Here is a 143,989-nt window from a genome sequence, read left to right as displayed (position 1 = left end):
ATATCTGGTTGTCCAAATATTAGTTCAGTCATCTTTGGTGCTGACTGGTTCGTCTATCATATTTAGCCACTGATCAACTTCTGAGATACTTCATTCAGTTAATGATGGCTTCTTTACACCTTTCTTTTTTATAACTCTGTTGCCAATATTTCTTGGCTAAAGAAAATAGAGCTCTTGTCTTATACTTTCCTAAGCAATTTCATGGGCTTCATGTGAAGAATAAGAGTGATTACAAAAATTCTTGCTAACAATATAGGGACAGCAAAAGAAGCAATGTTTTGTTTTTTTTAACCATTTGATCTCATTCCCTAGATTTTTTCCTCTTCCTGTTCATCGGGATTTATTATCTACTTAAAACCAATTTTATGATATCACAAATTAAGGAAGAATGTTACAAATACATTTAGATAAGATAAAATGCTCAACAAATACAAATGACTGTAGCTCAGTTGAATTTGATAGGTTAACTTCTTATCTGCATAGCTTGATGCAAGTTTGTTTTTTCTCCTTCTACATGAATATAAAGGGCAGGCTGCAGCTGCTGTACATTGGACACCCTTACTCATTTCCACAGAGTTTAAACAATTTAAGTCAGCCAAGGCTCGGCCCCTAGCTTGTGCCTCACACCTGTATTTCTTCATCTGACCCCAGCTTTCATCTTCATAGTCGATTTTAAATCTTGAAGATTTATAATTCCCATAGCAGTATCCTCTACAGCATACAGCAAACCCCTATTTGGTATATAAAAAGGCTGTTGCTGGCAAAATTCCAGATATGAGGGGACAAAATCTTCTGATTGGAAAAGTATGGAACAAAGCAGTTTCTTCATGAGTCCTTTGCACGTACACGCAAAAATATAGCTCTAGCTTTAGAAGCCCCTATCCACCACTGAATAATTAGAAACATTTTAACATGGTTTCAAGATTAACCTGCCTCTGCAAACCTCCAGATGACACTAGAGGTTTGTTGTTATGTTCTCCTATTTTCTTCCTCTTCCTCGAAAAGAGGTGCTTTGCAGGTGGGAAAGGAAGTACACCAGCAGCTCACAGGAAACTCTGCTTTCACAGTGTCCCCGGCTTTATGAGATTTACTATCTATATAAAGAAGTTATAGTCACATAAAATTACAAACTAAGAAGTAGAATTGAACTAGTCTGGTTCCCCATTTGGCCATTAAAACATCTTTTCCTTAATTTGATTTATAGTAATTTGATTTATAGTGACTTAGATTCTGCAAGACAAAAATATTAAGTTGAAGAGGCTGCCTTACCCTGGGTCAACTGTAATTTGTGACACAGACAAGCCATCAGAGTACTGAAGAAGTTCATTTTCTCTTTGGTGTTAATTTCCCCCCTCCAAAGGGACAAAATAGCTTCCCCCCCCCTCCCTACGTTTCTCCCCCCCTGTGTACTCAGGAGCAACAGTGGCTGATGAAAATGTGTAGAAAATTTCATAGGCAAGGAAGCTTTAAGATTTTTTAATTAAACTTTTGTGATTTTTTTCCCCTGCATTTAATGGGAGAACAAAACATGGGAAAAGCTCCAAAAATAGATCCCAAAATGTCCTCTACTCTCACAGGCTGAGAACTCCTCATAGCAGCCATGACCATGACATTTTAAGAGTCAGATTCACTTTGCAGAATGCTTTTTTGGAGGGGGGGCAGGGGAGGTGGGGGGTGGAGCTCCCACATATCTAAGTGGTAGTTAAGGCTAGTGAATACTTGCTATTTTCCACTTCACTGTAACAAAAACTTAAAAATCTAATGTTCTTTTTTTTTTCCCCCATCTGTGGCAAATATTAATTATACCTCAAACTACCTTCAATGTAGCCTTGTGGGTTACCACGCATAACCGACATTATGGCATTATTTTGTGTGTTATTATCAGAGACAACCTCAATTTTGTCTGCATAATGCCAATGTAATTGCTGGGGGCGGGGGGGGAGAAAACTGGAGCCTAGCAAGTTAAGTGAAATATTTTGATTATTAAAGGGCGTCCACAGGAACAAAGCTGCAAAAGAGTACTCTGGAGTTTTGAACATTACTCCTTTCTTACCCTCCCTAATTGGAAGAAGATGTTCTGGTTCTTTTAAAATATATTGTGTCTCTCTCTGACGTTGTATCTATAAGGGAAGAAATAAATGCTGTATGGCACTAGCATTTAGGATGAGGGTCCAAAGCATTTTACATGCAGATTACAAGTTCAAATCCAATCCAGAAGTTTAACAGCAGGCCAATGTTTAGTGGTGCTTCAAAGCTTATGTGAAATTAACTAGTCCCAGCAGAATTTGTAGTAAACAGGATACAACATTACTACCACAAGCAGCAGTTAATTTGGCATTTTCAGGAAATCTAGGGTGCCCCAGACACAAATTTTTAAAGGGCAGCCTTGAGGCATATTGATGAAACTATGTAAGGAAGTTTGATACGCTTGGTCCTGTGTTATGGATGGATGATGTTTTATTGTTTAGACCTTTTAATTTTGAGAACCTGGGTTCTTCAAGAACATTAGCTTCACATTAAATAAGTAAAAATGAAAATAGGAAATTTGTTGAAAATGGTGTTTTAAATTTAATATACTTAACATAATCTTATTAAAACAAGACTTTTACATGTGTCATGAACTGCTATGCCAAAAAGATTTTCTACTCTGGCTTTACAAATAATTATTTTTAATCTCCTAAATCATTATTAATGTTTTAGAAGTGCACCAATCATTGTAAAAACTAATTTACAATTTTTGAGATGAAACTTAATGCTCACCTTAATAAACCCAGATTTTTATAAGCAATGCAGGATCTGAATTTAAAGACCTCAAGAGAGAGAAGGGAAAACTTAAGAGTGGAAAATGATTGACTACAAAACAGGAAAACAATTACCTGAGCTTGTGAAGCTATTTTTATATCGATGGCTACTTCAGCTCATATTATTATTAGTTGGTTTTGTTCCTGAGAATTTGGGAAGTCTGGGTGCATGAACTTGCCTTGTCTACGGCTGTCTGAAGTGTCAGGACATGATGTAAGGTGTCATCTGCTTAAACTTTGGCCTAAAAAGGACAAGAGCAAGTATGTTTAAGTATACTGTTTCTTTAGTGAGACTTCAAGAGTTTTTTTATATCTCTCTCTCTATACGCTTATTAAGCAAGTTTAACAAATACCAAGGTAAGAAATATATCAACATTTGAGACTGCTGAGAGACCCACTGTGAGCAAATGAAAAAGTGTTTTTTCCCTGGTTTTAATTGCTTCACACACTAAATAGCGCAGCGCAGTAAACATCCGGTAACAGGGCCAATGGTCACGGCCTATCCACGTGAATTACCATCTCATCACAAGGCAAGCGCAGCTTAAAAAAGGAAAACTAAGCAGGCAAACCTCATTAAAAAAAGGAGGAGGGGGGGGCAAAAAAAAAAAAAAAAAATTGAAGACGCCATTTCACTTGACAGTCCAAAACCTTCAGACGCGGTTGATGACCGAGCAGGGACGTCGGCCGCCAGCCGGGCAGGCTCTTCCGGAGAAGGGCGGCCTGTGGCCGGTGTCCCGCCGCAGCAGGGAAGCCCCCTCAGACGCCCCATCGTTCCCGCCACACGCCTTTCCCCTCAGCTTTGGCCTCTCGGGGCCCCGCTGCCTGAGAAGTAGCCGCCCGCAGCGAACCCCGGCGGCGGGCTCGGCCATCAGGGCCCCGCGGCTCTTTGCGGAGGAGACCGGTGCTTCTCCTTCACTCACGCTTCCCGAGGCTCGGGGGGCGGCGGGAAGCGTGACCCAGTCACGTCGCCCAGACAGGCGGAACCCTCAGCAGCCCCCGCCTCGGCGTCCGCCGCTCTGACACGGTAGAGAGAAAGGCCGCGGCCAAACAACGGCCGCTCAGCTGTCTCCGGCTCCGCCCCGCCTCGCCTCAGCCGCCCCCGCGCTCCTCCCGCCGGCGGCGGGGCGGAGGGAGGGGAGGGGAAGGGAAGGGAACGGAAGGGAAGGGAAGCGAAAAGGGGTACCGGCCGAGGTGGCGGCGGCTCCTCCGCAGGCTTGTCCTCGCGAGAGCGGGCGAGGTTTCCGGTGTTGTGACTGCGGGGCCGTAAACATGGCGGTGAGTCTCCGCGCCCGCTCGCTGAGGCACCTCCGCATCCGAGGTAAGGGACTCCGGGCAGGCCGCGGTGACAGGCTGTGTGTGTCCGTCCTGCCCCCCCCCCCCCCCCCCTCCCCGCCCTACCACCACCGGCGCTCCTTCCACGCCGGTGCCCAGCCGCCCCCTTCCCTCCCCTCCCCTCTCCTCCTTTCCCTTCCCTTCCTGCCTTTCTCCTCCTCGGGTTCCTTCCTCCCCGCCACCCTAACGCGCTTCTCTTCCCCCGTCCCGGCAGGTCGGAACGACAGCGGCGAGGAGAACGTCCCCCTCGATCTCAGCCGAGGTACGCACCGGGGGTCGCCGCCTGCCCCACGCTCCGCGCCCGCGGCGGAGGCGGGGCGGGGGGGTGAGGCGGGGGGCCGGGGAGCCGCCGGCGGCGAGGAGCGGCCTGGTTCTCCGGGGCGGCCGCGGGGGCTCGGTGGGCGGGGGGGTGGCGAAGAGCGAGCGGGGTGCCGCTGCCCGGCGCCGGTGGGCTGGCGGCCGTCCTGTAGTGAGCGGAGCTGCCCGTAGGTGGAAGCCTCTCCTCAGCCCCCGCCGCCTGCGGGGCAGCGGGGGCAGCACGGGCACCGCGGGGGCAGCACGGGCACCGCGGGGCCGTGCCGGAGCCACGGGGCTGGCCTGCCCTGGGCACAGGCGAGGGGAAGCCCCTGCGCGTGGGCAGAGGCTGCTCGGCCGCTTCTGGGGTTGTTTTCGGAGGAGGCCGTTGCTTGTAGACGGGGCTGTTTACAGCGTCCCACCTGCGGGGGGGCTCCCCGCGCCGCGCCCGTGGGCCTCGCCGCCGGGGCTCCCTGCGGCCGGGGCTCGGCGGGTCGGCCGTGCACCTCCGGGCAGCGCCTCGGCCCTGGAGGCTGGTCCTGCCGCCGTCCTTTGGCGAACATCCCTGCCTGTTCTAGGCCGGTTTGGCTGCCGTGCTTGGTGTGAGACCAGGAGGCAGTCATCTCCTGTTGACCTGTTAAATTGCCCCAAACATCCTCCACTGCTCTCATGTATGGGAAGGATAAGTGGAAGGAGGCAACAATAACGCTAACTAATTTTGTCTCAGACAAATAGGAGCTCGTTCCCTACCCAAATGTGTAGTTCGCCTTGCCTTGCTGAGGGCTAAGGTAAGGATTAGACTCTCCCAACGAGCCGAATGAAATGCAGAAAACAAACCGACCCATTAGAAGCCATGATCTTCCCTGGGGCAGAAGATCTTGGTCGAGGGGAGGGAATAAAGTTGATGCTTTTAGTGTAACTGTTCTGCTTCAGGAGATCCAGGACTGCTGCTATCCTGAATGCATCAATTTTATGGACCGTGGGCATCCACACAGTGGACTGTGAAATGTAAAGGAAGTACAAATATTAGCAGTGTCAGTAAGGTTTTCAGCTTGTTGTATCAACAACTCCACCTCTAGTTCTTTTTCCCCCCACTATGATTTGTGTTTACAACTTTTTTTATTAAGCAGTTTTACAGTGGGCTGAATGTTATCTCAGCATATGCATCTCATATTTACAAGTATATTTTAGTTCCTGGGAAAAACGCTCAGTTTTTTTTCAGTTTAAAGAAACAGGCTCTTATATTTTCTCCCACCCTATCTCCAAATGGACATGAGTGCTTTAATGAGACGATGTCTTTAAAATGAAAAGTGAAACTTTCATCAACAAGATGTGGGACAAAGGCCTTAAGAGTTCAAACACATGACACAATTATTACTGTAAGCAGTGTCGTCTGTTTATGAAATTTACAGAATCAGGATTTTAATGAATGGGTTTTGTAACTTTTTTATGTTGTGTAGCATACTGAAGTGTTTTGATGTGAAAGAACAATACACAAAATTTAAATGCTGGAGTGGTAACTTTTAGATGTGGTCTTTTTGAAATCATTTACTCAGAATTTGATAGGCAGCTCTCATGATAATGGTTTTCGCTGTGAGGTGCTTTCAGCCACCTCCTGATTCCACGAGACCTGTAGTAGTAGCAGTATAACTACTTGATGTGTATCGTATTGTACAAGAAGCTTGCAGGTAAGATGCAAAATAAATTTTTGATTCAATGAAAAAAGGATGTTTTGCACTCTGATTGTATATAGCCCCTATTTAAAAAAAAAAAGTTTGTTTTTTGTTGGTTGTGATGGTTGCAGTTGATTAAGAAGCTGCCTTAAACTTAGTTGTGAACCTCTTATCAGAAAAGTGAGGGTTTTGGGTTTTTGTCAGAGAAACTACAGCTGAACGATGAATAATTGTATAGTTATCCATGGTAGGTGTTGACTTCATTTTAAAGAGAAAACAAAAGTAAAAAGTTAAAAAAGTCTCAGCAAGACATTAACTAAGCTAGATGATAACTTGATTTCCACACTGAACACAACGAGTGTTTGTTTTTTCCAGCTGTTACAGTAGTTATATAAGCAATTAATTTAAATATTTTAAATTGTTACTCCAGTTCTGTTCTAATAATACATTGTTTTGATTCACTGTGTTGAGCGAATCACATAGTTTTCTACAGGGCTCAAGTTTGCAGTAATTTAAAAGAATAGCCTTAATTTTTTGTTTTGTTTTGCCAGACAACTGAACTTTGTGTTGATTAATGTGAAAAATCTGATTTGGGCAAAGTAGAGAATCACCATAAGCAGTACCTCAGCCATATGTTTCTCATTACAGTGGCCTCTTTATTACAAACGTGAAATTATATTGGTATTGCCTTGTTTTAAACAGGTTCTTATTAGTGATGGCTTGATGAACATGACTTAGCATACAAGTCAGACCTTCACTAGTCCATACCTGTGGACTGTATACTAAATACACTCTTTTCCATACAAGAGGCCAGTGCCTTTATTAAGTATTTCTGAACTAATAATAGGTGAGGGGAGGGTGCTAGCCCTGTTTGTGCTGCTTTGGGTCCTACTTCTTCCTGGCTTTTTTGCAGCAAGGCTCGGGGAGTGCGTTGCTGCTTGTAGAGCGGATGTAATTTGTGTGCTTTTTGTTTGCTCTTTGCTGCTGTAGTTTGAGGGTTGTCCATGTTTTTGCAGAAGACACCATGTTGTTTTTATACATATTTTTATATGGTATAGTAGGGTTTTACTCTTTGGAGTTTCTTGGTCGTCTGCCTTTTTAAAAATGATATATAACAATATTTATGAAAGGCATGTTATGTAGTGGTGCATTGTAAGTGTTTGTGTGTGTGTATATGAAGTCTATGTACAAGATTAGTTTGGTTAAAGATGATACTGTAAAGTCTGTAGTTTGCTGTTTCTGGGCCGTTGGGTTTTTTGTTTGTTTGTTTTTTAAACTTCTGGGCCACTCAGCCCTGGCTGTACCCCATGTTTTAAGAGGATTATGATGAATCTTTTGGGACAACAATTTTCTTAAGAAAATCAGTTTGCTGAAATGATGATTAACTCTGCAAAAATTTTCCCCAGCACAAATATTGTTGGGCATAGTAAGAAAAAAAACGTACAAGTACAGATTAGGCTAATTGCTTTTGTCTACATAAGGTCATATTTTGTGTCGTCTTTTGATTATGAAATTGCAATTCATAATTTGGATTGAGTACTCAGGTTTTGGCCTTGTGTTATATGACCTGCTCAGAATAGAACAGAAAAGGAAAAGGAGGACAGACTTGCCACCAGTGCAACTCCCATTGCAGTCATCTGGAAGGAATTAGCAATGGGATGAGGCAGATTGGTTTAATTAGACTACTGAGATCAAGCTCGTAACTTCTTAAGGCTAGAAAGGACAACTAGGACCAGGTTAGTGCATTTGGTGAGAATTCTTGCGTTGAGTCCAGTCATGGTTGTGTATGTAACTGTGATACAATTATTACATGCTTTTAGCATAATTCATCTTCATTTCTCACTGTTTTACAGGTATTCCAAGCTGAATCACAGAAGCCTATATACCTCCCAAAGCTCTGGGCACTGTAAAAGGCTTGTGTAATCCACGCTTCATTTGTTGCTAAGTTCTTTGCTTAGCTCTGTAACTTAATTGCCTTATCCTGTTGGGTGACCAATACCTCTTCCTTTGTTGGAGTTTCAGCCTTTGGTGTGAAGGCCTAAGTAGTTTAGAACTTGCCCAGTTGACAGCCATGTTTGACAGTGCCTTACCGGTGGTCAGGCTCCTTTAAATGCCCTTCCTTCATGGGATCCCCATTTTCTTGGACTCCTGTAGCTCTATGTGTGCAATGGCTATTGGGAACTTTTCAGAGCTTGTTTGAAGCTTTGGAGAGATACAAGGGTGCTAGCTGCTGATGGTCAAGTGCTATTCGTATCTCTGTCTTCAATTCCTCCTTTTTGAGGGTAACAGTCTTCGCTTTCTGATACTGTACTCTTTAATTAACCAAAATGTACCCATCTTCAACATTGATACTTTCATTTATTATTCATAAATGTGCATTACAAGATACTAGTTTGATTTAGCAGCTTTTCTTGTAGTAAATTATCTCTGTTTTATAAGTGCTGAGTCTTCTAGCAACAGCATGACACAGATATGAATAAAGTGGCTGAGAAAACTGGATTTTTTTTTATGAGTGAGTTTCACAAAATTGGCCAGTGTTATCTGAAAAAATACCCCTCTTTTTTTTTTTTTGCTTTCATTGTCCATCATTTCCTTTTGTCATGTAAGTAAAAATAAAAGAGAAGTTCTGTTTATGTCCTGGTTTGAGGGCAACAATTTAACTTCATGAGGTCTGAACAGTATTACTCCTCTTACTGTTCTTGCATCACTTTAAACCATGTTGTATTTCATTCCATGTGCCCACATGGCAAATCGTAATGCATTGCATGCAGGGCAAACATCTCGGGATGCTATTTGCAGTTTACAGGCCACAAAAATGTCGGGCATTTTTAAGGATTATTTGCGGGATAGTCAAAGAAGGCTAGATTAATTTTGTTTCCAAATTCAGTTTGCGATTTGATGACCATGCTGTTTCTAGCTTCTTTCATCAGTATAGAAGAAGCAGGGTGGGATGCTGCACACCTGTCTGATGCTGAGAGCTCAAGTAGAGGGGGAGGGGGAAAAAAAAAACCTTTTGGAGTGCTTGCAGCAAGGCAGTAGGGAACAAGTGCAGAGGTGGTAGCTGATGTATACTTTCTTGGTGGCTCAAAGGCAGTTCTTCCATGCTAATGACAAGACTGTTACAGAAAGCCTTTAAGTTCTTCTTTACGTACTCTTGCAATATGTGATCTGGCTTGAAAATATGGAGAAGTGGGGCTCCACCGCACTGTAGAAACAATATTTTAAAAATACCTAAGTAAACAAAATGTGTGGGTGCCTTTCACCTCTGCTTTGCAGTACTCCATCATTGTGATGGAGTAACTATAGCAGGATGCTTGTGTTAGAGCAGATCACACAAAGCGGTAGCTGTTTCTTTGCTCCCTTGTTTGTGAATCTGTAACAGAAGCCATAATAGGACCAAAAAGGTATTTAGCAACATTTTTTTTTGGTTCATCAGAGATATAAAGGGCCAACTTGAACAGCTGGAGAGACAACTTACTTGTCATGCTGTCTGAGAAATTTTCTGTTGTGTTATTCTTGTATATTGGTTTTTTTTTATATAGGGAGACCAAAGGGGAAGTGATCAGTGATGGTGGCGGGCTAATTTTTTGGGCAGCATATAACCTTTTGGTAGGTTTTAAAAGTAAGAAAGTTAGAGGAGCTGAGTATATTCACTCCAAAATTAAGGCATACTCTTAGCTTTTCTGTCAGCAGTTGCGGTTTAGTTGACCGTTGTTTTGGAATTGTATAGTGCACTGGCCTGCTTAGGTGATTAACGCTTGTGTACTTTTTGCTTTGCTTGCTACGGTATTACTGCTTTTACAGTCTTAAGATGTCTCAGAACTACTCAAGTGGTGTGTGCTTACAGTATTTGCACTTTTCATTTCTTGAAAACAGAAACAACATTTTTCATGAAGGAAATACATTAACAAAAAGCATCTTTAAAACGTTACGACTGGCTTACCTAGCATTAAGGTACCTGTAGGAGCTGGGCACTACCATGTTTTTCAAGATCTGCGTTCCTATCTGTCTTTAAAGTTTTTGTGTACAGCATCTCTAAATTTTGTTTTTGTGGGTGAGTTCTTTGTTTTTGCTGCTGTGGTTCAGATTGGTCAACAAATGTCAGCACTTTTCTTCTGAAGGGCAGGGAATGAAATGACTGCTCTAATATCTTGTGGTTTCTATTTATATTTGACAAAAGAGATTGTTCTGTGATTTGGATTGGTATAAATAGCTTCTTGGGTGTTTAAGCAATGCTGTGTTTCTACAACATTATAGTATCCTGCTTTTCACCCCCCTCCCCCTTATGTGAATCGTAGAAACTGTTGAAGTACGAAAATCTCAAGTTTCTGCTGCTTTCTTGATATGAATGTTTTAGTCTTTGTCAAAAACGTTCTTCAGGTTTTTTTTCTTTCCCTCCCTCCACCCCACCCCACTCTGAGTTTTGTGAAATGCTTGGTTTAAGGATTTCTTTTTGTCAGAGCCTGTCCAGTGTAGAAGCTGTGTAAAGAAACACACCTCTCATCATAGTTACAGTGAATAAAGAAGCTGTGTCAACGATAGCCTCGCCAAAAAGCAATATATCGCTTACTTGCCCGATCTCATGATCTTCATGCCTACTCTGCTAATTACCTAGCAATCTCAGAAGTTTTCCCCTAACGTGATGCTGAACATCAGGTAGAGTTTTTGTCTTTAAAGTGGGAAGAAGTGAAACTGCTGTTTTCCCACTGGTTATATCCATACAAACCCTAACACTGTAGAAAAGAATGATGTTCAAGATGGTTACAGGATGGCTTGCGAATTGAGGTTGAAGTGATGGCTGACTAGTTTGGGGGAATGTACTGAAAAATCAGGTAGTCATTTTATCTTTCATACTAATAGAGAATCCTGCCTGAGACTTTTTGTTTAAAAAATAATAAATGACTTGAGTCATCTCCCTTAAAACCAACCAGCTTCTTACAATTAAGACACAAGCGTGTGATTTGAGACTTTGATAACTACACGAAAGATTAGATGAAGTTAGAGGTTTGCTTTTCATCGGAAGTGTTTTTAACTGTGTGCGGGTAGACAGATGGTTATAACCATAAAGCAGGTGAATTTGCACGCTGAGTAGCACTTTTGATGACTTCTGATACAGAAGGGAAGGTGCCATAATACTGCGACACAAGTGCTGGCTGATATTTGATGAATTGTTTTAACTGGAGTACTTGTAACTTCAACTGTCACAATAAAATGTATTTTGCTTTATTGTAGTTTAAAAATCTGTAGTATTAATATATTTTTGTATACCACACAGATGATTTTTTTTCATTTGCCAACCATCTGTTGTGGTGTTGGAAAATTTGGGTAGAATGCATCAGGAAAAAAGTAGGTTAGCAAAACTTCAGAGCATGATTAGTGAAGAGTGTACTCACCAAATCCTTGCACCTGGTGAAACAGGATTAATGCTGGTAAAGATGCATAAGTGAGAAAGTGGATTAAAAAAAAAAGAACCACAAAACCCAATTTAAAAACAAAACAAAAACTAAAGAACAAAAAAACCTACTTACAGTTGTATTTTCTTAGTGACATGACTGAATCTTACTGTTAGCCTATACCTGAAAACTCTGTAGGACTCATGTTCTTATGCTTCAGTTGTATTCATTGGTGTAGCATGCCACATCTCAGCAGTGGCCTGAATAGATTTGGGTAATTAAATATTATGAGGAAGTGTCTTTGCCCAAATTCTACCTGAACAGCAATATCCTTGGAATCAACATGGTTCATTAATAAAGTAGTCTGATAGAGCTTTTATGAAAGTTTTCTTAAAAGGGGAGGTCTTGTTTCTAAGTTTACTGGTTTTGTTCTTCACTGTCTAGGCTTCTCTAAGCTCAGTATAGTCCAAGTGCTACTTATTGTATGGTTTTGGCTACATCTGACTGTTTATTCAGGTATCTGCTCCTGGAACACTTCTGAAAGTTACTTTTAATTTTTTATTTACTTTGTAGAAATTAAATGTGCTTAATTGTCTGATATGTAAAATGAAAAGCAGAAAGATTTTTTGAATTCACTTTCGGTGGTTAAATTTTTGTGCTATTACTTTGAGTAACCTTGTGCGTCTAAGACCAAAGGATGGCAAAATGGTAGAGATGAGCTAGGAGAGTTACAGGAGCCATTTCAAATATGGGTGGGTTAGTTAGGTCTTGTTTGGTTAAAATGAAAGAGGTACATCTCTGTACTGCATTTGCATAAATTTTTTTTCATTGTGAAATGCACTACAGCTGTTGGTTTAAGACTGCAGAATGATTTGTAGGAGGTATGTGTGCATAGAGGTAAGGTATTTAAAGCAGAACAATATGTCCTTGATTTGTGGAAAAATATAATTATGGAAAAGTAACAAAGAAGAATGTAATTAATTTCTTCGTTTAAATATGTATGGTGAACAATACAGGGATATTGTTTGGGTTTTTTTTTTCAGCTGCATAAAAGATTGGTTTCCTGCTTGAAGTGTACACAGACTATAAATAAAAATATATATTTAAAAATAATTACTTCAAACAATAGAGGACTATCAAGAACAGTTGTTGCCTGAAAGTTACTGCTTTTTTAAAAAAAGTGATTAAATCTGTAAGTAATCTTTTTCCTTTTTTACCTTCTGAGCATCAGTGAAGTCAGAATTCAGCTTTAGCAACCACTTATCTAGAGAATTTAGAATGTGTTCATCTCCTTTATGGAAAGCATATGTGGTTCTCATGAGTTGACTTACTGTTTTGCTTTTTTTTCATGAAATACTACATTTTTTCCTTTTTTTTTTTTTTTTTTTTTGTGTTTCCAGCTCAGTTTTTTAGGTTTGCTTTTACTTCAGTGGGGTATTCAAGTCTTGAACAGTCACAGCTATGGACAGATGAGACCTGTCCCTAGTACGAGGGTCTGGAGTTCCCAAGCATCATCTGTTTGTGCTATTTTGAAATCTTCTGGTTATAGCATTTTAAGGGTGGTAGTTACCACATCGCACATTTGCCACAGTTTAAAGGTTTCCTGCTGCAGTTAGTGCTGTTTGTGACTTGTAGTTTCTGGTTGTTTACCTTTATTAATGTTTGAATTTGAGGATGTTATTACTTTGCTCTTTCCATGTCTTGCCAAATTGCCCTATGTGTCTTCATCAGCAAACCAGGTGATCCTACATCTGTTAAGATTGTTAGGGTTTTTATTCTTACATGACACCCTATGTAACATGGTATTTCTGGGGACAGTGGCTACCTCCTGGCAGCTTGGAGTTTATTAGTAAGAGCCATTTAACTGGACAACATTTAGGTTTTTGGGTTGAACAAATTAAAATGATGCAAAGAATAATCAGAATGTTAATTGGGAAAATATTCTTAGATGCGATGATACTTGTGCCTTTCACAGTTTTTTCTAATGTCAGTTATACTGTTATTAATTTGCTTGTCAGTTTGATAATATTCAGACAAATACATGATCAGAATTCTTTTGAGTAGCTCTGAAAAGAGATTTGCCTGATACGTTCACTGAACAGTTGTTACATGATGTGAGGCAGTCGCAGTATATCTTTTGTTAAAGCAACTAAAAGTTGTGACTGTCCTGAATTTTCTGTTTCTAGAATTAGTGGCAGAAAAGAAGAAAATGGGTTGGAGGAATTGAAGATAATTTTCTAAACCATTACAATAAACTCATATTCACCTTTCAAATTCGTAGTTGATATTTTGGAAAGGATTAATCTGATTTCTATAGCAACACAACCAATGTTGTGAATCTGGGAAAGGCTTATCCTTCAGCCTTTTTATTGGCTTTTGAGCATAAGAACAGCTGTACTGGGTCACTCCAGCCTTGTGTCCTGTCTTTGACAGTAGCTGATAGTTGATGCAGAGGAGAGAGTAGAAAAACAGGGCAGACAAATGCGTAGTCGCGCTGCTGTGGACTGTTCTCCAGCCTCCAGCATTTTGTGCCTCCATTTGTGGTTTTTTTGTCTTCTTTTTTTCTTTCCCTTTTTCTTTTAAACATCTAAACTTTTGAAAGTTTTAGAGCAAGTTCTTCTAGAGTTTAACTGTGTGCTCTGGAATAGTTTATATTTGTTTCACTATGAAGTGGTAATGAGAGAAATTTTGTTAGAGACTACAATCTCGGCTTGGTTTTAGTCATCATAGTGTGCAGTAGTTTTCGTTGTGTATCTTATATTGTAGAAGGATGGCATTATGCTTTTCATAGGGGGTGGTGTGGTGTGGGGAATAAGTATCTAATGCACAGAGACTATATATACTGAGAACAGTTGCTGAGATTCTTGGCATTAATATCATGTCTTCCTAAGAGTTGAGGGCCTAACTGTAAATTTAAATGGAGGACTAAATCAAATGTTTGTTCTCTGTGAATAGACAAGTTATTTAAAGAACAAGAGTTCTTGAAACCTGCCTTGGTACCTTATGTTGTCCTAATTTTAATACTGTTTGCATAATTAGTCTTTGAGGAAACTGATGCAGAACAGTAATGTGTGTACTACTATAAAGCAGTTAAAGAATAGTTTGTGTATCAAAATTAATTTTCGAATCAGCATTGTAGCTATCCTTTGGAATGGTCCTTCTGTTTTCTCTGTGTTAAAAGTTTAAAGGTGTTTTAAGTTTGTGTCTAGCAATCTGAAATAAATCATGTGGCCAGTCCTCAGCTTTGTTCTGTGCTTCCATTTAAGTAGTAATACTGTAGCTTTAGATGCTAGAAAAGGTGTCAACATTTAAACTATAAAACTTGGTTTTCAGAAGCAGTAAAGCAGTGCTGTCTACAAATTCAGCATGTGAGGTCACACACTGGGAATAATTAACATATCTTTGCATCCTCACCCTTGGAGTTGGCTTTTCTACTCATATAATCTCAGTGTCTTGGTTAGAAATAATATTAGAAGACTGTAATTTGGAACACTGTCCTCTTTTGAACTGTTCTTACTGCTTCAAGCTGACTGCAACACCAGAATATGTATTTCCTGCCACCCTTATCCATACTTAAAAATATTTTTAAAAATGTCCTTTAATTTACAGTATTTTATGCACATCTGCAAAAGAGAAATCTATACAGTCACAGTAGGCATTTAAACGTTACTTTCCTGTTTACTTACAGAAGATGTATGTGCAAGTCTAGATGTACAGAGCTAAATATTAAGAGTTAGGCTTCTAAGTGTAATCCTGATACAAGACTTTCTTCTTAACTAAGGTTCTAGTGATTCCTGGATCCTACCTTGGATATGCTGTCTTTTGCACTGCTTTATAGTTAATAAACATTTTTGTAAATGTGAAGGTTCATTTCTACATGATGTAGGAAGAAGAACAGTCCTTTTACTTTCTTTGCTGACTGCCACGAAAGAGAGGAGGTGCGCTTTTTTCTGTATTACTGAGCCACTTTCATCTATTCATAGCTTTCTGAAGCAGCAAGAGTGAAAATAATCTGTGTTCTTAGCTTTTATTTTCTTTCTGTTTTTCTGAACGTGAGTTACTGGAACTTCTCTGTTGCATTCAAAGTAAAGTGCCTTATGTATTGTTCACCTATGGAAACTATAGGAATAAAACTAAATAAATCTCTAGGTATGTTCTGCAGAAATCGCTGGTTTTGATCACCTGTACTTTTCAAAGGGGATGCTCTCAATAGTTAAGATTTCTTATACATCGTGTTTTTTAATCTAAAATTTATGAGAATTATTTGGCAAAACTTGTACATCACACTAGACCACTGCAAAGTATTTTGCACCGCACTGTGATAATAGAATTTTAATAGCAATCATAGATGATGTCTATCTGGTTTAGTATTTGGTACATTTTTCAACATAATAGTGACTACTTAAACCTCATACTACAAACAAAGAATTGTTTCTATGTTTTTGCCTTACAAATTAAGACATACCTTCAGTCTAAACATATATTACTGTGGTTTTGAAAATCATATGCTGAATGTAAACTGTTCCTGTGCTAATGTTTTTGAATCTGGCAAAGTGGAGTTGATGTGTCAATATAAATAATTCAGGAGTGATCTGAGTCATGCAGTTAGCTTTTTTTAATCTAGCTTTCTCTTCCATTGTTCTCAGAACCTGGTTGTTTTTCTTCTGTGCAGTTTCCACATTTTGAATTAGATGTAAATTAAGAATACTTCATGTTATGAGAGATTACATAATTGTCCTGAATTTTTTTTTTCCTCTTCACTAAGCTGATAATGGCAGGATATGTCTTCTCATTGGTGTTTCATTTAATTGTTGAAAGTGTTAATAAAAAGTGTTTTAGCAGACTGATTACCTGTCATCTAGGCTTGTATAGACACCTTTAACTGATTTCTAATATTTCATTGCTTTTAATAACTGATAACTCACAACTATTTTAGTGGAAATAGAGAACAATGCATTAATGTCTGGTTCATGTGTGTTTCACTCAACTGCCTTCATTTGGCAGCATGTAGTTTTGCAAGCCACTAAGAGCAGCTTTAAAGTCTAAGTGCTATGCCACTGTGTATTGCAAAAATCTCTAATAGAGGTGTACAGTAAGTTCACCAGGATCATCCATTTATATTGTGATTCTTTCCTGCAGTAAGTGGAAGGTGTCTGTTGTGTTCTTAATCAGTGATGAAATGCTTAGCTGTAGTGAAGTACAACTCCCTTCTTTAAGAGAAGTCTTTAGCATATTTAGTCGCTTATTTCACTTTTTGGCACTACAATCTAGTAGGTGTGATAGCAGCTGCTAGTGCAGTCTCTCATTTGAGAGTTTACTTACTGTATGTAGACTGGTTACTGTGTACAGCTACTAGCATCTACCAAGTGATGCATATAAAATATGCATTCCTCAGTTTAACTCATTATGCCTGATTTCAGAGTTACTGAATTATTTGTGTGCTAAAGCCTACTATTCTTTTTGCTTGCTTTTTATTTACGTGTATAACAGAATAGCAAACTGGCATGCTGTTAGCCTACTGAATGTGGTCAAACAATGCTGCTAAATCTGTCAGGGGAAAGGAGTCGTCACTTGTGTTAATATAGCTATTGCTGGTCCTGTTTCATCCCTGCATTAGATAGAGTGCTAGCTGTTTTGTGTAGCTGGAGCTTTGCAGTATTCTTTCTCTCTGGAGAATGGGATCTGTCAGAATGCATCATGATCCTCACTGGGGAAAAACAATGTCACAGTCCTGAAGGGACAAAAAAAAAATGAGTCAAGCCCTAAAAGGTCATGAGAGTTTAAAAACAAACACCACCATAACTTTGAAGTTTTTTAATACGTGTGCATCAATGAATTACTTTAAGGTGTAGAGAATCATGGAATTCTTGAGGCTAGGGTTTCAAAAATACCTATTCCACTCTGTGCTGAAGATTATAATTAGATGCACTGGGTGTTATTCAGTGCAAACAGTTGTGGTTGGGAAACTGTGTTTGGTGATAGAAGCAATCAAAACAAAGATATCTGCTACTTCAAAGTCCTTGCTGTCCATAAAAACAAGACAGATACACAGAAAATGCAATGGTGATGATCAGCAAACTGAACTGTTGTTGCAGAACATAAGTGTACTGGCTTGAAGTTATTGTGTACATAAACAAATTTTTAGATGAGATTTGAGGCAAAGTGGCTTTGTGTACATACATTGGGACAATTTGCCAAGTGTGAAAGTGCAGGTAAACAACCCAATATAGCCTGACTTTTTTCTGAGTCTGTTCCGGAAAGGTATGTCCGGTTTCCACCAGTCTACCTGTGAATGTATCAGTGGCACAGACACTTCTGTGTGGATTTTTGCAATGCTTTAGTATTCAGTTTGACTTGGTAAGCCAGCAGAAAACTAACATAGCCAAAAGAATGAAAAGTACTCTGCTGAGTGAGTTAGAAGAATTTTTTTTAATGTGAAGTCAGTGGGTGCTGGAGTAGTGTAAAGGATAGAGTGTATCATATAGTGGGACAAGATCGAGGGAAGTAAAGTAAGGGAAGGGGTTGTGCATCTTTTGGCAGAAGAATGCTGTAAGATCAGGTCGGTCGTTTTTCAAAACTCCACCCTCAGAAGCTCCATGGGAAAGAATATGAAGATACTTGGTTGCTGTTATGGTCCAGCTTGAGATGAGTCAGCATCTCAGTAATAGATGAAGTAAGTCAGGAAAGAACAGACTTTTGAGGGCCTTAAAATTAAAACAAGTAGCTTCTCTTCTTTTGTCTTTTTTTTTTTTTTTTTTTTTTCAGATAGAAAAGCAACAACTTCTGAAGAGCTAAAGAGTAAGGGTTAATTGGAGCTAAGAAATACCTGCAGCAGTGGTTTGAACCATTTAAAAAAAAAACCACGTCCTTGGCAACTCCAACATGAGCTGTTAAGCTTGACGGTGAAATGTTAAGGCCATGATATTTCTTTTGGGAGATCAGTCTCTGATTTTCTGCCATATTTTTTCAATTTCTGCATTAATCAGTGTTCTTCAATGCTGTTGGATGAGATTTTGAGACGGGAAGATATGCAGTGCTGGATCTGATCTTTGATTACAGGAAAGGCACATGGCTTAGTTGGTAGAACCCAAAATGTATTTAGTCTAATTTCAAGCCCACTTTAATGTAAGGGATCGGCTAGCAAGAGACTGTATATCCATTTGTGAAGTCATGTTACTATGTTTAAATTCTTTTACATCCCCCACACGTGAAGTTCTCTTAGGCCTGCTTACATTCCCTGTTGGCTTTATTTTTAATAAAAATGAGTCACGCTTAAGCAACTAAGTAAACTTTCTACTTCTTTCTAATATATGATGCGTTTCCAGAAGAGGAAAAACAGGATAGCCAGTCTTTCCTCAAAGTTAATATGTCATAAGTCTTTTGTTAACTTCTTTGGAAGAGATTTTTTTTTTTTTTTTTTTTTGCGATAGGGTTCTGAAGGTTAAAGCAAGACTTGAACTGACAAGGCTTGACACAAAAGGCTTCTGTAATCTTAGTTCTTTCTGAGGTAGTATGATGTTAGAGGGTATTTATTTCTTTACTGTCTTGGTTTTTCTACAGCACTGGTGGTGTTGATATAATTGAAGGGTGAGCCAGCTGACTTGTGTTATTGATATTACAAATTCGATAGTGTAAATATCTATCATGTTCTCAATTTTCTCACAGTGTTGTAGATCTTATACTGGAGTCCTCACTTTGCTTCAAATTACTTATCTGCTAGTGGAGCTTCTGGGAAATACCTGGCAGCTCTCTTAAGCATGACGAATATGGTTTTCCTCTCTCTAGAAATGAGAGTTTTTCTCAGCAGAAAGAGGACAATGTGAGAAGTTGCTATAACTGCAATTTTTCATATGCACATAGAGTAAAATGGGTTTAATGCACATTTTAATTAGGCAGCCTTGTTATGAAGGTCTGCCACTGCTACAGAATTGTTAACATGGGAGGTAGTAGCAGCGTCAAGTCCTGGTTTCTTCACATCCAAATTGACTGTCTTTCTGCACAGTACACCTAGCTTGCTTCTGAGTTAGTGCCCACTTTATCAGGTAGCTGAATAGAAGTGTTCATTGCTAGTGACGTACAAGAGGTTTCCTGTGCTAGTCTAGTGGTCTTTCCTGTCTATATAGTGATCTTAGTTTCAGTAGAGGTTTACCTTGAGCATGTAGCCATCTGCACTTTCAAAATTAGAACTTAAAAGCATATTAAGCATATTTCCAGTCATTTTGGAAAGTTATTGTTGCTGCTTGTTCTTCAGAGGATTGAAGTGGAATGTTCTGGGGAGCTTTAAGGCTGCTCACCTGGGATCTTTCTTGTGGCGTAGTGGGATATGTTATAGGTCCAAAAATGGTGTAAGCTAGGGAAATTCCTACCCACTTTCCAAGGCAGGCCAAAGCGTAGAAATCAGCCAAACTGTATTTTCAGAGAAACCAAATTATGAGGAAGTATGTTTCTCTCCTGTTATGTTCCCTTGAAATTACGGGCTATGATGTAAACTATTTGTAGTGCCATAACTATCCCAGCCTACTTGTCTTCAGTATTTCTCTTGTTCTCTTGTTTCTATGGATTGTGCTATTGTAAACCTCTCAAACTGAGTTAAGACCTGGAAAAGTAAACTACGCAGAGGAAGCCTAAACTTGGGACAGATGTAGTAAGATTTTTCACTGTCTCTGATTTCTGTGATTGTATCGAAGACACTATTATTTTTTTTTTTTTTGGCTGGGTTGTGGGGGGAGTTTGGAGATGCATGCATATGTTCCAATTTAAATTCAAAGTTATTGGATGTTTGGTTTCACTACTCACATTGTTCTGCAGTGCAGGGTAGCACTGTTTACTTGCGGCTGTGTACCTGATCGTTGACTTTTCCATAAACTTAAGTCACAGCAATAAGCAAAGGATATTTCACATCAAGCTGGTCATGATTGAGACTGATGCCCACGTTTAGGAGTCTGACTTGTCTTCCCAAAATCTCGCTGATCCTTTGTCTGAAAAAAATTACAATTATGTGGTATTGCAAGCGCATGTACAGACATGCTACAAAGTTTCATTATTAGCAGTGTAGTCAATACAATCGATTCACCTTACCCTTGAGTAGGCAGCTTGCAACTAGTCAGGTTAACTGTTTTCAACTTCATTGGCTGATAGATGAGATCTCCGTTCACTACAATGGGTTTACAAGTTTACACATTTTAATTCAGGTGCCTACCTGTAGGTGTATTAATCTTTAAATACTGTCTTGTATTCCTGATGGTGGTGCAAGTACAGGGCCTCATTTTTCCAAATACATTGTAGATATATCCTGATGAGATTGCTAGTTACATCTGCTTTTCAAAGTTGTTGCTTTATTAAAGTTTTTAAACTAGAGAAGGTGATTAAAAAAACTCAGCTTGGTTTGTAGAGACGGGATGAAGAATGTGCTTTCTTTACATCTCTGACACTTCTGGTTTCCTTTGTATAATGAAAAATATGAGTATGCTTTCAGGATGAACAGGAAAGTAAAATACTCTATGTATATGCCACAAATTCAGCAGTAAGTTTCTTTTACTGAAGTTAGTGTGGGGCACCACACAAAACCCTTCTCTTTGCTACTTTCCAGATGCTTGATGTTTGGACTCTTCAGGCTTTTTCTAAAGACTTTGTTTTATATAATGCAATTTTTTCCTGTTTTGGTATTGTAATAGTTTCTAACAGTTCACATCTCCAGCATAGCCTTGGTATTTCATTTATTTCAAACTACAGTGCTGTAGACAGTATTGTTGTAGTGTCTATCACACAGTACCTAATGCAAGACTGCATGAGTCCTGCAGTCAAGCATCTCCCTTTGAAAACTGTCCTGCCACAATACTGCCACATACGGAGCTTACTGAAGTTTCTGTTACAGGAGCTCTGCATGCAGCTCTCTGTGCCCAGCCCAGCTCTGGGCTGCTTGTCCCACTCTGCCTCAACTCCCAACCTTACTTCTGAAGGCAGGGCAATGGTGTCTCTTCTCACCATGTTTGGTAGTCCTCTTCCATTTCCTAGCAGAGTGAGGGATCACCAGTTGGTGTCTGAATCCTGGTTTGTGGGTCTGGGTTTGTTTTTGTTTTTTTTTTTTTTTTTTTGGGGGATTGTGGACCCTGAGGAAAAAGGGAGATGATGTTACTAGTCCCCCTGTTTACCTTGTAGTTCACTACCCATGTCACTGGGAAGTCCTAGCCCTCTCCTAAGTCTAGTGTGATTGTGGACAGAGAGTAATATGGAGTGAAGAGAGTCCAGTTTTCCCAAAATCCCACCAACCGTTTGTCTGGATGGAAAAAAGAAGCTATGTGGTGTAGCAATAACATGCTAGCTTTTTAGTTTACAGTCTTTAAGTTTACTTCTTGACTTTAAATTACAAGGGGATTGAGGAGAAAGCTGTTCAGTTATGAGATGTTGGGATTGGAGTTTCAGACACTAAATGGATTTCTTTGTCAATTGTAAATCTAAGACACTGATTTAAATCTGCTTTAAAATAGATGTCTGTCTCCTCCATGGGCTTTAGCATTTATTCTAGAGAACTCATGTATGCCTGGTTTTGGTTCTAACCATAAATTAAATTGACGCTTCTTGAGATGAAAATGATCTGCATCATTAATTAAGACTAGGAGACTACCTGTTATATTTAGGAAACTAAATATATGCATGTTTAGATTTTTTTTCAACTGTATCTGCTAATAACCTGTTTTCTTTTGCAGAACCCTGTGATAATATGAGAGAGATTCTTCAAAATGTGGCCAAATTACAAGGCGTCTCAAATATGAGAAAACTAGGTCACTTGAATAATTTTACTAAGGTAAGAGCTCAAATGGTATCATAGAACAAGTGATCATATAGGCAAAATATTTTGTATCTGCTCTATCAGGCATTGGCTGGGAGATTCATGAAACAGCTTAATATCGTGGAACAGTACTTGAAATCTACATGCTATTGGAGAAGAAAGGAGCAAATAAGGACAAGCAAATATGTGAATACAGGATTATGCTGAAGTTTGTCTATGTGTCCTGCTGGCTGAATTTTTGTTATATTTTAGTACTTAGAAGCCCAAAATACCTTCCAGTCAACAGGTTATATTGCACAAATAGAGCTGAAGGTTGGTTCCTGCTCCACAGAATTGAATCAAGAATGTGAAATGTAGACTGCGTGGATGTAAACTGATGAAGTATGATGAGGGGGAGGACTGTATCAGTGAACATGATATGCAGGGGCTTGGACACTAATAGAATAGCAACCGTCAACTTCACTGCAGCTTTCATAGCGAAAAAGATTTAAAGGGGCAATTTCTAGAAGTGGTACATATTGCTGATTTTTTGAGGTGCTTTTTCCAAATCACAGAATGGTCAGAGTTGGAAGGGACCTCAGGACATCATCTAGTCCAACGCCCCCACCAGAGCAGGGTCACCTACAGCAAGTTGCACAGGATGGCATCCAGGTGGCTCTTGTGGAGTCTCTCACTCGAGACATTCAACTTCTCTGGGCAGCCTGTTCCAGTGCTCTGCCACCCTCAAAGTAAAGAAGTTCCTCCTCATGTTAAGATGGAACTTCCTATGTTCAAATTTGTGCCCGTTACCTCTTGTCCTATCACTGGTCACCACTGAAAAAAAACTGTTCCCATCTCCCTGGCATCCTCCATTTAAGTATTTGTAAGCATTAATAAGATCCCCCTCAATCTTCTTTTCTCTAGACTAAAAAGACCCAAGTCCCTCAGTCTTTCTTCATAAGAGAGATGTTCTAATCCCCTAATCATTTTTGTAGCCCTTTGCTGGACCCTCTCCAGCAGATCCTTGTCTTTCTTGAACTGGGGAGCCCAGAACTGGACACAATACTCCAGATGCAGCCTGACCAGGGCAGGGTAGAGAGGGAGGATGACCTCCCTCAACCTGCTGGCCACACTCTTCTTGATGCCATTGGCCTTCTTGGCCACCAGGGCACATTGCTGGCTCATGGTCATCCTGTTGTCCACCAGGACTCCCAGGTCCCTTTCCACAGAGCTGCTCACCAGGAGGTCAGCCCCCAACCTGTACTGCTGCATGGGGTTATTCCTCCCTGGGTGCAGTACCCTACATTTGCCCTTGTTGAATTTCATAAGGTTTCTCTGTGCCCAACTCTCCAGCCTGTCCAGGTCTTGCTGTATGGCGGCACAGCCTTCCAGCGTGTCAGTCACTCCTCCCAGTTTTGTGTCATCAGCAAGTTTGCTGATGGTACACTCTATCCCTTCATCCAGGTCATTGATGAATTTATTCAATAGGACTGGACCCAGTACTGACCCCTGAGGGACACCACTCGTTACTGACCTCCAACTAGACTCTACACCACTAACCACAACCCTCTGAGCTCTATCTGTCAGCCAGTTCTCAATCCACCCGACTGTCCATTCATCTAACCCACACTTCCTAAGCTTGCCTGTGAGGATGATGTGGGACGCAGTGTCGAAAGCCTTGCCGAAGCCAGTGTTGAAATACATGCTTCCAAGTCACAGGAATATGACAGTCTGATGGGTATGTTGGGAGCTGTCATTGTGAGCTGACAGGAGACAAAACTTCAAAACTTACTGCAGGATGAGAACATAGGCTGAAGAATGTAGGCTGAAGAAAAAGGTCATGAAAAGCCTTCAGACGGACAGCAACTACCATTTTTGGGGTAGATGAAGAACCTGTGGAGAGGAGCAGAGAGGACTGATGGGTGGTGGGCAGGGAATTAGGAAAAGGGTGTTTGTTGTAGCATAGTGAATGGTTGTGGTTGGACCAGCATTCTGTTTGTCAAGGCAAGGGAAAAGCGCATTGCAGTTAGTGAACTAGGAGACATTGGAGCTTCAGTGTGAGTGTTATCCAGATGAATGGACCGATACTCAGAAGGAGCTGGTAAGCTGTACATCTTTCTGATAGAGTGCCACAGGTAGGGCAACATGCCTGAAGATGAAACCCAAGTTTCTGTGACAGAGGATGGATCTTGTAATCACCAGTAGCCATGAAACAAGGTAGTAGTGGAGAATGTTGAGGGTAAAGTAAGGCTTAAATTATTGTTGTAGATGAACTGATAACAAATCATTGAGTAAGATAGCCAGGAGACTACTTGACAGTTCTGAGACAATCTCAAGTGAAAGAATGAATGGTCAAGGACAGGTTTAGGAGACCAATTGATCTGAAAAAGACAAATGTGCATGATAATGTTCAAAGTAGGCATGCTTATTGGCTGTTGAAACCACTCCTTGTGAGACTGAACAACATTTCAGTGGTAGTGTATGAGATTTGGTTAGCAGGAAGGTGAGTACTGAGAACAAAATCACAACAGCAGATAAACTTATCTTCTAGTGCATTAATAATAAATTTGTAAATGCTCCATTTTCTGAGTTGGTTCAGAGCATGTGTGGATGCATAGCATTCACTGAGGAACTGAAATTATTTATACTCAAATCTTACTGTGTCTGTCAGTCTCAGACGTCCACCATTGACAAAATGCTGCTGTTTTTACTGAGATTCCAAACTATTTTGCAAGAAAGCCCTTTATTTTGCTAGAAGAGGCGAATGTGTGGCTGTGTTGCCTTTTTGTGCTAATCCGGAAACCTAAAAACGAGTGCTTCCAAATTCTCTAGTTGCCTTAAAATGAAAGAGCTGGAGTATGTTTGCAGACGCATGATTACTAGTGAAAAGTCAATTATCTGAAACTGGATCATAAAGCAGTGTTGATGTTACTACAGAAAATCAGATGTTAAGTATTAGTAAATATGCATGCTGTAATTAAAGGATGAACCAAAAATTCTTTTTGGAAGATAGTTTTGAAAAATCAAATAATTCTGTAATTGAATATTTGAAGAGTATGTTCTTCATACTTAACCTGGTGTTAAAAATGGAAATACTTAAAAACACAAGGAAGGCTTTCATAAATTGGACTTAAGACTTGCAAGAAATTATGAATTTGTGAAAAGCAACTTGCTAAAATCAAATATGACGTTTGAAGACACTCTAGTTCGTAACCTGGTTTTGATCCTGAATCAGACTGACCCCGTATAAGGGGATAATCCTACTCTATTTAATATTTAGCACTTATTCTTGTCATAGAATCATAGAATTGCTATGGCTGGAAAAGACCTTTAAGATCATCAAGTCCAACTGCTGTCTAACTCTACCAGACCCACTTCTAAACCATGTCCCTGAGCACCATATCTGGATGGCTTTTAAATACATTAAAGGATGGCAATTCAATCACTTCCCTGGGCAGCCTGTTCCAGTCTTCGATAACCCTTTCAGTGTAGAAGTTTTTCCTAATATCTAACCTAAACCTCCCCTGGCGCAACTTGATGCCATTTCCTCTTGTCCTGTTGGTTGTAACTTGTGAGAAGAGACCAATGCCCACCTCTCCACAGCCTCCCTTCTGGTAGTTGTAGAGAGCACTAAGGTCTCCCCTCAGCCTTCTTTTCTTCAGACTAAACAATCCCAAGTCCTTCAGCTGCTCCTCATAAGACTTATTCTCAAGACCCTTCACCAGCTTTGTTGCCTTTTTCTGGACCCCTCCAGCACCTCAATGTCCTTCTTATACTGTGGTGCATATATTCATTTGGATTTGAAAACTCTTCCTATTTTTGTTTGAACTGTAAATGCAGTTATGAAAATAGAATAAAGGTTGCAAATTGTATTGTATTGTCTGCCTCCTGGTTAGAACAATTCTGTGTTTTTCATTCTGGTGGTTAAGAGTGAAAGCCTGGAGCTTGGGGGACATGGTTTTATTTCCTTTTTGCACTCTGGTCTTCTACCATGAATTGATACAGTCTCAGTTCCCCTTTTGAGAGATAGGATCCCCTTTTGAGAGATAGGAGTGTGGGGAAGATAGATGTGCTAAGAGCTGAGGATCTTTGTATCCTGTCTCAGAACTATATCAAAGATGAACTTGATTTGTTTTTAAGTTCTTGCATTGTACAGTCCATTTTTGAAAGGCTACTAGTTATCTAGGATATATGCCCTATGCACAGGGAAAGGACATTTGATATGTTTTTTTAATAGTGTATTTCTGATTAAATAATAAAGAGAATCTATAAAATTTCACTTTCCTCACCACCCCAGATTTTTCCTTCAAAGACTGGGCAAATCTCGGAAGAAATATTCTGCTTTTTTGGTCAGGGAAAGCAAATGTTTGTATTGATGTATAAACAAGTAATGTAAGTTAACATGGACTTCCTTGACAGACATTGTGGTAGACACGAAGTTTTGTATTAATTTCAAGATATCTGAGGTATGTTAGGTGCAGGTTTCTTTCCTTGTAAGAGAACTAGGTTTTTGAGGTGGGGTTTGTTCCCCCCACCCCCCTCTATTCAAGGAGAAAGAAAATAATCACCCTTTAAAAATTATTGAACTAGTACTGAGCTGGACTCCAGGATTTTATGCAAAATTTAAATACTTTAAATAAAATTTGTTAGACTAGTGTTGGTCAGCAGTCAACAGGATTTGTTACTGTATCTGCAAGAGTGATACTGTAAGGCAGATATTTTGTATGAAGCTTGTATGCCTAAGAAATGTAACTCCCTTTTCAATTGTCTTTCCCATCAAGAGAAGTGTTAACTAGTAATATTCAAGTCCCCACAGCACCCATACTTACTCTGCAAAGTATGCTGTATACATGATATTCTACAAAAACTTGCATTTCATTCACCGTGTTTTAGCTAGTGCTTCTTAGTAAAAACCTGAATGTTCACGTTCTTGGCTCTTTGGCTGTGGTATGTGTGTTGTTCTTGTGCAACAGGTGCTTTAAGTTTTCTGCTCCAAGAAGTTGGCATTCCCAGTCTGGTGATATTCTCAGGCTATGGAAAGGTATGTTTAGTTCCGAGTTGTAGCAGTGGCAGACTTAGAAATTTTTCTCCTTGTGTGCTGCTCATGACTGTCGTGGTTTAGGCCAAATCCACCACTGGGGACCCAAGGGACCCCAGACGGGACCGACAGATGACCTAGTAAGTGAAGCTGCAGTATTGTGGGCAAAAAACTTTTATGAAGTACTGCCTAATATGTGTTAGACAAAAATAATCTTGTTCCTTTCAAACTACCTATACCGTTATTTAAGCCAGTCTGAATTTTAACCTGAAAACTCTTTGAGGATTTGCCCACTAGTAAATGGTCAGTGACACTTTCAGGCGTCACAGCAGTTGACAAGCTCGATATGTACCTGTGGCTTCAGTAAGATGAGTAGGATTACCCATCTTTCATTTATATGGCCAGCTACATAAGGCAAGCACCTTGTGAAGTTTCCCAGCTTCTGCTGACGAATACCAAAACATCTTGGTTACTTCTTTGGGGTTTTCCCCACCCCCATGAGAAGTAAGTGATAAATTACTGAAAACCAAAAGGAACTGTACAATTGCATTTACCCAGTGGAAAGTATCTTTTGGATTTGTAGTATTAATTTAGAATCCTTTATTATAGAAGCTTATCCCACTGTTAGCTTCTGAGAGAGATCCTTTATACTTTCTTGAGCCTAAAGGCGTATTTAAATAATGAACAGAAAAAAAGATCCACAGATGTTGTTATAGGGGTTTCTATTTTTCATTCAAAGGTCCTTATTTAAAGACAAAATGAAACTTCATTTTAGCTTAAGCGTAGAAATTGAGTAACATCAGTGATACGGAAAATTGTCTTTCCAATCTGCTCAAAACTAACTCTATCACTTATAAAGTGGCTTTACTATTCTGCTCTATGTTTTTGTTAGCTTTTTACTATGCTGCTAGATTTCACTAGGATATAGATTGAGTTTGGGGCTATAGGGGCTTTCACGGGTTCTGTCTCTGATTCATAGTCCATCATTTTAGAGTCTTGGCCCTCCTTTGCAAAACCCAAGTATTTTAGATTCTGAATGTAGTATTGACTGACTGTAACATTCATCCAAGTTGCTAAACCACTAGGTGCAAAACTTGAAATCTCATGATGAAGTATGTAGCAGGTAGGAACAGAACATATGCTTAGGGGTATTCAGCTGTTGAACAAACGTGGAGAGTTAATGGGTCTAAATCCAGTGTCCACGATTTCAGTAGGGTCTTCTCTTAAGACTGAGATCTACTAAATAGTGTCCTCATAAGCATTACTAGTGATGGCTTGAACTGCAATACCAAAATTACAGTATAATAATTACATTTTAGATGCATAGAATAATGTCATACTTTTACCTAGTAATTGCTGTGACTCTTCTGTTAAATATAAATTTGAATGGTCTCAGTATGCACTCAGCTTGTGTATGCTGTTGACCTCCTGTGGTTTTGTTGTTTTGAGCTACTGTTTCCAAGACATGTTGATGTGTTACTCATATTGCTATGACTCATCTAAGTAGCATGAAAAACTCATAGCTGACAGTAAACACGAAAAAAACCCTTCACTGTAAGTTAGTCACTGTCTTGCCTAGCATAGGTACCATTTTGTCCTGATATTAAATCATACCCTCAAAGAGTCTGTGCTATTCCCATTCATTGATTATTATATAAAAAATTTTGAATTTTAGAGTTGACTTAATGGCATTGTTAACAAGCAAGGTATACTCTGTGTTTGTGTGTCTACATATGTATAAAATCTTTTTTGTATATGAAATGTATATATATTTTTATATGAGAGATATATATATGAGAAGAATATAAAGCGTATTTGCATAATTCCAGGCATTTACATGATATGATAATCTATTGCCATTCTAGTGAAATTCAGCAATGTATAGACAAAAATAGATTTTAGTGTTCTGGTACTGCATGCCTACAAACTTCTACTACAATAATATGCATGTTAATTGTTAAATGTTACAGTCAAACAATTCCTTGGGTTTGTCAGGAATTCAGCCATTATAAAAATGACTGCATTTGGGCCAGAATCATTGACCAGCTTAATGTTGTTTTAAGGTGAAATGAGAAGTGGCAGTTTTCCCTTTGATATATTTAAGACCAGACATTTATAACTGAGCAAATATCCAAAGCATTGAGACCAGCTGAACAGTATCTTCTTTGCTTCCATGACTTTTTTCCCCTTTGAAATGTGTATCGATCCAACCTTACTTTTGCCAGGTTTTTTTTCCTAGATTAAATAAACCCAGTGGCTCAGCCTTCATGGGTGTATTTTCTAGCTGCCTTGTACATTTTTCTGTGACACTTATTCCAGTTTCTCTGCTGTTAAAATGTGGCACCCCGAATTTTGTCCTTCATGCAATTTGAGAGCAGCCTGTGAAGTAGGCAAAAAGGTCTCTTAATCTCAAACATAATGCAGTCCTATTAGTATTTCCAAAGATTAAGTTTCCCTTTTTTTTCCTGAAATGACATCACATTAACTTATTTAGGTTGTAACCTACAGATACTGCTTTCCTCTTGAATTTTTTTATTCTATTTAATATTCTGAATGTTTTCTGGACCTCTTGTATTTCTCTGCTGGACTCCTTTCAGTTTATGTATCTTTAACATGTGATACCCTGAAGGATATGAAACGCCGTTCCTTTTATTTAATTGAATTTTCTTTTTGAGTTTGCATACTCCTTCAAATCACTGAAACATCTTGAATTCTGATCTTGCTGTCCATCTTTTAAATTCTTTTCTAACTGGAAGTCCTGTAAGCACACTATTGTGTGTAAATGCAAAGAAAGTCAATAAATAAGCAATGGTGGCCCATAGGAATGAGAGTAAACTAATAGTTAAAGTAGCCAATCTTGTACATACTTTTTTTCGCCAATTTTATCTGTTCATTCTCTGTGATAAATATTTCACATGTATGTTCACACACCATAAAACACTTTGATAATGATTCTCATCACATTCAGAAATTTGTATCCAAACAGCCGTTAAACTTGATTGAAGTTATACCTATCTTCACGATACACAACTATATTTGACTTTCAAGATAAGGTCAAGTTTCTTTCTGCATGAGTGAGGGTGTGCACAGTGGGAACGCATATATAGAGGAAAATAATTGGTATTGAGGAGCTAATAACCACAGTATGTGTATTTGGTAAGAGTGGTTACTGACAACAAGACTAGAGGTGATCCAGTGAACTGAATGGTCTTTAGCAATTGCAGCAAGAACACGTCATCTGCTTTAGTTTCATCTCGGGACTGCTCAAGATACAAGCCGATGGTAAGTGTGGTGATTGGAGGCTCACTTCAGAAATGCACCAGTGCACACAGTAGCAGCTTTCTCAAAAATGTTTTTTCCTACATCAGAATTACAATTCTGTGGTGGTTTTTTGGAAATGGGAAAAAAGACTGTTGAGGATAATCTGCTATGTCAGATTAGGATTTCTCATTTGTGTCTGGTGTGGAATGATGGGGAGAGGTTTAGGTGTATAAATGATTAGCCTAAACAACTATTGGTACACTTGTCTGAAACAAAACAATGAACTGTTTTTACTCACTATCTTCTCACACTGTTTTGCTTACACTCTGCCAGCCAATTTTTACAGTTCATGAGATGTCAATAGAAATGCTAGAACAGCAGTGGTGGCCTTAGGGAGTCCAACAACATCGCATAAAAATAGACTGATGCTAGGAAGTGACATACTGTCATAACCAGTTAATGCACCAATTGCCTAGTTTTATTATCACTTATATCTGAAAGGTGGGGAAAAAGAGGTTATGTAATAATTTTCCTTATGTTTTATAATTATCTTTGGTTATAGCCACTGTTAAGAAAAACACAAACCCCAAAATATTTCAATTAACTTAGGGTTATTTGAGCCCAAATGTGGAGCTGATCCAGGCCAATTTAATAATCTATCTCATCAACAACTTTGGATTTCAGCGTTATCACTATGCCTTTTTCTCACAACATGAAAAATAATTTTTAAAATGTAACTTGATTGGAAGAATTTGTCCTCATTGGGCATAAATGGAAGTATTGTTTGAATTTAAACTGTCATGCTAATAAAATGGATTTACTTAAAAGCAGAGTTTCTGTGCAATATGCTGTTTTTTCAGGTGAAGGTGAATGGTAGAACAGGAACATGGAACATGTTAAGTATTTCAACTTACAGTAGCCTTAATTTATCTGTTTATTACAAATTTCTTATGGTTAGCAGGAAATGCATATAAAGAATGGCACAGGGTATGATATATTCTAATACTTTCAGAGCAGGGGTATTCACTAGTTAGCACAAGCACCTCCCGAATTCCTCACTGAGGAGAAACTGTTAATACCACACTGGGTCAGAACTGAACATATGCCTGTTTCAAGAGAGGACAAAGTGCAAAGCTATTGCAATTGGTATTAGTCACTTGAGTTTTTGGAAGTGCTTGGAAAAGTGCTTTGCAATTTGGATGTGGTAATAAAGGATTTTATTATTTTAGCTAGGGGTAGTAAATGAGATTACTAGGAATTTCTTTGATGCTTTTGTAAAGGAGAACAGCATCTGCTTTTCTTACAGAAGAGACTGTTTCCTTTCCTCAAGCAGCTAAAACATTGGCATGCACTAGATTGCTCCTTTTGACATTGATTTTGGACATAAAAACTGCACTTGTACATCTTCAGTCCTGTGTTCAACATGGATAGATGTGGTTGAAATGTTTAGAACTTGCAGCAGTTTGTAGGTGTCTTTTTGTGTGTATAAATTCAACCTTTGCGCTGATTTTTTTCAGAGGTGCAAGTTCTATGGAATTGGTGGCAGGCCAGGCTGAATGTCAGTTAACAGACACTGTGGCAGTGTCTTCTGATTTTTTTTTTTTTTTTTTTTTTCCCTATGCCTGTACTGCTGTGGCAAAGCATGACAGTGTCAGTGTCAGTCTTTTCTTCAAAGCTCTCAGTGGAGCCCTCTTTTTGAACGCAGATGTGCTTTGACTTTAGTGTTTTTCATCTCTGCTCCGGTTACCCATTACCCAGCTAGTGGCTCTTCTGAAAAGAGCTTAAAGGCAGCAAGAAGAGCCATCTGGAGTTGAAAAACTGACCAGTAGGCAGCTTACATAATTGCACTAGCATTTCTGTACTGTAAGAGGGCACAAATTCATGTGCTTCTGGTGTGTATATAGGAACAGAATACTGACAGCATAAATTCTCAGGGGAGTCTGAAGTTAGTATGCTTCCCCTTCCATGAATTAAATTCCTCAGGTTTCATTGAAAGCATGCCCAGAAATCTACAGTTATACACAGTAATTTTTAAAGAGTTATAACTAATAGCTGTTTTCTTTTATTTTCAGCTTCTTTGTAATACTGGCCATGCTGAAGATAAGCTAGGTTTTACGTATGACAGCATAATAATATGGTAAGTAGTAAGGAGCACTAGAGAAATACTAGGGTATTTTAATTTTTCTAGGTGCAGTTAAATAAATTTGGTTTGTACTTTTGAGCTAGCATTTTGAATTTCTAATGTGTTTGAAATTTCATAATGCAAACATTTGCCTTAAAAATATTTTAATGAATAAAATCTGGAAGATATTATTTGCGTTTGAGCAAAGAGAGGAAAAAAACCAAGTTTAAAAGTATGGATTTGCTTATTATATTCCTCATAGATGTAAAAATACCTGTAAATATCTCAGTACTTGCAGAAAGTACTTTTAGTAAGAGTACACATCTACCGAATTTAGAGCATAGTCTTGATGTAGAATCAGGATTTAAAGATAAACATTTTATGTTAATTTGGTGTGTGTATATGTCTTTGTAGCATTGCTTTCCATGCTGCTAAAACGCCCTGTCTATGTAGTTTCAAGTGGAATTTTCCTATATTTTGTTGCTATTTCTGACAGCCAAAACTACACGTTTATTTCCAGAACTTCTGTGTTTTACTTAGACGTTGGTAAATTTGTCCTGAGGCTCAGCTTTGGTGGCAGAAACAATTAAGATCTAGTATTTAATAGGATTTTTTTGCTCTTTCAATTTAGTTATCTGACTTAGGAAGGCAAGCTAAGAAAAGCTAATCACTCCAAGTAAAACGTTAGGAAAACTTGTGTAATTTCTTGTGAAAATATTGTTTTGTTAAATAGAACTGATTTTCCTTGATAGAAGTAAAAAATTAAAAAAATGTTAATATATTTTTATGAGTGCATATTTTGCTGTAAGCTTAAATAAAATCAGAAGATGATAAACAATGTAATCTATTACAGTGCTTTATGAGAGGACTAAACATCACTTAAGAGTATAACTTCAAAATTCAGAGTTCTTTACCAAATATTTGCAAAACCTTTTAAGATTAGTAATTTAAAATGCTAGTGTTTGTTTTTTTTACAGAAGGAAGTTTGCAGAAAGACCTGCTAATCCAAACACAATTATTGATATTGATAAGGAAGAGATAAAAATGTTCTTCTCAGCAGATGCACGAAGAAAAATAGTGTCCTAATTAGAAAAATGTGAAAAATGGCATCTCAAAAAAATAAAGACACATAGTGTGGAAAGGTCTTGTTTAGTCAGTCCAATGGTTCCTCTGTGTATGTACGTGAGAAATGAATCTTTTATGTATATATGTAGGTTATTCTGCTATAATTTCCGCTAATTTATAATTCCGCTAATTTTCGCACTCAAAGACACCACTCAGATACTCACATTTTAACAACCATAATTGTGCTGGTTGGTGGTTCTTCACAAATATTTATAGGATTAATAGTTTTCATGAAATACAGACTTTTCAGGCAAATTCAAAAATTTTGCTCTACAGAGCTACAGCTATTCTGCAGTAGTATTCTGTTTGCAGATTATTTTGCTATACAGTGTACAACCATTCTGAGCAACTTGCAAACACTGAACTTCTTAATAAATTTTGGAAGTTAGCTTTGGACAGGCTAAGAGCATATATATTCCTTTAGAAATAACATGCAATTTCTCTAACTTGCTTTGCTGATGTTCCCAAAGACAGTTGCAGTCTGCAATAATTGCAGTTATTCTCAGGTTAGAGATCTGCTTTTTAGAACTCGTTCTCTTTTCAGAATTTTGTTAGTCCAGGTGCCTGATTATAGTTTCTTCCTGCCAGCATATGGGTATAATAGTGACACAGTTGTTGTCATTCCCTGTGTAATGGGTCTTCCCAGTTCCCAGAGTACCCTCTATTGACAGCTGAGAGGAAGCCTTGAGCCATGAATAAAATGGAGTGTTGGTAGGCCTCAGAAACACTCGAGGTCTTTTAGTAATGTGCCAAGAGGCTTTGGCCATAAAAGCAAAATTTAGAATATTCACAATTACCTGACTGGATTAGACAGAAGTTTGTTAAAACCATGGTTATCTTTCTCTAGTGAGTGGATGTGATGCTTTAGAAAAAGATGTGAGGATGATCCTTTAACAGGTAGTGAATATCCTTTCTTATTCCATTGTTTGTTAGTTCTTACACACTTTTTATGAGTCTTAATGTTTATCAGCCTTAATGCTGTCTTAGAAAGTTATTTCATTTCTGCAGTGACACTGAAAATACTGGGGCAAGTAGTAGTGCGCTTACTTTTTCTCTTACACAATCATGATGTCTTTTTGGCACTTCCAGCCACAGGTGCGCATGGAGTGTGCATATCAATAATTTTATTGATCTGATGGCTATTTTAGAATCATGTAGTATGGGTTTATAACAGTTTTTGTCTTGATGTGCGCTAAGTCACATCTAACAATCTTGAATTTTCTTCACCATCTTGTGAATTATGTATACAGATAATGTGAAGTTTCTCATAACCACAATCTATTCTTATTAATATAAATTACGTTTCCTTCCCTATTTCTGCCCCCTAACACACCCACCCACCTTGCCCCAGTCAAGAATTATGCACTAAATACTGCCATCAAAAGGAGATTGTGAACCTGGATAAAAATTGAGATAAAAAAATGTCTGAATAAAAATCTTCCATTCACTTCTGCTCTTTGAATTAATCTTCAGATTTTGATTTGTTTTCATCACTCTGTAATCTCTTTATATCCCTTAATGCAACCTTCAGCAACATCTTACACCTTTTTATACGCTTTTGTAATAACTTCTTTCAAGATTTTCAAAAGATTAGAAGAATATAGTTTGTGTAAGCTCTGCTGGGTGCTTCACATGGCTAACCAGTTTTAAGGTGATTTTTATTTTCAAATCATGAACAGTCTTCTGGATGCTCTTTGGAATAATTTTTGTATAGACCTGTTTATCGCCTTTTTTCCACCTTGGCCATGACCATGTATAATACAGTGCTAGCAAATGTAGGCAGATAGTTCATGTTAATGTTGCTCCAGGCACTTAGATCTGAAACCTGGTGGGCCACTGACAATAGTTACTGATAAAACTCCTCCAGTTCTTCCATTATTTTCACGTTAGTCTAACTCATATTTTGATTAATAAAAAAGGCTTTAAGATAGGAATCTTCATGCAGATCTCTGAAGCAATGACTTAGTACAAAGAAAATGCTTCTTTCTGTCATACCTCTGTCAGTCTCTTATTTGCTTCATTTCTTCTCCTTTTCCTTTTGGGTTATCCAGTGGGTCTGATTTAGTTTTTCAAGTTCTTTGTGGTACAGCTGAGAAGTCAGAACATTTCTGGGCTGCATCAGAAGTGTGGCCAGCAGGTCAAATGAGGTGATTCTGCCCCTCTATTCCACTCTCGTGAGACCCCCACCTGGAGTACTGCATCCAGTTCTGGAGTCCCCAACATAAGAAGGACATGGACCTGCTGGAGCATGTCTAGAGGAGAGCCACGAGGATGATCCGAAGGCTGGAGCACCTCTCCTGTGAGGAAAGGCTGAAAGAGTTGGGGCTGTTCAGCCTGGAGAAGAGAAGGCCCTGGGGAGATCTTATTGTGGCCTTCCAGTACCTAAAGGGGGCCTACAGGAGAGCTGGGGAAGGACTTTTTACTAGAGCACGTAGCGATAGGACGAGGGGGAATGGCTTTAAACTGGAAGAGGGCAGGTTCAGATTAAACATTAGGAAGAAGTTGTTCACTTTGAGGGTGGTGAGGCACTGGAACAGGTTGCCCAGAGGGGTTGTTGAGGCCCCATCCCTGGAGGTGTTCAAGGCCAAGCTGGATGTGGCCTTGGGCACCCTGGTCTAGTGAGAGGTGTCCCTGCCTATGGCAGGGGGGTTGGAACTCCATGATCTTCAAGGTCCTTTCCAACCTAAAACATTTTCTGATTCTATAGACCCATACAGACTCATGTGTGTGGGTTTTCCTATGTATTTTTTTTTCTGCCTACTATAGCATATCTTCATTGTCTTTATATCATCAGGTTTCTCTCAGGTTTTTGCAGTTCAGTTATTGACCGGTGAGGGGTTTTTTGTTTAGTTTTTGTTTTTAATGTATGTCATTGCTTTCATTGGACTGTTATGGATTTTCATGGCCTTTAGGTATATATCTTTCTGGCTAGCTCTATATTCGCATTGCATTCTCACTATTTAAAGGTAGCAATAAATCCCTTTTTGGTACCTTCTGCTTTTGAATGTTGAATCTCATAGTAGTGTTGTCCTTTGTAGTGGTTTCACTGTTGCAAATTCTTAAATTGACTTCTCTCTACAAATTAAGAATGTCCTCCTTTTGTGAGTTGTAAAACAACCTTTCAAAGCTTTGATTGCCTTTGGGAAACTATTTGTCTAAAGATTGTTTTGGTCTGCTCTTCAATAAATGTTTTCCTCTCAAATATAAAAGTAATGTACTTTACTTGATGAGGCAAAAAAAAAAAATCTAGATTTAGTATTTAGCTGTCCTAATAAGAAATGTTATGGATACCAACAACACCGTTTGCATGAGTAATAGACAATTTCTGCCCTAAAAGGAAACTCTGCTGAATTGTCTTAAAGGAGAATATCCAGACAAATTGTAAACTGTGAGGTAAAAGTCCAAATAGAAAAATACCAGAGTAGAACTGAGTCTTATGTGCTCATCCCTCAGACTTCCATCTCCGCAAAGCTGCAAAACTAGAAACAAAGCATGAATCATGATCTAAAGAATACCTATTACCTGCTCAGCACAATTGAAGAGTTCCTTGTCTGCTTTTCTTGAATGATTTTTGGAAATAAATGTCTCCTCTAGTTCAGCTTTTTTTTTTTTTTAGAGGAAAATATTTTTTTTTTCTTAACCTCACAGTGTTGAGAATTTGTTTCTTAATTTGCTTTTAGCTCAGCTTTAAGTAAAGAAATAAAGGCAATTAGTGCCACTCTTTCCATGTGAAGAATCATATTTGATATTGCAGCAAAGATGGTCTTCCTGCAGTAATTCCCTACTTGGTGCTGAAAGCAGTTATCAGTTAATATAGTATTATAGCTTTTCTGCTTTGTCTAGGTATCACCTGGAAGTTGGTTCCTGTTATGGTGACTTTTCCACAGGCCAATTAATCTCCAGAAAGATTCAGAACATTTTTGGCCTTGGAGTAGCTGATAACTGTGCATAACAATCCTAGAATAAGAAAAGAAAAAAATAAGCCATTTGTATAGGTAGAAGTTCATTGTCACTGGCTTAAGTATTTACATTCTTAGATGTCCACTGAAAAAAATCTACTAAAATATATCACTGGGAGATTGAGGGTTTCCTTCCCGCTGTGTAGTCAAGGAAAAGGGGCAAACCTTTTGAGGGCCTTGAAAAGGACAGCGTGTCACTTAATACTTTCAAACTCCATTTCTAGAGGCTCTCAGTATCTCATTTGTTTTCACCTAGATAGTGAATTTAGGAAATTACATTATGACAGTTATGTTTAGAAAAGCTCACCTCAGTGTGAGCAGAAATGCTTTCAAAATCTGTCTGGAGAGAAATATCATCGAATCATAGATTAATCAAATATGTTTTAGTTATATGTTAAAGTGAAATCTGTAGAAATCTGTGCTCTGTGAGGCTGCTTAAGTTAGGACTGTCATATTTCATGTAAATGTAACATGGTGCCCTAACATCTTTAGTGAGAGGTGCATGTAAATACTTAAGGTGCAAATTTGTCTGTTTGGTGTCAAGACATTGTTCTGAGGACTTGTGCTTACAGGTTGGCAGTCTGGCAGAGGAGGAAATAATTCTCTACCTGTTAATTTTATCAGGCTGATATTGTGCTCAGTTGTGTTGTGAAATAAAAGGTTGTATGCAGGTCTTGGTCACGTATCATTTCCTGGAGGTACAAGCTGTTCTTTGGGGGGGGGGGGGGGGGAAGTTTGTGGCTCTTTCAGATGAATATATTGTCTACATCTGCTGACAGGGTGAAGGTACAGGTGAATATCTCAGGGAAAAAAAAAAGAAAATTAATGCAGAACACGTCTTTCTAAAAACCAGACTTTTTATTTTAAATGAGTAGTAGTAGTTACATGAAGGACAGTGAAGTCTACCTGCTGCAAAGTAATTGTTTGTCCCCCTTGTTTTCTCCATTGTAGTCTGAGGTTAGCTTTACTAAATGAAGCAAAAGAGGTGCGAGCAGCAGGATTGCGAGCCCTCCGCTATCTCATTCGAGACTCCAGTATTCTCCAGAAGGTGCTAAAATTGAAAGTGGATTACTTGATAGCCAGGTAATTTTTCTCTTCCTTGTTGTTGTAAACTGTAGAACTGTAAATCACTTGCTTTTTGATGGTTGAGCCAGTTGAGAAAAGGTGTTTTCATATCCTACTACACTCTTGATATGTAATTCTATAAAAGCCATTTTTCTTCAATGTGAACAACATCCTTTGGAAATAGGATAATACATCATGTCAGCTAACCTGAATGAAATGCAGTCCTAATATATAATATACTATGAATAATCTAAAAAATTTCTGTGTTTTTCAGTCATAAATTCCATTAATCATAAATTAATCTGTAGTGTTATTAGAAGGTTGAAAGATCAGTAATTTTCATGTCTTAAGTTGTTTTATGGGAGTTGTTCTGATTCTTTGTATGAGCATAGTGCTTTGGGGCCTGTAGTACAAAGTCAGGGCTAAAAAGTAGCTCATGCCTAAGAGTTTGTAATCTAAGTATAACTCATGACACAACAGAATACCAAAGGGCAAACTAACAATGAGATAATAAGATCAGCATTATGAGTAGATGTAAATGTTAGCATTTCTAGTGCTTCTTGTGTTAAAATCTTGTTGGATTTAATATACTGATATAGACGTATGTGTTTCTGTTCATAAATATACACACGTAATCAGTTTCAGTGTGCTGTTTAATTTTATTAGGACTTTTCTGACCTGAGAACACACAAAACATGTTGATGTGAAACATTACAAGTGCTTTGTTTAGTCTCATTTGAAATGACAAATGCAGCTAGCTCAGAACATATTTGTTGAAGCTGTTATACAATGACAAGGCATATTTGAGAACATTGCAGTGATTTAATTCTGATGAAAATAACTGAAAAAAATACAAACTGAAGCTAATTGACCAATCATAATGAGTATGCTTGCTGAAAGGCAGAATTTTTAAACTATCAGTCATAATATTCTTTTTCTTCTGTTTATTCAATGGCATAAACATTAAGGTGAGACGGTAACAGTTAAGGTGAAAGTGTCGTTATAAACAAAATGTGTTTTTTAACTTATTTTAGGTGCATTGACATACAGCAGAGTAACGAAGTAGAAAGAACACAAGCACTTCGATTAGTCAGAAAGGTAAAATCTAACTATATATGGTCTTATCAGCTATGTCAGTTAGTTGTGCTGACTCCTGGTTTTCTCCATCAGCAGCAGGTTTTTTTCCACACAGTCTCTACTACCTTATTTTACTTTTTCACGTGAGAAGAAATTACAGCTGATAATTCAAAAGAGACAAGAAAGGGTAGTGCTGGGACTTGTTTTGATTTTAATCTCTTACCGCTGAGAATCTCAAGTGGACTAGAAAAATCCTGCTAATTTTCCTTTGATAGAGGTCATACTGGACAAGATTTGGGAAAAACTTATCAAATTATGAATGCCATGATATAAGAACCATCTTATGTTTCATCTAATGATTTAACTTTATTGTATAGTGTGTTTTAAGCATCTGTGAATCAAAGATGGGAGATTTTCTACCATTTGAGAAATGAGGCAAATTGCTATTGCTGGAATAATCAGTTGAAGGAATGCTTCTAGCCTTATTGCTTTATCTGTAAAGGTTAATGATATCCATAGCTCTTTTCTCAGATACACAGTAAGACATAGTTAGTCTTTGGCTACTGTACTGTGTACCTATGGATGTGAGATGTTTGAAGCTGTGGTAGCTGAATTTTCAAGTTCATCCTAGAGAAATTAGCATGTACAGCTACTGAAGGTAGTTTTTTTTCCAGGCAACATAGTATTCTGCCTTTGTACTGAGCTTTACTATTTATCGTACTGATGTTCTTCTGCTGAGCATCTGAGGAAAAACTACCAAAGACTTGAGTAAAGTTTGAAGTAGTTGGAAGAATAGATCTCTAGGAGCATTGTGTGTTTCATCTGTTTTCTCTGTGTGTGTATATATATTGTAAGTTGAAAATATGGGAGTTTGATACGCAATTTCTTACAATGAGCTCACTTGGTTAGAAAAGGCAATATGCTTGACTAACAATTGTGCCAAAAAAAAGAGTTTTAAAGATTAAACACCACCACCACCCCAGACCCAAACAAAAATCATAACCATAAAGGAAGGGATCCTTGAGGAGGTTGCAATTTATAAAAGTTCTTTGCTAATCTGCTTTTAAAAAAGAGCTTCAACATAGAGCCAGCATAACTTCAATCAGAAGGTGGAATGGAAACACATCTATAACGAATTGGTTTTGTTTGGGTCAGAAACTTGTCTGCATTATTCCTGGGGTTTTTTGAGCACTTACTAGTTGAGCAAAGACTTCTGTCTTGCTTGCAACAAACAAGAGGAAGAGAAATCCATTAGTTTGATTTTCAAAAATGATCCTGAAAGAAAAGCATTAAAAAATCATACAGCTGACCACCAGTGCTTTCATGTCACCATTGTTGTACAAGGATGCAGTGCCCAGGATATACATGCTGTACAGGGATGCTGATGGTTCTTTAATGCTGAGAACTATGTTGATGAAGGCTGTTTCCTAACATCTTTTGCTACCTGAAATATATCTTTTTCTAAAAAGACAACATCAGACAAACAAAAAGCCACCCAACCTGGCTACCAGTAAAGTTGACACCTTTTTGTGTCCTCTCTCAGCTATAGCAGTTAAGCATGCATTGGCATAGAGCAGTCACTTCTTGAGGAACTGTCTCACAAGGAATACTGTGAACACATCCCAAATGGCACATTCTGTGTTTTCACAATGTCTTTGCATTAACCTGCTCTTGCCCTTTTCCCATATCTCTTCATCTCCCTTAGTATCTCAGACTCAATGGTTTGATACCAGGATTCCTAAAAGAATATATAAAGGACTGGAAGAGGAGAATGAGTGGCGAATAAAACAGAGTTAATTCATTTGTGCAGGGGATAGTTTACTGTGAGCCATGGAAGAGTTGAACTGGGTTCCACTAGCACCACAGAACTATTGTTTTCGGTTTCAAAGCCTGGATGCAATTCTTTCACCTCATCTTTGACAGAAAAAATGCCTACGTAAGAATAGCATAGATAAAACTTTAAAATTAAAATGTTCTCTTGCTTTCTTCTCTTCCTTTTCATAGAGGAGAAGAAAATTTAAAATATTAATCCTGTTTTGTGAGTTTACAAAAGGCACTTGATAAACTTGAGAGAAAAGAAAAACAACTTCCAACTTTTTAAACTTGGTTTCTGATTTTTTTTTTTGAAGGCATTGAGTGCTCACTATCTCTTTTGACTGTAATCACCACTACACTTGCTAGGAAGAGCTTTGCAATTTAGTGGTGTCTTCAACCATGAAAAGGTTGGCATAAAGTTGCCTCAGAAGCCTCAGAAAGAGTTTTTCCCTCAAATAAAAGTTAAGACTTTTTTTTTTTTTTACAATTTAATAGGCACGATATTTTATTTTCAAAGCAGAAGTCAGAGTTAGGTTACAATATCAACCATCTTCTTTCTTCCTCTTTTTTAAAGGAATCTTTAAAAACCATATTCATAGTCTTTGTTACTCATTTCATCATTGCTGCTTGTAAGTAGCCTTGCACCACCTGTCCTTGGTCTTTCGAACTGCTTTCAATATCTAGAGCAAATGAAAGCAAATGCAAAAGTTTATATTTATTCTACTAATGTACTTGGAATTGAATATTAAAAGAAATAAATCTTTACTTCTCATGTCTTTAAGCCAAAGAAAACAATGAAGCAGAACAGCCTTAAGAGGTTGCTTGTATTCTCACACTAAGTACATATAACTTTTTTTCTACTGTTATTTATAACTTTGTAGAGTGGATTGGTATACCCATTCTATTGCTAATTGTTGTTACTTCATGCCATTGTAAAAGTGAAAGACTGCGTGGGTGGGAAGGAGTTTGGTTTTTTCTTTAGAGTCCTATCTTAAAGCTTCCTGTTTTGTGGGTGACAACATTGTATATGACAAGAAGTTTCTTAAAAACACGTACTAAAAATAAACTTGTTAAAAGTGTTCCAGTATATTTGTCATAATGGTTGATCCCTTCTCATTTTAACATGCTCTGCAAAGAAGGTGAAACAATCAATCCTCTTTGTCTGAATAAATATCTGTAAGACATCTAAGGGAGCCGCATAATGAATAAAGGACAAAACAGTTTTTGAAAAATACTGAAGATAAGCATGCTTTTGTTGAAAACAAAGAGGATATTAAACAAAACCTTGGAAAACTAACCTGAAGTTTTTAGGTATTTGATGGATATTGAGGTTTTATTTTTTCTACATCTCACTCTTATTTATTAGTAGAAAAACATTTGACATGGTTGAGTAGGCTATAGTACATTATGTTGTTCCCTTTTTAAGCAGTCAGACAGAAAACCCTACTTCCTCCTTAGTAGTATGTCTGTTTAGTGATGTTCATGTTCCATCGAATAGAGGTTATGTATATTTAATTTTCACAAACTATGAAAAATGTGAACAAACAGCTACTCAGCCTTTGTAGTAAAAGCCTCATTTTGGGTAAGACGAGGAGTGGTGATATTGGTTGGTTGTTTTGGAGTGGTTTTTTTTGCCTTTAGTGTGTACACAGAGTCTTGCTTCTTAATCTGGTGTAAATTCTGATTGTCCTGAACTAGCAGCTGAGGATTGCCATAGTGCAGGACCTTTTCAGTAGTGTGAATGAGCATTGGCTGTCAAAATCTGTTCATCTATTCTATCTTTTTTTTTTTTTTTTAATTAAAGAATTACTTGATTAATGGATGGAGGTCTTGTTTTCATCTCTTCTTTCCATTTTAACACGTCCTAAAGGGTGTGTGCGTGTGTTTTTCATGCCATAGCTATATAACTTAAAATGAAGTAGAATTATGCTGCAATTCTAGGAAGATCAGATACTATGCAAGAGATATTGGGTGTTGCTGACAGTTTGCTTCCAAATACTACAGCAGCAGCTTTGTTGTCTCTCCTTTTTTGTAGTCTGCAGCAATCCAAGGATCTCTCTGCAAAACAGGATATTTTAGTCTTGTCTAATTAAACAGTTGAATATGTATTGAAGAATCTGCTGCAGTATGAAAGACTCTTCTAGAAGAGTTTTTAATCTACTCTGTTGTTGGATAGCATTCTTTGTCAATAAAGAAATTATTGGAAAAAAATATGAAAAAGGTAGCCATAGGTCTCTGCAATGGTCATCTTTTTAACCCTTTCCTATTATGATAAAATAATATAAAAATAAAAAACTGAAATAGGAAGAGAATGGTAAATTGACAAACAAAGAATTTCAAGAACAAAAAAATAGTTTTGAGGCTTTGCCAGTTACAGCCAAGTAATATGGAATGGTCTGTCTGGTTTATTTGGGAAACAGAATGCTGGTGAATCTGTGTATATATTTAGAGAAATATGAAGAAACCAGAGGGCTTTTTCTTTCATTTTTGGCAGATGATCACTGTGAATGCTTCATTGTTCCCCAGTTCTATTACTAATTCTTTGATAGCAGTTGGAAATGATGGTCTTCAAGAAAGAGACAGAATGGTTCGAGCGTGTATAGCCATTATCTGTGAACTAGGTAAGATAATGGAAAGCTAATTAAGAAAAATTTTGACATGGTCGTCATCAGTTTTCTAAGAGATTCTTTTCTGTGGGTTCATATTAAATAGATTTTATTCAAATAATTAAGGATATTTCGTTAGTAATTAATTAGATGTTAAATGTTCTTAATATTAGTTTCATGGATTTTAGTCACTAGTTTGATGTAAAAGAAAATCACTTTAACTTAAAATCGAAATCTCTTAAGTGAAGTACCTGAAGATTTCAAGTGCTGTTCTCTCCTTTAAGACTTGCCAATTTTTGATTTACCTTAAAAGTGTTTCCCTGCTGCAGTTGATGTTTCTAAAACTAATGGGTTGGAAGTAGGGAGAATTCTGTATGTGAGATGCTGACAAATGTACAAGAGTTCAGAGAACTACAAAACATCTTTCTTCAAAAATTTTTACAGAGCATACTGTGGTTAGCTGGCTTCCTAAAATCAGTATTTGTATCCATGTAAAGGCTCTCTGGACAGTGTTTTATACTAGCTCCCTATACTTGTATGTGGGTGCTGATTTTTAAAGTTTTTTCAAAATCAATCAGTGAGAAATAATTTCAGCAATGTTTCCAAGATACAAACTTCTGTTTCAAAGAAATAAACAGTCTGTTACTCTTTGATATTCTAGTATAAATATTTTGTCCATGTCAGTCCAGTGAAGCACAAAACCTTTTTGCGGGGAAATCTAGAAACCACTGTATGGAAACTTTGTTGGAAATAAGTTGGGAAATGGCTGCACAACAGTGACTGATTGACCAGTATTTTTGTTCATGATAAATTAATCCAAAATCTCAATTCATTGCTAATGTCAGTCAGTTTTGTTAAAAGCTTTACATGTGCCTTGGCAGTGTTCAGGAAGAAAAAGGAATATGTACTAAAGACATGACAAGTTCGTCATGTTGGAAGCCATGAAATGTTTTGTTTCCTATCATTGGCAGAAGTGATGTGTTTTTCTTTATTTAGCACTTCAGAATCCCGAGGTGGTGGCTCTTCGGGGTGGTTTAAGTACCATCTTGAAAAATGTGATTGACTGTCAGCTAAGCCGAATAAATGAGGCTCTGATAACTACAGTTTTGCACCTCATTAATCATCCAAAGACCCGACAGTATGTGCGAGCAGATGTAGAATTAGAGGTAGGTTCAGTTTTACTTATTCGGTGAGAGAAATTAAACATCGTATTACAACTGAAAACATTTAATTTTCATCTCAGATTTCACCCTCTGTGTTAGTGCAAAATGTTTAAAATATGATATTTTAGACTGAGCATAATGATTTATAAAGCAGGAATAAAATGACAGATTGGAGTGGGACTGAGGAAAGGGCAAGACCCGTTTGACTGTATCTCATGTGAAAGTAACATATGTCTTTCTTTTGTTTAGCGAATTTTAGCTCCTTACACAGATTTTCACTACAGGCATAATCCAGATACAGCAGAAGGACAACTCAAGTAAGTGTTAGTGCTGCTACTTGTGGTACCAGTTGTGTTCATAGTATTGGAATTTAGCTATTTTTATTTCCAAAGTGAAAACAAAAGCAATGACCTAACACTGAACTACTTGAATACAGTAGATTAGAATGTAACTTCCTAAAATACTGTTCAGCATTTCAGATTTAAAAGAACCTGTTTAGCCTGGAGAAGAGAAGGCAGGGGGACAACCTCCACCAAACAGCAGTCTTTCTAATACCTATGAAGATTTTATCAGGATTTAGCCAGGGCCCTGCATGGTGGTGAACAGTGGGAGGACAAAAAGCAACAGAGAGAAATTGAAACAAGAGAGGTTCCAACTTGATATAAGGGTTGGGGCCAAATTTCTTGTGAGGCCAGTCAAGTGCTGGAACAGGCTGGCTGGAGAGGTACTGCAGCCTTCATCCTTGAGAGTTTCTAAGACCCAACTGGATAAAACCTTGAGTATAACTTGGTCTGGTCTCATAGCTGACAACTTCTTTGTGCAGGATTTTGGACTAGAGACCTCCTGAAATTGCTTCCAACTTGAATTATTCAGGTTTTTTTAATTATCAAATGGCATTAGTTGCTTAAGTCTGGGTGACTGAATAAAGTTCAAATCTTTGTCCCTGCTGTAGGCTCACTGTCAGTGGAGACGCAGAGTGATTCATCTGACCACATATAGGTGTTTACTTTGTGATGTTATCTTCCTACTCTGTAAGCTTCCCTGAAAAAGGAAAAGTAACAATACTTAAGAATTCTGATCTTTGGTGTGTGTATACATGTTGCATAAATACATACACACACATATATGCATATGTAAAAGATTTCTTTTACTCCAGGTTTTGTCCCTCATCTAAAATCTCAGTCAACTACTTTTTAATTTGTTGTGTTAGTAACACTGTTTTATAGTAATTAACTGTTTTGTGACATTTGTTGTTTTACTGACAGGGAGGACAGAGAAGCACGATTCCTAGCTAGTAAAATGGGAATAGTGGCGGCATTTCGATCATGGGCAGGTAAGATTTGTTTGCTTGTTTGTTTGAAGCTGGATGATTGGAAGGGGAATTTTACTTCCTAGTATAAAAGAGTGGTTTGTTTAAACGTAGAATCTGTCTTATTTGTGTCTTAATTTCTATCAATACGTACAGTATCTACCTACTACCTACAGTAGCTACAATGTTACTGTGATGTGTTTTGATATTGTAAAACTGGAGAAGACATACATACTTTTCTTTGACTAACTCTACTGACAAGATGCAGCTTTTTTCCCACCCGTAGAGAATACTGTTTAAGTTGTACCTTGATGGTACTTCTGACATTTGATGGGTGAGAGGATGTTGAAAATAACTTAAGAATTTGCCTTAGAGATGGTTCTCCCACTGTAAATAAGAAATAGGATAGTTTCATTAGCACTTGGTTTTACCAGGTACCATAGCTGAAGAGAAATTGCAGGTGGACATAGTTTGGGATTCTTCATGTAGAAGATATTTCTAAATTGAAAAAGCAGGTTTTTGCATTTTTCTAAATCCTTTCTCTGCAATATTACAATATCTAACATGAAGCTACTGCCTCAGGGACTGCTCATTCTTTTATTCAAGACAGGGTCTTGCAAATAAACTAAAACATTTACCAAAATTTTGAGTAGGATTTTTACAGGCTGTATTTAGGAAAGATTCAGACTGTATAGAAGGCCTTTCTTTTTGTAAGACTACTTGCTTTACTTTTTAATGTTCTGAAAATGATCACTAAGCTAAATCTAATATCCGGGTATCCTTCAAAAGTTGCTTATGTGTTCTTACTGGTTTGGGGAGGAAGCTTGGGAAGTTTGCGACAACTTTGAAACTTCTAGGAAGCAGTTCCTGATAGGAGTGTTGCTGCATCTTCTCTTAGTCAGTCATTTAGAACTAATAGCATATGCATGAAAGTTCAAGTGACTGAAGAAACAATTGTCTTGGAATATGTTACTTGCTATGGCGTTTTCATCCTTTTCATCATACGTTCATCCTTTTTTATATTATTTGTTATATCGGAGGCTAACATCTTAAATGTGTTTAGTACAAAAATGTCCTTACACTGTCAGTCTTCCCAAAGGACACATAGCTAAACAAGGCTTGAGGGTGTTCTTGGTATTTTTTGGGCTTTTTGGGTCGGATTTTTGCCAGTCTGTACTATGTGTTGTGTTCTACTGTTCTTCTCTCCTTATTTTGTAGGCTGGGTTATTCTTCAGAGCTGATGGTTACTAGGTCCTTTATCCTCATGTGCCATCATGTCCTTAGAGATAAAATTGAGGCATGCAGCAATGACTGTGTGCACCCAGATCTATTCCTGCAATGCAATTGGGATGTGGTCACTATATGCTCTTGGGAAAGGTCTCTGAGGTGCACTGTGCAACATATTTAAATGCTCTTAGTGTATCTGGGGCCACGCGTATGTGTCATAAGTTTTTGTGACATGGAAGTTTTGAAATTGAGGACTTTCTTCAAAGTACATATCATTAAAGTTAGATTTGTATTTGTGAAAATAAATGGATGAGTAGGGGATATTTTTCATCTGCTAGTAATTTTTAAAGAATAACGGTTTGGGTTTGTTTATGATACGTAAGACAAAAAGGTGTGCAAGCCTGGATTTTTGTTCATTTAAAGTTGCATTTTGGAGAAATGTTTTGGTTTTTTTCTGGATAGCGTGTTTCTGTTAGTTTAAATTTATTCTGTGAAGTATGAAGAGAAGTGGACAAGAGCATGAGTAAGGTTACTGTCTTTGCAGCCACAGTTTTAATGAAGAGACTGTATTAAATTGAGGCTGAAAATCTGTGTAAGCTTTAGGTGGCATTCAGTAACATTTAGAAACAATTTGAAGGTTTTCCCTATTAATAATGAAATATTAAACCAATTGACTAAAACTACAGTGTAAAAGGACCAAATTGTAAGAGAAGCTTTTACACAAAGTTAAATCTATGTTGAAACTTCTGGAGATTGAGCATTGGTCGTTTGGAAAAAGGTGGTTTAAAAGAGTGCGCAGAGAATGTTATTCCAACTATGTTTAAACTTGCTGTTTAGAATTCAGCTGATAGTAAAAGGAACTGAATAATTTGTTAGGTTAAGATACAGATGTGATGGAGAAACTTCTCGCAGTTCTGCTAAGACAATGCAGATCTCTTAGGTCTAAGATTCATTCTTTATTGAGAATTTTGTCTTTTCTTTCTGACAGTTCTTCCATGTAAATGTTTTTGCAGATAATTTGAAAATACTTTTCATAGTAGAAAGGGCAAAAGTAGCAATAGTTTTTAATCAGAAACAAAGTTTGTCATTAGAAAATTTTGTTAAATATTTATTGATTGGAAATTAGATGACGCTATAAAATGTCATAAAAGATGTAGAAAAAGTGAAAATGTTAATGATTAACTTTTGTCATCTGTGCTTGTACTCAAACTGGAAATCAAATTTAACAATGTGTTTAATGCTTTTTTTGCTTCATGAGGGAATATTATTATGTATTTAATGTGTTCTAGGTATTATCAGCCTGTGCAAACCTGGGAATTCTGGGATTCAGTCTCTTATTGGGGTACTTTGTATACCAAATATGGAAATCCGGGTAGGTGGTAAATATTTAGTACTGATGTAGGAATAATATTGGATGTTTTAATTAACATATTCTTCACATTTTAACGATTTAATGTTTGAATACAGACTCCGGTTATGAGACCACTACCCTTGAGTTTATTTGACCCCCAAGCGCAAGGGAATGGAGGAGAGAAAACTATATAAATTCACTTTTACTCTGGTCACAAGTCAAAGCAAGTTCACAGTAAGCTGCAGTTAAAAGTTTAAAGCCTAATAATCAGAGTTGAATCAGAGATAAATAAAAATGTTTCTTCCCAATTATCTATTAAAGCAAGAAGTTGATGGTGGCAGCAGTAACTATTCTAAAAGTCTGTAATCTAAGTAGCCTGAGCTTCTGTAGAACTCATAGTGACAGTGGGGTACCCTTCAAAATTGAACAAGCCCCTTCCCTTCTCTTCTACCAATTATTTCAGTTTATGCAAATAAGCACGTTATCAAAAAAAGAGACACTGAAACAAATACACCAATTTTAGCACTCTACAGGAGTCTCAACTTCAATATTAATAGTGAACAAGAAATAATTTTTGTATGTTTAAAATTCCTGTTGTGCTCTTTTTTTTTTTTTTTTTGTAGCGAGGTCTGCTTGAAGTTCTCTACGATATATTTCGTCTTCCTCTCCCTGTTATTGCAGAAGAATTTATTGAGGCACTTCTTAGTGTAGGTAAGTATCACATAAGTTCACATAAGAATTCTGTCTATTAAGCTCTTCTACAATTTGAACCCTTCACTGTCTCCTCTATATTGTAAATTCCATCAATATTAATTGTCTCATTACTGAAATCATTGGGTGCTCTGAAGTCCTGTTTAAAATTCTTTGTTAAGTATTGTAAGTTTGACAAAAAATCAGCAGTAGAGCATAATGGAGCATTTACACAAAAGACTGTGTAAACACTACTACAAATTAGACTTCTTCGAAGCATTAGAAGCATTAGTAATGTAGAAGGGCTAGTGAATATTACAGAAAATACGAAACAGTCTTATATGTGTTGTGTGTCTGCTAGCTATCTCCGCTGAAAGGACTTTTACTTTTCCTAGGGCAAGTGTATGCTTTTTCACGTCTTTATATTTAGTGGAGATAATCTTTTATTTTTAGTATCGCTCATCTGTAAACCCAAGAGTATCCTCTGCTTTGTCTCACAGTGCAAGTGTATGAGCCCAAAAGGAGCAAGTTTCAGCCTTTAATGTTTCAGTAATTCTCTTCTCTGAACCCTGGTTATAAATGTTTTGTCATGCAGTTGATTATAAAAGTTTAATCCTTGTTCCGCATGTATAAGTAAATAAATTATTCTTTGTTGCAAACTTGCCACTATGCGACATATGGATGTACATTTTTAGATTTTAGGTATTATGATATTTTCTGTTAAACACTGTGTTTATGAATTGGAAATGTCATTATTTTGGTTGATACTTAGATACAATCTTTGTCCTAGCTTTGAAATTACCCTTGCTTTATTCATGAGTGTGGATTAGGTGGCTTCTTAGAGGTCCCTCCTGACAGTTTTCTGTAATTTGAAAACTGAAATAACATTTGTTGGCAAGAAATATTATTTACCTACTGACAACCATTAAAATAACACTATGAAATCCAACGTTATAGTTACCAGTGTCCATATTTTCTTGTTCTAGATCCAAGCAGGTTTCAGGATTGCTGGAGACTTTCTGATGGCTTTGTAGCTGCTGAAGCTAAAACTATATTACCCCATCGAGCCAGGTCAAGGTGAGCATTTAATGAACTTAGTCTAAACCCTTGTTTTTGTTTTGTGATGCTATTGACAAAATATTTGTTGTTGTATTGCAGACACAATAAAAAATGAACTTTCTAAACTCTCTTGTTACTTTTTTGCTCTGTAGGCCTGATCTCATGGATAATTACTTGGCTTTAGTGCTTTCAGCTTTTATTACCAATGGACTTCTAGAGGTAACTAATGACTTTGTTTGAATAGATGCTTGCTACCTTTTTTCTACAAACATTAAAATAAGTGGGGTTTTGTTACATTAAATGTTGTAATAATTTTTTAACTTTTTAAAGGGTCTGGTTGAAGTGATCACAAGTAGTGATGACCATGTATCTGTTAGAGCAACTATCCTTTTAGGAGAACTTTTGCACATGGTAAGTAAAAGTTTTTGCTGAGAATAAGTAGTATTAGTAAGTAGTTGTATATAGATATTTCCTACTATAGCCTTGAGTTTGTTTATGAACTTGGAACATCGACTTTTCTTCAGAATAATGGGTTAATGTACATTACATCTTTTTGGCACTTCATGTATTAAAACCAGTATGAATCAATAAGAAGGCTGTTTGGAAAGTACTGAAAGTACTAGGGTTTCTGCTCCAAGGATAACCCTTAGCTCTCAAACTCTTATGAATACACTTTCATGCATTGGTGGCCTGTTGTATTTTTAAGCTGGAGTCCTGCAAACTCACCCATCGGTTACTGTGTTTAGGAAAGGACGATTACTGATTTTTGCTTTTCTTGGAATTAGGTAGCCCTCTGACAATGTTTTTAGCTTTCTGCCTCTCAGGCTAGGCAGATGAAACTTTTTTCATGTTCATCTTGATGTTGCTGCAGCCCTTGGTATTATTCATTCAGGCAACTCCAGCTTGGTGGAGTGGTCTTTCAGCACTGTTGTGGGTAGCCCCTGCTACAGAGAAACTGAAGGGACCTTGCTTTGTTCCATGTCTCTCTACCTAACGTATCTTTTACAGTAGGTTCTTTCTCTTAACCTAAACTGTTTTGGTACAGAGATGATATTATTGTTTTCATATACACTCCAGTGCTACCTTTCAGCCTCCCAAGGAGCTGTTAGTCATATGTGAAGTGATTTACATTTCTTGCAAAACAATTATTTAATTTTTCACATCCTCTCTTGATGACAAGAACAGAGTATGCAGCAGAGCACTTCTTGATTAGTTTTCTTGTTTTTATTAATAATTTTTCCAAGTAAACTAGTTTATAAGAAAGAGATGGTAAGGTAGTGAAATACAATATTGTCTTACAAAAATTTGAATATGAGTTGTCATGTACTCTACATCTTCAGACTATCGACTCACATGAGTAATGCTAAATGCTCTGAAAAGCAAGATTACAATCTTCACATACAAGGTTGCTTATTACTACAATGATTTACAAAATCTCAGCTCATCAGCATGGGTCACAAGCACAACAAATCTGTTTTTTAGCCTCTTCAGTGATTTTTCTTTAAATAATAATGGAATGTCTTGCGTAGTCAGTCAGCCATGTAGTTTAAAAGAGGTATCTGTAATAACATACGCTGTTTTTCTGGTTTCTGAAATACTTTTGAATGAGAGTGACTGTTACTGACATTTGAATAAGCTGCAAATCATAGGTATTTTTTGTTTTCTGAAGAGATGACTAGTTAGTCAGAGATGACTGTTTATCAGAATACTGAACATATATTTGTACTTTTATTTAGTTTTAAGAGATTGAAGTAATTTCTGTATTTTTGTTCTTCTTTAGTTTCCAAAGGTATTTGCAGAACTACCTATGTGTCCCAAAATAAAAGCAGTTAAATGTCTAGGAACTTGGGAAGTTATGTTAATTAATCAGATACTTTTTTGCAGAATTTCTTTAATAAAAATCATCAACTTAAATGGTAATTCTGATTTTAGATTTTTTTTTTTAGTACTTCTATACATGATATAAGGATATCTGATGCGTTGCATGTTTTTGCATGCTACCAAAAAGCCACCAATGCAAACAATACAGATTACTTTAGACTTCAGAGCCTTCTAGTCTTGTTACTTCCAATTGTGTTTCAGATTCATTAGCTAGATCAAATATTCAAAATGGTATGTGTAATTATGCTCTGACATTGTAGAATCATAGAATCATTTAGATTGGAAAAGACCTTTAAGGACATTGAGTCCAACCATAACTCTTAACTGCCAAAACCAGTACTAAACTATGTCCCTAAGCACCATGTCTACCAGTCTTCTAAATACCTCCAGGGACGGTGACTCCACCACTACCCTGGGCAGGCTGGTCCAGTGCTTGACAACCCTTTCTGTGAAGAAATTTTTCTTAATATCCAATATAAACCTCCCCTGGTGTAACTTGAGGCCATTTCCTCTTGCTCTATCGCTTGTTACTTGGGAAAGAGACAAACCCCCACCTCCCTACAACCTCTTTTGAGTAGAGAGTGATAAGGTCTCCCCTCAGCCTCCTTTTTTCCAGGCTGAACAACCCCGGTTCCCTCATAAAACTTGTTCTCCAGACCCCTCACCAGCTTTGTTGCCCTTCTCTGGACACACTCCAGCACCTCAATGTCTTTTTGTAGTGAGGGGCCCAAAACTGAACACAGTACTCAACGTGTGGCCTCACCAGTGCTGAGTACAGGGGGATGATCACTTCCCTAGTCCTGCTGGCCACACTATTCCTGATACAGGCCAGGATGCTGTTGGCCTTCTTGGCCACCTGGGCACGCTGCTGGCTCATATTCAGCTGGCTGTTGACCACACCCCCAGGTCCTTTTCTGCCAGGCAGCTTTCCAGCCACTCTTTCCCAGACCTTTAGTGCTGCATGGAGTGGTTGTGACCCAGGTGCAGGACCTGGCACTTGGCCTTGTGGAACCTCACGCCACTGGCATCGGCCCATTGATCCAGCCTGTCCAGATCCCTCTGCAGAGCCAGGTCGACACTCTGGCCCAACTTGCTGTCATCAAAAGGTAGTCTTGTTGTCATGCGTTTGTGAGAGTCTTGTGAAAAATGGTAGGTTCATCAAATGTTGGTCCTAAAGAGATGACTGGAAATATTGTAATAACTTATTCTAATTTGTTTTTTGGGTTGTTTTTTTTAGGCAAACACAATTCTTCCGCATTCTCACAGCCATCACCTGCACTGCTTACCCACGCTAATGAATATGGCAGCATCTTTTGACATCATGAAAGAGAAAAGACTGTAAGAATTCTAAGTTGCATTTAAAAGCAAAAATATTTATATCTCCTTTTCCCCCTACACTTGAGTGAAAGGTATCAATAAGATTCGTTCTTCAGTACTAGAAATTCTGAAAGATAATTTGCTGTATAATTTCAGTACAAGGCTGAGGCCCGTGGATATGTGAAGCCTTGTATCAAGAAAATTATTTTCTTTTTATTTGCTTTGGAATTGTTGGTCAGTTCTTTTTTGAGCTATGTTTGTTTACCCAAGATACAGCAGTGGCACTCTTTAGTTGGGTAAAAGTTGCCAAATCCTGGTTATTTTTTTTTTTTTCTATTAGTCGAGCAAGTGCTGCACTCAACTGCTTAAAACGTTTTCACGAGATGAAGAAAAGAGGACCTAAACCTTACAGCCTTCATTTAGATCATATTATTCAGAAAGCGATCTCAACCCACCAAAAAAGGGATCAGTACCGTGTGCAGAAAGACATCTTTATTTTAAAGGTATTACCATTACTGAAGTTTCAAAACTGAATTTGACTTTGTATTTTGGAGACTTAGATCCTCCCCCCAAGTTTCACTCTGTCATCTAATTCAGAGTAATTTGTTATTTCTTTGTAGTATTTTTTCATCAGTTTATCTTGTAGGTACTTGTGGATACTATATTGCATTTCTAGAAATTGAGTAGTCAAATTACAATAATTTTTAATGCTTTTTAGGACCAACTGTGGTCTCTTACTAGTACATTCTTAGTGCAGTACTGTAACCATGCAATTTACTTTCAAATGCAAATTTCTGTGGAGCATAGCCCTTTTAATGTTTGTTACACGAACAGTAAGTATATCTTGTGACAAGACTGAAAGAAAATGGTGCCAGGAAACGTACTGTAGTTTTTCGTGTCTGTATTCCAGGATACAGAAGAAGCACTTGTAATGAATCTTCGAGACAGCCAAGTTCTCAATCATAAGGAGAACCTTGACTGGAATTGGAATCTAATAGGGACCATACTGAAGGTGAGTTTAAAAAGGGTATGATATTATTTTTATGGAAGACGGTCTATTTCACATGTGAAGTTTGACTTTCGAATATTAATTCCACAGTACATCCCACAATCTGTTTTATTTCAGAAAATTAGGATCTCATGGATTTAATCGGTGCTGATATAGTGTCTTTGTATAGAGTCCTTAAACTTTATGCAAAAGTACACTACAGTTAAATTCGCAAATTTCTTAACAAGCATGTATTAAATTTTATGTAACTTTATTTGTATATAAGGAGACTTTACGAAATTAGATGTAATGACTTTAAAACTGCTAATACTTTAGACTCCAGTCCAAACTACATAGGGATACTGCATTCAGTTTCATAGCAGATTTTTTTTTATATAACATGAGCTGAAAGTTGAGGCTGGAGGTGGGTTATAGATCAAACTTCAGATGCTTAGACTGAGCCACGTACAAAGGCTTCAGTAGTATGCAATCTCATTGTATATTTTGAACTAATACAAATACTCCTTTAGCATCAAATTCATTATAAAATTAATTTATTTATACAAAATAACAGAAATAGCCCTGACAGGGAGGGGTAATGTCTTAAATATTTTTAATGCACAGCTTTTAAGAGACTGCCTCATTTTTTAAGCAGAAAACGTTGAGAAAAGTTTGAGTACTCGGTGTAATCTTTGAACTAGAAGAGCTCCTGTCATTCTGTGCATCAAGGCCATCCTTTCCTTGTTACCCCCAAGTAACATTTTTTGTCTTCTCTGTTGTGTTGTTACAAAGATGGTGGAAGTACAAAAAAGGATAATCAAGCAGAATCAAGATTATATTAAAAATAAAAAAAAGCAAACTAAATATTTCTGCATTTTTTCAGGGACTGATAAACTTGAGAGAGCAAGAATCTGTTCGGCATAAAGACCTGAATATATCTTACAGTAGCTTTGCTCCATTAAATTTCACTTTTTACAAGGTTTTTACTGCAATTACTAGATTTGCTGGATTGCTACATATATTTGATTATTAATCATAGATATTTTTTCCTTTGATTCGGTATTAGAGATATTACCAATAAACTGTTTTTCAGAATCTCACCGTTAATTAGTCTGTGTAGTGCTTTGACAATGGAAGTTTCATGTAGTTGACCACTAAGGTGGTGGAGTTTACCTGAAGTTTAGGTCAAACTATCAGTTTCCCTGCTATCTCAGACCTCCCCAGCAGTATATTTTCTAATGTCCTGTCAAACAGTTACTAATGTCTCAAAATCAGGGACTTCTGTCTTTCAGAATGAGAAGTTTGTACATTTTTCTCATTTATTCTAACCACTTCCATTCCTGTTAAACTGCTCAATTCCAGTGTTTGGACTTTGCTATCTCAGAGGGCTACTCAGCTCCCTTATGGCTCTCTCGCAGCCTTAACCGCTGGGGAGCATCACCTTTCTAACCACCTCACTACTTGCATCTCATGAGGTCCTGTACTGCCTTTTTCGCTTGCTCAGCTCGCTGTCTAAGCTGCTAAAGTAGCATTGGTCTGGATGGAGGGATTGCAACTTTGTCGTTGACTAATCTTTAACTAGTGCAGTGTATGTCTTAATACTAGTATACCAATTGGAAAAATAGAACTGTATCGCTTAGGTAGGAAAGAAGAATGTTTTATGCACTTTTTTCCATCCCTTCCAAGAAAATACTTACTAGTAGCAGCAAAAATAAATCTGAAACCATAGAGACAACAGATGGCTATAAAACCAGGAAAATTTAATAGGAAGAAAGGGTAGGTCCAGAAGAGATTATTATGACTTCGTGTGATCCTTAAACACCTGAGTATCAACAAAGCAGTTCAAGTACCATTTTAATAACCAGCATTTAACTGAGCTATAACAGAATGATTATTTTTAAAACAAACCTGATTAATAGTGAAAACAATAACAAAAATTACTTCCCTAATATGCATATCGGGGTTTTTTGTTACTTGCAGAGAAGAAACTGAGCAGAATTGTTTATTTTTCATTAGCTTTTCATAGTTTGCTGTTTTCATTAGAACTGTGGACTTGTATATGTATAACATGCAACCAAATTCCCCTTCCTTGATCCAAGAACTGCTCAATTTTTTTTCGAGAGAAGTGTAAGCTTTTCAATAAAATAAGAATGTTTTTATAGGTTTAGATGCAATAAAACTTAAACTTCTAATTACTAGGTAAATATAAGTATAATAGAAATGAGTAAATTTTAGTGACTGATCAAGGACTGATGTACAAGTTTCATATAATGCTATATTTGCTGTTTTTCTAGTGGCCAAATGTAAATCTAAGGAACTATAAAGATGAACAGTTGCACAGGTATGTAAAAAATTATGTAGACTTCATTTGAAGAAAGAAATATGGAAAAAATGGGTTTTAATATTGCAATAAACTATTCCTTGGATATGTCACATTTCTAAAACGTCATCTACAGATAAGCAACAAAAATGAAAATTTAGATAATTAGGTTGCAATATTTGCTTTAAATAAACAGGTCTTTAAGCCCTAGTGGCTTCTTTTCTATGCACAGATACTTAATATATTAATTCCCTTAAAAAGAATCAACTTTGCAAATACCTTATTTCATTTTAAACTTTAAAGTATTACCTCTTTGATATTTATTTCATACATTGTGTTTAATGTCATCACTTGAAAAATTTTGACAGAATAGGTCTACAGTTGTACAGTTATATAGTTAAAACTTTCAACAAAAAACAGGAGGAAGTTATTTCTAGCTGCTATTAATGGCAAGGGAAGCATGTGTGATTTGAGGAAAAAAAAAAGGCAAAACAACAAAAAACCCAAACAAACAAACAAAAAAACCCAGTACAGCTCTGGTTCCTTTCACATATTGTCATTACTTCTGTGAATGTGTGGTAATAGCGTTACTAATTAGTTCTTGGATGTCCCTTTCAATGTGCATTTCAGAAATTGATTTGATTAAATTATTTTGAAGAGTAGTTCTGTATTTCTACTCATGGTAAGCTACTTTTACATGAATTTGAGGAAAAACCTAAAGCTAAAACATATGCTGAAAGGCTCATGTTGCTCCATTTTAAATTTTCACTAAAAAGTAATGAGGCTACTTTTATATAGTTTTCCCAGCATAAGTGGTAGTCCTGTTGTAATCATAGCCATAACTTAATTTTGCATTTGTATTTTTTCATTTTTTTTTTTCTTCCTTAAACATTAATTGCCAATCTGTACTTTGTGGTAAAGGATTATGTTCCAAATCTGGTGATTTATAACATCATTTCTCTAAAACCATGTCTGCAGTCCCAGCTCTCCTCTACTTACCTACCTGGAATAACGTTCCTGTTCCCTGGGTTTGTGCTGCTCTCCAGCATTGTTCAGTGCTTAAATAAATTCAAATAATTCCAAATAAATTGGGATAGTCTAGGATTGAGTTAGTGTAAAATTTCTACAGTTTGTTGATCCTTTCTGCAGGATTTTAGTTTGGATGCTTTAATGGCTTTAAAATACTGTTGATCTTGTTTGATTATAACCAATGAAGTCCCAAATCTCTCTAGTTTCACTGCTGATCATAAAAAATTTCCAGCCACTTCAATTTTGAAGTGGAAAGTGAATTTATTTATCCTTCCATAAGTTGATATTTTTTTACTGTTAGTGTTCTTGTGATGCTCTTACGGCTGTTAAAGTGAAACTCCAGGTATTTTTTTTTTATACAGATTCCTTCACTTCATAGAGATACAGTTAATGCAATGTGTGTATACACATATACATGTATATACAGACGCTTAAGCATACACATATAGAGAGACATAGAAATGTGTGTGTTAGCAGTAAATCTGTTTACATATATTAATAACAGAGAATAAAATACATTTAATTTGCCAAAATTTAAAGAAACCCTCAGATTTCCTTTATAATCGGTCCCGTGTTTGGAGTTGGGGATAGTGGCTTGCTCTCACTTTTTTAACTAAAGGTACAGTGCTTTGTTTTCTTAATGCTTGACATACCTACCTTCAGAGAGAACATCCTGTGTTATTTTAAAGCACAAATGTGTGTTTATGTTTTTGATGAAAAATTGGTGAGGGGAAGTTCTTTGCTGAAGACTTATTCCTGCAATGCAAAACTCAAGCTGTATTGCTCACCAAGGTTTCAAAAAGTCTGAGTGAGAGTCTGCGCTTGCAGTCACTGTGTTATGCTTCAGAAATGTTTAAGTGAGGTGAACAAAAATACCGTTTCTGAATAAATAGAGACTTCTCCTGGCAGACCACAAAAATGTATTTTTCATGGTAGCGTTTACTATTACAGCTGAAGAAAACTCATGTCACAGATTCTTTTTAGCACTTTGTAAGCCTAGATGAAACTCAACACAGGATAAATCATAAGCATGAGAATGAGAAGGAAGCTATGGCTTTTAAGAGCATAGAGATTTAATAACTTCTGAAAATTTATTGCCATTAAGCTAATTTAATGATAACATTTTTTCTACCAGCATCGTTTTGTACTGTGAGACTGTCCTTGTCATACTGATTAATAGCAAAGTCTTTTTTACTTTCCATAGGTTTGTAAGGAGATTGCTGTATTTTTACAAGCCTAGCAGTAAACTCTATGCCAACCTGGATCTGGACTATGCCAAGGCTAAGCAGCTCACTGTGGTGGGTTGTCAATTTACTGAATTTCTTCTTGAATCAGAAGAGGTGAGAAATTTTCAGCTGTAAGTCTGGAGGTAGAATCGGTAATGCTTCTATGTGCCCCTTAGAGGAAAAACATTAATTTTAGTAAAAACTTTTGTAGACTTTGGGAGTTAAATATAAAATGATCAGTGTAATTAAGAAATATAACTTAAAATCTTGACTCGTACGAATGAGATACTGAGAAAGACAACTGTGCTTAAGTAGATGTTTTATTAAATATAGCTTTATTAAATGCAACATAGGGTTTGGAGGTTTTCTAATTTTTGCTATGTATATCCTTCCTTTCTCTAGCTCCTTTCTTCTTGCGTGCTAAAGACTTTTATGCCTCTGGCCAGAGGAAAATGTCATTGAACAATCGTTTTCCTGGAAAGAATAGAATTGGTCCTAAGATGTCTCCAAGCTAAACTCCTTTTATTTGCCCTGAACCTTTTTCTTTAGTCTGAGTTGGTCTTGCCAGCCAGTATTTTTATTTTATATTTGTATTGTGTTTGTACATTTGAAGAAATTTAAAATCATGGATTTTAGTAAAGAAGAGAGACCCAGTTCTGTTACTAGTAAATGCTATTACTCTTTGTTTTGTTAGGATGGACAAGGTTACCTGGAGGAATTGGTTAAAGATATCGTACATTGGCTCAACTCTTCATCGGGAATGAAACCTGAACGTAGTCTTCAAAATAATGGGTTACTAAATACCCTCAGCCAGCACTACTTTCTGTTTTTTGGTACTCTCTCTTGCCACCCTCATGGAGTGAAAATGCTTGAAAAATGTAATGTGTTTCAGTGGTGAGTGTTTTTTATTCTGTTTGAAGTGTGCTTACAGGTATAATAGTTATGAAAGTAAATTGTGCATGAGGACCGATGTCTCTAAATCTGAAAACTTTAAAGTTCTTTTGACTTTACTTCCAAGTAAAGATGTGGAGGCTTTCTATGGTTTTTTTTATAAGAAGCAATCTTTTAGTCTGTCATTACTGAACAGATATGGGTGATTGTGTCACAAAATAGCTTACTTTTTCCTGTCCACACCTGTCTAACAGAAATCAGTATCAGGAAGGATGATACTGTACTGAAGAGACAGGAGAGGAAAAAAAGAAAAACAAACCCAAAATAAACCCCAAACTAAACAAAACAAACACACAAACCACCGAAACCTGGCAGGTATCATACTGTTTATGAAATGTGATGATGTATGTTGTACCTAAACTTCGGTCCAATATATTTGAGCGAAGCTGTGAAGTTCAGAATTTTGTTCAGGTACAAATAAACTTACCTTCCTTTAGGAGTGAATTGACTAGTGGGTAATACCAGGGGGTTTTTTAACTATAGTAAACTTTAAGCGAAAATTCAGACATTTTGATGTACTCTTTTTTTTTATGTGCATTTTTTTAGTGCATTTTTTGGTCCCCATTTGACTCTTAACAGCTGTAACAGTTTAAAATTACTCCATTTCATATAAGGACTTACTTTGTTTTCTGCATTTATAGAAATGAAAGTCTAATTCAAGTTTAAGTTCTTGATCAAATAAATAAATGGGTTGAGTGTGTTCAAATAATAATTTTTATTTTCTTCTCCTTCCCCTTTATTCCCCAGTCTTCTTAATCTTTGTTCTTTGAAGAACCAGGATCACTTGTTAAAATTGACTGTTTCTAGTTTGGATTACAGCAGAGATGGGTTAGCAAGAGTCATCCTTTCTAAAATCCTGACAGCAGCTACTGATGTAAGTTTGATTCAACTTATGTTCCATTGTTATTTGCCACTAAACATTTATTTTATTATCCAAGGTGTATAACTTCATTTTTGTCAGGGAAATGAAACTCCTACTCACATAGCTTTTGAATTTGCTGTTAACTTCACACTGTATTATACTTGTGCTCAAGAAATTTAAGTCATTCAAATAGAGGTTTCTCACACATAAGAAGGGGGTTAAAGTCTTAAAAATGCATAAACCAAGTGCAATGTTTTTGTCTAGGTCAGTGGACCTCCTAAATCAATCAGTGTTTTCACAAACAAATGTGTATTTCCAGCAGTAATAAAAAGGTTAGCCTTCAAGTGGTAGATGTTATATTGATAATGATTGAGGTTACTGTGGTGGAACTGAGTAGAAGCTATAGCTCCTGGAACGAGGGGTTTGTTTAGGAATAGACATTTGTATTTGTACTTCTGAAGCAAAGAATGTGAGTGGAAATAAAACACAGACTTATGTAGAGTTGGGAGAGGAAACACTTGAACTTTTAGGAAAAGAGAAATCAATCAGGTGTAACATCATAGACAAGCAAGCAGTGATGTCAGGGAAATGACAGTGAGTTGAAATCTGTCTAGGAAAGAACTTCCATTACTTCAGGGAGAGCTATTCCTCTGTCTCCTGGACAAGGCAGAATATATTCTGGAGTGGGTAGAAGAGCGAATAAGGTAGATGCTAGCTTTAAATGTCTTACTGTATTTTAGAAGAGGAGAGGGAAAAAAAGAAATTGAGGGTATTTCTCTGAGACTATCGAAGATGATCATTCTTATGGGTAAAGAGTGCAGTGTGAACATAATGAAGATAGCTGGAGTTGAAGGAATGACTGATTGAAAGAAGAGGGTGAAAATCTCTACTGAATAATTATTAAGCAATCTTTCAGTGAAGTGATGATTTTGATATCCTTTTTCCAGAGTTGTTTTATGCCTAATCTGAGCAAGAAAACAGAAATTAATATGTTGTGAGGACACATGCCTGTTTCTTTATTAGACTTCTAACCTCCTGATAGATGACTGTCAGTTAGGAGCAGTTTAGACTGTGGAGCTTCATTTAGCTGTTTCTGTTGAGATTTTGTGTCTGTGGATACTGCCTCCTCCACCACCTCCTAGCTATTTTTACCTCATGAAAAGGGGCCATACGTGGGGGAAGAGCACTCCAGCATTTCAGTTTCTTCCAAATGTGGTTAGTTAACAATTAGAAAAAAGTCCAGGCATGCGGTCACAATCTCATCTACAAAGTATACCATTGCGCTAATAATTTGAGGCATTTTATTATGAATTAGTATTTGTGGTTTAGAGTTTGGTAAAGATTTCTTGATTATGATATTTAAGGTATGAAGACTTGAAGTCTGTTTTCACAGAATCACAGAATCACAGAATTATCAGAGTTGGAAGGGACCTCTAGAGATCATCTAGTCCAACTCTCCTGCTAAAGCAGGATTGCCTAGAGCACATTTCTCAGGACTGCATCCAGGCGGGTCTTGAAAATCCCCAGGGAAGGGGACTCCACAACCTCCCTGGGCAGCCTGTTCCAGTGCTCTGTCACCCGAACCGTAAAGAACTGTTTCCGTGTATTTGAACGGAACTTCCTGTGTTCTAACTTGTGCCCATTGCCCCTCGTCCTGTCACTTGGAACCAATGAAAAGAGCCTGGCTCCATCCTTCTTCAAGGAGAGAGGCTTTTGAGAGAGAGGCTTCCAAATAATTTCCAATACTTGCACCAGAAGCTTTATGTAGGTAGGAATGGGTTGATCTCCTTCCAAATGTTCTATATAGACCTACTTTTCTACTTCTTTTTTGTCTATGCGGTGGGGTGGGGAAAACCAAACCCAGAACAGAATGTATTCAACTCTGATACAGGTACCACTAGCTGTAAGCAGCCTGGCTTAAAATGAAGTGCAGAGACTGTCTGAACATACTGTCCCAAGCATATAGAAAGCCAGAAAGAAGTTGAGAACTACTGCTGCTCTTAGTGATGATAACTAAAAATACAATTTCCACCTATTTGTAATTCAGCTTAATGAACAATAAGTAGTAAACACTTGTACTTTGGACAAGAATAGGGTAGGCATCGCTTTCTGGTACTATAGAAATTAAGAAAGCTTGTAGAGCCTCCAGTTTTATCCATTTCAGTTCTGGTCTGTTTGGGATTGTGAAAAGGAGTAGAGATCATGATCTGATTGCTGGTATTCTTGACTGTTTAATGCCAGGTCTTGACAGATATCAAAGTAGAACTCTTTGGAGAAAGGTGAGAGGAGTTGTGCAGGCTCAGAAACTTAAGAACGCAAATTTTGGAGCTGAAACCTAAATAATTCTAAAGTTAGCGATCTTTTTTGCCAGACACACTGATACCTTCTCAAATCTGTGATGTTTTAAGGTCTCAGCCTATGTTAGCAGCCTATGGCTACTGAGTTCTGGCCCTTCCATTTCCCAGTGTCACATTGGTGTGTGGATCTAGCAACATTTTCTAGGGAAACAGCAGCTATTAAGTAACTGTCTATTTTTGGCAGTGTCCTGAAATGTAAAAGAATAGAAATTACTCGGACATATCTTCTCAACTGCCAAGCACTGACTTACTCTATAAGTAAAAGTGTAACCTTTCTCATATGTGCACAGTGTGGGTCAATAGTACTTAATATCAGTTAGGTCTGCATTCAGGTATAGCAGGTCTCTTAACCATAGTGATCTGCAGGCAATTTCATAGCTGAGATGCTGTGACTTAAATTCTACTGTTTAGAGTTCAGCGTTGCACTGGGTTAGACTGTACCATGATTTTTCTATGCTGCAATACTGTGAGCATATATTTTCTTCTTTTAAAAAGCAAACAAATTTATCATAGCACATTCGAGAAAGATTAAAAAAATTAAATCTAGTTTGTTCATCACAAATGTAAATGAATGTTTTACTATCAGGATACTAAAAAGAAGGAAAATTTACTGTTTGAACCTCTTAAATAGAGCCTGACTTGCTTTGTGTAACATACTGAACACTGAGGGATGGATAAAACTACTTCAGGGTGTTCTGTTTCCTGAATTAGTTGGCCTGCTTGGGATTCTTGGAATTCATGGGGATATATTTTGTATATTTCATCTAAAAGAGGAAAATCAAGAATAGGATGGACTGTCTCAGCCAGCAGAAACGAGTCTGTGTTTGTCTCAACCACAGATGACTTCATACTTGGATAAAATTTATTTACTTAAGAAATTTATTTTCCTGTTTTATCATGTGCCTGATTCCATAAGTTCTTATGGTGGAAATGGAACGGACAGGATTTTGAAGGGAAAATTTCATTGAGTACTACTTAACAAAAATGCAAAATGTTGACCTGTCAAAGAACCCTTTGGCAGTGCTTGGTGTACACAATATTGCCAGTATGATCTCTTGGAGAAAAGGTTGTCTTCGTATTTCTGGTGTTTATGCTCCCAAGGGAAGATCAAAGTGTAAAATGCTAATCCAAAGGATAAAACCTTTTGATGATTCTGGTATTATCTCTATCCTTCCTGGTATAGCTAGTATTTTTGAACATGCAATGGGCAAAACTATAAGTCTCTTCCAGAAATTAAAGTATTCACGCAAGGTGGAAATAGTTGTCAGTTCCAAGAAAATAAGACAACTTGAAAGAATATGGAAATATTGAACTGACAGGTATTTGCATGGGCAGTTCTACTGACTAAGGAGTGATTTGAAAGTACTTGTGGTTAGATGTTAAGGAGAAGGTATCTGCCATTTTCTGGATTTTACAATCTGAAATTCTGAAATAGCCACATTGTCAACAGCAAAAGAAAATTTGCTCCTATGTATTTAGCAAGCATGATAGGAAAAAATTGAAACTTTGCATAGTCTCTCATTGCTCTGTCCCATAAGGAGAATATATTTTTAAATATTACCGGAACTGACATTCTGTCACCTTGGACAAGTGAATCCTGAGATTAAAAATGAACATGCGGTTCAATTCAAATAAGGCACTTAAAAGCCCTTCTACCTTCCCTTTTCAAGGACTTCTGATGAGTCCCTTGTAAATTAAGTGGAGCCTGTATAGGAAACCTCTGGAAGGGTTTGTATTAATTCATAATCCAGCAAACAAATCGTGATTTTTGATTGTATATGCTGCCTCTGGCTACTAATTCTGTTTAAAAGCAATAAAAATGTATGGGACTGGACCTAATTTCTGAAAAGCTGTGTTTTGTAAGGTAGAAAGACTATCTCCAGTAAGGCTTGTTCCCTTCAGAAATTGTAATTCCCTGGGATGTTTGTTAATGAAATGCCTTATCTGTTTATTTCAAAAGCTGAAGATGCTCTTTTTCTTGGGTTAACTGAGGTTATAGCCTCATATACCTTTTTACAGCTACCCAGGGCTGTGAAGCAGGTTTATTTGCCATTTGCTCTAATGAGGGTCTCTGAACAAGGAAAAGTAATTTCTGAACAAGGAAAAGTAAACCCAAATTAGCGTTAGAAAGGGAGAGTAGCATTTTGGGGTCACTGTATACAACAAAAACATTTACAGAGCAATATCCTTGCAGATCAGTGAAGCAGAAGCACATCTTAACCTGCTTCCAGATGTGCTTTGGTCATTCGTGCTAAAGCAAATCAATACGGCCTCAGCTGCCTTTCTGCCAGTTCGTGGTAGAAACAGAGTAGCCAGTGTGTCCTCAAGTGCTGCAGTTCATGACGTAAGATTTTACTTTATAGGTGGCTAAGTGATAGACTTACCCTACATCTACCGGCTTCTATGCTGAGCTGTTTGTAATGAGCACAGCAGAGTGACTTCTGACTTGCTGCTTCACTTCTAAGGGTCTCAAAGCCCTTTAATAGTAAAAGTAAGAATCTTCTGACAGATTTGGTACAGGGCTATATCTATGTTTTTCATCTAGTTCATGCATGAAGGGAGGAGGGGAACATCTGTTTCCTCAGATATCCTCTGCACTGATTTTCTTAACAGTTCTCACCAAAAGTAAAAACATTCTGGGATTTTGGTTCATCTGGAAAAGCGATGCTGGGCTTTGCCCTGCTGATCTGGGAAATGCATGCAGGTGATCTTGCTGAAGGTTGTGGCCCTGCTTGAAGACTTTAGGACTGTTAGCAACGCATGCAATGGCATGCAACCCACGTCTGAGGTTTGAACATCTTAGCCTGTTTAGTCATTCCTTGTCATAAAGACCTGTTTTAATACCTTCAGTTACTTCAAACCCTGTTTTACTGTTCTGTATACCTTTTTAATTGTTCTTCTTTTTCTTTCTGATGATGGTAGGAAAACCAGAACTGTACAGTGTCCAAGATGTCAACATCTAGTGGATTTACTTAGTGACAATGCTGACGCATTTTGTTCTGTTTACTTTCAGTGGTTTTGGTTGCCATTGAACTTCCATCTAACAGTTCCACAGAACTAACTAATACTAGTCCCAAGATCTCTCCCCTGAGTGGAAGGAACTGTGTCAGAGCCTGTTGTGTGTGTAAAGCTGGGATTATTTTTTTAACTTTAGCTCATTGTTTCAAATTTATCTGCAGTGAATTTTATTTGCCATTTCATTGTCCCATCAGAGTCATGAGTTCTTTCATATCTTTTCATTCTCCAAACAGAAAACAAAAATTGTTCTAACTCAGTACTAGCTATCTGGATAGGTTAATTCATGTTCAGGAAGTGAACATTACATCTTTTGTTCTCTGGCGTAATAGCTCTTGTTCTTATCTTTAACAAATATTCTGCTAGTTGTTTATTCCACATACAAGACGTACCACTAAGAGGATGCAAGCCATTTCAAAATGCTTGTGCAGCCTAGGTCAGAGTTGTGAATCCCCGTTGCACAGACTTTCTTGGTATATGTGTTATGTCATTTCTGCCTCCCCTCCAAAAAATAAGTCTCTGTATATTGAACAAGTAGAAATTTGCACAATGTTTGAAGTTGAAATAACAAGACAAGGTTCTTGAAATAAACTGTGCATGGTCACATTTCCTACTCTCATTTTCTTTCAAGTCCTGCTTGCAGAGTATTTCTGGAGAAAAAAAAAGATGCTGTTAACCTAGATGCTGTTAACCTAGGTAGTGCTGTACAACCTGGACCAATTCACCTATCTCTTGGAGTACAGATGTTTAAATGCATCCCAACATAGATCATCTATAATTTAATGTATAGAAAATGTATGTGGTTATAGGTATCATAGCCTGAAAGGTGTAGGAACTGAAGACTTGAAGAAAGATTTTGGCACCCGATTTTGTCTTTTCCAGCTATGCTTGTCTAAGTATAGATAACACCTCTCCCAGCAAGCATATATTGTCAGGGTCGTTCTGGACTTACTCCAGAACTCTGTAAATTCTTGTAGATTAGGCTTGTTTGCTTCTATTTTCTCTGTATTTTTTCTGATAGAAAATGGTTTTAATCAGTTTATGCTGTTTATTCAGCAAGTTTTGACCAGCGGTACAGGAACTGACAGGGTATTTACTTCATTCTGCTGTCATTTGGAGAAATTCATAGTAGTAAACTAAGTGCTGGGAAACTTATTACAGAAAATAACATTTTTCTATTTAGAAGATTTTCTGATAAGTTTTGAAGATCAGATACTTTGGGGAAACAGTTTACAATTTATGAAAATAAATTCCCCCAGAGGTCCTAATACTTGCTTGTTAAAGTTTTTTGCGAAACATTGCATACCTGAAAGTATATGCAATTGCCTTGGCCACTTACAACTTATTTTTCCTGCTAATCCTGATGAATCCAATGAATGACAGTTAAGGACTTTCTAAGGAGACTTGCAGCGACCAGATTACTTGTGATCTCAGACTCCAATTTCCCATATGATAAGATAGAAATAGCTTTCTAATTGACTGTAGTTTTAATATATAAGTGCGTCACAGCTACTTGCTGTAAAATATGGTAATTGAAATGTATTTTTTAAAGTGATAAATAGTTAACTACATTAGCTATTTTTTTTCCATTCAAAAAAGCATTTTCCTTACTTTTGCAGAGCTGCAGGTTGTATGCAACAAAACACTTACGAGTATTGCTGAGAGCAAATGTAGAGTTCTTCAGCAACTGGGGGATTGAGTTACTGGTGACCCAGTTACATGATAAAAATAAAACTATTTCTTCCGAGGCACTTGACATTCTAGATGAGGCATGTGAAGACAAGGTGAGCATCCTTTCCCTTTTCAACCTCTTTTTGGTATGCTAACTTGTAAGTTGTTCCCTAACCCTCCCCCAGTACCAAAGTAAAAGTATGCAAGAAGCAACTCATTACTTCCTTTCTTGAATGTCATTGATGGACTTCATAATAGTTTATAGACCCCCTTGCTGAAAATACTGCAGTATTAATGACAAGAAAATGTAGACCACTAGATTATGCCTACTTTTAAATACACGTTTAGACTAATTCAGGTATTGTGATCATTATACGTTTTGTGAAGTAATATACATTTAATGACAGAAAGTACCTAAAGTGGATGATATTAGGATGAAGTTAGTGCTGTTTGATACTTCCTGTTGTGAAGAATGTGCTGCTTCATTGCTGGCGGACTGTTTTCATTTTTGTAATTTTCAGAATTATATAGTGTCCAGATACTCCTTATGCGTTTTTAATTATTTTAGGCCAATCTTCATGCCCTTATTCAAATGAAACCAGCTCTTTCTCATCTTGGAGACAAGGGTTTGCTTCTACTCCTAAGGTAAATTTTGAATGTGCTGTTTGACTTTACACTGTGGAAACAAGCGTTTGTTTTTATTCAAATTATGTGATTTGTTTTAAGAGGAGTACTAACTGTCTGATGTTACTTTACAGATTTCTGTCCATCCCAAAGGGGTTTTCATATCTAAATGAAAGAGGTTATGTAACAAAACAAATGGAAAAGTGGCAAAAGGTAATGCTAAGAATAAAAAGTGTGCTTGATATTAGGAGGAGGAAGGGTATGAATACGCAGAATTAGAAAGTCAAAGATTCTTAAAAATACTGCGTATTCACATACGTGTATTCCTAGTGCCAATACATATATTGCCTTAGTAACTTACAAGCTGTCGCTTCTCTAGGAATAGTGAAATGCATGGTGGTCAGAGATTATTCAGGTTAAAGCCAGATGTGAAGTATTTCCTTCTTTCCTTCCTTTTTAACAAATTCACTGAAAGAATTATGGAAGCAGTTGTCGACCCTGCAAAATCATTGTATGCATGAAAGGCAGTAATTTTGGTGAGCCCCATCTTCAGATCATAAAGAAATTCAGGCTTCCTTAAGGAGCACTTCAATTATTCCTTCCTTATAAAGCACCATACTATAAAATCATAAGCCACTAAGTATATTTTGCCAACCTTTGTCTTCTTTTAGGAATATAACTTAAAGTATGTTGAATTGATTGAAGAACAACTTAATGAAGCACTTACAACATACCGCAAACCTGTTGATGGGGATAACTATGTTCGTCGGAGCAACCAAAGGTAAATTTGGGAAAATACATCTTTGGACATAAGATGGCGGGACTGTTAGAGTTTTGAACTAGAAGCAGTGGGGAAAGAGGATACCAGTAGGACTGCAGTAGGTAAGCCAAGGGTTGGCATGGCATCACCCAAGGGTGGCAATGCTAGTGGGAATGCTTACACTGCTCCTGGGAGCATAGAGGGCTCAGCAGCATATCTGAAATGCTTGTACACCAACAAACACAGTATGAGGAAGAAAAACAGGGTGAACTGGAAGGCATTGGTCAGTTCCCAGAGCTACAATATCATTGGTATTAGCAAGTCTTGGTGGAATGAGTCCCATGATTGCAGTGCTGGGCTGGAGGTCTACAGGCTGTTCAGGAGGGATAGACAGGGCAGATGAGGTGGAAGTGTCTCTCTGTAGGTAAGGGAAAGGTTTGATTGTACAGCCCGTACAGTTAGTGATGATGTAGGTGAGAGCCTCTGGGTGAGGATTAGGGGAATGGGAAACATAGGAGATGTTGTACTGGGTGTCCTGGCACTGCTCAGCCAGGGTGTTAGCACTGATGAGTTATGCTGTAGGCAATTAGGACAAATTCCTGGATGAGTAGCCCTTGTCCTTAAGGGAGATTTCATCTTCCCAGACATTGACTGGGAATTTCATACTGCTGTGACAAGCAGGTCTTGGAAATTCTTGAAGTTTGTGAGAGATAACTTCTTGTCACAAGTACTTAGTGAGCTAGCTAGAAGATGCTCTCCTAGACTCTCTATTTGTGAATAGAGAAGGACCTGTGGGATATGTGATGGTAGGTGGCTGTCTTGGCCACAGTGATCATGAAATGGTTGAGTTTAAAATTTTCAGTGTAATGAGAAAAAAGGACACCAGAATTGCTACCCTGGAATACAGGAAAGCAAACTTTAAGCTATTCGGGGAGCTGTTTAGCAGAGTACCCTGGGAATTTTCTTTTGAGGGCTTAGTATTGGTCAGTTTTAAGAACCACCTTTTAAAAGCACCAGAGCAGGCAATCCCATTGTGTTGTAAGTCGAGCAAGTGGGGCAGAAGACCAGCTTGGCTGAACAGGGAGCTCATTGCAGAGCTCAAAAGGAAAAGGGAATTCTATGATCTCTGGAAGCAAGGTCAGTCTTCACAGGAAGATTACAGAGCTGTGGTTTGTATATGCAGGGAGAAGATGCAAAAGGCCAAAGCTCAGTAAGAATTGAAACTGGCCCATGTCATGTGAGGTAACAAGAAGGGCTCTTTTAAGTACATTAATAACAAGAAGAAGGTTGTCTGAAGAAAATATTGGACAGATACTTGTTGAAGATGGTTATCTCACCTAATAGGGATGAAGGAAAAGCAGAGGCATTCAGTGCTTTTTTTTTTTTGCCTCAGTCTTTAATAATAATGATAGACCTTGGGCTGCCCAGTCCCCTGAGTCAGAGAACCACAAGTGTGGGAACAGTGACTTTCCATTTGTGGATACTGAAATTGTAAGGGACCAGCTGTATCAGCTGAATGTTCACAAGTCCATGGGGCCTGATGGGATTCATCCTGGAGCTGAAGAAGCTAGCAGATGTTATGGCCAAACCCCTCTTAATCATCTACCAAAGGTCCTGGTAGTCTGAGGAGGTCCTTGCTGACTGGAAGCTAGCTGATGTTATTCCAATTTACAAGATGGGTGTGAGGGAAGACCTAGGAAACTACAGACCTGTGGGTCCAACCTCAGTTCCTGGAAAAGTTATGGAGAAGATTATACTGGATACTGTTGAAAAGCACTTAAAGAACAATGCAGTCATCAGGCACAGTCAGCATGGGTTGACGAAGGGAGAGTCCTGTTTAAATAATTTGATATCCTTTTATGCTAAGGTCACCTGTCTAGTGGACAAAGGGAAATGGAAGGTGGTGAATGTAGTTTTTCTGTATATTAGTAAGGCTTTTCATACTGTCCCTCACAGCATCCTTCTGGAAAAGTTGTCCAGCTGTAGGATGAGAGCGTTCATGGTGTGCTGGGTAAAGAACTGGCTGAAGGGCAGGGCTCAAAGGATTGTTGTGAATGGGGCTACATGTGGCTGGCGACCAATCACCAGTAGTGTTCCTCAGGGTTCAGTTCTAGGGCCAGTTCTGTTCAATATATTTATCAGTAATCTGGATGCAAGAGTTGAATGCACCATTAGCAAGTTTGCTGGTGATGCCTAACTAGGAGGTGCTGTTGACTGTTGAGGAACAGCAGGCATTGCGGAGGGATCTGGATAGGTTGGAACATTGGGCAATGATAAATGGGATTAAATTTAGCAAGTCCAAATGCCAGATTTTGCACCTAGGACAGACTAGCGCTGGGCACAATTATAAACTAGGAGAGGAGTGGGTGGAGAGCAGCCCTGCCGAAAGGGATCTGGGGGTGCTGGTTTACAGCAGGGTCCATGTGAGCCAGCAGTGTGCCCTGGCAGCCGAGAGGGCAAACCACATCCCCAGCACAACCTGCCAGTCAAAAGAGGGGGTTATCCAGCTGAGTTCTGTGTTGGTTCAGCCTCACCTGGAGCACTGTGTGCAGTTCTGGGCCCCACAATTTAAGAACAACGTGAAGGGACTTGAATGTGTCCAGAGGAGGGCAACAAAGCTGGTGAAAGGGCTGGAAGGATTGTCCTGTGGAGAGTGGCAGAGGACTTTGGGCTTGTCTAGTTTGGAGGAAAGGAGTCCGAGGGGTGACCTCATTGCTCTCTATACAGCTTTCTGAGGAAGGGAGGTGCTGAGCTCTTCTCCCTGGTACCCAGTGCCAGGGTGTGTGTGAATGGTTCAAAGCTGCATTGGGGGAGATTTAGACTGGACATTAGGAAGCATTTATTTTCCAAGAGGGGGGTCAGACACTGGAACAGGCTTCCTAAAGAGGTGGTAGATGCCCCAAGCCTGTCAGTGTTTCAGAGACATTTGGACAATGCCCTTAACAACATGCTTTACCTTTTGGTCAGCCCAGAGTTGTTCATGTAGTTGAACTAGATTGTTTTAGGTCACTTCCAACTGAAATATTCTAGTCCAGTCTAAACTGTCCAAAAGAATCCTCTTCACCTGAAAAAACTCAAGAGTAACTCGTTGCATTACACTGCAGTGTAATTAAAAAAAAAAAAGGTCAGAATTGCTGGGAAAGCATATGATTTCTCTTTCTGCCAGAATTCAGCGACCACACGTCTACCTGCCAGTTCACCTTTATGGCCAACTGGTGCACCATAAAACGGGCTGCCATTTATTGGAGTCTCAGGTGAGGATAATAACTATTTATAACTTGAAGGATTTTAAAGATTACTGTAATACCTTTTAAATATGTTTAAAAAAAAAAGTGGCATTTAAACAGTCATTGCAAAATAAGTTGATTATGAAAGTCTTAAGTTATATGGGGCCAAAAAGTTGTGGAGACAATCTCTGGCATCTAGTCTTATGTAAAATTCCTTCATGACACTGAAATATCAGAGAAGTACCTTGCAATATTTTTCTTAAAATGGCTAGCAAAATCTTAGAAAACAACTCACCAGTAGAAATAATTTTTCAGTCTGTGTGAGTGAATTGTATATTGTCAAGTAAAACTATGCCTATCCTTTTATGCATACAAAAATGTGGAGATGAGGGAGTAAAATCTTCTTTCTAATATCCTGAAAAGCTAAAGAAAAAAAACTTAAGTCGTAGATGGTGAAATGAATTCACTTTTAATGTGGGTTTGCAAGATGATGTAATGAACTGAATGGTAGTTGAAAAGCTCAAGAGACAGTTTATGTATTGCATTGTGTTAGTCTGATTAATCTTTTATATTTATAAAATCTGAATTAACTTGATGTAATCAGTGGTTAGATTAAAATTTTCTACTTGTTACCATTGCTGTTAATTTATCCTTATTGTCCCAGAGCTATCACTGTTCATCTCAGGGTGCATACTTTAAATTAGTGCTGTACCTTTTATTAAAAATGCAAGAGAACCTGTTTGACTGAGGTCGTCTTTTCATTTTCAACTGAGGTTGTGTTTGGTCTTCTTTCTTCTGTTTTTCTCCTTCAGAGTATTGTTACAGATCTAAGTTACACTGTTCGTTCCCCAGTGCTGGATAAGTGGGAAGGAATTAAGCAGCTGAAAGCAGCCCTTTGGGCCTTGGTTAGTAACAGATTTACAACCTTTTTGCAGTTATTTTGAGTTCTGTTATGACTCTTTGATTCTGCAATGACTATGCAAAATCCCATAAAATCATTAATTAGGGTTTTTGTCCTAAAATGTGTGTGATTTTTTCCAAACTGGCGTTCTGTACCCTAACTGGACTTCAAGTTAAAAACAGTTCACTGCACCTCTTTTGTTCTGAATTTTTAAATAGTCACTTTGTCTTTTTTTTCTTTTTTAACGAATAAAAAGAACAGGTTGTCATATGTAGCAGGGATGTAAGTATGGAACCAATAGTTACAAGTTGCTGCAGCCTGATTATAAAGTATTTACTGCGATGGTCCAAAATTCAGTGTTTCTGGAAGAAAGTTGGCTGCCCCTGAATGTGAATATATATGGTCATGACACCCCTGGTACTTGGCATAGGCAAAAGTCTTGTGTCTGTGCCTATCCAAGCTACACTTCTAAATTTGCTTTGCCACGTCAGCTGTTTGTCTGCTTCTTTCTTGTCTTCCCCAAAGTTTGTTTAGGAACATTTGTCCAAGGTGATTCTTAATGGAAGATACTGTAGGTATATAATAAAATGCTTGTGCAAGAAGAATGTAAAATGAGGAAATCAAGATCATACTGCTGGCTGTAGCAGACTTGATAAAATGAGGAATACATAGTAGTTAACTGTGAGCAGTTTTAGGTATTATACACGGTGTGCTGAGTCCTTTTTTGGATTTTCAGGACAAGGAAATGCCAAAAAGGGTGCTCATATCTTTAATTGCTTTGAGGAGATGTGCCTTGAAACTGTTCTGCCAACAAACAAAAAATGTCAAAAGCTTTGCACTGATAGTTCTGCAGATCACATAAATCAAAACTTACTTGACAAACTTTTATTCCAGGGCAATATTGGATCATCAAATTGGGGTCTTAACTTGCTTCAAGAGGAGAATGTAATTCCTGATATTATGGCGCTTGCCCAACATTGTGAGGTTCTCTCTGTTAGAGGGTACGTGTATCTGATTTATACAGAAAATTTACAGATGATAGTTGCCATAGATTTTCAGATAGCCTTACCTAATTTACAGGAGTATAGTTTTGCACTTACTTGGAAATCAATTATTAGAGATGACTGATGACTTATCAATCTTAAGTCCTATACAATTGCAGAATTGTATAGGAAGTCTGAAAGAACATGCAGTAAGCAAATGAAATGTATGAAAAAAAGATACATACTACTTTTATTTTTAAAAAAAAACAATTAAAATATTAGCTACTTGTATCTTTTAATCAATTTATTATTTCATCATTTTTATTCAATATCTTTTCCGAGTCTTTAAAAGTATAAATAGACGGTACTTTTCTATCAGGCTCTTGTAATAGTTATTTTTTATTTTTGAATAGTGTATCTCGGATCTTTTAGTGAATTTCTTAAGCTTCCATTGATTTAGAAATAAAAATGAACAAAAAGCTACTTGGCAGTTTTGTGAAGTTTCTGCTGAATTGTTTTGAAACTGCTTCAAAAAAGAAATAAGTTTAGTTACATTAGATGCTATTATTGTTGCTCTCTTTTTTTATATATACATTAAATACAGAACCTGTGTCTACGTGCTTGGTCTAATAGCCAAAACTAAACAAGGGTGTGACATTTTGAAGCATCACAACTGGGATGCAGTGAGACACAGTCGTAGACAGCCTTGGCCAGTGGTCCCTGATGACATGGAGCAGCTCTGCAATGAACTTTCTTCTATACCCAGCACTCTTAGCTTGAACTCTGAGTCCACCAGTTCTAGGCATAACAGTGAAAGCGAATCTGCTCCATCAAGTAAGTGACAACAACAAAACAAACAAACAAATCCCCAAACCCACCACAAAGCAGCATTTTGATGTTCTTACCAGCCAAGCTTTTGGCAGGATGAGGTTCAGACAAATGATGTAAAGGTACGATTGCAAGACAGAAGAGTACAGTTACATGCATTCAGAGAGATGTAGACAAGTGAGATGGAAGAGAACAGTGACTTACATTTACATTTGGTATAGAAGAAAGAAATTTTAATAGCAGAGTAAGGTGCTAGTTTTTATGTCAAGTCGTGGCAGCTTGCTGTAATTCCCTGCAGAATTCTCCATACTTAGCTTTAAAGATACATTTCCTTGGTTGTCCTCAAAGGAATATTCTAGAATATATTCTGTGTGTATATACACACACAGTATTGCTGTATTTAAAGTCTTGTGTATTTTGGGTATATACAATATACATGTAGTAATAATTTGAATTTTGCTGTGGATATTTGAATTTAAATCCAGAAATATATCATATTTAGGTATCGTTAAATGAGTGCACCAGTTGTAATCCTCCTAGCTGGACATTTGCACTCAAATAAGATAGTGTGGCTTTTCTTTTGAAGCAATAATACCTTCAAGTCAGGTACTTGTCAAGATACTTAATTTACACTACTAAATTCTGCAGAAAAAAACATTGAATTAAAATTGCAGTAAATTGCATAGTCTCCCACTTTGTCTTCTATAGAATCACTTACTTTTTCACAACATAGTTTATACACTTTGAACAAATGTCCACTTGCAGTGACAAAGTCTTATATAATTTCAGGTATGTTCATCATGGAGGACGACCGTTTTGGTAGTACTTCCACTAGTACCTTCTTCCTAGATATTACTGAAGATGCAGAACAAATATTTTATGACAGACCTGGACCTTCAAAGGACAAGGACCGTAGTCCCTTTCCTTTTTTCTCTTCTAGCAGACTTGTGAAAAATCGCATTCTAAATTCTCTTACTCTACCTAATAAAAAACACAGAAGTAGCAGTGATACAAAAGGAGGAAAGATGACATCATCTGACAGTAAATCAGGCCTGAGGCGAAATCGTACAGTAACAGAACCTTCCGGTAGCATAGACTTTCCTGCTGGGGAAGAATTCAACCCTGTTTTCAGAGTCCCTAAAATCCAGACTTTAAGATTAGAAACTTCTTTTGTTGGAAGTAAGCACATGGAAGATACTGATAGTACGCCAAGTATTGGAGAAAATGACCTGAAGCTGCCAAAAGGTCTTGGAAATGAAATTCACCGGGAAAACACAAGCAGAGAAAGGCTAATAGGAGATGGTACTACACAAACACATTTCAAGAGTCGTAGCTTAAGTTTTAATACAGATACCACAACAAGTGGCATAAGCTCAATGAGCTCTAGCCCTTCAAGGGAGACTGTAGGTGTGGACACTACAAATGTAGATACTGACTGCGGAAGTTTGAGTACTGTGGTAAGCACAAAAACAGTTAAACCAAGTCACTGTTCAACACCACAGTCTAACCACCTGCCTCTTTCAAAATCCAACTCTGTGTCCCTGGTACCGCCAGGGTCTTCTCACACACTTCCCCGAAGAGCCCAGTCTCTTAAAGCTCCTTCTCTTGCTACAATAAAAAGTCTTGCTGACTACAACTTTAGCTACACAAGTTCTCGAGATGCCTTTGGCTATGCTACACTAAAACGCTTACAACAGCAGAGGATGCATCCTTCACTGTCTCACTCAGAAGCCCTAGCATCTCCAGCAAAAGACGTGCTGTTTACTGACACTATTACCATGAAGTCTGGCAGCCTGGATTCTCGGCTGACCCCAAGCAGGTAAGAGATTATGTGCTCATTTCTTACTTCAGGGCTGTAAGAGCAATAAATAAGAAAAGTATCTTTCTAATACTTTTTCCAACTTCACCTCAAAGTGACAGTTGTTGCAGGATGATTCATAATTCCACTGAAAGCAGTATCGATATTAGGAGAGTTATATAATAGAATGAGAATTCTCAACTGGGTAAGTTCTGTCAGAGAAGCCTGAATTTCATAGCTGTGCTCAGCCCCTTTAATGCTGTTAGTTACAAAGGAGAATGTTTCCTTTTATCACATTTGCTTTCTGTTTAACTTTTTAAATATTTAAATGCAATTACACGGTTAACATTACTAAAGCTGCAGTCACACAAAATTGTCCATGTAGTCAGAGCTACGTTTCAGAAGAGAATTTTCTCGATGTCACTTGGTGAGGTTTTAGGACAGGGACTCCTGCCAATATGCTATATTTGTGTTCACTGTGGCATTGAGGCCAGTGATGAGATACTGGTACCACTGATAGGAATGTCAGTTTGGCTTCTTAGCTACAACGGAGCAAAGATTTTACTCATAGTGATTATTTTTAGATGGCAGTGTCACCTCTTTATTATTGAGTAATATTAGATGTTCTGAAGACTAATTGGATAGTTACATAATATATCTAGCTCATGACATTGACACTCTTCCAGCAGCTACAGTCAGTGCTTAACAACTTTCTGTGAAAAGCTCTTCTACCAATTTTTCTTTTCAAATAATCTTTTACTGTTGAAAGTGAAAAGACACTTTGTATCTCTGTTCTTACCTAAACATCTTCTCTCAGATGAGAGAAAGGGGAGAAGCTGTCAGTACATTAGTAATCTGCTTAAAGCACAGAACAACAAATGCGCAGTCCCTGAACTGCACTCTGCATACCCAGGCACTAAATATACTCTACTGGGTATTAACTACACTTTTTTGTCCCAATTAAGAGCAACATTCATTTGTTGATATTTTCACATGATTCTGCAAAGATGCCATAAACGGTAAGTTTGGGTCCCTTTGTTCAATTAAGTTAGAACTAGACTGTGGTGATTAAATTAAAGACAATTCAGTAGTTAAGCTGCGCTATCCCAGAAATTGGAAGTGCTGTTCCTTACTTTGTCACTGGCTGCCTGTGCGAATGCAGGAAGAAGTCTGTGTCATTGCAGTGGCAGTACAGGTTCTGTTGTGGCTGTAGTAGTGTTGTACTGTTCTTGGTCATGTCCTTGATATGCAAACCGGCCTTGCTGCTGTGGACTTTCTTCCTGAGACTCTGCATGTGATGTAATACTAACAGTCAGTATTCCTGGCGCTTAGCTGTTCATGATCTCTGATATCAGTGGTTAGGCTCAAGGATTAGAGCTGACCTGTTTAACATTGAAGTGGAATGGCTGGAGTGCTCATATCTCTGAGAAGGTTAAAAAATTGCACATGTACATATTAAGGAGATTGTCAGATTGTGTTGTTTACTAATATAATTGATTGGACAGACTATGATGTAGATAGTGTAACTGTTTTTTTTACTGTTTACAGCTGAGTGTCTGTGCTAAATAGTTGTGGTCCTTTTAATTTCTGAGAATGTTACTACTTTCAGTTGGAAAGAAGTTTTCTGTCCTTTTTGTCTGCCAAGGCTGTTTTTCTGTCAGTCTTGAGAGAAGTTTCTTCGATTCATGCTTCATTGACAAATTCATGTGTTTATAGCAGCTAGCAGCTGTAAACTGATTTTTGTGATGTTTCTAGTTGTTCTTTTTGTTCAAAAGGTTGGAAAGCTTATTTCTTTGCGTAAATTACTTTGTGAGGCTAAATTTTCCACCTCTACCTTTAAAGACCAACTAAAAATGTTAACATGCATGTCTCAAATCTCGATCATGGCTTTCACGCTATCACCTGCAGACATGCCTGCATGAAAATTTACTGGTGTTTATCACTACTAATGATATATGTTAGCTTTTCCAGGAAAACCAGGGACAAATGTTTAGGATTAATACGTCTATCTTTAACTTTCTGTTGAGAGTAACTGTAGACTGCTGTATTATGAAGTAATTAATGCAATTGGTAACTTTTGGGGGTTTCGAATCATGGAATCGTTTAGGTTGGAAAAGACCTTTAAGATCATCAAGTCCAACCATAAATCTAACTCTCCAAGTCCACCACTAAACCATGTCATTAAGCACCATGTCTACACATCTTTTAAATTCATCCAGGGGTGGTGACTCCAATGCTTCCCTGGGCAGCCTCGTCCAATGCTTGGCAACCCTTTGGGGGAATAAATTTTTCCTAATATCCAATATAAACCTCCCCGGCACAATCTGAGACCATTTCCTCTCATCCTTTTGAAGTATGGCTTGATTTATCTTGTAAGTCCACTGCTACTGTCGTTAGCATTGGTCAGAATTAGTTAGTAGCAAGAAAACTATTGGTATTCTGTAATTTGTGTTCTGTGCATTCCCATTGCATAATGATGTCTTGAACTTCACATGGTTAAAACTTGATAATTTAATTTTATCTCAATATAAATCTGTTACAGATAGGCAGTTAAAATGTCTTCTTATCTAAAACAAAAAAGATAGACAATTTTTTCTAAGACAGAAAGTTTACTGTACTTTACCTTCCAATGTATAAGAATTTGCAGTAATACAGTAAAAATTTCCTGTTCCTGAGGTGTTTGTCTTTTAACTAGGAAACTTTAATCCACTGCATATAGATCATCTACACAGGATGATTAACAGAAAACATTTTCAAGTTTTCATCTTAATTGAGAAGTAAAATGACAGGTGGCCAAATATGAAATTTCCATCATCAGGACTCTGATCATAACTGAGGACTTGTTCTCCAGCCTCGTCTCTCCTGTCTCATTTTCCCAACCTATTGCTTTGTTCCTCGGGCTGCTTGTCACAGTCGGCTCTGCTCACTGTGCACATTCGAGATTGTTCTTTGTGCTCTCATGTTGACCAAATTCTTTCTCCATGCTTTGGTGACAGAATAGGTGGCTCCTTTAGAGTACAGGAAAAAAATGTCCCTTGCTCACATCACTGGTACCTTAGCAGGCTCATGCTTTGAGTTTGCAGGGATGTGGCTGCTCAGCTCAGAGTTTGTCAATATCCAGGCAAGGTACATTCAGTGTATAGGTACATTTCAAAATGAGGCAGTTAGCAGTTTAAGACCCTAAATCTTTACTGACCATGTCTGGGCTGTAAATCTTCAAAGCCTGGTAAATTGGAGAAAATCTGTGGTTTTGCAGGGTTGGCAGCTCCATAAACAGAAGTTCTGTCCTGCTCTCTCTGAAGTCCCTGTCTGAAGACTTTAAAAGAAAAAAAAGTTTATCCAAGGAACTGCCAAACCATGCAACATGAGACAGAAAAAAAGCAATGAGCTTATAGTTATAATTTGACAGAGTAACAATCTCTGGGTCCTACAATGAGGATAGGTTTTGCGTCAGCAGTCCTTACTTGTGCCAGAATGAGAGATTTACCAAGATTGTGACTTATTATTTCAATGTTACAGGTTCATGAAAGCTTTAAGTTATGCTTCGTTAGATAAAGAAGATTTATTAAGTCCTATTAACCAAAACACACTTCAGCGTTCCTCTTCTGTTCGCTCCATGGTTTCTAACGCTACATATGGTAGCTCTGATGATTACATTGGCCTTGCTCTCCCGGTGGATATCAACGAAATATTTCAGGTATGTATGCAATAACTTAAATGCATTCATTTGCACTTAAATACTGAAAGGTAGTCAGCTGTTGCATTTTCATCAGAATATATTAGATCTAGAGAAATGAGGACAAATGGATGTGGCACTTTCAAGGAATCTACTTTGGAGAACAAGAGTTTCTTTTATAACCCTGTTTAGAAGAGTGCTAGTCTGTTTTGTATTATTAGGCAAATAATGATACGGGCTAGGTTAGAAGACTGCTAAACGGTGGTAGGATTAATATGCTGTCATAAGATTTATAGCTGATAGCTAGCATTTATATTAAGTGTAGTCTGTGGACATTTAATACCTCTTTAGCCAGCTAGTTGATATGTTCATGGGTTAACCATAAATGACACGCTTAAATTATAAATGATAAAATATTAATTCATTTGTATATATATCATCATAGCTTTAAATTATATTGTCTTTACTTAACCTCACAGGTGCATATATTTAAGTTAAAACAGATTAAGTGCTTCATCAGTTGCCTTCTGGTTTCTACTATGTTAAAACACATTCCCATCTAATAAGCTGATGCATTGCAGGGTTTAATACTCTGTTACTTAATTATCAAAAAAGGGACATGGTTTATGTCGAAGGTAAATCACTGGCTTCCTTATCTTTAGTTTACTCGGTCTGTGCTTTTCAAACCTAAATTACTTTTTTACTAATCTTAAAAAATTACTAAAGCTAGATTTGCCATCATACCTGCTTCTATTCTCCCTTTATGAAATGAGTACTTTTTCCTCCTTTGGAGTCTTTCTGGCATATTTGTTGCCTTACTTCTTCTCTCTCAACTCTTTTTATGGAGTTGAGAAACATCTCAACTCTACAACATCTTACAGGCAACACTTCAGATTTTCTGGTTTTGCACTGCTCTCCTGAGGTCTCCAGGGGTGTAGAGTGATCAAGGACAGATAGATCATTAATAGCCACTTCTGGATCTCTGGTTTCCTTACAGCCTGTCACCACTATATTTCAAGATGTACTGGCTGTTCATAAGCCTTGCTTAAGAAATATTCATTCACAAATGTATGTTTTTCTCATTGGCTTTTCTTTAATACTCAGGAGCCTATTGTTAATTTCCTCCTCTAATTACATCTTTTTCCTGAAGCAAAAAAATTGACAACACTTTATTTCCTTGTAAAATCTGTTTGTCCTTTGTATATGATTATCACCTGTGCTAATTTTAGTTTTCACTTGAATATTCCAGGTGAAGGAAACTCCGTATTTCCAGAAGAAAACCACACCTCCATTTGATGACCGTGGAGCTAGGGTCTTTGCACCTGATGCAGGAGGTACTGGTTTTGTTCCTCTCCTGTATCTTTCTGCTGTTTATTTGTACGTTAAAGGGGGTGGGCATTGGGGGTGGTTTATTTGTTGATTTTTCTTTACAGAAAAGGTTTTTCTTAGCTGTCACATTTTGAGCTGTGTTCGGGATTCATGATAGCAGGCCATTAATTCCCTGTGTTACTTTCTCTGAGATTATGTGTTGTTGCTTCAAAGCAACATAAGCTTGGTCCCACTATAATAAATGACGGAGGAAAGTCTATGTATCTTTGATTATAATCAGAGCTAATGCTAATCAAAGACTGGTAGCGATACTGCATTAAAGAAAGTAACAGAACTTAAAATAAAATATCTATATCACATACATATTGAGCTGTTACGTTTTGACTTCCCTTTGATTACACAAGAATTTATAGGAACCAATGAAAGTGTTAGGTGTGTATTTCAGAAAGTAAATTTTGTCTTTCTGTGATGTTTCCACTTAACCAGCAGACGTGATGAGAATTGCAAGTGCTCTGTAACACCTGAGTTGTTCTGGAATGCGCTCCCTGTTTACTCCAGAGTAGTCAGAAATCTGTAGGGCGTCAATATGTGTCTTTTCAGTAGGTCAACTGAAAAAGAAGCATTGAAACTGGTCCTAAAGTAGCACAGGATAGCTGTTGTCTTGCCTCCTAGTTAACTGGAACTTTATTACAAGCACTTTGAACATACAGACAGACATACCTTTCTGATTTTTTTCTTTCTTTTGCGGTGTTAATGTAATATATAAAGCTGATTTCCCTGAAAGTCTGTTTCTGTAGTTGCTAAGTTTCAGTGTAAAGTAATTCTTGTTCAAAATTGTATTTCGCATTTTCTGCCCATGGAAGAGCTTGTCACTACAGTGTCTTCAGCTTGTTTTGGCATTGTTGACTCTAGTTTATTCCTGTTGCTGGCACTAATGCATAGTTTTAATTGTGTTTCTGTGTTCATTGGTCCATGTGTCATTTAAACATCTGGTATATTGTTGTACTAATCTGGTTTGATGCTATGAAAGTTTGTAACATATTAGTATTACAGGGGTATTACTGTTACTGATGCTGATACGATGTCAGGATTTATTACACATCTTCTTACAATATGTGTGTACAGTGTGTGTGTGTAGAGGTTGAATTCTGTCCTTTGTGGTATCATATGTGTTACATATGATAAGCTGGGACTAAAATGTGATGTCTGTGTCTTGAATGCTAACAATCTTAGGAGCTTAACCACTCAAAGTTTCTAGATCTTCACACACACGTCCCCTTCCCAGCCTTAAAAGGCCTAAAAGGTGAAGTTTAATTGAGATAATGTTGGTTGCTTGGTTTTGTTTTTTTCTGATGTCTAATTGCTTGTCTACAGGTCTTCCATCAGGTACAAGTGATATTGTCAAAAGCCCTTTTCAGATGCTCCGACAGCAGATCAGTCTCACAGAAATAATGAATACCAGCCGTTCAGATGCCTCTCAGTTTTTAGAAAATACAGAGGACACGGGGTTACAGGAACACACAGATGAGAACTGCCTTTATTGTGTCTGCGTTCAAATATTGGGTTATCAGCCTAACAACAAAGTGAGCTCTTCATATAGTCGTACAGGTTAGTGTTCCTTGTGGAGAAGTGTGATGACACTGAATGAAAATACTGAATGAAAATACTGAATTTTTTTCATCTTTAAAATTGATTTATCTGAAAGGTTTTTTCCTTTACTGACTATTGACCCTGAAATTAATTCTCTGTAATAAGCTCACTGTGCAACCAATGGTATTTCTGTGGTCACTTCCATCTTTTTGATGTGGTGGTGTTAGTAAGACTGATTGCCTGCATGTGTTTTTTAAATATTTCCAAATGCTTATCAAAATACAAAATTTGAAACCTTATTTAGTACTTAGAATACATGTCCTGAAAAATGACGCTTCCTATCAAACTAATTAAAAGTCTGACTTCAAAGCAAGTCTGTACCATAAAACAAAACTTAAGGAAATCTGAAGAGTCTGAAGTTGAGCTGTAATTTCTGGGATTTAGTGATCTTTATTCATATTTTGAGATTTGGATCAGATTCAGAATTATTTTTTCCTAACCTCCTCTGCGGAGCTTGCATGCCTTTTTGCAATGTCTGTAATAAAAAGATAAGCCAGTAATGGATGCTTAGTAGGAATGCTCACTGTTTTACAACACAGAGTACTGTTGGCAAGGGGGGTGATGTACAAAATATGAGGAATGGCCGAGCAAGCTTAATTTGAGCTTGAACTCAGTATCAAGAAAGCATGGCAAATAAAATTCCAGTTGTAGTCTTCAAATAGCGTAAGGGGGTTACAGGTGCAGCAGAGACAGGCTTTTGTCAGAGGCACACAGCCAAAGTACCGGAGGCCACAACCGTGTGTTGTAGGAATAGGAATTCCAGTTGAACATAAGCGGAAACCCTTCACAGTGTAATCTGATCTCATTTTGAGGTGAATGCAATGGGTTGAAGTAGGTGATCTCCAAAAGTCCCTTCAGACCTATGTTCTCCTGTGGTTCTCTTAACTGTGCAAGCATTAAAAGCTTGGATTTTATATTCATCTCTTTACATTCAAAATGCCGAAGGCTGTGAATAGTGAAACCTCCCAGAAAAATCTTATTTGTCACATCTTTCTGTTGATGAAGTCGGAGCTCTTTCTGCAGCACCTGTGATAACTGTATGAGCAAAAAAATTTGTGTGTGCAAGAGCTTCTTTATTATGTTAAGTAATGTTCTCCGATCTTCAAAAAAGGCAAGAAGGAGGTCCCAGGGAACTACAGACCAGTTAGTCTCACCTCTGTCCCTGGGAAGGTAATGGAGCAACTCATTCTGGATGTCATCTCCAAATACGTTGAGGAACAGGAAGTTATTGGAAGTGGTCAACATGGATTTACCAAGGGTAAATCATGCTTGACCAATCTGATAGCTTTCTATGATGTTATAACTGGTTGGCTGGATGAGGGGAGAGCAATAGATGTCATCTACCTTGACTTTAGCAAGGCTTTTAACACTTTCTCCCATAACATCTTCATTAGGAAGCTGAGGAAGTATGGGCTAGATGAGGTGACAGCGAGGTGGATTGAGAGTTGTCTGCGGGACACAAATCAGAGGGTTGTGATCAGCGGCACAGAGTCTAGTTGGAGGTCTATAACCAGTGGTGTCCCCCAGGGGTCAATACTCAGTCCAAATTTGTTTAATATATTCATTAATGACCTGGATGAGGGGACAGAGTGTATCCTCAGCAAGTTCGCTGATGTTACCAAACTGGGTGGGGTGGCTGACACCCCAGAGGGCCGTGCTGCCATCCAGCGTGACCTGGACAGCCTGGAGAGCTGGGCAGAGAAGAACCTAATGAGGTTCAGCAAAGGCAAGTGCAGGGTCCTGTACCTGGGGAGGAAGAATGCAAAGCACCAGTATAGGTTAGGGGTGGACCTGCTGGGAAGTAGTCCTGAGGAGAAGGATCTGGAAGTCCTAGTAGACAGTAAATTATCCATGGCCCAGGAATGTGCCCTTGTTGCCAAAAAGGCCAATGGAATTCTGGGCTGCATAGAGAAGAGTGTGGCCAGTAGATCAAAGGAGGTCATTCTCCCCCTCTACTCTGCACTGGTGAGGCCACAACCGAAGTACTGTGTCCAGTTTTGTGCTCCCCAGTTCAAGAGGGAGAGGGAACTGCTGGAGTGAGTCCAGCGAAGGGCAACTGAGATGATTGAGGGATTGGAGCACCTCCCTTATGAGGAAGGGCTGAGAGAGCTGGGACTCTTTAGCCTGGAGAAGAGAAGGCTGAGGGGAGACCTTATCATATTGTGTACAAGTATCTGAAGGGTGGGTTGAAGGAGGATGGAGCCAGGCTCTTTTCAGTGGTTCCCAGTGACAGGATGAGGGGTAATGGGCACAAGTTAGAACATAGGAAGTTCTGTTAAAATACACGGAAAAACTTCTTTATGGTTCAGGTGACAGAGCACTGGCACAGGGAGGCTGTGGAGTCCCCTTCCCTGGAGATTTTCAAGCCCCGCCTGGATGCAGTCCTGAGTAATGTGCTCTGGGCAATCCTGCTTTAGCAGGGGAGTTGGACTAGGTGATCTCTAGAGGTCCCTTCCAACTCTGAAACTTCGTGATTCCATGATATATCAATAAGAGCTCTGTGTGTGATTACAGTCTTTAGGCTTCTGTCAGTGGCTAAAATAGTTGCTTATTTTCACTAGAGTATTTTAAGATTCAAAAAAAGTGATTTTTTTAGACATTTTTGAGTATGATTTGTCCAAAATCCAACAGCTAGTTTCCAGGTGGTGTATACGCACAGTACTTAGTACATCAGCGTCTTGCATGCTTAACATTGTTGAAAAATAAGAAAAGCATTTGAAGTTAGGAAAAGTGTGAATAACAAAGATGCAACATCTTGTTTGTGTCAGATTTTTCAGACATTCCATATACTGACTGGTGTGGGCAGACCATACACAATCACTTAGATGTGCATTCCTCCAAATTTTCTGGATTTTCAGGCTGCAGTGATGCAGTATCCCATGGTTCAGCTAGCAGCACCAAGAGCACAGAGCTTGTACTAGGTAAGTTTGAAAGCATTATGATTGTTAGAGACTACAAGTCTTAAATTATTTTTTAGGTATTGTGGAAAAATAGTATTTCATTTACACATACTGCAAGAAAGTACTGCTCATTACTTAACAAACAAAAAAAAAACCCACCAAAATATGCAAAAAACAAACAACAAAAGAACAAGAATAAAAACAACTACTAAAAACCCCCTTTGGATGATTTGTTATCTAGAAAGGTAGTTGCATTGTCCATGGTTATGACAGATAGGAGAACATACTTTTGAACTCTTCTCCTTTTGCTTTACAGTGTTTCTGCAGGTTTTCAAATAGCTCTGTGTCCAACATTGCAAGCAAATTGATTGCCTTTTTTTCCACACTGGTGTTAGTTTAAAAAAAAAAAAATACTGAATTTCTCTAAAGAGAAAGACTTCTTTTTTAGGCTTGTATTTTACATTTTGAATTATCATGATTTCTTATGAAGTAGCCAACTGGTTGCTAACTTCTCCAGCATCTGATAGAAACAGAGCAGGTAATCATTCGCTCAGTTCAGAACATGATTTATTGCTAGAGACAGCACTGTAATTGAATCTCACAGGTTTTGCAGTTTATTAAATGGTAGTTTACCTTTTCAAAATTTCTATGTTAGAATTCCTGAAAAAGGTAAATTTTTTTCAAGTTTTAATTTCAGTGGAAATATTTGTCGGTACTTCAGAATACATACATAAATTCATGTGTGTGTCTTTGTGGAATGCTAAAACAGACTTACATGGCATAAGATTAGCACAATCAAAGGCTATTGCATTTAAACTCCATACTGTTTTCCAGGAGTAAAATCAATCCCAGATGATACCCCGGTGTGCAGAATACTTCTGCGGAAAGAAGTCTTACGTTTGGTAATCAACTTGAGTAGTTCAGTAGGAACTAAGGGCCATGAAACTGGACTCCTGACGTAAGTTCAATACATTTCAGGTGTTTTAGCAACAATTAGTTGTGTATATTCTCTAAGATCTCTGGATAGTGATTCACCTTATTTCTGACTTCTCAAAAAATTGTCAAGGAGATATGATTGAATGATTAAATATAACATAAAAGCTAAGCAAAGAATTTTCCTTTTAATATTTTTTTCTCTTTTAAGTCCTTACTCTTCCCCAGTCTTTTTCAAATCGGTAATTCAAGTCATATTTCATTGCATACCCAGTATATCATGCATCTTTAAAAAAGAAATTATAATTATTTTTGAGTATTTGTGCCAAATAATGTATATTAGATAAGCTGAATAACAGCCTGAAAGTAAATTCTTGAGAAACACAAATCTGCTTTAAGCAAGAGTACAACTACTGGAATTATTTTATAGAAAAATCATGTTAAAATATAGGAATATAAATCCAAGGACCAAATGTTATAATAAACCCTGTAGGTTTCTGGGCTAGTGACATTGGAAACTGACATAAAACTGCTAAAAGAAAATGCAGAAATGCTCATTTTAGTTTTAAAAGTGCTTACAAGTAATTAAGTTAGGTTTTCTGTATTTTTTATTACTGCTGTATGTGTGGATGTCAATTGCTGATGTACCGTTCTCTTTCTACATGTATTACTTTAAGACTAGGTGATGTCAGCATTTCAGTACAACTTTCAAATTATATATTCTGTTTCATCTCATTATTATAGATTTTTTTTCCAGTTTGGTACAAAATAATGTTGTCTGTCCTGATTTTCTTGCTTTGTTAGATCCAGAATTTATTTATGCCTGTTTCTGAAGAGTTCTATTTTAATGATGACAATCAAAATCTAATTGAACGTTTTTTTTAAATACAATGACTGATATGTTGATGTTTTAAAATATGATGACTTATATGATACGATGATTCAAGACTTATAAAATTTTGGTTTTTCTGTTTTTCAGAATTAAGGAGAAGTATCCCCAAGCATTTGATGACATATGCCTTTATTCTGAGGTGTCCTACTTGTTAGCACATTGTACATTTCGACTTCCATCTCGAAGGTTCATTCAGGAGCTATTTCAAGATGTACAGTTCTTACAAGTAGGTGGAGGCTTCAAATGCATCGAATGCATCAAAACTTGCCAGCTGGGTGCAGGTTTCATGTTCTGAAGAAACAATGCTTTCAGATACGCTTTAAAGGAAAGCATTTTATGATGTCTCTCTAGTAAAATCTCTAATAACATTAATACTTCATCTGTCTTTTTCTTTTAGATGCATGAAGAAGCAGAGGCTATTTTAGCAACACCAACAAAACAGCCAGTAATCGATACCTCAGCTGAATCCTGACCTCTGTCTCACGCAGTGCATTGCATATGGACTTTCTGAAATCCTCAGCCAACCTCTGACTGACTGGATAAAAAGCTTGGAGCATCATCTTCCAGACTGTTCCAGAAGCTACTGGTACCTGAAGACTGAACTGAAACTTTTTCTTCTTCAGCCAATTACTGCCCCAGTCTTTTGAGCCCTTTGGGGAGTTATTAAACATTACCATAGTTTTAATAATAGTAATTACCAGTATATGCAAGAGCCGAGCACTGAACACCTCCACAAGTCTTCATTTCATTTTCTACCATAAATTAAAAAACACAAGAAAACATGCACAGACATCTTTTTCGATTGACTTCCAAGTCTGTTCCAGAAAAGCAGAACGATGCCTTGCTTTTTAAACCCTGGATACCAGGAATCAGAGAGATGAGGGTGCATTCCATTGCCAGCAATGGGGAGCTGTACTGTAACCGTGGACACCAGGGGATTAACATTACCCCTTCTCTGTTGGTTTTTGTACTGTTTATAACACTACTTGGGGGTTTGTAACTTCAGACAGAAAGAAAAGCCTCTGTGAATCTAAGGTTTCCTTTAAGTTATTTTAATGTTGCTATAGTTGTAAGTCATTTTATTAGAAGTTTCTCCAATTTCATTACATTTACATACATGTATCTTATCTGAACCAGTTAAGGATTTTCACTACAGTTTGATTTTTAAAATAACAAATCATTTAAACTTAAAATGCTGAAATCAGATTGTTTTCCCTGAATGATACGCATGTGTTTGCAGTTTTTACACTCATGCTTATATAGTATGAATGTTGGTCTTACTCTTAACTAAAATCCTTTAAAAAGCATGATTTGCATCAGATAAATGAATATTGTTTAAACTAAACCTGACGACATTTAATCATTGCTGCTTTTGTGAGAAGACATGAGTGTTTTCCAAATGAAATGAAAACAATGAAAACAGCCTTTTATAAAAACAAAGGTTTATTTGAATTGTAGTGGATGAGTGATCAAGCATCAGATAGTACTAATAATTGTAGTGAAAAGCCTTAAGTACCAAATTTTGGAGCAGCAGTACTTATCATTTTGTATTGGTATTTAAGAATTGTTGCAAAAGTTAAATGATACAATGACTGAAATAGTTGCCTCTATCACATTAGTAGTGAGGTTTCTAAATTAATGAGTGCAAGTTTAAAAAAAAAGGTAGGAGTCCCCATCACTTTTATCATAGATCTAAAGATTCAGAAGCTTTTATACGAAGGTGATATAAATATATGCAAATGTGTATATACAGTAGCATGGCCACCTTTGTTACAATGCCTGTAGTAGAAGGGATTACCCTTTGATTTTGATATAGGTGAATAATTCAGCTGGACTGTACTAAGTAGAACATATTTTTATCCATTCACTTTTTTCCATTTTTTTGTAATTGTCAGATTAATACTTAAGTGAAGATAAGTGAAATTTATCCTGATGCTCATAACTGTTCATACTAGCTATGCTACTGGAGATTTCAATAATTAGTCCTGTGAACAGTAAAACACGATTCTAGTGAAATGTAGAATTTATTTGTTCTTATTGGAAATTTCGTCTTGCCACATAAGCACTGCTTTGCAGCTATCAGTTCACTGAGTTCTTACATGCACTGCATACCATCAGGTTCTGGTAAAGCAGATTGTAAGTTGCTGCTCATCGTCAAATTTAGTTTTGAAGATTGTCTTTTCATGAGTTCCCACTGACAGAAGGAGCAAAAAGAAACTTATTCAACTCTTCCATGGTCAGTGACACAAATAATATGTCTATGTGTCAAGACATGTTTGAAATGCTCTGAAAACATACTACACCAGTAACTGTTGGACTTCTCTGGCCGTGAGAAATAGATGCTTCTGTAAAACCAAAATGTCAATCACAGTAGACCAAATAGTGGTATAAACTCCAAAGGAAATAATGTAGTTTTCCCAAAAATGGGGCTAGCGTATCTTATACAGTAGTTTCAAACACTACCTCAGTTAGGCTAGAATATAAGAGATTTGTTTTAATAACTAGATGGGGTTACATCAAACAACTCCATGTTATTTTTCTGCAGTTTAAGCGAAATAAACAAGTTTTATCACCTGTATTTAAAAAAACACCTTTGTTCATTTGTTACCAGTTTAACCCATAGCACTTAATGTAGAAAGCACCATAGGAAGGCCTGTGATTATAAAAAGGTAAGCAAAAATCATGTCAATATACTTTTTAAAGAATTTCCATCCTGAAATGCTTATGTGTTTTGAAGTACTTGCTTGTGTGGGGATCTATGACAACAAAAGCTTGATGTACAAATTATGGCTGCAAATTTAGTTATAAAGCGTGATATTTTTTTCTGAAAATGTATGAGTGTCAGTAGATTTCAACAAATGTGCATCAAGGATGTAAAGTCTGTACTGTACATAATACAACATTTCTAGAGTTAATTTACGTATTTACATTAAGTTCACATTAATGTGTCATTTTAATTGGCGAATGAAGGGATACTGTTACTGAAGGAATTTGATATTGGCCTAGTTATAAACTGTGAATTTCTAATTATATAGATTTATTTTTTAAAATATCCCTTTCAAAGTTCTTATTTGGGGTTTTATTTGTTTCATGATAAAACTTCAAAAGAAAACAGTAGTAAATAAAAATTGTGCTTATATTAACCCTAATAAAGAATTTTTCCCCTTCTCCTAGAAGGGTTTGCAAGGGAAGCTGACAGACTTTGTATTTTTTCCCATGTGAATGATTGGGGATACCGTCAAATAAATGGTGAAGCACGTAGCGTTCACTTACACTATATGCGAATACAGTGTGGTTGCTGTGGCAAAGAAAACTCCCGAATGATTCGGCACGCCAACCCAAAATACTCAGCTCTGAACCGAAAGCCTGTGTGGGAGGGAGAGGCTGGCTGGGGAACCAGTCTCTCTGAGTCTACTACACTAGCTGGCGAATTTTCTTAGTCTCCGTTTACAGTCAGTGGAAAGGGATAGCCCTTTCCAAAGGGCAGAGGGCTAACTGGAGGGCTCCCCGTTACTTCCCCGAGGGCCTGTTTCTCCCCACTGAGTGGGGAGGAGGACACCTCTGGGTGCGGTGAGTGTCCAGACACCTTTTCAGCCGCCTGAAATTCAGAGGTGCTGAATGCTCCCAGCTGTCACGGGCATCACTTGAGGCTGGAGATGGTCAGGCTTTGACCTGCCTAACTTGTACATTGGGCCCTTGGCAGGCTGTATTTGAAATGTTCACTTTTCCTCATCCAACAGTTCTTGCTTGACTTGGCATTCATACCCTAATGTGCTGTGTTTGGGATTTGTTGGTTTTTTTTTCCCAAGACACAATGAAGTGCTAAAGTATTGGTTAGTTTAGGGTGCAATGGCTTGGCACACTGAGGCAAGCTGCTTTTACAAACATTTAAAAAGGCAGCAGTGATAATCTTGCTCATCTCTTTGTCATTTTGTTTTGAAACATGTAGTGGTCTTGAAGGAGAGGTGTATTTTGCAGTGTGAGACTGGAAAAACCTATAGCACCTTTACTAGGTGCCTGAAGAGGAAGGCAGCTATTCGAGAGCTAGGCAATAATCAAAGCCTAGCGACAGATGAAAGAGTTGTCCCTTCTTCTTAGTCTGTGTCTTGGACCTTGGTATTTGGCTTTTTGGACTGCAGGAAACTGGTGTCACCGTGTAAGTGAACGTGAGCTCAAGCTGAGCAATCGCAGTAGAAGAATTCCTGCCAGGCTTCAGAGCATCTCTGAGGTTCCTGCCCACCTGGCAGGGCTGTGCAGAAGCCCTGTTGCTCGGGGCTTCACTGGAGCCAGTTGAAAGCAGGTCCCATAACTTTTTCTAAGTTACGCTTCTATTATCGTGTGCTTATTAAAGATATACTGGGTGAGAGTAAAACCTAAGAACTGTAGAAGACCTTTGGGAACATGCTAGAAACCATGTTTGTATTGTGCTAGAAGCCCCCCCATCTCCATGTTTTTTGTTTAACTCCTGATTCTGGTTCCCTGGATAGTTTTGTTTTCTTTGGACTATTTTTGTAACATAGACAGCAATGCCACAGCATGCAGAAATTGCACATTTTGCTTGAGTTGCTTTGTAAAATACACTATTTTATTCGAGAAATGTAATTTATGCCAAAAAGTGTAATGCCATTTTGCCACTGAGTAGGGTGTTCTAGCACAAGATGCAATGTCTAAGAGGGTAAAAGGCAGACATTTTGTAGGTTTAACTGAAAAATTGTACCAATACTGGGCTGTCAGCGTCCCTAAAACTGCATTGCAAGAGATTATCTAAATTAATCACTCTGAGGAGGGAAGGGATCAAGGAAAATCTCATGACTAATTCTCCCTGTCCCGTGTGGTCTTTTTTTTTTTTTTTAGTAATACGCTGCTACATATTTGGAGGTTCTAGTGTTTGTAGGTCACTGAACAGACATTGAAATCTGATTTATATTGTATACCTGTAACATAGAAAGAAAAAGTATTTATATATTTTCTGTAAGAATACTGCATTGAGCTGTGTATAATTTAAACAGAGGCTTGTCCCAAAATGGTATTGCCCATCTTGAATTTTTTTGTGTTTTTTCTTTTCTTTTTTTTTTGTATAGTGTGTACAGTTCCTGTCAATGGGCATTAAAAGCCTTCTGAAGCGTAATCTTATCAAAGGGATGCATTGTTAATAAAATGTACTTAAACTTCTTATAGTTGTTCTGGTCTCATGTGTACCTCTCAGCACTTAGAAGTGGGTTGGAATTTTATTTATATTTGTAAATTACTAATTAAGTAGAACAACCTGAAGCTTTCCAAATAAACATTTTTTGTCAAAAATACATTTTACATTAATGTTTTGTAAGATGCCTTATAAAAACAGAAGGGGAGTCTTTAATAGTTTGTACAGCTTTTTTATTTTAAAAATTTAGCATACTGAGAATTAGTAATTTTCCATTATGTGGTGGTTTAAGTGTTAGGATTTCAACAACAGCTGTGCAAGTTCAATTATAAACAAAAAAAAAAATGACAGAAGCTTACTGGTTTGGACTCAAACATTAATGCAAGACAGGTATCTTAAAAAAAAAAAAAATAAATATAAAAATTATACATGCCTCCCCACTCTCATGCAAAAATACTTTCTAATCTTTATTTCTAGTTTTAGTGCCTGGACTGTACTTCTGAGTGGCATGAAGGCATTATCCCCCTTGGAATCTTCTGATTGTTAGTATGCTTTTAAGCACAGGAAACACCACCCATCAGGGCCAGCAGGTTTATAGATGGAGAAGAGCGAACTTCTCATCACCTCGCCGAGCACTCTGCTACCTGGTACAAGTGTTTCTTTCTTTCCTTCCAGAGTATGAAGTTCCATCAGGGCAGGATCTCCTCAGGAAAGACCAAGGGAGCTGAGGTGGGAACTCCCCAACCGGCCAACCTGTCTCACCCCACCATCAGGAAGGCACAACTGGCTCATTACTGCCATTACTGAACCACTGCAGCCAACCTCCAGTGGCAGCAGCTTTTTCAAAAGTAAGAATTTGCCCTGTGTTAGCTCTGTCCTCTGGCATGAGGAACTGCAGCATGTTGAAATTTAAAATGTTTCGTGGGATAGTCTGGCTTTTTTGACTGACTCCTGTATCACAATTCCTTAGATGTGTAACTCTTAATTCAGGATACTTTTCAAACCTTTTTAAACAAACAGGCCTTTTTTGAAATGCACAGCTAGGGAGCTTTATTTTGGTAGTGGCAAAACAGCTCCCTTCTGTTTATTTTCTTTTTTCCAGCAGTAAAGCTTTTGAAGTACACAAGTATATATGATGTGGTGAAACACTTTTGAGTAGGAAATGCTCAAAGTTGTAAATATGCGGTGGTATCAGACTTTGAAATTCCTGGTAACTCAAAGGAGAGTAATGTAAAGGGAGGAAGTTTCTCTGGGATGTCTCCATTGAATGGCATCACCCTCCTCTCTTCCCTGTTCTCTGCCAAACTGCAGTTCAGCTAAAAGTGACCAGCTGTGTTTCCTTACTCCACTGGCTGAAGGCTGAAAGGAAGGACCATATTGCATTTGTTTTTCTACTTCTCAAATAAATCTGAGTGGGATCTACATGTGGGTGCAGCACAGGCTGCACTGACCCCTAAGCAGTTACCTGTCTGTCTGTCTGTACCTCACCTTTGCTGGCCTGAAGACGCCTCCCTCTGTTTGCAGTCAACGCTTATCACAGCCAAAGCCTACATAAGGTCTTGCTGGTTTTCCTGTTGCAACACACAGACATTACAACAACATCTTTAAGCAACAGTACAAAACGTCTGTGTGGTTTAGTATCAAAACTAATTTCTGTCTGCAGCTGCTTAGTTTTTAGGAAGAGTGATTAGGTAGTTACACATAGGTAAGATGAATAACTGCATTAAAACAAATTAGCTGACCATGAAATTGTAAAAAAAAAAAACCACTTTTTGCCTTTTGGGAACTGCTTATTCTGTGCTTTTAAGTTGAATTCTTTTACTTTTAAAAGATTCTGGACAGCATCACAATTAGGCAAAACCAAAAGGTTCCTTGCGCACTAAGGATGTTAATCTGATGAGACTTGCAGATACAATTCAAATTACCCTGCTTCGGTACAAATGTACAATTTTTTAAGATTAAATTCACTGCTGCCTACTGTAGAGATGCTGAGCATTACAATAAAAATCTTTTTTTTTAATACATGCAACAGTAGTGTTGGAAGATCTAGCCGATACGCAGCCTGAATATGATGTTCATCACAAATGGAATTCATACATCTATGCACCAGACTACTGTGTCTGCTTAGCTGGTTGTTTGGGGCTTGCTAGGTAACTGCAGGGGTTAATGCCAAAAGAAGTTGAGTTCATGTGCACCAGTGGAGAGAAGACAGTGCCATGGTAACACCTCTGCGAACAGCTGCCCTGCTGGAAAAACAGTTCCTTTCCACTTAACTCCCCCCATTTCTTTGTTTAGTTAAGAGGATTTTGTTCAGGATTTTAAAGGGTCATTCTTCCAGGCAGAGAAGGCAGAAGTGGGAGGAGCCCCAGTTACCAGAAATGGGAGCAGCAGCCCACTAACAGAGGTCTGTACTGTAAAAATGTGTTTTCTGTGCTCTTTCATTCACCAAGTGTAGGTAAAGGACAGGTGAAGTAAAAGCAGGACAATCACTGGATTCCCCTAGAGAATTCCAGGGTCCTTCTGGTCTTTCAGTAATGTGCTACACTGAATGCGGGTAACCCTTCTATGTCAGTTCCTTATGCCATTTGAGAGAGACAAAATGCAACGTGCCCCCCCTGATGCTAGTGCGCTTGAGGCAGACTGCGAAGCTGGGTAATGCTCGGTGCGCAGCTGCACAACACACGCTGGCTGGGGGCGGCCCCAGCACTTAGCAAGCACACAGAGAATACTGCTAGAGAAATACGCTCCTCGAGCACAACCACCTACCTGCTTGTTTAACTTGCTCCTCTACTTTCTGAATACATTTTTAATCTCTGCAAAATACAGTAGTTCACTGCATCAGGCTATGAGAAACTGCTGTCACCTAACCTACATAATACAGCCCACAAACCAGCCTGTAAGTCTTGTACAACACCTGTAGCTTGTGAAGAAGCCATAGCGCACACTACTCCTGTGCACAAATCAGTGTTTTTAAACTAGTCCTGAAGCAAGAGCTTTGCAGCATCGACAGAAGTAGGGCAGTTGGACTTGTGAAAGCCTTCATCAAAAGGTGAAGTTGTTGTGGTTTTAGAAATTCTTATTTATATTGTGTAACCAAACACTGGATGGACTCAATGGAGGAGAGTACATCAAAGCCTCCTCCCCAGGCAGTGCACAGCTGTTTGTGAAATATATTTCAGACTGGTCTTTCTGCCAGATGTTTCTCTGGGTGTTGAGGCAGCATCTTCATTACAAATCTCGAAGTAGTAGTGTGGTTGGTACAGCACTACTGACAGTTCTGGCCTGCTTGCTTCTAGTGTCTCTGGTACTTGATAGGGATCAGATTCAACTGCAGGATGAGAAGAATAAGCAAAATTTTCAAACCAAGTATGAGTCTGAGGTGTTGGTGTGGGTGTAAAGTCTCTCTCTTCATTGTCATTAGGGTAAACCCAGGAAGAATTGTGACCATCAATCTTATCTTCTGTTGGCGTTGAAGACAACTGGCTCCATGGATGTAATTTCTGGGCTACAGCCTTATTGTCCACTGCTAGCACGTCAGGAATGCAGTCACTTACTTTCAATACTTTCTCAGAACCGATCTACAAGGGAATCATAAAACAACAAAAAATACTCAGTGAAAGGAGCCCAGAGTAAAGGATAGGCAGTGATTACTTCAAGCACTTCCAGTATCGTCTTATAATTTTTTTTAGTTTGGATTGTTCAAATAAATGAACAGAATTTAAAGGAAAATATGTTTCCATAATGTTCAGTGGAAGCTGGTTTTTATGTGGAATTCATCAGAGTAATTTAGAGATTTCTTTTTTAAGTAAGTTCAATACACCTACATTTGAAGAAGGAACCTTGTACCTTAAAGATTTTGCCAGGTTTCTGATGCGTGCAGTTTTTAGTCTGAACCACCAGCCACTGGAAGGCAGCAGCATGGGCTGTTAGGTTGTACCACCTCCTCCCTCTGCTGCCAGCGTTCAGCAAACACTAGCAGCAAAAACGGCAGCAGCCCTCCGTGTGCCAGGGCAAAGACACGCTCCTAGTTCTGCAACCCCCTTGCACGCACTGCGGAAGCAGCAGCTCCCAGTTCAAAGGGCCTACAGAAGCAGCTGACGACGTTTTGCCAGTCCTTTCCCTGAGCCAGACCTGGCAGAACCCCCTGAGTCCTCCCAAGGGCCAGCAGGTGCATCACTCTGCTGGCAGAGGGCAGGAGGAGTGGGGAGATACAGCGAAGTCCAGTACTACCTGTGTTCAGACAGTGCCGGGTTTTGAACGGGAATAATGGAAGAATCGTCTACTGTATCAAAAGATTTCATTTATTCGCCAGTTATGCTTTCACTTTTTTCAGGAACGGGCAGCAGAATATAAACTGATCACTGCAGAATCACATGAATATCAAAAGGAGAATTTTCCACTAAATGATGATATTAAATTATGTTAATTACTGTATAATGAGTGTCACTCACTTTTAAATGTAGTCAACATAGGAAAAATATTTTTCCAAAACTTTACTAATCAAAGAATGGAAACATTAGAAATACTAGATTTTCAGTGATCTTACCTTAAACTCTTTGAATGACAGTGCTTTGCTCTTGTTAGGACTAGGTATTACAGGGCAGCAGCACTCCTTCACCCTGGGAATGAGAAAAACAAACGATGTTTTGTTCTCTCATCAAAGCATATTCTACCAGCAGAAGAAACACATAGATGTGTATAGAAGCAACAGCAGATGATGAGCATCTCAGAAATGCCGCAAGCCAAGTACTTACAACATCAACACAGCTGGACAGCCAAAGGAAAAAATGAATGAGGCCTTACAACAGGCTGGAAGCAACAAGCTTCAGCTGTGGTTTGTGAGTTACGCTGGCTATGTTCTCTGTCTACAACAGAAAAATGCATTGTAACTTACCACTTCATCTTCCAGCGGCATATAGCTGCTACTAGTGATGGAACTATCACTAGCAGGACTAGAAGGTACAGCATGTTTGCTGTGAAAGAAAAATACTTTAAAAATTTGTTTTCAACTTCTCGCCTGTTAAAGTCAATATAGCCTGAGTTTCTGGGACCAAAATAACATCAAGCCCATGTGGGATACCTGCCGCTAACTCAGCAGTAAAACTGTGTGGTCCGTGGTTGCAAGATAGTTTGGCTGGAAGTTCTTGGACCAAAATTGAATTATTACTCGATTGCTTTTAATTTGCCTTCATGTTAGCATCTTAACTATAAGGGTAAATTTCCAAAAGTTAAGACAATGATAATCTCACTTAACTTAACTTTCTCTCGGATCCCCAAAGAAAACAGATTTTTACCATGACATGTTTGACAGAACATCTGTACATCCAGTATGGATGGACTACAGCAAGACAAGACACTACACAAGTGTTCTTGCTCTCCTAGGATTTATGCCAACACAAGAATCTCAGTATTTTCTTCTTGTTGGAAGACACAGCCTTGGGCTACAGTTTTCACAAGCAGTTTAGGCGATAAGAAGCAGGCCGAGGGGAAGCACTAGTTAGTGCTCTCTCTCCCCCTGCCCCGGCCAGTGAGCTCTTGCCCCGTGCCAGCGAGTCTGTGTGTCCCTGCCACAGACCGCAGCAGGGAATGGACACGTGTTACATTCTCCTTTTATCTTTTCTGGGTTAATTAAGCCCTCATTTTGATTCCCTGCGTGGCTGTACAAACGCCTGTGCCTGCACAAAGAGAAGTCTGGCTAATGGGAGCGGGAACACGGGTGTGAGAGGCAGAACTGCTTCTGTGAGGGTACCACGAGGGTTTAGACACTCTTCTGCTAGTTAGCCTAAAACATGAAGTCTCCTTGTGTAGGCCAATGCCTCACCCTTTCCTACCCCTCCCCTTTCACCTTCACCCCCAGGAAATTTTTCAAATCCAGGCATCTCCAATTTGGATGGTAAATTTCACAGCCAGGACTGCTGAGTGGTATTTCCAAGGGAACGGAACTACAGGCAAGTGATTTCCTGTTCTGCTTGGATGGTCAAATCTGCCAAGTTAGCAAACCACAATGCTCAAGCCAACAACCCTTTCTTATTGACTTATGAAGGAGTTAATTTGGCAATGGATTTAAAGACTGATAAGAATAAGAATCAACATTAGAAGTCCAAGAGTCCACACAGAAATTACCTATTTGCACACAGGTCTGTAGTTTTTCCCATATTAGAAAACTAGTTAAATCCAAATGCAATTCTTCAACGCATTCTAGCAAACAGGACTCACCAGTCATGCAGCTGTGCATATATTAAGCTATTTCCCAGAAAGATATAGGACTTGAATAAGGATGTAAAATTGTTTTCTTTCAACAATAAAAAACATAGCTATTTAAAAGTATCAAAATGCTGTGTTGGTATGCAAATTTCATTTCTCAGTTGGATCCTTTCTCACCTGTGTGTTACATTGAATTCAGTGTTTTCCTTTGAGAAAGGAAAATTATTCTAACCTTTTAAATCATCCCATCCTTCTGCTAGAAGACAAATTTTCCACAGCCAATACTCACAGTTAAACGGCGTATCTATGTATCTGAAGTTAACAATGGGAGTCTCTCCTCCACCTGTATATGCTTTAACCACTAGTTTGTATTTTGTGTTTGGCAGTAGGTGTTTCACGGTGAATCTCTTTTCTTCTGGGTTTTCAATTGTGTATTTACATAGCACTGAACCATCTAAAATGAAACAGGTAAGACAGAATCACAGAATAGTTTGGGTTGGAAGGGACATTTAAAGATCATCTTGTTCCACCCCCCCTGCCACGGGCAGGGACACCTCCCACCAGATCAGGTTGCCCAAAGCCCCATCCAGCCCGGCCATGAACACCTCCAGGGATGGGGCATCCACAACTGCTCTGGGCAGCCTGTCCCAGTGTCTCACCACACTCACTGTAAAAAATTTCTTCCTTATATCTAATCTAAATCTACCCTCCTTCAGTTTAAAACTGTTACCCCTTGTCCTATCACTACAGCTCCTGGTAAAAAGTATCTCTCCATCTTTCTTATAAGCCCTCTTTAAGTTTTGAAAGATTACAATAACATCTCCCCAGAATGCTACAAATGAGCTTAACAGAGACCGCTAGACCACTGAAATAACACAACATTTGCAACCAGCCTTCTTCGTAATTTGCACACTTTCTTCTGAGAAGGATGATGCATCCTGACTCATTGCCATTGGGCTGAACTCGCGTCCTTTCCAACTGGACTGTCCACAGCGTTGCCCATGCTCTGGGAGACCACCCAATAACTTGCTGTTAAAAGCTGCAACTGTTTATTTTCATTTCCTTTTACTAGAGCTTTTTAACAGAATTATTTGGGTATTGCCATTTCCTTTTTCACCAGAATCCTGTAGCCCTTAAGCTTAGGTCAAGTTCTTTGAAGATAATCAAAAACAAAAAACTCTTTTGACTCTCTATTGTGCAACTCCCAGACCCCAGGGAGAAAAGGGTTAGCTTATTCCTCCTGTTCCCAGTTACACCCTTTGTCTGCTAGCTTAGACAAACTGGGAAGCAGGAAATCTTCAATTTAAACATTCTGAAGTCTAACTGGGATTACTTGCAGAACTATGGTACTTCTATGATTAGTTTAGTTCTGAAAGGAACTCCTACATAAGCCTCCTTCAGTTCAAACTATGCTTTTCAGCCTCATACTAGTCTCATCAGCAGAAGGATCTGACACAGGATGTGACCCAACTGGAAGAAGAGGCAAGGAAAAAAAAAAAAAAAATAATCCTTGAACATGTTGGAAACATCTGAAAAATACACACTGGAGCAAAGTCAGCTGGAGCAGTTTAGAGTGTGGAGCAGGAAGATCAGATATAGAAGCTTAAATGTGGCTTTGTGCCACCCCACAGCTCAGTTCTGCTGAAAGAACTCCACTGTAGAGCACAGCCACAAATACTTTCACTATAAAAGAATTCAAATGGGGAATTTACACAGTGCTCCAACTCTGAAGGAAATAAATTGTATCCCATCTGTTTCTAAAATACCCCAAATCATAGTAAAACTAACATGCTTCTGATGACTCATCCAAGTAGACCACAAACAGATGTTTTCGAAATTCATCCAGAACTCGGATCACAAGAGGCAGAAACTTGACTGCTCCTACAATACTGCAAGAATCTTTTCTGGAGCTCACACTGGAGTTAAAAGGAGCTACAGACAACAGGATGGGGGCTATAAACATGTTTAAAGCCAGGACCCACTTCCGCCCATTAGTATCTCAAGCATTACAAGTGGAATCAAAAGCAGCAGGTGTTGAAATCTATATATTGCCTAATGAGCCAATTTGCCTGCCTGATGTGAACTTTCTAAGAGGCTGCAATATGCACAACAGCCACAAAGTCTTTCACCTGTATCAATGACATAACTTCCTAAATCCCAGAGCTCAGTTACCTGGAAGAACATGTTTTTTGGATCCTTTCAAACTGCAGTTCGCCTGTATAGGCGACACATAAACATGGTAGCCTCTTACAAAACCAGACTCATTTGTGAGTTGATAATCCCAAAATAGTGTTACTGCATTGAACGTCAGTTCAACTTTTTCCACAGTAGGGTCGCTCAGAGGAGCTGCAAGAAAGGAAATTCAAGTTAAATTTGCCATTATTCTTCAGGAATGTTTATCTTCTCACTTGAAAAACGTCTAAATTCCCATGTGGTGTTTCTGGTTATATCTTATTGTATCTTGTATATCTTATCTTGTACGTTGTTGTACATATTTTAAATGCTTCACTGACGATACAGAAACAACACAGAAAATACATTTTTAGGTAGTTGCAGGAGGAAGACTGTGGAATTCTGTTTGTCACAGATGACTTTAGCAAACACACATGCCCTAAATACATTGCCAACTTACGTAGCTCCCTGAGATAACCAGTCTTCTTCTCCAATAAAGAGGGTCTATTAGCAACAGATCCGTAGATGTGGAAGTTGTATCTCACCCCCGGAACAAAAGCAGCTAGAAAATAGTGGAACTGATTATACAAATAGGTTATGGTTTGTCTTTTGGACTTGCTTTTACTTAACTGCTTTCTACAGAGGTCTATAATCCATTAAAAATCTTCTTTGTGTGATAATGTGCTATAAAAGCAACTGAAGGAGACACAGGGTAAACCAATTCTTAGTGTGCATAATGTGAATTGAGCACATTTATTCTGTCTGAAAGAGAGAATTGGCAGGGCAAGGGGGGAGTGTGTATTATATTTTTGTTGCCCTGAAGTATTCAAGATGAGTGCACAATATACTCCAAATGCATCAAAGAGCAAGATAATTTAATTTCCATTTCTGGCCCAGGCAAAGGTTGTGTTTTGAACTGTTTAATGTAGACACATACCCATGCAAGGGATTCCATGTTATCCTCACTGACATCCACTCCCATTCAGATTAACCAAGTGCAACCCACTGAAGAACCAGACAGTATTTTTTCCATGTGTTACCACTCTCTCCTTCAGTAAGGATGCAGGCTCTCATATGTTTGTATGAATTGAAGTGCGTTTACTTTACTGCATATTGAAATGCGTTCAATCAAATTTTGTTCAAACATGTTTCGTTCCAAAGAGAACTCTCAGCTCAAGAGATTCCAGAAAGGCTATATTCTTGCAGCTGTGGAAGTATATCAGAGCAACCTTCACACAGTCAGAAAGGATTTAGGTCTAATGGCCACCACTGGGATAAAAAACACACAACTGGTTCTAAGCAACGACTGGTGCTAAGACACATTACTTGTGGCACACTGACAGCACTAAACTTCTCACTACACAGTGGTTGTTAAATTGCCCGAGCCTAAACTTCTGACTCGTGTTACAGATAAGGTATCCCTCACTTCAAGATGTTACTAAAAGCTACTCAGAAGATTTTTTTTTTTCTAAAATATTATGCTGACTTTTCTAAAACACTATGCTGACTTCCAAGGCTTAATGGTGCTGGCACATTTGGGGTGTCTATTTCATTTGCTAGGCAAAACATGATGCCACATGCCTTTGAAGAATTACACCTGCACTGAAGACACTTCAATATCCCACAGGATTTGTTTCCTAAATTCAATTAATGCCCACAGTATGAAAGATTGCTGCACAGACATCATAAAGAAAAATTGCTCTGCTTTCACCTGAGTCAATCAGAGCACTGGAAGCGTTGGGCCCAAATCTCTTCCACTGCAAATCACAAGGCTGCAACATCGGAAAGTTACACCAATCAATAATGTAACTGTCATATATATGTCCGGGCTTCCAGGAAATAATAATGCCATCATCTGTACCATTAACCTGTTCTTCTTTAAGCTCTTTGGTATCTAGGAATGAACAAAACAGAGCCTCTATTATTTTCCTGCACGAGACCTCAGATTCATAAATGAAGATCAATATAGTTTCTACAGTAAGCTGTTAAAACAATAATACAGTAGTTGTGTTCCCTCTCTATCAGACATGTGGGATCTTTCATATGCTGAAAGCTGACCTCTTTGTATGCTGAAATCTGACAAGCTAAAAGCTCAACTGCAGAAACCTGGAGTAATAAACAGAAAGTCACAAGAAGCTAGTCACACACAAGAGTTCCCCACGAGGCACCTGCGGCAGGTCTGAGGCCCCAGTTTAAGGCTGAACGTGTTTTGCTCTGTGGAGACTCTCTGTGCAAAGGCAAAAGTACAGTAATAATTCCCAGATATCAGCAATGTGAATTAACAGGCCAGGTTAATTTGTTCCCCCTAGATGACAAATTATCACTTCCCTTAAAATAGGTAGAAACAAAACTCTCGTAATAGAAATCTAATTGAAAATACTCATACTGTTACCTGTAGCTCTAGGGATGATCAATACTGAAGGAAGTGAATAATTAACATTGTTCTTTGCCATGATACTGATTATGTAGGAATGATTATCAATGGAAATCCTCGTGCTATTGCAGACTGATGAAAAGGAGATGCTTTCAGGCTTAGAGCCATCTTCTACTTTTTCCCAGGTTACTTCATATGAAATACTTCTTCCATTTGCTCGAAAACTTGGTGCTTGCTGGGCAAAAGGTTGTGGGAGTAGACACCAATTACTTAGTAAATTTTACCAAAAAAATACCAGAGGAGCATTTATAACTTTAAATCACTAATTGGATGTATTATTTCTGGAAGAACATAAACACTTGTTTCCATACATGCATACACATACTGCTTGAAATGGAAATGCAGAAGTCAGTAATGAGATTTGTCTTGTTATAACGCTTAGAAAAAACAGAAGAATAGGTCTGAAATACCAGGACAGCACATCATCATAAAGCTACATACATTCTGAAATATGTTATCTATAACATTTTTCTTAGTTTCTTAAAAGAAATTTTGATACTGAATTGCTATTAAGTGCACAAAAACTTGTTAAAGTTCTCGGGAGAAGTTTCCAAGCCCTTTATGAAAGGCTTTGTTTCTGTACCCATGTCTTACCTTCCAGAACAAGGTCACATTCCGCCCCCCCAGAACTGGGGTAATTTCTCGCCAGATGTCCAGTTTCCCTGATGGAGCTGCAATAAATACAGCAAAACAAAGATGCTCTAGGTACATAAAGGATAAACGATTTAATTGCTTCCTCCTATTTGAAAAAGTTCTGCTCCCAGAACCTTTTTCCTCATCACTCCCAGGTCTTGCAAAAAAATTAGCCTTTAACTTCTTTCTCCCTTCATTCTTTTTTTTTCTGAATGAATCTCATTCGTTTCCCCAGAAAACCTTTCTTTGCTTGCAGTTTCCAGGTGTTTGTTCCCACTTCTGCACTGTTCCTACAGCCCTCACAGAGCACTGTAACTCAGTCTGTCCATTCTCCCAGTCATCTGGATTTCCCACTCCCTGCACTGAGTGAAATGGCAGAGACTGGCAGGCAGGATAAGAGTTATTTAAGAAGCCACCTTCTTAAAGTTCACTTAGTGCACTTCTACTTTTATGCATGCAACTGGCCTCTGCTTTAGCTACCCAGCAGAAGAGTAGCAACAAATAGCAAACAGAGGTGCAAGTGAAGAACATCCTTCAAGCCTCCCTTCTCAACAGGCCGGACATACTTGCTTCCTTTGTTCTGATGGTTCGGGCTTCGCTCCAGTCACTCCACCTCCAGAAATGCTTAGCTGCCCCACAGTGTACTCTAGCTGTGTATTCAGTGTACGGCTGCAGTCCACCCAGGGTGGTGCTGGCATAATCGACATGCGTGTCTGAACTATTATGCTGCAAGACAGAAAAACAGAACAGTCAGAGCTCAGCCCAGCTTCATTAGCAAGAGGGTTTTGTCTGAAAAAAATAGTTCTTCCTCTAGATCCTACGACAGCCACTTAAGCTTGACTTGGGAAAGATAATCATGGAACAACAGTCAAAAAAAGAAAAAGAAAAAAAAAAAGAAGATAAAAAAAGAGATATGCACGAGATCGAAAGACTGAGAGATCCAAAAAGAGGTCTGCAAGCCATCTGTGTGTAACTGTCTGAGTAGGAGTCACTCACAACCTGCCAAATGACTAGACTTTACACCACGAAGGGAATTTACTGAGATCTTATCCTCACAGAGTCTGGATCCCTTAGTCAGTTAATGTACATAGGATGCTATTCCAGATCTATGCACAGCATATACAGCTACCTTTTCTTTCCATTTTTCCCCCAACCTTTTCCCTCACTCCCTCCTAAGAGACAAGGTGAATTCTGGTAACAGCCCAAAAGTGAGCATGCTTTTAAGCCTCTCCTCTAAACTGTCTCCCGCAATGGTCAGCTGCAGCAGCGATTTGATCTAACAGTTCTTGAGCAATACCTAAGACAGAATGCAGCTTGATCCTGATCTTCATAATGCCTTTTTAATGTGCTAGAGGCAAGCTGCCTTCACAAGAAAACGGCTACAGAGAACCAACAGTACGCATGCAAAGAGTCAGTCAGCCTCACCGTTTGTGAAAGAGGCAGAACAAGACAAGGAGTCTACTCAAATAATCTTCAATGAGATGGAAGAGGATGGGAAGAAAAACTGTTCTGGCGTTACCTTACTATAAAACAGTACTATCTTACTATACAACACTACTGTCAAGTGCAGTCAATAGTACACAGAAAGCTCCTGGACTAATATAAAAAAAAGCCTTCAACACACTTCACCATTTTTGTGTAAGATGATATGAGTAATAACAACATGACAAATCAAAATTAGCAATAGCTAACAGCAATTATAAGGCGCATAATATTTTCATTTACTTCAACAAATCTCAGAACCCATCCAGGACAGAACCTCATATGCAGACCAGTCACACCACACACTTCAGCCAGCAGTAAAGGAAGTGTAGGGAATATGAATTAGGGCCAGCAATGGCTGCCCACATGGACCACATCAGTGGTCATCAGTGTAGAGCTTGGGAGCAAAAAACAAATCCAGAAACAGGACACATTAACACCCTCGCAAAATTTAGACTGTATTCATATTAGTGGAGAATTATCTTTTAATCTCATGTGAAAATTATACTTGCTATGTCTTTGTGTATGAAATTCAGGTTTCATACCAGTTCTACTTTCCCATCAGGGTGGACCACTTCAGTTTGACAAAAGAGTTCAATTCCTTTGTTTCGGTGTTTCCAATATAATGTGATTTCTGTATCTGTGCATTCTTCCCACAGCTGGAAAGGTGCAGCAGGATAAACTGCCAATGGAAAATCTGAGTTAGCTCTTGTAAAACATGAAATATATGCAAAAGTATTTTAAGGTACTTTAGCTGAGCTAATAAGAAATACAGATTTTTCTGCCGGTATGGGAGAAGCAGATATAAATTAGTAAAAATTAATTTCAGAATGTAAATGTGAGTAAATGTTATACAAGATGAAGAAAAGACCCTTGTACTGACTTAGAAATATTTTAGAACATCATAAAAAAAAAAAGAGTCACTGAATTTTATTGCAAATCCAGTAAAATTCTCTAATCCAGGGCCTGGCAGAGGTTCCTGATGTAGCACGGTGATAACGTTTGCCACATTTCTACACCCCAGAATCCAGCCTCTTCAGCAGAAATTTTATTCGCAACTCTTACATTGACTCCTGCCAGTAGTTACCCTCTGGTAAACAGTGCCAATGCTACTTCTTCCAGAAGATTTCGGTCATCCTTTACTGAAATGTAAGCAGTATTCAGCAAGAGCAGCCGATCTCAAACTCTCCCATGTTATCAGTCCAATTGTAAGGAGTAAGACAGGGCAATGTGAGTGAGTGGTATGTTTATATAGGTTTGGCCATTATCCTAGAACTTCATGGACCATGAATTACAATTTGAGGACTTCCAGACTCAAAGGAGCTTGTGTTTGATACAGAAGGTCCCAGATACCATATGCAAAATTGGAAATGATGGACTTCAGTTTTTCTTCACTTGCTGACACCCTTAAGTAAGGAAAATTCCACTGTAAATACATCAAGGATCAGAAAAAACATAAAGGGCTCTACAACAATCACTATTTAAAAGGTTAACTCATCATAAATATTATATATAATTTCTTTAACTTGTAACAATCACTAGAACTGGAAAAAAAAATTGTAGTAAAACTTTAATCTACTTAGCACATTGAATGTAACGTATTTTAGCCTTATTTGCCATGAAAATTTAGTTTATAATATTGTGCTGTCTCACTACAACCTGTCTGTTTACTCCTCCACTTTCTTCCTGCTCCATTTCTTCCACCCCCAAACAATCAAATAATCAACTTTTAGAACTCTCGTGCATGTCTGAGACAAATTTAGCAGACAGGCAGGCATTTAGCATATGTTCTTAGAAGTCACATGAAAAAGCGTGTCTAGCAAAAGTATAATCGGTGCCTCTGAGGAAGGAAGCGCTGCCAGAACACAGCAGTTACACCAGCAGCCTCCCTGTCCATGAGCCTGCCAGCTTCAGAACTAAGCAAAGCACTTGTTGCTTCCTGCTTCGTCAAATGAATAAGGCGGCCATAGGACCTGAGGAACACTGAGGTGGATGTGCTGGGGCTAGAGGAGAGAAGGAAAACTGGAAATACTGCTGGAGACACGGGAAATATTCAGGTGTTTTGAGGCAGGAGTACATAGGAACTTACGGGGGACCCAGGTGACACTGTGAGAAAGCACACGACTAATAGGGAAAAACGAAGCACAGCCATCAGCTACTGCCCACAGAATCACCTGTTTTATTTCACTGATGGTGAACTACTCTTCCTCCCGTACAGTCAATGCTACTGTCCCATATCAGCACCAAGACAGGTTAGCACTATCACCTCTTTTCTGGCAATAGCTGCTTACATCTGTATCACATCTCATTTGGAGAGGTGTTAGTAAATTTATTTACCCACTTTTCAAAATCTGCATCTCCATTTTATTTTGGAAAGACAGTAACATCAGCAGTAACATTTTGGAGAAAGGACTGAATTCTCAAGTAACCTACATATATATTTTTATTGAACTCCCCATTTCATATCCTTGTATCACATTGCTTCCTATACCATGAAGCAGCTTCAGCAAAGCTGCAGACTTTGAAGCTCTAAGGGGTCATTTCAATAACCGAATCTGACCTTTGGAGTGAAGTTTTTTCTACCATTAACACAACATTGCAAAGCTGAAACTGAAGAGACAGCAGACAACTATAGCACAGGGAGAAATAACTAATAAAAGCCGTAAAGATAAAAATCAAGGACTTCCATACTTTAAAATGGGGCACTCAAGTATTAAGATCAGAAGGAGGACAAGGCCTGCAACAAAAAACCCTCAACAAAGACATAGAAAAGACCTTACTTCTGTGAGTTATATCAAAAACATCCGTGGCAGTCTTCTTTCCCAGTGGGTTTTCCACAGTCACTGTGATATTACAGATCCTCTGCTGGCCTATATCCCAAGAACACGAGCACTGCTCAGAACAACTTACTGTACACGGAACCACCTTTTGGGAAAACCTATCAAAGGCGGGAAAGGGGAGAAAGAGAGAAAGGCATTTTTCCTTATGGAAAATGTACAATTGACATAGATGTTGAAATTTTTGATGCCCAACTAGAATATAGCATCATAAAAAAAAATAAGGCTGAGGGAGACTTTAAGAAGCCACCCAGTTCTTTCCGCTAGCTTGAGGTAGGATGAACATAGGCATTCTTACAATTAGAAGGGGTTTTTTTTCAAAGTTTAAGTTTATTTTATCCTTTTAAGATACAGCTAAATCGCTATCCTTTTAAGATACAGCTAAGTTTACTTTATCCTTTTAAGACACAGCTAAATTGCTTTTAGTGATTTCCTCATGGAAATTCTAAACTAGGAACTTATTTGCCAAGAATTAAGCCATTCCATGTCTACCATTATGCTTTTAAATGAAGCAGTAATTTCAAGTGCATCTTCTAACTTTTCATTTTTAAATCATCATCATAATTTCTTAATGGAAGTGAATGATGCAGAGACCATGAAGGTATACACAATGATGACCTGCCTTCTGCAGAGATCTTTGGATGAAAGTTTGTTGTGATGATGAAGCATCTGTCCTGTTGTATGAATTCCCCTTTCTCTGTAAACCCTACTGTAAAGTCCCCACCTCCTCTCCATTTATTTAGATGCCTCCATAGCAAGGAGCGAAGGGTCAGGTCTGATAGGCCACAGCTGTGTAACCTTGACTCAGACTGCTAAGAAAGAGCTATGAGAAAGTCTGCAGAGAGATTTAAAAAAAAAAAAAAAAGCTGAAATTATAGAAATCATAGACAGAAGTAGGATTTGAGGTAGAATTGTCACGAGCTCAAGGATGCAAGAAAGAAAATACCAGCATGTAAAGTTATAAAATCCTAAAGAAAAAGAACTAGGGAGTCGAATCAGGCTCACTGAGGGTTAGCTGGGAGTCATCAGTTTGAGTCAGCCTCTGTGTCAATGGACTGTGAACACACTAATACTCAGCCTACCAGCTGAATTAATTCTAGCTGTCCGTTGTGTGTGTTACCCAATAATTATGTTGTGCTTTTAAGTTACCTACATCCTGATTGTTGGATGTCTTCAAACCCACTAAAAGATACCCAAAAAAGCTAACCTAAAAGCATGGTTAGAACAAGCTTTGTCAATCAAAACCTGGTCTGATGAACCCTCAACTTGGTTATAGTAGTCTAATTCAGAGCAGTTCTGCACTGGTGAAGCTTTGTTAAATAAGCTGATCAGTGAGCGGGAAAGAGGCAGGCAGCTAATTGCAACAAGGATAAAAAACATTTCCACAGATTTTAAAGGAAAGATCACGACTGTTCTGTACAGCACAGGCCAGAGTAAATATAACAATCAAGAGACTTACTCTTCAGACAAGGTGTATTTTGGTGAATGTCGTCCATAAAGATAGGTGTCTCCTCCTTGGCTCCAAGTACACGTCACTAGTCTCATGTCTTGAGTTTGGCAGGAAAAATCATTAGGTGTATCAGGTGGTTCTTGTCAGAGGGAAAACCAAAAAAACACAACAGCATGGCAGTCAAGGCAAAAGTCATCAACCTTTTTACTATATTAACTAGAAATAACGGACAAGTACAAAGTCTGGTTTACTACAGCTGTTATTATTTCAATTATACTTATTCAATGATTACTCTGCAGAGACAAACAGGATAACACCATAAATTAATTGCAATCCAAACACTTATGTATGCTACTATTTTTTGTTATATCCATGCTTTCATTAATTTAATCTGTATTGGTTTTTAGCCGTAAAAATTACAACTAGCCTTTGAAAGGGGGACTATGCTGAGTTTTGTCCACATGTGCAGAATGAAGCTGAACTCCTAAATGGGTAGGTATATTTAAAAATCAGTCATGTGTCCTAGGATCAATTAATGAGATTAATCTGAACACATTTAATGCTATTCTTTAATGCTTTATATATGGAAGCGTACAGATCTGAAGTCAGACATTAAACAGAGTTCAGCTGGATATGACAGGACAATGACAACTTACAGCAAACTTTTTTTTCTTCCTCCCATTCCCCACAGCTATTCTTGACTTAATAACAGGAAAATAGAACTGTAATAAAGCATTCACTTACTACCCACAAAGAAAACTGCATGATCGTAGCATTGCTCTTCATTGCAAGACTCTTGACAGTAGACAGTAATGTGAGGCACTTCTTGGTGTGCCACATTTTTCAGAGTGAGAAGTCCAACTTGACTGTTTGTGTGATTGAAAACTTTAACAGCTGGGACTATAAAGAATTCCTTAATGATTTGACCTTTCCTTCCAATGCAACAGAGAGTGATGTCAGAGCCTTCCTCTACAATTTTTTCACTTGGAAAGATTTGTGGTCCACTGTTATTTGAAGTGTCCAGGCCTGAAAATTAATAAATAATAAACCATTTCGAAATCTTCTCATGGCAGCAGCCTTCAACCAGAACACGTAATTGAGCATTTACAGAAGAATCTGCTAATGTTATATTATCCATTCATGGACTTTTATTTATTATTCTTCCCCATAAAGAGATCTACTTCACACATGTAATCATACTTTTAATATTCTTAAACCCATAAACACATAATGTAGTCCAACAAACTACCTAAGAGACTAAATCCATCTCGCTGCCTCTCACTTAGGGGAAACAGAGTGTGTGTTCAAGAACTGCCTTTACAGATGAACACTACCTCCTGCACCTAGGAACAGGTTGATGCTTACAGCCAAAATGCCTGGTCTTGAAGATTATGAGAAGGGGGCTAGAAAAATGTCATATTCTGAAGCTCTTGTAGAGTTCCACTAAAAAGGAGTCAACATTGAATGAATCAGATCAGTATGGGGATACACAGTTTGGAATGAGATTCCTATGGCTTTCAGTGTTGGACTTCTTGATGGATGAAAAAATTAGTGGAATTTAAGTGACTCACAGGCTTCTGCACAGATTGGAGATAAAATCTATTCTCAAGAATCTAACACAAAAATCTGATGAAGTCTAGAGTTACTATCTTTCAGAGAGCTCTAAATCAGATCCTGTAATGCAGAATCAATTTGTGACAAAGAGTCACAAAGAGTCACAAAGTTTGATCCCTATCCAATTTCAGTTGAAAAAATAAAATCTCCAAGATTGAGGTTAGTGCGAAAGATAGTCTTGCATCCTGATTCCCATTATCTAAGGTGAGGGAGATGGGCAATTTATGTACCACAATCCAAGATTACAGATCTGTGATGCTTCTACTAGCCATGATGTCTCCCATAATTAAAAGCCTTTGCTGCTCCAAACAAGACTAGTGTTTCTTTACAAAATCGCTGTAGTCATTTTTTCTAAAGCAGTTATGTATTTTGTTTAAACCAAATTGGAAACCAAACTGTTCTAGTTAGATATTGTAATGTGGAAAAAAAGGTTTTTTGATATCATTAATTACACTCACTCCCTGTTTACTCTCATATAATTCACAGAAGTTCATTCCAAGTGACATAAGGAGCTGACTTGCTCCTCTCTCTCTGCTTCTTTAATACTAATCAAAGATATGATACCCCAGACAAAAGCAACACATGCATCAGATGATGTAGCCATAGCTACGCGCTTCCTCTCCCCCAGTCTTGGCCAGGGCTGCGTCTGATCTGGTGATAGGCTACACTAGAGCCTATCCAAGATTCCATGCCACTCTATGTACTACATTGTTTTAATGTGTAAGCAAGAAATGCTCTAAAACTTTTTGTCTACTGGCTGAGGAAGACAGTCTGCAAATTAAAACAATGGCTGAAGCATTGCTATTATTGCCAGCAAATAAAAACCAGTTGGTTAGCGCTTAGAGATAAAGGGTTCAAAATGGATTCTTGATTTGATGCCGCCTCTCTTGAATTGGACTTCACCATTACAGTCACTGGTGAATTACAATCTAGCTTTATACTGGAAAAATTAAAACCAATATTGCAAAGTCTTTTTTTTGCTTACCCGGGACTGTCTCCCACAGACTCCACTGACTCCAGATTTTTGATGTTTCTGCTTTGCTCCTGATTCTCACGGAGTGTGACATACACTCCAAAGGTAAGTCTGAATGCCATATCCAATGAAGAGGCTTTCCTGATTTATCAAGTGTGACATTATGGAACTCCTATAAATAAAGGCGAGTAAAGCAAAGTATTAAAAACACAATGATGTGTAGACACTTTGGAAGTACAACCAAAAGCAGTGAGAGAGAGAGAAAGTTCAAAGGAGGAAAATGCTTTTGAAAAATGAATCTCTGAAATCACACTTACTACATGTGATCTCACACTAAGTAACTAGTAAGCTGAGTAACTGCTCACAAATCTGTAATAGCATTGGTGGACTGACTGATGTGCTGGCAAGACTAGTTGATTGCTGTGAGTCAGGCCCTGCTTCTCATCGAGTGAATTCGCTCTCAGAAACTTTCAGTGTGTTATTTGTGCCTGCCATTACATGAGTAATAGCCTGCAAGTGCACCTTGTCTAATGCTCTGGGTTACATATCCCTGGCTCTGAATTACAGCAGCAATCTGCACTGGCCAGTAAGGATTTATGCAGATGATATCTCATTGCAGTTCTGAGGCACAGCATCTGAGGACAGTACTACCATGAGTGACAGGCAGAGTAGGAAAATACCTGCCTGATTCCCCCAAAATGCTTGACTGCTGTAATATGCACATGCAAGAAACATGAAAGAATACATCCAAAACTGTTGGAGCTCCATGAAGGTAACAGAAGGACAGCCTAAAAGATATAATAGAGTTCAAAAATCATGAGACCTGAATGCTCTGTAATTTGGTAAACAATTTTATATTGAATAATATAAATGCAGACACACAGAAAAAAATATAAAATGTTCTGCTTCTAAGAAAAGATATCCTACAAATTTCTCTCAGCATATACCTAAGGCCCACTTGGGCACTAAATGAGCTGCACCAATACACTGCATAGCAACTCCAGGGCACCACGTAGTCACACAGACAGACAGATGAAAATGTAACCAAAGCGTGAATCTTCCCTGGCATTAAAGCTCATAGGAAGCTGGAAAAAATGGCTCTAAAAATTCTATTAACCATCTGTAATTATGAATACATTTTAGAACAGAACATATATTTCAGTACTTCTTAAAGCAACCGTACCAGATTCTCAGCATATATACCTGTGCGGCTCATATGAGCTGTACCAGAGCCCTGGCTCACACTGACAACTAGAGAACTGCTCTCCATTACTGCTTTCCATCAGCAACACCTGCATGTTCATAATACCACCACTCCGAGAAAAAACGTGCAATCAGTTTACAACTTAATTTCTCAGTTATAGCACTGAGGAATGCAGTCACTGCTTTGGAAGTTACACAGACTGTCCGTGCTTTGGTATAAACAGACTCACAGAGTTTCTTTATTGGTACACATTCTTCAGAAAAACACAGAAGCAAATTCATTCCTGTGTGGTAGTGACATCCAAAATACCCTGTTTATTTTCCTTGTTGTGTTTATTATACGTAACAGAACAGACTACATCCTTGGAATTGAAAATCTTTCTTCCAGCAAGTTAATAAGAGTTTGTTGGAAGGATACTCCAAAAAACACTTAATTGTTTGCAGCTATACGGCCCCAGTTTCTGACTTCAGGGTTAGATCACTCATGGGGTGTTAAAAATCCTACCTCATGTATCAAAGTGGTCAAAATCTTCTGAACTGCATAGAGCTCATCTGCAGTGAAGATGTAATTCCTCAAACTCAGAGACAAAATACTAACAACTTGGCTGATCAGAGTAAGTTGTGATTCTTAACATGCCTGTCTTATTTGATTGACTTCTGGTTTCCAAACAATAAGCCCTTCTCTGCTTTATGTGCTTTCTCACAAATAGCAGCTTTAAATAAGCTAGAGCAGTTTTTCAGTTTTACTAGGTTTTAACATGTGCATTTCATATTCTTCCATAGTTCAATCAGCAGATGACTCACAATAGGTTATAATAGCCATAAAACATGCATTTAGTTCCCAAAAGACTTTGTCAGATCCAAAGCAGAGGAAATTTTCTTTGAAGACAAAAGTTCTCACGCTGAAGTCACGAACTGGGGAAAATATCAGGAGCAGGCCTAAGCCTGTGATTTGGGTGATCTCCATCTCTTCAGAAAATTTGCCTGGTTTTGGTGTTAAGGAAAACTAGCAGGACAGAGGCTTTGCAAAAGAGACATCACTACTTCTTCCTTAACTGGAAGAGGTGGGTATAAGGTAACTGCTAACCCAGCCGAGCACAGGGCTTAAAAAGCTTTGCTCACACTGAGGCTATTGTTTCATTCATAAGGTAAGAGGAGTTGCAGCTACATGACTCATGCTCAGTTAGTCCCCAGTGAAAGGTAATAGTCATGCCACAAAAAAGACTGCCTTCCAGAGCAATGGAAGGGACGCTTCTGGGAGGCCAGTCAGGGGACCTGTTCCTTGAGAGCTAAACAGAGGCCTTCAAAATCAGATCTCCTAAGCCTGCCCACCACAATCCCTCAATAATTGTATGCAAAGCATATCTACATTCTGCACAGGTGGAAATAACTTCTTCATCTGAGCCAATACCTTTTTTTTGAACAAAAACTGGTCATAACATTAGACTGGCACCTAGTGAAATACAGAGGTATTTCTAGCACGGTTTTGTAAATACTATGTTGTAAATTGTAGACCTATAAAGCAAAGCTATCTGCATATGCATCTGAACATCTGATTTTCCTTTATCTTCCTTTATATTGTAAATAAATACTATACCTTTTTAAAAAAAAAACACTTACTATCCACACAGTAGCATTTTCATCTGTTCGATGGACTTGTATTTCAAAAGACATAGCCAGCTCAGCATCATGCGCTGACTTGCCAACATCCCATTCCACCAGCAGCCGCTGAAGAGCCAAATCCTTGGAAATGTTAAGGTACGTTACTGGAAACACAGTGGATTCTAGGAGCACAAAAAAGACACAAAAATATTAATGTTTAGCGCAGTTAAAAAGCAGATCTGAAACAACAGTGGTTAGAGGTAAGATAGGTTCCACACCAGACAGCTCTGAAGGAAAAAAAAAAAAAGTGATCAAGACCCACGCTGTTGATATCAAAAGCAAAGATAATCTTTCATCTTAAGTCATCAACAGGCTTGAATGAGGTTCCTGAATCTGCTCAATAGCACCCCCACCATGACATTGGGTAGGCTATTTAATTTCTTTATGCCCTCAATTTACCAGCTACTTTATGGGAATGTTGATCCATCCCTTTATAGTTTTATGAAGAGGAACAACATAATGTACTAACAGGGACTGAATCCCAAGAAATCCCAACCCCCAGCAAGCCTTCTCATCATCAGGGCAGAAAATCTAGGCTCAATTTTGTTCTCTGATCTAATTAAAACTAAAGTATTTAATTCAAATCAAATATTTGAACAGGATAGATTAAGAGTTCTCCTCCACTACCTAGCTCAGATGATAGTCTAGTATTAAGCACATTCCTGGGTGCTCTACACAGAGCTTAGGTAGTTTAGTCAGGGCTGTGGATTCTTCTACTGTAATTAGACAACTAGTTATAATGGCACCTCCATCCTTTTGTGGGTCTGGGGTCAATTCCCAGAATAAAATAAAGTTTAAAAGTTAGACTGAAGCCCCTTTTGGTGTCAGGAAAGGAAAGACTGAACACTACAGATCACCTAATGAGGGGTTCCTGGTTTTAGATGTTTGCTCTGTCACCCCTCCCAAAAAAACCTAACTCTTGGAAGAGAGTAAATATGGCACTCACTGATCTGTATCTTCTCTCCTTCCTGAAAAATCAACGAACAAAAAAAAACTCTAAACTTGATCTGGTTGTTAGTGAAGCCAGGAAACTGAAATTGCCAAGTAACTAGGCTTTTTCTTTCACCAAAATTGCTTTCCAAGATGCTACTTCTTGTTACAAACAACAAGGTCAGCATGCTTATACTGACCAGGACACAGAAAAGAAATCACAGAAATAACTGTATGTTTTAATAAAACAGAACTCATTCTGGGCATTCCTGCCCCACTACAGCCACAGTCCTCAGGGACATGCTGGATTGAGAGATTTCAGCAGTTCCTTCTCACAAAACTGCCACCTCCAGTCATTTCTCCAAGATGTGCTTCACCCACCGACCCAATGATTATTTGAGACTTTTACGGAATATTACTGACAGAAACACAAGCATTCAGGAAATTTAGTTTGAGAATCTACATTTTGATAGATGCTTCTGGCAGCAGCCAGATATCCAAACTATTTTGCAATTTATCCTGTGGGGCCTGGTCTGCACTAACTTCTGTGCAGCAGTTTCCCTACCTATGGATCTTTACATTAACTGTAGGAAATGAAAGGCTCAAGAGAAGCAGCAGTTATAACAATCCCCGATCAACCAAAGGAAGCAAATAATACTTTATAAGCATATTTATTAATTGTAAGAATACAGACACTGACAAAGATTAGTTATTTATACAAGTCCAGCCTATAATTAAAGAATAAATGGAGGGAAGTATACATTGTAACATCAGTAACAATTAATAAAAATCTGTGAAAGAAAGGATTGTTTCTCTCTTGGCAAATAATCTACAAACTCTGGTGGTATATTTTTAATCCTTTCCATTTTGAAAGGTACTGGAAGTCAAAGCAAGATGAAAACCATATGCTTTCAATCTAGAGGAAACTACAGCATAGGCTTCTTCAGATATGCTTGGGGAGAGAAATCAAGGTTTCATTGTTCAAACACTTGGTCTCAGCAACAGGATTTTGGTATAGTAAAAAAAATTTTGAGGAAAAAGTATACACACACATATATACACATGTACCTTCTGTCAATTCTCACTGCAGCCTTACTATATAATTACCGGGAAAAGATTAACGTGTGTAAACTACATGAAAGCAGAATTTGACAGCATTAGCGTCTTCTGTAAGGTAAATGCAAAAATGTTTCAAGTGCTGAAGTAAAATTTCCTGTTTGGCTATGGTTATGACATGATCCTTAAAAAAACATACCTGCTGCTTGACAGTTGCTTTTGAAAAATAATGGCCATCAGTTTTATACTACCATAAGGAAACACAGCATCTATGACCATTAGCAGATGTCTGGAACTAAATAAACAAAGTGGAAGGCCTCGGGATAAATTTCACTTGCCTAAATGATAAGGGAGTGGCAATTTTAGGTTTTACTGGAAAACAGAAATAACGTTAGCTTTACAGGCAAGGAGCCAGAACAACCAAAGCAACAAAGTGAGCCACAAAATTAACTGTGGAAGCAGAGTATCTTACATTATTTTGGGAAGGCTAGACAAGACACACTTTATCTCCCCACATTCTACAGATTTTCACCATCAAAACAAGATAAAGGCTGTTAAAATCCCACTTATACTAAGGAATTGACTGTAATGTTGTTCCTCTCCAGCATGTAAACTTAGCTGCTCTTTTTTTTGGTCAACCTTATCTGTACATTCACCATCCTCCCACCTAAAGTTCCATGTAGCCTCTGGGGGGATCTTTTTTCACATACGCAAATAGGCAGCTGATCTAAAGCTCTGGCCCTTGCCATTCTTGTATTCTACATCTGCAGCGCTGAATCGACTGGGTTGGACAGATGGGCCCAGCACAAATAAACAAACTTAAAGGAAGGGACCCAGCTTGTCTCTCAATGAAACTCACTGGCACAAAGGCCAGTCAGTCTCACCTCTGTGCCTGGCAAGATCATGGAGCAGATTCTCCTGGAAACTCTGCTAAGGCATATGGAAAATAAGGAGGTGGTTGGTGGCAGCCAACATGACTTCACTAAGGGAAAATCATGCCTGACAATTTTGGTGGTTACAGCATTACAGCGTTACAGCGTTGGTAGATAAAGGGAGAGCAACAGACTTCAACTACCTGGAATTGTGCAAAGCATTTGACACTGTGCCGCATGACAAGCTGCTCTCTAAATTGGAGAGACGTGGATTTGACCGGTGGACCAATCAGTGGATAAGGAACTGACTGGACAGTGGCACTCAGAGAGTTGCGGTCAACGGCTCCATGCCCAAGTGGCGAGCAGTGACAAGTTGTGTTCCTCAGGGGTCGGTACTGGGACCAGTACTATTTAACATCTTTGTTGGTGACATGAACAGTGGGATTGACGGTACCCTCAGCAAGTTCACTGGTGAGAGCAAGCTGTGTGCCATGGTCGACATGCTGGAGGGAAGGGATGCCATCCAGAGGAACATGGGCAGTCTGGCAATGTGGGCCCGTGCAAACCTCATGAACTTCAACAAGCCCAAGTGCAAGGATCTCCACGTGTACCAGAGCAATCCCATGCAAAAATACAGGCTGGGTGGAGAATGGATTGAGAGCAGCCCTGAGGAGAGGGACCTGGGGGTGTTGGTGGATGAGAAGCTCAACATGAGCCGGCAATGTGCAATCACAGCCCAGAAGGCCAACCATCTCCTGGGCTGCATCAAAAGAAGTATGGCCAGCAAGTCGAGGGAGGTGAGTCTGCCCCTCTGCTCCACTCTGGTGAGACCCCACCTGGAATACTGCATCCAGCTCTTGAACCCCCAACATAAGAAGGACATGGACCTGTTGGAGTACATCCAGAGGAGGGCCATGAAGATGATCAGAGGATTAGAGCACCTCTGCTATGAGGATGGCTGAGATAGTTGGGGTTGTTCAGCCCGGAGAAGAGAAGGCTCCAGGGAGACCTTATAGCAGCCTTCCAGTATCTGACAGGTGCCTACAAGAAAGCTGGAGAGGGACTTTTTACAAGGGCATGTAGTGATAGGACGAATGTTAATGTCTTCAAACTGGAAGAGGGTAGATTTAGATTAGATATTAGGAAGAAATTTTTCACTATAAGGGCAGTGAGGCACTGGAACAAGATGCCCAGGGAAGTTGTTGAGGCCCCATCCTCAGAAGGGTTCAAGGCCAGGCTGGATGGGGCTTTGAGCAACCTGCTCTAGTGGGAGGTGTCCCTGCCCATGGCAGGGGGGATGTAACTAGATGATCTTTAAGATCCCTTCCAATTTAAACCATTATATGATTCTAAAGTAAGACTCCCTGGGAAAGGAAACAAATAAGCCTGAAAGAAAAGCCAGCCAGTAGGCAGAAACTTCTTCAGGGTGCACCACTAAAAGAAAACCATGCACATCTTCTGAATTTCCCTATCCTCTTTTCTGCTCCTTCTCTAGCCAATTCTAATTGCAACTCACTACTATGCCTATTGCATTGATGACAAGCTTGCCTGTCTTCTCTACGTCTGTCTCTTTTTGTCCAAGCTAAAATCTCATCCCTTTTCTCTCCATGGAGAATATTTTCACCTGCCACATTTAATTAACTTGACAAAAAAACAAAGGTCTCACTAGCTTCTGTTTTTTTCTCCATCTGTACAAGTGTCCCTCCACTATCTCCTTTTACTTAAACGACATATCAGTTCAGACTTCACACAATTTTTTTTTCCTTAGAGCTGGACATTAGACAGTCTAGGTCACCAGTCAGGGCTTACACATAGTACCAACAAACAGGAGAAACAATATAGTTAAGGATATATACAAGATCTTGAAGACCACTGAGTTACAATGTGGGACTTAAGGACTTCTGTTGTATAATTTACACACATAGAAATACTTGTAGCATTCACAGTTATAATCTCCCCCTCCTAGCAAAGTTAAATAATCAAGGCATCTTAAGACTTGTTTTAACTGGAAAGCTAACTCAAGACTATATAAATAGCTTTATGATTAACAACAGAGACTACTTCTATTCCTGAACAACTGCATGTGAAAACAAGTGACCAAGTTACTGTAATGCAGTAATTGTTCAGACTTGCCTATATTACAAAGTTTTGCCACTCTAGGGGGATTGGTAATAAAGTCTCAAACCCAAGTAACTGGCATCTTGGAGGAATGGATTTCAAGGTTGAAGAGAGGCAAAAAAAGTCTGAAACAGATGTATTACCCCCTTCAGTACAATAACAAGTACAGTTATGCAAAAACCCACCCCACTTCCTCCTTCACCAGCTTAATTAAGATGAATACAACTTCTACAGTCTTGTTAGTTCTGACTTCTTAATGGTGGTCACAGAAAAGTCAATTAAAATACTCAATTTTTTTTTTAATGGAGTCATAGCGAATGCTATTGACAGCAGCAAGTCTGCAAGCAGTACTTTCACCTTAAAATGCACAGCCTTCTGTAAAGTTATCCTTATATTCAACTTTGTTCCCTCCGAATATGAATGTTTGCTACTTTCTTTGTATTGGATACATATGTGAAGTGTAAGAAATAAAACTGTGGTCCTGGAATCTTGTGGCACAATCAGAAAAGAGCCAATAAAAGTGCTAAAATTTTAATAGATGAGACAAAAAAAAAAAAAAAGAGAAAGTGAAGGGAAGACGTAGAAAAGCATAAAAGAGGAAATAAATTATTTGACAATGACAGACTACAGATCAAAAACTTGAGACAGAGGGGGAGCAGATAAATAAATACACTCTGGCTTTACATCACTTCAAGTTATTGATTCAACATGCAATTCTGCATAATGGGGTTACAAAACCCCAGTTATTATACAAGTTGCTTCATCACCTTACCAAAGAGAATCATTTGATTAAGCGTGTAACATGTTGCTTAATCACAGGAGACTTACAAATGAGCAAGTCCAAAGCTTCAGTTGATGTAGATTGCTTCCAAATAAAAAAGTAAATGTTCAGATGTTTACCTTGCTGTGAGTACGTAGTGTAGCAAGTCCTCAGGGGGAGCAGTACTGCCAGAACCATGAAGTGATTCATCATTCATCTGCCTTTTCCTGCACAAGACTTATCAGGAAAGAAGACATTTCTATTTATTTGTTTCTTTTATGAGAAATGCATGCCAGACAATAGTCCAGATAATATTATTCTATTTAAGAATGAATAAATAAAAACCCAACCACACAGACTTCAGGCAGTTTAAGAGAAATTCAGGAAGAATGGACAAAGAAAGGTAAGGAATGAAAAAATCCTCTTGTTTTTAGGACCTGGTTACAACACAGGGAAAAATACACCATACTCAAAAAGTTCAGTTTAATCTAAACAAATAAAACAAACAATATCTTTAAAGTTTTCCCTGCTTTTATTTCTAAGGAATATTAAAACAAAAGTTTGTCCTGATATATTTTGGCTTTCCTCCTGCACAAATAACAAGGAGGGGAAAAAAAAGCATCAAAGGTGTGAAAGGACTTGTGGTTTCTACTCCACCTACAGCCTGACTGGTGAATCCAGCAGACTTTGGCAAGCATGGTCTTGCCCTTTGCCAGCACCCAGGACACTATATGGAGGGCTCCAGTTAGAATGGAGTTGAAATACATGTATCAAAGCCGTAGCCAGTTCCTTTTCTAGCAGGACTGTCATCTCAAGCACCACATAGCTTTATCTAGCATTCCTCTTATAGCTTTGATGCTCACATTGTGACAGGATGAAACTCCATTTGACTTGCACAGCCCAGTCCTCAGGGACTGATCATATGTCAGATCTCATAAGACATGAATCACCTGCCGTCTCCCCTGTGTAGAAAGGTGGGGTAAACATTCAGCAGCAGTATGGTTAAAAGCACTCTGGCACAGAGGATACAGCTATTTTTAACTTTTAATTCCAACTTTTTACATTTCTGGAACTGTGTACAATACTGATAAAGACAGTCTTCAACCACTGCTTCTATAACAGAAGTCGAAACTGCTTAGCAGGCCATAAGCAGGATGACCTTCTGTCCCCAGTAAGGCCAAGGACAGAACATTTACTGATTTCAGAAGGGCCAGGAATTCACTCCAGAATTTCTTCCTAGCAGAAAACCTCCAATTTAATACCTCAGAGCTACAGACACGAGTTTATGACACTGTGTTAGATCCATTGGTTTAGAGAAGCTCTGAATTTCTCCAAAAGATCAAAAGAAAACATTGCAATCTTTTTTTTTATTTCTCACATTTCTAAAGGTCTCATGGGAAATGTAGGAGTCCTGCATGCAGCACTGCAACCCAGGGCTCAGCACCCACAACAAGCACCCTAGCTGCAGTGTGCCCCAACATTTTTGTTGTGAGCACAAATGCTTCACAGGGAAATTAATATGGAGACACAAAGCCAAATCTTGCATGCCCTTTTTTTGAAAAAAAGCAAAAATAAAACTGCCTTTAAATGTCAAGGGAGTTGACTCTCTGCTCTAAGACCAATTTAATACAAGGGTGGTCAGTTAGGTTCAGTGGCATAACTCCTGACTTAACTATATCAGCACAGTGAAAACCTGGCCCCACAGGACTTCTGATTTCGTAAACATCTTTGGGGTTGGACACTAAGCTATTTGTCGTATTTTTCATGTACCACTTAAATCCAACATTAAAGACAGTGGGAAAGTATGGTGGAAGTCATGACATATTAGACTATTTGTTTAAATTACTTCCTAATTGGAAAACAAATCCAGACTCTTTTCTGCTCTTAAGAGGCACTGAAATACATGTGTAATTTAACTCTCTGTCTCCAGTCATTTACACTGCCAGTTCACTAATGACACAGCCTAGATCACTTTTATTTATTTTTGGCCCTATGCTACTAAAGGGCAGTGTGATATAATAAATTACCAAACATATTTTGGACAGCTACAATGTTTTTCACTATTCAGTATGTTAATAAACTAGTTTATTACTGTATAATAAATTGTGATAATAAGTGGAATTGTAGGTATCAAACCAGTTTTCATGGGAAAAGTTCTGGAATTCTCTAACAAAAGAGAATATGAAGTAAATTTAAAGAAATGAAACACTATTTGAGAAAAAAAAGAAACACGGACCTTAATATATGAGTAATATTTTGACTTAAATCATTTTTATGCAGAAACTTCTGCCTATGACTAACAAATTAATCACATACAGTAATTACTACCAACTAATGTCAAGCACTTATTCTGTATTATCAATAATTAAGTACTTCTATAAAATCATTTAAAAATTTGTGTCTTGGTTACAAAGATTAAAAGAGAATCAAAACTGTTGTACAAAATACATTATCAATTTCACTTAAAAAAAATCTCAATGATGATAATAGATTAACTACATCCTTGCCAAAAGTGAAAATAATTGAACAACAAAGGGAGTGAAAACAGGAAGCCAGAGAAGGTTTTTAGGTATCTAAATAATTCATCACCCTGAAAGAAGCAAAGTACTACCTCTAAGAAATAGTGAGCAACTATCAAATGCCACAAGAAAAGTGACAATCAAAACCATTGTTCTGGTCAATAGCTTGGTTTAGAATTGCTAATATGAAAAGATATGAATACCACATTAGAATTCCACAGTTCTTCATCTGAGAATGAATCACTGCAGGTTTTTTTTAAGCCTAACAGAAGTCATGTTTTGTCACCACGCTCCAACCTGGAAAGTTTGTGTACGGTTTCTGTGAACTGCAGGCAAGAACAAGAATCTCTCGTGCCAGTGATTTTGAATGTGGACTAGAGAGGCATAATTTGAATACTTTTTCCTTTCTAGTTACTTTTGGCATCAAGATAATTTCGCAATGGTATTTGTCTAGTCTATCACAGAATCACAGAGCAGTTTATTGAACTGAGTTTTGAAGAACTCCAAGGACGGAGATTCCACAACTTCTCTGGGCAATTTGTTCCAGTGCTTAACCACCCTCACTGTGAAGGTTTTTTATTTCTCCTTACATTCTCCTTATACTCACATATTCATTTTTTCTCCTTATATAAGAATATCTTCTTATATTCTCCTTATACTCATATATTCATTTTTCTCCTTACTTCTCCGTATATTTTTCGCCTTGCATTTTCCTTGCTACAATTTGCACCCATTTCCTCTTGCCTTTTTGCTGTACACCTCTGCAAAAAGCTTAGCTCTGTCTTCCCAGTAACTTCCCATTAGTTAGGCAAAGACTGCAGTTAGACCTGCCCTTACCTTTCTCTTCTCAAGGCTAAGCAAACTCAGATCCTTCAGTGACTCCTACACGTGCTCCAGCCTCCAAAGTCTCCTGGTGTCCCTCTGCTGCACTCAGTCCAGTCTGTCAGTCTTTCCACTGTGAGCCCCAATCTGGACACAGGAATTTAGAGACAGCCTCATAAATGCCAAATAGAAGGAAATCATCTCTCCCCTAAGGTCTCATTCTTGGCCATCATTAACAACAGTAGTTCTAATTTCTGTGATGAATCCGGTTATTTGGACGCACTGTGAAATGATCTATAAAATGAGGGATAATACTAAGCTGTTAAGTTGGGGATCATTGGGCACAAAATGATCTGTCAGAGCTATAGAAGTTAGCTGAGCAAGAAATTTTTCATTTTACCCTATATTCTTCCCCCTTCTAAAAATTCAACACCTATGGGGGAAATAAAGCAGACTTGCTTAGTCTTGTCAGTCTGCAGCCTGAATCACTGATAATCTCATGAAGATATAGTCCACTAGTAATTCTTCCCATTGCAAAAATGGAACCTGGAGTGTGACAAAACAGATAAAAATGGATTCACTACTCCTCAACCTAACTTGAAATTAGTGCCGACAGATACATCAACAGAACAGAACTATTTTGGAGACCTGGTGGCAACTGCAGTAATATCCAGCAGCAACAGGAATTGTTCAGACACCTGACAATTAAAGAGCAGTCACTGAAGAAGTGGTGACAACACAGGAGCTAATTACCTCGGGAAGAGATGAAAGCTCCTTCAGTAGGTAGTTTGCAAGTAATCAAAATAAATTTATCTAGCTATAAATGGTTTGTACAAAGATTCTGCACTGAGGTGTGCCTCCTCTCCCCTGGTTCCTGCAATTCCCAATACAATATCCCTTGCAAAATCAATAGTGCAGAGGTGACATCCAACTGAGGCAGCTTTACTTGAAACAGGGTGCAGTGTCAAGCCATCGAAAACCTACTGCGTGTTGGTAAAGTAGCATCTGCCAAAGCACTCTACAACTAAATAGACTCCTCTTCAAAATATACTTCCCAGTTCACAGAAAATTTAATTTGCAACAATTCTGAATTCTGAAAAAATGAATAACTGAGACAACAAATTCTAAAGCAGATAAACTTGTCCTTTAGCCCTTGTACTCAGGCTTTCTTCTCCCAAGCAGTTTTAAAGATGGTTTCAACTACACTTGGCACAAAAAATATGTCTGTGCTTAAGACGCTGAGAGCTCCTAATAAGCCTTTCTGATCTAATGGGTAAGCAACAAGTTTAAAAAGCTGCACATGGAAGAATGGAAATTCTATAATTAAGATCTGATAGGCATGTAATCATTTGGTCACTTAGGGATAGCTTTATCTCCCGTTTCTGGATAAACAGAAAGCTCTCTGGTGCATACTGTTGGTTTCCTACAGAGCTCTGCCAAAACAGGAAAATATTGTCTTTCATGGTCCCATGAAGGCTGGAATCCAAACAAAAAAGCAATTAAATAGCAAAAAAAATGGGATCTACAAATACAAAGTGCCCAACAAACTATGTAAGGCTATTCCTGCCCCATTAGAAAGCAAGTGCTAACAATTGTAGGGAAGGAATCACATAATGCTGTGGCATGACTCATACCAACAGGAAGAATAATTTTACCATGTTTTCAGGCATGATCTACTTGTAATGCTGTTAGGATCTGGTTTACTCTGCTGGAGCAGTGACTGGTCCAGGCGCACAGTATTTAGATAAAAAAAAGAGATTAAAGGTTGTGCCAAAGAAATAGTCACACTCCAAAGAACGCAGGAGCCACACTAGAATTTGTGATGCTTTCCCATTTACTCCGATGGTTTTGAGATTAAGCAACAGATTGCAGCCGTTTAAGAGAAAGCAAGAGCGGCACTTTTTCTCTGTACGATTGCCTGCGCTTCTGAGCAAGTCAACACCTTTCTCGAAGCAGCAGGAACGGGCGACGTCCAAACCGAACGGCATCACCTGGCGGGAGCGGCATCCTCCTCCCGCCACGCACCTCACCTCAGCAATTTCTGCCCAGGTCAGACCAAGCAGCTTTTAGGCTGTAGTTAAGCAGTGACATGTGGAAAGCAGAGAAGGCTTGGGAGGTGGGGGTCATGGAACGCGTTAAATCCAACGGTAAGCGATGGTGCTGCCGGGGCAGCCCGCTGCTGGCGGACGACGGAGGCGTAGGAGGGCGGCGGTGCTGAGGAGCCGGCTGCCCGCCGTGCCGAGGGACGCCTGGAAAAACGGGGGGTTAAAGGGCAGCCGAAGGGTGAAGAGGGCTTAATCGGCGCCAGAAGGACTAAACTTCAAAGAAAAGAAAAAAACAAAAAACAAAAAACAAAACCCCAAAAAACTCCAGAGAGCGTCTAAAAAAAAAAAAAGGCTGAGTTCTCCTCCGAGGAGCAGGCAGAGCTCCCCTCACGAAGGCAGCCGGGGTCCCCCCCTACCCGCGGGAGGAGAAGGGACGCGGGGATGGCTGAGGGAACGAGGGGCTGTCGCGACAGAGAGAGACCGGCATAACTTACCTGCAGCCGACCAGCACCTCACTCAGGAACGGGGCGGGAAGGGGAGGAGGGGGGGGACACAGGTCCCCGCCCGGCGGCCAGCGGGACGCGCCGGCCCCGCGGTCAGTGCCGGGAAGAGGTACGGCGCGGCCGGGCTCGGCCCTCCCTCCCCCCGGCGGGGCGGTGCCGCCTCCCACCTCTCGGGGGCCGGGTGAGCAGCGTTTCGGGAATTTCCCCCCTAGCTCCGGGAAGCGCGGCCGCCTGCCTTGGCTGCCCTCCCAAAGGCCTCCCGCCTCCCGCCCGCAGCGCCCGCCGCCATCTGCCCCCCTCCGGGAGCGGGCGGCGGAGGCCGGACCGCTGTGGTGCCCCCAGGGCGGGGAGGGGCTGCAGGGCCTGGGGTGACCCGGCGACAAGGGCCGACCCTGGGGTGGCCAAGCAGGGAGAGTAAGACAGGCAGGCTTAGCCTGAGAGGACGGTGAGGAGCAGAGAATGGGCACTTTGCTCTGCTGGACACTCCAGGGCCAAGCTGGTCAGAAACCCACGTAGGAGTGGTGTCCCATGTGCCTATGGCCCCAGGGTTCCTGGTCTAGCTCAGTGGGATGGGGATGGTCTCTCCGGCCACCAAGGCAGACGGGCTGAGGAGGTGGCCTGGTGGCTTGCAGCAGGGCTCAGGGTCAAGGCCACCATCGGTCTGGTTGCTGAACCACCGTCTCGCATGTAGCTGTCCCACGAAATCCCACTCGGAAACCACGTTACGGAAGGTTATGGCTCACAAAGCCAAACTCTCCACTCCCAAAATTGTAGGATCATTAGACAGAAGGGGAGATCAAGAGTGCTGCATCCTTTGCCCTGCCCTTCAGCTGTGGGTTCCCATTCAAGAGGCCTCCATCAGACACAGAGAGGGGCACAGTGTGCCACAAGCTGCCTGGGTCACTGCTTCGGTCAGAAGATGTAGCCACCAGAACGTTTCATTAAAACCTGTAACTTATCCTTTTCAGGGTGTTCCCAGTGAAGGTTTCTCCAGTTTGTAACACTTTCACATAAAGTGTCTCTTTTTTTCTTTCTCCTAAGCTACATTTGTAGGTTAAATGTAACATAACTATTAAGACAGTATTTTCCTTGCTCTCCTTTAGATTGCCTTAAATTCTCAAAGATTGGTTGCTTTTCCTCATAGGATGTGGACTGGGAAGTGTTCTGCCTTACAGCCTGTATTACTTTTTAAACCTCCTGATATATAGTTTGCCTTTCTTTTTTGTAACAGCATAGTATTGCCGACTTACACTTTGCTTGTGATCCACGTCAGCACCTTGATTCTTTTCTTCTGAATTGCTGTCTAGTCAGTGTTCCCCGCCTCTTTGTATTGCAGTGACATCTCATGCTTCCCTCTGTTGAGTAACACCCAGCTTCTTTAGTCAAGCTTTCCATTTTCTCATGATGCTTTTGCTTTCTAGTCAAGCAAATGATTTCTAGTCAAAGGATGGTTTTATTCTTCAGAACCTTATTCTGCAGAATTAATCTATTTATTCCACAGAGTTCCTGTGCATATTGTGTGGGGCATGTAAACTGAACTTTTCACAGAGGGTCACTAGTTACTCATTTTTCATTGCCCACATGCTTGGCTAGAGGCACTAGAACCAGACATCTACTGTTGCATCAGAACTCAGGAGAGTATGTACATGAAAGGTCATCTAACTGCTTGGTTTTACTGAAAATACAAATCATATGTCTAAAATTGGATGCCAAAATTTTGCCTTTTTTTTTCCTGTTTTTCCCTTATGCTTATTAACAACTCTCTGTAGTATGCTAATAAGTCCTCTCCTCTAATGTTTTTAGACAGTATAATTAGAAAAGCTTACTGAAAAATTATCAATTCTATATTTGAGAGTAGGATTTGAATATTATGCAATAAATAAAACATAGAGGGATGTACATTAAGGGATCTGATGGGAAAATGGCATATCACCATGTAATGAAAACTAAAGGGAATAAATTAATACAGCTTAGTTCTAGCGCTTTTTAAATTTTGAATGGATGTCATTGCACTCTGTATTGTGTAAGGGTGGAAAATTTTTGCACATACGATTTTAAAGATAATACACTAAAGTCATTTTTCCTGCTTTGAAACCCCTCCTCTGTGGAGATTGTTGGTAGTTCAAGGATTGCAGAGGGAAAGTACCAGCATGAAAAGGTATAAAATCGTAAAGGGAAAAATCACCTGGGGGAAGCCTGGTCAAGCTTGCCAGTCTAGTTGGGGACTAGCTGGGAATCATTGTGTCATGTTATCAGTGTTGATGGAGCTGGTGGATAGCAACTTGGCGATGCTGGGAATCCTTTCCAGGGACCCATGGGAAGTGACCCTTCCCCTTTTGATTCATGCCTGCCTGCCCAGCAAAGACTGCTTGGGTAGCTTAGCATGAGTGGCAAGTATACTAACACTTAGTCTAATCGCTCATTAAACCCTAGATAGCTCTTCTGTTAGCCAATAACTAATTGCTTTATTTTGAATTATCTATATTCTCCTTGCAGAGTCTCTGCACCTGGCTTAAAGTACCTGAACAAACTGACCAATTGTGATGGATGCACTCAACTCCGTAAACAAACTAGTGGCAGTTGGGTACAGGCTCCAAAGGAAGTAAAAGCCTAAGCCATAACCTGGCCAAGAACTTCTCTAGTTCCAATTGTTCTTCGAAAGCCCACAAAGGAACAAAGTGACATGGTGAGCATTGATGCATATGAGCCTGGAACACTGATCATGTGATTAACACATGAATAACAGGTGGCTTTTCCAAGATTCATTTATCAAGGAACAAAGAAAGTTGTGGGTACAAGGATTCTCATGCATACCTTTCCAATCACATGTAATTTGACTGCAAGCCAACCACTTCATTCCATAAATATGACAGACTAAGTGAGCTTTCCTTGAGCTCTCCCCACTAAGCAGCTGGCTGCATGGCAATCTCCCCTCAAGCTGGGACACTTCTCAAGATTGGTCCTTGAGGCAGAGAGACCTCCCACCAACTGCAGATCCTTGGTAAGTGACCAGTGTCACCTGGTAATACACCTGGTATTATAGTGCACTAAGATTTTTGTATTGCCAACTTTGATTTTTGTATTGGTAACTTTGATTCTGTCTTGATAACTTTGAATCATTGTTAAATCCTTTGTGCAGTAATAGAGTGAACATTGCCATCAAATTTTGTTCAGTCGCACTTTTATGACATCATGTTTCAATAAAACCACTTTTGCTGATACTTTTGGCAGTCGTTCTTTAAGTGGTCTAAATCACTCATCCACAACATCAAGAGGGGCCATAACAGACCTTCCATTCAAAGGAGGACTTCACCTGTCTGTTAAGTCTTGAAAGCCTCCAAGAAACGCAATTTCAGAATCTTCCTTAGGTGACCTGTTGTAGTGCTGCACTTCCTTCCTAGGGACAAAGTTTTCCTAAAATCCAATCTGAGCATCCCAAACCACAATTTGTGACTATTGCCTCATGTTATCTTGTGCCATCTGCCACCACCATGAAGAGTTGCCTGTCTGCTCTGTAACTGTCTTGGGTAGTTGCAGGTTGCCTTTAGGTGGTCCCTTAGCCTCCTCTTTGGGAAACTAACCAGGCATCTAGTTCATGTTCTCTAGGCCACAGACAACCTCGATACCCCCTATGCCATATCTTCTCCTGTTTCTCAACATCTCTTTTGAACTGGGGTGCCCCAAACTGGACACAATATTACAGTCTCCTTGCTGCTAATTAAAGGCAGTGTCATAGTCCTGCACCAGCAGACAGAGCTCTCTAATGCCTCCTGTTTGTTCATTAGTGTAGCATCACTTCAGGTAAGCACCAGGTGTGATAATTCCCCCCCAAAGTATGAGAACTGCCCCCATAATGCTGTCCTTTCAGCTTCCTTATTTGCATGCATAAGCTTGGGGTGGGCACCCTGCGATCGCCAACCCAGTCCACCTTTCCTCGCTTCATTGTCTGTCATCATTTCTCTGCTCATCATTCCTAGTTTAAAGCTCTTGTCATGATGGCCAACCTGTTGGCAAAGATTCTTTTGCCTCACTTAATCAGGTTGCTCTCATCTCCTCCTAGCAGCCCTCAATGCTCAGCAAGCGTCCCTTGGTCATAAAAGCTAATTTGTTATTGTTGACACCAGCTGTGCAAACATGTATTGACCCACAGAATTCTCCACTCACTGAGGTCACATTTCACCTTCACTGGCAGGATTGAGGAGATACCACCTGAGCTCCCTTGCTCTTGAGTGTAACCTCCAGAGCCAGGTGGTCACGCTTGATACACTCAGGGTCTCCTCTCACAGTATCATTGGTGCCCACATGGAAGATCAGCACAGGGTACTGGTCTCAGTGCCTGGAAGATCAGCATTGGATACTAGTCTCAGTGCCCGGCCAGCCTAAGCAGTCCCTTCAACAATGTCCTGGATCCAAGCCCCAGCATGCAGAAGACTTCCCTAGACAGTAGATTGGATCAGGAGATAAGAGCCTCCGTCCCCCATAGCAGGGATATTCCCACTATGACTCACCCTCTGTACGCTTACGCTCGACTGGCTCTTCTGATGTTTTGTTAAACAGTTCCCAGGCCCTCATCTGCTTCCAGGACAGCCTATTCTGTAGTTGCAGATCTGCTGGTAGAGAAGGTGCCATCCTCCTGGTGCTAGAAGTCACAAGCTTCCAGCCTTCACTATCGTGGGAGTTTGCATTTCCCAACCCAACGCACACAGATGCTGCCTGTCCCTGCTTCAGCACAGTTTGTATCTGTAGAATCTTGGGGTTCTGGTAAGCTGTACTAAACTATCCCTTTCTCTAGCATCCTCCCTAGTCAGAGTCAGCTGCAGACAAGAGCTCAAAACACCCTTTTATCATGAATAGCTGATAGAACTCATTAGGAGTTGCTAGACTTTGTTAGAAGTCGAGCCCTCCTGAAGCTTTTTCCTGGCAGCAGTAGACACCCTGAAGTTCCTGAAAGAGTTCCTGGGAGTTCTCCAGTGATCCAGAAGAAGTTCCCATAAGATCTAGAAAATCTGCAGGCAGTATCTACAGATACTACTGTGCAGACTGCAGCATCTGTTGGCTGCCTCCTTTAGCTGTCGTCATCTAGTCATGTCGGGGGTTTTTTGCGTTCTCCAGTAACAGCTTGGTTAGGGGGTTGAATATAAAAATAGTCATGCCACTTCTTCTCCATGAGTCAGTTTTCCTTTATTAATTGGAAATAATATTTTATTTTTGCTTTTTTTTTTAATTTCTCTTGTCAGTTTTCAGACCAAAGACTGCCTCTAGCTTTTGCTGCTGTGCTATGTAATATAACTGGACATGAACCCATTAGTCCCAACTTTAAAATAAACACATAAATAAATTCATTAATAAATAAGGAAGCTTGAATTTCCATTTTAATTTTCTCAATTTTAGCCATAACATTAAAATTGCTTTATTTAAATTACATATTTTCAATAATTTAGTGTCAGCTGTACCTAAAATAGATTATTTCCCCTTTCACACAACAAGTTTTTGTAGCTTCTCAGCCTCTAAAACTAATTTTTCCCTATTGAGATGTGTTCAACAATGTGCTTGTAATGTTACACAATTTACTTCCAGCATTTACAAAATCTACCAGTGATGTTGGTATACTAATAATTTTTACCCATCCTGACTTACACAGTCCAGTAAATGTGCCTCTTATAAGTAATAAAAAGATAATTTTCTGATTTCTTGGTCCTTCAGGAAGAAAGTAAGCCATTGGAATAATGCTATCTACAGTAGCAGGACCATTTCAAAGGAAAACAAACAAAAAAAAAAACATATCTGGAAGCACAATGTACAAAAGAGAATTCCCTTCGTCAGGCACTGAATCAAAGACTTGAAACAAGAGAAACAGGGTAGTTAAAAGCTCTTCCTTAACCAATACAGTGAAAGACTTTCCTTTACTATGTTATTTAAAGTACAAACAGAAACACTAGTCTGTATTTCAAGAGTTTCTGCTTACAGTTAGTTAATGAGCATATAACTGAGTTTCTGGACAGTTTACTAGATATGTTGACTCTCTTATTAAAAGCCAGTAATTAGTACAAAAAAGCCTGGAGCCCTTTCAGTTGTAAATTTATATTTAACATAGTGTGAAAAAGGCTATCTTTAGCCTCAATGCAGAATGAATCACACCCCCATCCCAAATCTCAGATTTTTTTTGTAAAAACTTCCACTGCCAGAAATTCCACTGCCTTCCAAAACAGTCTCTGACTAGGACCTAACTATCCTTAGTGGTATAAAGTTCTGTCCTACGTAAACCAAAACCACTTACCAGCTCTTTATGCCCACCACTGTCTGCCTACAGACTAACAGGGACCAAGTTACTCTTTTATGTTTTGCAGCAGCCTTTGAAACATTGAAGATTAATAACAGGACCCCTTCAGCCCTCTCTAGGCTAAACAAGCTCAATTCTTTCAGTGTTTTAAAGAATGCTGATCGTGATCATCACTATTCACATACTCTTGAAGTCAAGTTCTGAAAGAAGAAATGATGGACACAGCAGTCCCAACAGGAGCCTTATCAACACTGCATTTACTTAGAGATGACACTTCTGTTCCTATCTGTCTGTGTATTTGCTATTTCCTTAGACGCAGAATGTTGTTTATTTAAGACCAACCTGTGATGTTGTTAGCCACAGATCATTTTATCTTGCCAACTCTTCTCTTTCCTGCTTGTTCAGTTATTTCCGCTTAAGACTACAACAGTTCACTTTCCCTATTGAGACACCGTTTCTCTAATTTTTCAAGGTGCTTTTGAATCTTAATCCTGTTTTCTGATGTGCTTGTGATCCCTCATAGCTTCATGTCATCTGGAAATCCTAGGCATCTTCTGTTTTATCAGACAGATTGTTGATTGCTAACAGCCAGGACAAATCTTTCCAAGTCCACTCAAGACATGGCTCCTTCTTAACAGTGAGACACTGCTGTTTTCTGACTGCACAGTGGCAACTTCCAAAACCAAAGTAAAGCAAACCGTTGTCTTCCATGAACAGTGTTCCTCATGCAAGACTTAATTCCTTGCCAGGAACAATTTCTATTTAGAGTCAGTAGTTATAGAAATACTCTTTCACAGCAGAGGATAGTGAGGTGTTCTTGAGCTGATCTGCACTGGACTGAACAATTTCAGGTGTACTCTTTAGTGCAGCCAGAACGACAAGAGGTTTTCAGCAGCATTCATGGAGTTCCTCTGGGAGTAATTTTGGTTATCCCACAGCTGCAGAGGACTGTCATTGAAACTGTATAGCCATATTAGTGTCAGACTGAGCTAATATTGCTTCAGCTTGGTGTAAAGTTCGGATTCCTTGCTGCCAACCTGAACTGTCCCATGAAATGTAGGAGGGAGGAATGGCGTGATTGCCTGCACTTGTTTTGCAGGTGCATTCTGAGTGTCCTACACAAAATAAGCTTTGAGCTTTCTGTAGATGTTTCCATTGTGCCTGTGGTAGGTAAAGGGCAAGGCCTGAGCTTGTATTGAATTGCAATGTATCATACACAAACTTGTGTGGTTCCAGCAACAGTCTCTCCTCCAGACATACCTCTTTGATCAAGTAATAATTGTGGTTCCTAACAAGAGATTGTACAGGTGTTATATATGTATAATCTGATATGATCTTAGCTAATATGTAACAAGTGTAGGATTGTTCTAAGAAATGCAAAGCACAGTAGAATAAATAAGTTACGGGATTACTGAAGAAAAAATGATCGGTTATTTGCCATTGAGTAATAATTGCACAAAAATCTCTAAATTAAACAATTGTAATTAAGATGAAAAACCAGTGAAATGTAAGGAAATATCAACATTAGAATTAATATGTAACTTTAAGTCGCTTTTTAATGTACGTACATGGTTATATACCGTTTAATTATTTCAGTTTTTGTTTTATTCACAAGGTCCATTTCCCCAGTGAACGCTGAGATACATGAAGTTCATTTATTCTGTAGATCTTCCATATTTTGTTTTCTCTCAGTTGTCAAGTGGAAAGGATGCAGCTTGTTTATTTTGAAGTAATTAAACCCATCTTAGAGGCTGAAAACATTTATTGTCCTTTAATCTTTTTGTTTATGGTCCTTATCCATGATGTCATATAATCCAAATTTATATATGTCAATTTAATCTAATAACAATCTCCCATCTTTTCCTCACTTAACTTAGTTGGAAATGAAAGATGCCAGAGCTACCAAAATTTTCTAGTGGTATGAGAAATTCAGTTGAGTTCAGCTGAGTACAGTAATAAATTCCTCACTAATTAATGAGTTCTTACACCACTTAGCCACCTATTTAGCCCCTGAGGTTTTTTTGGGGTCCAGAGACCAGCGTCTTCCAAGTACCCTTAAAAGTCCTAGTTTCTCCTCTGAGTAGATAAATTCTGACCTGCTCATGTCCCAGAACTATTCTTTCCCATAGGCTTACACAAGGCACAAGCAGGCTGCCTTTCCAACTCCCATGAGCTCCTGCATCTTTCAGAACAATGACATGACCTTAACTGAGGGCAGTGGCTGTCTCCATTTACACCATCGTTAAATCTGTGCATTTAGTCATTCTTTGGGGTTGTTCCAAGGATGTATTTGAAATTCTTTCAACTGAAGAGAGAATTCAATCCTTTTCTTTACTTTCAGGTTCAGAACTCTGGTCAGTAGGCTATTATGAAACAACTGTGTGCCTTCCCATTTTAAGAGAGGGTGTCCTCAACATCTTCCTGTGGGGGACAAGTATGTGCAACACATAATAGTCATATCCTGAGAAATGAACTTCCTGGGAATTCCCCCACCTAATTTTTGACCCCAGAAGCATTTGTGCAGGCTGTATGCTCCTCACACTGAAATAAATCTGTGCATATGAAATCCGGGTGCTCAGAGAATTTGAATGAAGAGATTCCAAGTGTATTCAGAGTTTCAGGTTAATAAATAGCTAGATGGCATTCCACAGGGGGAATTAGCTTCTGCCTAAGAGCCTGGTTAGGTGGCTGTGTGGTTTACTGACTCATCCCAACGTGATTAAGCTCAAAAACATCCATTCTCTGGGTCCCAAATTTGAGACACTTGTAGTATTGTTGTCAGAGTTTTTCTTAGGAGAAACTCTCTGCTACCATCTTGTGGTAAACTAGGGGAAGAGACATCTAGCGCAAACGTTTTTACTTAGTTGGGAGTCACAGGTTAAAATTCATTCCGCATTTGGAGCGTTGGACTAATAAAACATCGAGAGTGTGATTGAACATTTCACGACAGGAGAGCAAACAGCACAGTATGCTGGAACAAAGTAGTTGTTCCACTGTCATATGTTGCAATTCTGTGGTCAAATATTCTGGATACACGCTTTCTTCCTGTGAGAGAGTTTGCTAGGATGAAAACGGGGCCTAGGATTTCCGCCTGTGTGATCAGAACATTAGTTATGGTGGTAACAGGGCTACTGTATGGCCTTTATGGTTACATTAGACTACACTTATTCAGGTCATATATACAGCACTGTCTCTAATGTCAAGATACAACAGCCTCTTTTGAGTGATTGTATAATGCAGTTAGGCACATCCAGAAGGAGGAGAAGGTCCACTGTGGATTCTGGCTGTGCTAGGGACCTTCACTCTGATGTAAGAACACATGTGAAGTATTCTGCCCAGTATCTGACGGAGAAATCATGGGTATTTCCCACTGAAGCCAGTAACAGTAAATGAGCTCTAGTTGATACCCATTATTATTCAAAACAGATAAAATTAGGGTAACCAGAAAAGAACCAGACAAGGCATCAGGGCAAGAAGGCAGTAATGGAGTAGGATGAGTTGCCTTTTTTCCCAGCATTTGCAAAGCAAAAATCAAGGATATATGAATGAACTCTGGGGCAATATCAGTGTATGGACAGTAATGCTTTCAGATGCAAAATCTAGCATACCAGTTGGAGAGAGCAGCTAGCAAGAGATACCACATAGGTTACTTGTCTGCAAAAGTCCCCCTGGCATGGGACTAGCCTAAGGTCATTCCTGAGTTCTGGGACACAACAAGCCACTGACCGGACACTGATGGAGAACAGGCGTGCTTCTCTGCCAGACAGTTACACAAATGAGACTGGGGCAAAGGACTGTTTCCCAAAGAGTGAGTGTTGTTGGCTTGCTACAAAAAAAAATAGTTGTTTCCACAGGTGTTCCACTTTCTCAAATTAATATTATGCTATTCTAACCCATGGGAGAATTATTTAGTTTGTACACAGTTTCGTTGTATGTCTACTGTAGACTGAATCAAGAAATCTGAACTAGCAGGCTAAATGGGCTTGCTGCAGCCAGATGATTTCAGGCCTCTGTGGTAGTTATTTAAAACGAATATGGGGATTTCCACTGTATCAAGCATTGGGGGTAAGGGAACAGCTCTAAACAGTATCCAGATTTCCTTTAAATATCATTCTGAGAAACTGATAAGTCAGTTGGACTGAAGTTAAAAAAAAATATAGAAAGTTCCAGCCCAGCTGAGTTCTTCAACTGAATAAACAAGTGACAGCAGCATCTTAAAATGATAACGCTACCTTTATATACCTGCTTATATGTCAGTTCACAATAGTCAATAAAATTAACTGGAAATGGGCTTTGTAAGCCCTTTAGTGATAAAAATGAAAAAAAAAATGAAGTTTGTTTTGTCCCATGTTTTGGCTTCGGATTGCTGTATTCAGCAGTCTGGCTGCTGGGAAGTCTTGTTCAGTAGAAAGTCCACTGAAAGCAGAATCAAGCTCTAGAAGAGCAGGTAAACTTTCTTAGATGCTGTATAACTCAAAACACTTTGTCAACAATCAGAATCCTTTCATTATAAGATATTGAAACATCCTGGATGATAAACCTAATGCATTTCATGGAAAAATGAAAAATGCTGGGTGGTACATGAATGGGCCGGAAGTAGAAACCTAAACGCCCACCACTGAGAGTTAATGAGTTATCTCTTTCCTCTTCCCCCAAATTTAGAGTCTGGCTTAGGATGCAGGAGATTTAAAGAAAAAAAAATTGGAGTGCAGAAGGTCTTGAAATTTTAGGTACATTAGTGTTATATACTATATTTCTTTACTAACCTGAGATTCTCAGATATTTAAGTTTACACCATGAATAGTGAGTGCTGTTACTGGTTAAAACTTGAATGTGTATTTAGTGAATGAATAAGGTAATTAATCAATTCAAAATTCATCACAAATTCACAGTAGAAGATGATATAATGTGAATGCATGTTGTAACGTATAAAAGGCTGTCTATATTATTTAAAGAAAATTGCATCTTGGATTCTTTGGATGGTTAAGCTCAGTGGTTTGGCTGACATTTAGTGCAGTGTTCCCTATCTGCCATACGGAATAAAAGAATCTCTTTGGCAAAGCCAGTGTTGCGTTGAGCAGCGCATCTAGGCAAGGCTGAGGAAGTCTAGCTTGTGGAAGAGGAGGCATTGCAAGCACATCCCGGAGTAGTTGACTGAGAGCACCAAGCAATCAGAGACTGCGTGGAGTGCCAGAAGTTGGGATCTCTGTGGCCCATAGTGCCAGTTAATGACCATTAACTAGGGAGGAGGCAGACTTTGGAAGGAACAGGCCAAAGAATATGTCATTAGAGCTGTTTGTGAGCATACTTACAAATACTGTCCGTGCTTCAGGGGTTTGCAGGCATTCCTATACCAGCTGTTCCAGCCCTAGTGTTGTATCAGCAAGCCTCTGCTGGAGATACAATTTACACTAGAGAAAAGTTCTGCTGTTTTCACTGTTCTCACTGCTTCCCTGAGTAAAATATGTGCTGCCAACCAGTGGCTTTTCTGCTGCTGTAGGGCGTGCTTGCACTGAGCTTTAGGCCACACACAAGGTCGGAAGTGTATCACTTAGCAGTATGATGGTTTTTTTCTCTGTTGAAATATGTATAGCGGCTTGCAGATCAAGTCTTTTTATACAAGTGTAGCTTTTCTGATTTAGCTATAAAGATTTCCAAGACAAGAAACACAAGCTAGAAAAACATCACCCTCATACTGGAGTGTTTTACCCAGGGAAGTATTTCAGTGTGTACTTAACACTTTAATACACTTCTTGCTTGATGCACTATTCCATGGCAATGGATTCCAGGGGAAAATGTCCTCCAGGCAAGGCTAGGTGGCGCAGTAGATTAATGCATTACAGTTTTTCAGACATTTTAAGGTCTGTAAATTCCTGTAAATTTCCACAGCCTCATATGTTTATTGACACATCGATGCATTGATTAATGCGGCAGAACCTCATTGCTTTTTGTGGCTTTCTGATTCATGTTTTTTCATACTTATCCAAGTAAAAGTCCACATAGAAAAGCTTCCAAGGTACTTTTTTGGACAAAACTACATAAATACTTTTCTCAGTTGTTGTACATTGCCTTCCAAGCAGAAGGGTAGCTGAGGGTAAACAGAGTCTGGCTGCTTCTAATTTGGGAAAATCAGAGTTTATTTCATTCTTACTGCTCTCTTGAATACTGCAGGGGGGTGTTTATAGACATTTTGTGTACCAATAAACCACTGTCTCCAAATACTTACCAAACATTAAAGAAATCCTCAATGTCAGCTTTTTCCTCCGTGGAAAAGGAAAAATTTCTGAAAATACATTATTAGTGTGCCCTCGGTACTTCTTCCATCTAGCATTAGGGGAAAAGAAAAAAAAAAGCTGAGCCTAGTATTGAAAAAGGGCTGTTTTGCTTGGAAAAACTCAGAACTACCCGGACAGTTTTGTGAAGCTACTTATTAAGTGTTAAATGGAATAACTTTTTGTTGCCAAACTAGGTTGTAGCAGATTGCTAGTTTCTCAGATAGAGAATATTGTTTACATAAAAAGCTCAAGATAAGTGTCCGTCTCAAGTATTGTTATTTGCAGAAGATAACTAAGTGATGATTAATGAGTTATTTATATTCTTCAGAAGAGGTCAGGAGAGGAGTTATCAATACTTGAGCTGCAGTATGTGGAATTTTAAATAACCCCAATTATCAACAAGGTTGAGGGTAACAGTCAGATGGTTAATGTACTGAGCATTTAGCATCTGCTCCTGTGAGGTGTCAAGTGCCTTTGCGAGGCACTCAGTGCACTCAAATTACATTAAAATAATGAAGGAACTCACTTCCTTCCAGGAGATTCTCAGCCACGAGCAGGATAAAGCTATTAGCATCCAGGCAGTAATGGATAGTAGGAAAAATCCATTTCCTTCTTTCAATTATTTATTTTTTTATTTTTGTAGATTTCTACTCCAGAAGTGGCTTGCAGAAGTTACCAAGGCTCTGTAAACACCAGGCTGAGAGCTGAGTGCCTGCAAGCAAAATATCTCCTGTCTGCTCTGAGACGTAGGGTAAGCACAAAGCTGAAGACAACAGAGGGAAATTTAAGAGAGTGAGAGGCCGTGAAAACCTTTATGTGGTAGATTCAAGACCTTCACTATGATCTATTTCTATAGCATGGGGCAGCTTCAGGCATCTCACTGTGATGTAACCTACTCCTTTGCGTGCAGACACATTGGTGTTAGCTCCCTGCTGCCAGGCTCTGCCCTGAGCTAGAAATGTAATTGCTTAACAAGCTAATTCTGCACAAATCTCGAGAATCACAGCACACGGCTCATATCAGCATTTGCAGCATGTATTTGTAACTTGTTCCAGAATAATCTGCTTGTCCCGTCATGGAGTTCAGGAAGGAACTGGTTTAGATCCACTTTGTTAAGTGTACTGTTAGGGTCCCTACTCTTAAAATTGCCAGAGCTGTGCCAGCTTTTTATGGTATTTTCAACCACTACAAAACTGTTTCTGGCAGGTTTAGACCAAAAGGAAAGTAACAGTAGTATTCCACAGGACAGCAACAGCAACTGAAAGAAACTGGGTCGATATAGAAGCGTGAACCAAGGTGATACTGCTTTAGCACAGCAAATACCTTCTATTTAGGTCCTTTTATTGAGCCAGTTTTACTGAGCCAGTGTCCGCACACTTTGTACGGTGTAATCATAAGAGATACATACAGAAAGCTGCATGAGAAAATATTCTGGGGTTGGAGTAGTAAGGCACCCTGATGAAAAAGCCAGCAATAGATAAGTGTTTGAATCATTGAGGAAGCTTTCTCCTGGAACCTCAATCTCCTCTATTCCAGGCCCTGCACAAATATTGGGAAAAATAAATGTAAACTCCAAACAGCCGTGGAAATTTAAAGTAAAAAACAGCTGATGATTATATGCAGAAAGGGAAGCACAAAGAAACAATATTTGTTATATCATAAGTAGCAGCAGCAGAATTATATCACAGTCTAGCTACGGTTGAAATTTCAGCAACCTTATGATACTGATTGTGAAGGTGCTGCAGGGAAGCAAACACACTACATGCATTTCTCAAGCTGTTCAAGCATGGCTTCCATTCTGGGTCTATGTCCTGTCACCAGGGCTGGGCTGGAACAGGCTGCTGAGTATTCTCATCTCCTCTCTGTGGGAGAAAGTAAACCTGGAAGGGTTTCTGAAGCTGGCACTGTGAGATAATACTAGGACCAGCTTAACCCCAAACCACAGACAGAATTGTGAGTCTCCTGGGGAGCCACGGTCATCTTTTGTAGAAATATGGTCTTTCTCCACTCAGCTGTCTGAGGGATGTGGTGAGTGTCTTGTGGTTCCTAGCCCTCTGGTTTAAGGGTCAGCAAGGTTGTCTATGCTTGGGTTAGTCCATGAAAAGCCTTAAAGAAAAGATATTTGATATCACAAAGAAGGGAAGTCAGTGGTATGGTACAGAAAGAAAAGTAACCAGTTAAAATGAAAGACAAAGACAAAATGTTGGCAATAGCATACTGGATAGATATGAGCAGGTCAAGCTGGGGAAGGCTGGAGAGGGGAATTTCTTAGTGGCTGACATGGGAGATGGCAGTTTTCAGAAGAGTTTTAACTAGCTATATAGATAAAACAGGCTAAGTTGTAGAAACGCTATGTGGGAAGGATGCTTAAAATTTAAACCTAACCTGCAGTTAAAGACATGGGAGAGAGTAGTCAATGACAATTCCTAGGTTATTGACTTCAGAGACTAGGTGGTTTCATCTCAGAAAAGGAGAGTCTGGGAAGTGTGGTGGATTTCTGAGGTTAAGATTGCCAGCAAATTTACCAGCAAATGGTTTAAGGTTGAAAAAATCTGTGAGTAATATGGTGAATTAAATATCAATTAAAAGAACTGGATCAATTATTAGTATATCTGGATTTATTCTGCTGAATGGGTCACACAGTGAGCTTATTTTTACTGATTGGGTATTGGGCCTTGGCTCATTCTCTAGCTCTGCTAGGAATTGTTCCTCATATTCTGTGGTACATGGTAGCATCAAGATTATGCCAGTGAACT

General features: G+C 38.7%; 3 protein-coding genes across 4 annotated transcripts; 2 read left to right on the top strand and 1 right to left on the bottom strand.

Moving 5' to 3' along the window:
• Positions 1-4,064: 4,064 nt before the first annotated feature.
• Positions 4,065-33,765, top strand: LOC309683056 (rapamycin-insensitive companion of mTOR-like). The gene is made up of 5 exons (XM_082497248.1): positions 4,065-4,119; positions 4,348-4,395; positions 22,200-22,297; positions 32,633-32,697; positions 33,660-33,765. Coding segments are annotated over exons 1-5 (261 nt in total). The 5' UTR covers positions 4,065-4,070; the 3' UTR covers positions 33,661-33,765.
• Positions 33,766-46,757: 12,992 nt separating this feature from the next.
• RICTOR (RPTOR independent companion of MTOR complex 2) lies at positions 46,758-89,874 on the top strand. 2 transcript variants are annotated; one of them, XM_082497247.1, is made up of 29 exons: positions 46,758-46,825; positions 49,318-49,400; positions 50,003-50,090; positions 51,056-51,146; positions 51,281-51,347; positions 51,459-51,539; positions 54,247-54,347; positions 54,667-54,829; positions 55,237-55,338; positions 57,609-57,655; positions 59,868-60,003; positions 60,584-60,783; positions 61,588-61,714; positions 68,694-68,858; positions 69,314-69,390; positions 69,504-69,582; positions 70,041-70,150; positions 73,296-73,383; positions 74,169-74,261; positions 75,152-75,258; positions 75,845-76,074; positions 76,858-77,887; positions 81,386-81,563; positions 82,792-82,876; positions 84,360-84,473; positions 87,290-87,442; positions 88,256-88,379; positions 89,334-89,472; positions 89,644-89,874. In XM_082497247.1, exons 1-29 carry the CDS (start codon positions 46,792-46,794, stop codon positions 89,716-89,718), a joined length of 4,167 nt encoding a protein of 1,388 aa, XP_082353373.1. In that variant the 5' UTR covers positions 46,758-46,791; the 3' UTR covers positions 89,719-89,874. The 2 variants fall into 2 exon arrangements, with proteins under 2 accessions (XP_082353373.1, XP_082353372.1); XM_082497246.1 differs by having other exon boundaries at positions 84,246-84,473.
• A 7,378-nt stretch (positions 89,875-97,252) lies between these two features.
• Positions 97,253-128,713, bottom strand: LOC309683521 (oncostatin-M-specific receptor subunit beta-like). The gene is made up of 18 exons (XM_082497816.1): positions 128,670-128,713; positions 122,930-123,026; positions 117,012-117,175; positions 114,201-114,360; positions 112,346-112,627; positions 111,611-111,740; positions 110,095-110,252; positions 107,860-107,996; positions 106,399-106,558; positions 105,794-105,870; positions 105,158-105,374; positions 104,477-104,659; positions 103,226-103,327; positions 102,766-102,939; positions 100,883-101,047; positions 99,284-99,362; positions 98,936-99,008; positions 97,253-97,967 (listed from the first exon to the last, which is right to left on the bottom strand). The coding sequence occupies exons 2-18, from the start codon at positions 123,000-123,002 to the stop codon at positions 97,518-97,520; spliced, it is 2,784 nt and encodes a 927-aa protein (XP_082353942.1). The 5' UTR covers positions 123,003-123,026; positions 128,670-128,713; the 3' UTR covers positions 97,253-97,517.
• Between the last annotated feature and the right edge of the window lie 15,276 nt (positions 128,714-143,989).

The sequence above is a fragment of the Vanellus vanellus genome (assembly GCF_965231255.1).
Source record: "Vanellus vanellus genome assembly, chromosome: Z".
NCBI classification, from domain to species: Eukaryota; Metazoa; Chordata; class Aves; order Charadriiformes; family Charadriidae; genus Vanellus; species Vanellus vanellus.
Note: the sequence above shows the minus strand (reverse complement) of the source record. Positions and strands in the feature narration are given on the sequence as shown.

Coding starts and splice junctions, on each gene's coding strand:
- LOC309683056 (XM_082497248.1), top strand. CDS start 4,071: ATGGCGGTGAGTCTCCGCGCCCGCTCGCTGAGGCACCTCCGCATCCGA. Junction 4,120..4,347: donor GAGGCACCTCCGCATCCGAG/GTAAGGGACTCC, acceptor CCGTCCCGGCAG/GTCGGAACGACAGCGGCGAG. Junction 4,396..22,199: donor CCCCCTCGATCTCAGCCGAG/GTACGCACCGGG, acceptor TTTCTTTTGCAG/AACCCTGTGATAATATGAGA.
- RICTOR (XM_082497246.1), top strand. CDS start 46,792: ATGGGAATAGTGGCGGCATTTCGATCATGGGCAG. Junction 54,348..54,666: donor ATCATGAAAGAGAAAAGACT/GTAAGAATTCTA, acceptor TTTTTCTATTAG/TCGAGCAAGTGCTGCACTCA. Junction 69,391..69,503: donor GGTTTGCTTCTACTCCTAAG/GTAAATTTTGAA, acceptor GTTACTTTACAG/ATTTCTGTCCATCCCAAAGG.
- LOC309683521 (XM_082497816.1), bottom strand. CDS start 123,002: ATGATGAATCACTTCATGGTTCTGGCAGTACTGCTCCCCCTGAGGACT. Junction 107,997..110,094: donor TTTTGATATAACTCACAGAA/GTAAGGTCTTTT, acceptor TTCCATTGGCAG/TTTATCCTGCTGCACCTTTC. Junction 106,559..107,859: donor CTGATGGGAAAGTAGAACTG/GTATGAAACCTG, acceptor TCTGTCTTGCAG/CATAATAGTTCAGACACGCA.